General features: G+C 38.9%; 2 protein-coding genes, 1 non-coding gene and 3 pseudogenes across 5 annotated transcripts; 4 read left to right on the forward strand and 2 right to left on the reverse strand.

Annotated features, from left to right (window-relative positions):
* Positions 1-6,516: 6,516 nt before the first annotated feature.
* LOC143410550 (large ribosomal subunit protein eL6 pseudogene) lies at positions 6,517-7,160 on the reverse strand (annotated as a pseudogene).
* A 5,109-nt stretch (positions 7,161-12,269) lies between these two features.
* On the forward strand, positions 12,270-28,479 carry Znf624 (zinc finger protein 624). The gene is given in 5 exon segments (XM_076871530.1): positions 12,270-12,356; positions 14,298-14,363; positions 20,784-20,910; positions 22,853-22,948; positions 26,228-28,479. Coding segments are annotated over 5 exon segments (2,628 nt in total).
* Positions 28,480-29,732: 1,253 nt separating this feature from the next.
* On the forward strand, positions 29,733-36,554 carry LOC143410551 (pygopus homolog 1 pseudogene; annotated as a pseudogene).
* A 10,428-nt stretch (positions 36,555-46,982) lies between these two features.
* LOC143410816 (uncharacterized) lies at positions 46,983-51,768 on the forward strand. Of its 3 annotated transcripts, none has more exons than XM_076871536.1 (5): positions 46,983-49,145; positions 49,470-50,261; positions 50,524-50,645; positions 50,811-51,052; positions 51,204-51,768. In XM_076871536.1, the coding sequence occupies exons 2-4, from the start codon at positions 50,181-50,183 to the stop codon at positions 51,010-51,012; spliced, it is 405 nt and encodes a 134-aa protein (XP_076727651.1). In that variant the 5' UTR covers positions 46,983-49,145; positions 49,470-50,180; the 3' UTR covers positions 51,013-51,052; positions 51,204-51,768. The 3 variants fall into 3 exon arrangements, with proteins under 3 accessions (XP_076727651.1, XP_076727653.1, XP_076727652.1); XM_076871538.1 differs by having other exon boundaries at positions 50,811-50,857; XM_076871537.1 differs by lacking the exon at positions 51,204-51,768 and having other exon boundaries at positions 46,983-48,144; positions 48,325-49,145; positions 50,811-51,158.
* Positions 51,769-52,185: 417 nt separating this feature from the next.
* On the forward strand, positions 52,186-74,299 carry LOC143410552 (pygopus homolog 1-like; annotated as a pseudogene).
* Trnaa-ugc (transfer RNA alanine (anticodon UGC)) lies at positions 71,523-71,595 on the reverse strand. The gene has a single exon. It is a non-coding gene; the product is annotated as a tRNA-Ala (tRNA).
* Positions 74,300-144,179: the final 69,880 nt, after the last annotated feature.

The following is a 144,179-nucleotide window of genomic DNA, read 5'->3' on the forward strand; positions in this document are numbered from 1 at the left end:
AAGAAAAGAAATTTATTTCTCCATGACAGTATAGGGGCAAAAAGTATGAAAGATATTATCTCCTTCATGTAGTGAATTGTAGATAGAGGTGACTGATGGAGTGGTGAGGGCATGGACGTTGGAATTCGATCTTGTCCCACATCCTGTCACCACAATTCATTCAGTGTATTACTATGAGATTTAATCTCTGTCAGCCTCAGGTTTCTTATCTTGAAAATGTGTAAAAATTATAGCTTCTGCGTGAAATGTGATGGTAGATTAAATCTTAATATAGTTCCCTTGAACAAGGAAGGCAGATTCAATAAGTATTTATTTCCTCCTCCTCCTCCTCCTCTTTCTCTCTCTCTCTCTCTCTCTCTCTCTCTCTCTCTGTCTCTCTCTCTCTCTCTCTCTTTGTACCTATTTGTTATGACTCCCCGAACAAATTTCTGTTCTGTGGGTATTATGGACCTCTGGTAAAACAAGGGACAGAATCAAACCCCTTGCTGCAAAGACCAAGGATGCCCTTATCAGTGATCACGGGAGGAAATGCAGTTACTCTTGTGACCCTTCAAAGGTGAGGCCTGGGGAGCTGATGTCAAACTCATGTGAACTGGTATATTAGGATTTCAAGCTCAAATTGTCCATGATTTTTCAAGATAGGCCTGATTTTTACATCTTTTATCTTCAGGTAAAGTCTTCTCAGTACTCTATCCTTTCAAAGAATAGAATCCCACAGGAAGAGATGGTGGCTGCTGTACATTTGTTAGTTTTGTCTGAGACAGGCTGTACCTTTCTGTTTCTTAACAGCAGTTTGGGTTTTCTTTAGATAATTCAGTAGTTTATAGAGTGAAACTCTTGTTCTTTCCTTTGGTCCCACTCCACAGAAATAACCATTGTTAGCAAGATTGATTCGTAACTTTTAAAAGTTTGTGTGCACTTGTGTATATATGCGTGTGTGTGTGTGTGTGTGTGTGTGTGTGTGTGCGCGTGTGATTGTGAATACATGCACCATTATTTATTTTACGTATTGCATCATACAGTTATTTCATAATTTATTCATCGATTCTTTTTCTTCTATTAGGCACAGGGTCTCTGTTCTATTAGGCACAGGGTCTTTCTTTGATCCACTTTGAGTTGATTTTTGTGCAGGGTGAGAGATAAAAGGTTTAATTTCATTTTGCTACATATGGATTTCTAGTTTTCCCAGCACCATTTGTTGACTAGACTATCTTTTTGCCAATGTATGTTTTTGACACTTTTGTCTAGTATGAGATAATCATATTTATGTGGGTTTGTCTTTGTGTCTTCTATTTTGTACCATTGGTCTACATGTCTGTTTTGGTACCAATATTATGATGTTTTTGTTACTATTTCTCTGTAGTATAGATTAAGATCTGGTGTAGTGATGTCTCTTGCTTCACTCTTCTTGCTAAGAATTGCTTTGGCTATTCTAGGTCTCTCTCTCTCTTTCTCTCTCTCTCTCTTTTCCCATTTATTTATTTTACATCATTTTTATTTTTAATTTTGTTTTATATGACAACAGAATGCATTACAATTCATATTACACAAATAGAGCACAATTTTTCATATTTCTGGTTTTGCACTCTACTTTGTCTTTGTACATGTACTTGGGGTAATGATGATCTAGGTCTCTTATTTCTTCAAATAAATTTCATGATTGCTTTTTCTAATTCTGTGAAGAATGTCATTGGGATTTTAATAGGAATTGCTTTAAGTCTGTAATAGCAGTTTTGGTAGTATGGCCATTTTGACTATGTTAATTCTGTCATTCCAAGAGCATGGAAAACCTTTCCATTTCTATGGCCTTCTTCAATTTCTTTCTTTAGTGTTCTCTAATTTTCATTGAGGAGGTATTTCACCTCTTTTGTTAGATTGATTCCCAAGTATTTGTTTTTGAATGGGGTAGTTTTCCTAATTTCTCTTGCAGTGGCTTCATCACTTATGTATAGAAATGCATTTGATTTATGGGTATTGATTTTGTATCCTGCTACTTTTCTGATTTCAATTATTAGTTCTAGAAGTTTTCTGGTGGAATTTTTGGATTTTCTAAATATAGAATCATGTTGTCAGCCAATAGTGATAGTTTGAGTTCTTCTTTTCCTATTTGTATCCCTTTAATTTCTTTCATCTGTCTGATTACTCTGGCTAGAGTTTCAAGGACTATGTTGAATAGAAGTGGTGAAAGAGGGCATCCCTGACTTGTTCTAGTTTTTAGAGGGAATGCTTTCTATTTTTCTCCATTTAGAATGTTAGCCTTGGGCTTAGCGTGGATAGCTTTTACAATGTTGAAGTATGTTTCTACTACCTCTGGTTTTTCTAGTGTTTTGAACATGAAGAGATGCTGTATTTTATTAAGTGCTTTTTCTGCATCTATTGAGATAATCATATGATTCTTGTCTTTAAGTCTATTGATGTGATGTCTTGTGTTTATTGATTTCTGAATGTTGAACTAACATTGCATCCCTGGGTCATCTTTGTCTTTTAAATAAATTTTATTGTGCATCTTTGAAGTTTACAACATGATGTTATGGGCTACATATACAAAGGACACATTACTATAATGAAGGAGATTAAAATATCATCTAGCACAATTACTTTTATAACAAGTGATGTAACAATCTACTTATTTAACAATACATAATAAAACATAATTTTGTTACTAATTTTAGTTTTCATTCTGTACATTAGATCTCTAAACTTGTTCATCTATGTTGCCTTCCCCCCAACTTGTGGTAACTACTATATATTCTGAACCAGCTCTGATGATTTGGGGCACAAGAGTTTGGTTCTTCTTCTGATCTTCCTGTGCCTGCGAAACTTCTTCATGTACTCCTTTCCTTACCATCTATACATCTTTAAATAAAGGTCGTTGAACCTGAAAGGTACTTGCTTGACTATGTACTACATCCTAGGGAATTTCTTTGGTTAGGTCATAGCTTTTAATATATGCAGCAGGCTTCTCATTCTTCATTTTTAGTTTCCCTTTTAGTTTTTCTGCCTTCTATTTTGGGTGCAATCATTGAATAATTTTGGGTTCATTTCTATGAAGAATTTTAGCTCAATTTATAGTAAGGAATGTCTTATACTAAAGGGCCTCTAGAGTTGTGGTACAAAGCATGCTGGGAGGAATTCTTGTTTCATTTTCTGATTAAACTTGGGTTCTGGGTTGACAGTTAATTTTCTGTCAGTCCTTGAAAAATGTTGCCCCACTTCCTTCTGGCCTCCATGTCTTCTGATAAGAAATCCACTATAATTCACAAATTTAGTGTGCTGAAACAAGACAAGACAAAGTTATTAAGTAGGTATGCAGGACACAATTTGAACACAGGTCTCACTGGGCTAAAATCAAAATGTTCAAAGGAACGTGTTTTCTGTGGGCTCAAGGGAACCTTAGCTTATGGCCTCTTACTCCTTGTCCAAAGCTAAAAATCCTGCATCTCTCTTTCTTCCTTCCTTCTGTTGTCACATCTCTCACAGTCAGGAAAGATTTTTTTCATCTTAAAAGGCCATGGTGACTATATTGAGCCCACCTGGAACAACTAGTATGATCTCTCCAACTCAAAATCGTATCTCTGAAAAGTTCCTTGTGTCACATAAGGTACCATAATCATGGGTTCTGGGGATCAGAATGTGGACATTATTCTACCTGCCACAGCTAGCAATGAATTTTCTCAGGTTTCTTTGATTGAAACATTCTTAATTGCACCTCGACTTTTTTTTTTTTTTTGAGGCAACTGGAAAGTTCTTTGCTGTGAAAATTACACAATATAAATTGTTAGATTAAAAAGAATCTCAATTTTTAGGAAAAAAATTATCTTAATTTCAAAAATCCCTCATTCTTAAACTCAAGTCAATTCCATGAAAATCAGGACAAGCAGTATTTCAGTGAAACTGGGAAGAATTTAAAACTCAGGTATGTTTTCTGCCAGATATGCCCATCTATATAATTTTTGTATAAATCATATTTTTACTCTTTCATTTTTTAGTTTCTTTCCTGATGTTCAATGTTTCCCTTTTTTAAAAAAAATCACGTATTTTCCATTTCAAAAACTTCAATTAACCATGTTTTTAAGGTAGTTCTGCTGGTAACAAAATTGTGTTAGTTGTCCTTCATCAGAGAATGTCTTGACCTCCCTGTCATTTATGAAGAACATTTTCACTTGATTCTGAGTTGACATTAATTTTCTTCAGCATTTGTAAAATGTTATTCTACTTATTTCTGACCTGCATGGTTTCTCATGAAAATCCCGCTGCCATTCAAATTTCTTTTCTGTTACTTGTATGGTGATGTTTCAATCTTACTGCTTTCAGAACATTTTCTTTTTTTTTTTTCCAATTATCTTTTTTTTTTTGTCTTTAGTTTTCAGGAGTTTATTATCTTTCTTAGCCTGGATATCTTTGTGTTTTTCCTCCTGGGCATCTTCTTAATTCTTGAATCTGTAGATTCATTTTTTTTTGCCAAATTTTGCAACATCTTGTGTATTATGATACTATAGATCTTATTTATTTCTTGTATTTTAGTATTCTTCCTTTGACACCAGAGAAGGGGTAAGAAGGTCTCCAACTGGCTATTGCTGTTGTGGGTGGAAGTCCACATTTTACACCCAACCTCTGTTTAGACATTTCTGAGGAATGAGAGATTCTTGTTAGTGGTGGGCAGGGGTTGCATTTTAGACTGTCCACTAGGCCACTATTGATAACACATTGGCTGGGAGGGAAGGAGAACCTTATTACTGTTTCCCGGATGGCCTCAACTGACAGTGTGTGGGGAGGTTCAATACTACCAAGTGTGAAAGAAAATCCTAGCTCCTCACACTACCTCGTCTGTATTCACTGTTGCAGGAGCACTGAGGGCACTTATTAAGGTTAAGTGAGGTTTAAGTCTGGGTTTCCCACCCAGTCTTTGCTGATGAGAATGTAGTGGGATCACAGTTATGGTTTTGGTTGTGAGGTGTCTCCCAAAAGCTCACATGTGAAAGGATGCAAGAAGGTTCAGAGCAGAAATGATTGGGTTGTAAGAGTCTTAACCCATCCAGTGAATTAATCCCCTGATAGGGATTAACTGAGTGGTAACTGAAGTGGTAAGGAATGGCTAGAGGAGGTGGGAATTGGGGCTTGGCTTTGCTTTGGGTTATATATTTATATTTGGCAAGTGGAGATCTCTCTCTCTCTCTCTCTCTCTCTCTCTCTCTCTCTCTCTCTCTCTGGTTTCTGATCGTCATGTGAGCTGCTTCCCTCTTTCAAATTCTTCCACCATGAAATTGTGCCTCACCTTGCCCCCTCAAGGAGTGGAGCCAGCCTTCTCTGGAATAAGACCTCTGAAACTGTGAGCCCTCAAATAAAATTTTCCTCCTCTGTAATTGTGCTGGTTGGGTTCTTTAATGACAGTGGCAAAAACAACCACTGACTAAAACAACCACCATTTTTGTCTGTGATATTTGGTTGCAGCAGAGTGGGTATTGTCTTAAAGGTTTTCTATCATGTGAGATTGCCCTTTTCTCAGTCCTTTCACTAGAAAAAGCAGGTCTTTCTTTCTTCCTTCCTTCTTTTTCTTTTTTTTTTCCTTTCTTGATTCTTTTTTTTTTTTCTTTGCCAGAACCCATTGACAATTCAGGTTGCTAGTTTTTTTCAGGATCAGGTCAGGATATATAATGAAAAAACAAACAAAAAACCCAGGAAACTCACCATGTTTTTCCTGTGTTTACAAGATTCCTAGCTGGACTGCCTTCTGTTCAACGTATCTTTGTTTTATATATGTCAAGAGTTTTTAGCTGTACTAAGTGGAAGGTGTAGGGAGGGGTGTGTGTTTATTCCATCTATTCCACTAAGAGGTCACCTTTATTTATGAAAAATATTTTTATGAGTATACATTTCCAGGCTGACGGTTTTCTTTCATTGCTTTAAATGTGTTTTTCACTGTCTCCTGATTTTTTTTAAAAAGGAATACCTTTGTTCATTTTTCCATCTTTTTCTCTGTTTATTTTTTGTTGCAGTTTTTATTAGTATGTTTTGATGTTGTACTTGTGATGTCCAAAAGGTCAATTTTCCACTTGCATTTCTCCTTTGATAGTTTCTATAAAGGTATCCACAGGATCCCTTTTTCTTTGAACTCATGCAGAATCCAGTTTTTTTGTTTGTTTGTTTTTGTTTTTTTGTGCTATGTTCAGTTTTACTGAGATTCACATTTCCCTGAAGATCCTCAACTGGAAGGGCTGACCATGCCTAGGCATTGTACACAAAGCAGCAGAAAGAGGTCTTATGGAATCCAACACACACAAGAGTAGGAATGGGTTAGAGAGGAAATAGACCCATTATTGAGGAAGCAGCTGTGGTGTCCTTAAGGATTCTGTTTGACCATCCATGGAGAATATGGTTTTGGACATTGAAGTCATGGAATTAGAGCCGGGGAAATCATGATTTATTATTACTATCATTATTATTTAGATGAACTGAAAAAGGAAACTATGATTTAAAGACCCCAAATGATTTTTTTTTAATGTATCAGTTATTTAATTAGGTTCTTGGTAAGAAATTTAGAACACCAGTTTGTGAGGATAAAACGGAGCCCTGGAGCTGAGGGATAGCTTTGATTTGGGGTAAAATTTGTGAGTCTACATCTTTCTGATCAAACTTGCACTGCTCTATGATCTCTTATTTCTCTTTCTCTGTGTTGAAGATTTCACCTTCCTGGTGTCTGGGCTTCCTCAACTGCTGCTTCTTGAAATAAGCATCAGTGAGGTGTTTTGGGATTTTTCACATTGCTGATATCATCTTTGCGGAGGGGGTGGTAACAAATACCTGGCGTGTTCCACGCAGAGGAACTCGATTGAGGGAAAGAGGTCCTGTCACAAGTAGCAAGCCACTGCTCAGCTGCTTCAGAAAAACCACTCTCTGTGGCGCCCAGTGAGGATGGTCAGGATGGTCCCAGGAGTGATGCTGGCTCGCAGCTTTCTCACGTGCTGACTGAAAGGTTTCTTGCCCTGGCTAAACAGCTTTCGCAGCACATCTTCAGTCGGGTAGTATCTAGGCATTTTGCGAAGCTTAACCACCCTGGTACCTCCATTCTTGTCACCACCGACTGGTTTTGCAACAGTAGCAAGAAACTTCTTCTTCTTCTCAACCTTGGATTTAGTAGCTGAGTATTCCCTCTTGTACATGTCTTCAAAGACCCCAAATTATAATGAAGGCATTATCGATTTTTTTTTTTTTCTGACCAAGAACTTGAATGAGAAAAGAGCAAAAGCTTGGACACAAATCTATCAACTCTACAGGCGCCTGAGGTTTTGAACTAAGTTTATAGGATGCCTTGTTCTATGGCCAGGGTCCTGTCACCAGTCTGTATTAGTAATGCCTAGTACTAGCGCTTATTACACTCATGGTCCCTCAACATATGTGTTCTCAACCTGATCGAGTTTTTTTTTTTTTTTTTTAGGTCACCCAAAGCATCAGTACACAAATCCTTCATAAATTCTTAAAAGCAGACAAAGGGGGCGGGAGGGTACCGGGCACTGCTCCGGCGCTGAGGATTCTGGGCACTGTAGTTCCAGCGTCCCGGCTGCGCAGGCGCACTGGTCTGCCTGGAGGCCGACCCAGTCGAGCGAGCGCCATTGCTGGACGCGTTCCCACCCTGCTCTGCGAGCGCCCTCAGTTGTGCTTAGAGCGGCCGCCAGGTACTCACTGCCCCGGGCGTCAGGCCCGGACTACCCCTGCCCCTCCCCTGGCGCTTGGGTCCCGGCAGCGTCCGGGGCGTGGCCGCTTCCTCCCCTGCCCCATAGTGGGCCCTCCCACCCCGCCGAGAGAAGTTCGGGGCTGGGCCTCCTGCCCGGGGGTGGGCCGGGTCTCCACCCCGCCCTATCGTAGGGCTGTCCGCACGACAACGGTCTCTTCGCCGTCCGACTCGGGGAACGTTCCCCGCGGACTTGGCAGGGCCTCGCCACAAGGAGTTAGGATCCCCGGCACAGGGCCCGTGCTGCGGTTCCACGAGGAACCCTGCCCGGGCCAAACGGTTTTCCCAGGCCCGCATCTTTGCTTCTGTGAGGAGCGGGACCCCGGGATGGCCGAGAAGGGCAGTTAAGGAAAGAGGGCGAGACGGGTCAGAGGACGTCCGCCCTGGCTTCCGAACTGGCCGAGATGGAGCAGGGTTTCACATTGGTGACCTGTGCTATGCTCGCCAGTTAACCGTGGCAGCTTTTCTTTGCGGGCGTATGTTTTTGGGAAATGCTGGACTAGTCGGGGATGCTGAAGTTCTCAGCAAGAACGTGGACACTGCATTATTATTGTTATTATTATTATTATTTTGAAAAAATACCTATACTGGCTTAGGAATCACAGCAAGGGAAGTTTCTCCTAAAGTCTCTTGGTAATTCTGCAGTGCTCAGAAAGACAGCGCTTGGGTGCAGTCAAAACAACCAGGAAAAAGAAAATGTGAGGGAAATAATGACTCTGGGGAAATAATAGGTCTAGATAGCTTCTGCATGATGTCAAAAGTACAAACATGTAACGTGGTTATCTTCAAATAACTGATTCATTGTGCTCATTGACTTGCTTATGTCACATTGCTAAGTTAGCCAAATCAAGGTTAAAACCTGAGGTATGGACAGCTACCTTGGGATTTTATTCCATACTTAAATCCCACTTAAATATAGATATGTTATATTGTCTACTTGGAAAGTATAGAAAAATAGGTAAATATTGAGGCCCCACGTATCCGAGGTCTTGGGTCTCTCTGTTTTGTTATGTTTTTTTTTTTTGTTATGCATATGTTTGCATGATTAAGATAAAGCTGAATATATTTAATCATAAATATCATCTTTATTCTGATTACAAAAGATGTCTATTTTACAGTTTGGATAAATATACTTTACTAGCATAATCTATGTGACATATGGCAGAGGAGTTGATAAATCTTTACCAATTTAAAAAATAAATAATGGCTCAGGTTATTCTTGGTAAAACCACTACCTACTCTTTGTAGGTCTGCTTTAGTGTTTAGAGAAAAAATAATTTATGTGGATTATTTGTCTTAGCTCACTTTTTTCTTTGCAGCCTTGTAAAACTGGGCCTCTTCACTTGGAGGACAGGGAATAGCTTGTGGGGAACAGTCAATCTTCATGTACCCTGAAATACCATGCAACATCATGTGCATTATTCTGAGACAAGGTCAAATTCTCAGATGGGTCTGTAACCCCTTCTTCAGAAGTTAAGTTGTTCTGGTGTTATTTAGTATAATAAGAAACACCTTGATTGAGGCAGAAACTCAGCCCAGGTAACTCCTGCAACACTACACCTTGCCTGTGCTCTAGATTAAAATGTGGTAAAACACATTTCGCTTGGATTTTGAAGTGTGTAAAGAATTTTTAATTTGAGGTTCAGAAATTGGCCTCAAGATAATATTTCTTAAGGTAAGAACCTGAGGTACTTGTTAAAAGTGTAGATTTCTGTGCCTATCCCATGAAGTAGAGATCCTTATTTGTATCTTGGATGGAACCAAGGAATTTCCTTTTATTTGGGGGTGGAGTACTCAACCACTAAGCCACATCCCCAACTCTATTTTGTATTTTATTTAGAGACAGGGTCTCAGTGAGTTGCTAAGTGCCTCACTTTTGTGAAGTCTGGCTTTGAACTCAAGATCCTCCTGACTCAGCCTCCTGAGTTGCTGGGATTACAGGCATGTGCCACTATGCCAGGCAAGATTTCCTTCTTAATAAGCATCATAAGATTTATCACCCTCTTTATTCTATGTGGGAGTCTTCTTGGAGAAGATTGATAATATTCATTAACTTTCCAAAGGGATCAAAAACCTTAAATCTAGAGAATATTGGTATAAGGGAATACCATTTTGTTGGTAGCCTTGAGACTTCACTATGGGAATCCCCCAGATGACTTTTTTTTTTTTTTTTTAACTCTGAGCTTATCTCCACACTGCAGAGTTTTTCTTCCATCAACTTCTTAATTTTTTCTTCATATCAAAAATTTTATTGTGCCTCATGAAACCCAATATCATGAAGCAGACTACTATACATTCCTAAGATGTTCAAATATTTTCTGTTTAACTACACTCTGCTCCTTGATATTTCCCTGATAAATTTAGACTTTTCTTTTATGGATTTCACTATGTTAGAAATTAATTCAGCAGCTTTAACAGAGTCCATATAGTAGTGGTTCCAACAAGAAAGATAGCTTATTTCTCATTATAATAATCTGAATTGGGGCTGGGGATGTGGCTCAAGTGGTAGCGCGCTCGCCTGGCATGCGTGCGGCCTGGGTTCGATTCTGGGCACCACATACCAACAAAGATGTTGTGTCCGCCAAGAACTAAAAAAAAAATAAATATTAAAAAAAATTCTCTCTCTCTCTCTCTCTCTCTCTCTCTCTCTCTCTCTCTCTCCCCCTCCTCTCTCACTCTCTCTTTAAAAAAAAATTTTAAAAAAAATCTGAATTGATACTTGGCAAGTAGTGATGAAGTGGATGGGAGTAGGCAACTCTGATTTTTAGATCATCTAGTAACCCAGGTTCCTTTTTGCTCCAGATTGTCCAGGGGGCATTGTCCTTTCTGTGACAGAAGCTGGTTCATTCTTTTAGTGTCACCAGTGGATAAGGGAAAGTAAGAAGTAGAAGGCAAGCAGCTCCCTTTTAAAGATGTGACCTGAAAGTTGAATGCATCTTTTATTCAGATCCCTTTTGCCATAATTTATTGACATCCACACCTGGCTCAAGGGAGGCTGGGAAATGTCTTTAGCTGGGTAGCTTGTTGCTACCTAAGAGTTTAAGTTTTTGCCAGGTCGAAAGGTGGACTGGATGTTGCCATGCAACTAGCCATCTTTGCTGCATTTTCTGTATTGGCTACTTAAGGTTCTTGCCCTTTCTGTTTTAAGAAATTTTTGAAAAGAAATTTGGAAAATTTTATTTTTACTGGTAAAAATTTAAAGTGTTTGCTATAACTATGTTCCCGTTTCTATTTTTGGTTTATTGACTTTGTTTTTTGACTTCCTTTGACCAACCAGTGACATATATTTTATTACTTAGAGAATTAGCTACTGGCTTTTTCAGATGTTTGTTTTCTTATTCATTAGTTTCTTATTTTAATATTTCTTCCTCTTTATTTATTGATTATTTGTTATTGTTCTTCTTTGGTTGGATGCTTACTCTGTTCATTCTTTTTAAAAATTTTATTGGAAATATTTAGGGCCATGAATTGAAACTCTTTATAACTTTGGCAGATATATGGCATATTTCATCTTTAATACCCTAATTTTTCTAACTCACCAGCAATGACATTTTTTCTTTGTTTCTACCAAGGTGCTACTTTTAATTTCCAAGTGACAAGTTTTTCCACTTCAGACTTTCATTTACATTTGTAATTCTACTGTACCATGGTTAGAGAATGTATTCTATTGAGTTTCTTCTAAAAGTGGGAAAGCAGAATCAGTGCCAGGCACACCTAAATAAGGCCTCTGCCCCGTTATCTCTCCACAGTGTAAAATCTTTACTAGGCAAAAATTTTTCCCAGTATAAAAGTATTATTGCTTAATGCTTTGTATATTGAATTACACGTTCTCTTCCATTATCATTATTCCTGTTTCCTTTTCATTTGAGTTTGCCTGATATAGAAAGGGTAGATAAAATTTATTTGAATATGAGATGGAGAGGGGCAAGTCAAAGTTTTTAATATTTAAATTTTGAAGTTATGCTACTCTCTTTACATGACTGTCTGCAAATTTTAGCAAATTGACTCTTCCAGAAAAGGTCAGAAAAAGAGATTCTTAAAATATTTCTTTCTTAAAATGAGTAGGTGATTGTGGCAAAGAATGATTGCACTGTTTTTTTGTGACTTTACAGTGCAAGTTGATTTAGTAGAAAAATGTGGGTTTGGGAATTAAATCAATTTGGAGTCATGTATCTATATGACCTTGCATATGTAGTTTGTATTTTCTAGGCCTCAGTTTCCTCATCTATGAAATATATATATATATATATATATATATATATATATATATATATATACACACACACACACACACACACACACACACACACATGCTATGGGTTTGATGTGAAGATTTAAAGTTTCTTGTACAATATTTGGTCTGCTAGCTATGACTGCACTCAATAGTATTAAGATCTCAAGATCTTTGTCCTTTGTGGATTGTGGGGGTTGCTCTCCTATGCCCTTAAGGTTATCATGCTCACTATGTTAGAATTCCAAGTTAGTGAATCTGAAATACCCAAGGCAGACTTGGTTTTCATAGCTTATTTCTCTTCCTCAGATGTCTTTGTGGGACTCTCCTCTTTCATGAGGGGGGAACTGAGAAGCAGAGATTATGGCTGCTGTGGTTTTTGCAGTTGGACCTTTGGTAAGTCATTCTCCTCCATTTCTGATTGCTCTGTTGTTTTCAGAGCTTGTCTAAGTTTTCTAAATCACATACTTTTCTTAATTACTCACACTCTTTATAGGAAGAGAACCAAACTGTATGAACCATTAAAATTGGGTCAATCTTAGCAAAAGTTATAATCTTTAAAAGGATTCATTATACTTATTGAACCAAATTTAAGTACATTGGGCCTTTCCAAAAATATTTGGGCTACGTTTAGATATGATAACTAGTCTTAGCAGTTCACTTTTGAGGTTAAATTTGTACTGTTCCCAGAAAATTTCAGGTATTTATGGAGTAGTATAATGGAATATTTTTCAATTGGGGAAATTTTGGAAAACAAAATATGTGGACACACACAATTGAGTCATGTGTCCACTGTCAGTGATCTCCCACTTTCTACCCATAAAGAAGAGTCAACCAGAGAAAAGGTATATAAGACACAGTGGTCTTTCTGTTTTAAGAAATTTTTGAAAAGAGTTCACAGTCTCACTGAGGGTATAGCATTAAAAAAAAGTGGTTATGTAATTTGGGTGAATGATTGTTGTGCAGCAATATGATAAAAGACGAGTGCTATACAAGAAAAGAAATGAAGTATTAGTGTTATCTAAATTAGTGTTATCCTCATAATGGAAACTTATGAGGATAATTAGATTTAAGCTTGTCCCGAATTACAAGTATTTGTATTAAATAGTTGTAAAGTATTCATGAGGATTCAGATGAGAAGGGTATTTAAGGGCAGGACTCTGATGCAAAGAACAGTGGGTGAAATAGTGATTCAAGTTGAAAAGTTGAAAAAGATAGGGCCAGAAATGAGATATTTCAGCTGAGTTTTTAAATGTGTCCCTGAAAACATTTAAGTCTGTGTGTGTGTGTGTGTGTGTGTGTGTGTTCTTAAGTGTGTTTAGGTTGGGTATTAATATGATAAAAACTAGTTGAGCAATGACTTTCTGAAGTAAGAGATTCAGAAGAAAGGTAGTACAACAAATATAATTTATAATAGTAATGGTTGTTTATTCTTTCTAGCCAGACTATATAACATGTAAATAATACTTAAAAGATGCCTTTGGAAATATAAATTAAAACAAAATGTTTCACTTGATCAGTAGGTCCAATTGTATTTGTGTAGTAATAGATTATGGCCTGATCATAGCCATCCATATTACCAGGGTTGAAATTCACATCATCACAGCTTTTTAAAAGCTGAATGTTTATGGATTTTTTGATAAGAACTTGAGAGAGGGTAACTATGATAGCTTTTTTCCCAATAAAACTTAAGCAGATATTTTTATTACCCATAATTTTTAAAAATGACACAAAACTCTAAAATGGTAAATCTAAATAGGTACTACTAGAAGATACAGTAAACTTTAATTTTATTTATAGAAATCACTTCCTTGTTGGAATACAGTTTCTAAAGTTTGGAAGAAGACAATATTATGAGAGTTCCCTGGAATATTTCCTGAGTATTCCTGAGATGTGCCCCCTTAGACACTGTACTAATATTTCAGTTGTAGAAAACAGATGGTGTTGATAGGTTTTGGATATTTTCTTGAGCAAGATAGATACATTCTGAAAAATTGATCTCATCCTCATATGAAAAAAGAGAGGTATGCAGTAGGTAGGTGAAGGCCTTTATTTTAAGTTTGTTTTTGCTTTTGATGGGTTCCTTTTCAATTCCCTACTTTTAAAAAAACATGGAGTTTTATCTTTCTGATTTGCATATTTGTCATTGCCCCAAAGAAGATGAAGGAGGATAATGATTGGATATTATTACAGGACCTTAATTTCAGCCCTATTTAAAACAGCAAAAGAGGTTGTTCCATACACACCACATCCACAGTGGACTGGGGGTACCTGCTGAGGCTCTGTTCTAGGTCATAGGCAGCCTTTCGCTGAGTGATCTTTCCTGTGTTCCTTCAGAGTTCTGAAGTTACCCAGCCAGATGGAAATCTTCACCTTCTGACGGAAGAAGCAGAGCTGGTGAAGGTAATGGCAGCATCATTTACTTGTAAGGGGTATAAAGAGAAAGTACATTTTACTCCCCCTAATTCTTGACAATCCCAGCTCCTTATAAGTTCATAGTAAATATTTGATAGGTGTTTTAACCCTAGGGGTGGTAGCATCAATGTGATAAATTTCCTTTCTTTGAAGTAGTAGCAGTTTTAAATTTGACACATGGTCACATCATAATTGCTCATGATAAGTTATTCTACCATTAAATAGTCTGATTTTTTTTCTTTTCTAGTAAGACCCAATGTAATGAAAAATATCAAGAATATATTAGCATCAGTGGCAGTAGTCTTACAATGAGTTTAAATTGGTTTAGATTGTTTTTCATATTTGTTAGGCTTACTTACTAATTTGTGAGTATATTAACTACCTGATTTTTCCCGAAAAAGTCAAAATAAGATTTATTATTAAAAAAAATGCAACACTTAGAAATAAGGCAAAGTATGGCCTTTTAGTGTCCTATTGAGACCATTGTCTAACAAGCTTTAGTGTCACCTGAGGCAGCAGGAAAAGGTTGCTTTACTTGACTTACTATTTACTATTAATATTCAAACCCTCAAAGTTGTATGTAATCTTGTAGAATATTGAAATGTTCCAAATTATTTCTATGTAGGAGAAAATGTAATCACCAAAGTTATAGTTTTATTGCCCCGTAGGACATTAACTATGTTTTTGTCTAATTTTATAATCTTTATCTATCACTCTCTTTTTTCACTGTGTACATACATCTGTTTCTTTTAAACTAGTTTTGTCAACAATTTAACTACATCTTTGATATGTGTTCACTATGCTTTTAGGATAATTATGTTCTTGCTTTTGAAATTTTTACTTTGAAAGTTGGTTTTATCCCAAAAATGTTTCAGTTTTTCTTTTTATTTCTATGATAAGATACATACTGAGACTCAATCTTGTTGTATTTCTGAAATATAACACTGAGCCAATGGATCTTAAACTTGTCCTTTAGCATATAACAGTTTATACTTCAAAAATTGCAGGTAAGATATTCATAGTTTTAGACTTTGGATCTGAACCTTAGGCAAACACCATCCTTTTTCATATGGTGAACAATTTGTATGTTTTATTTTTCTTCTTCTGATAGAGGGGACTCTGTCAGATCAGTTTTGTCTGATTAATTCTGAATTCTTTTTTGTAAGTACTGAACCTTTCTTTGTTTAATTTTAAATGAAACCAATATTGTGATGACATCAACAAGTTATCAACCTGTTTTTGTTTTACTGGTTTTTATTGGCATTTATTTTGTTTTGTTTATAGAATTGCTAATTTTGACATTTTTAAAATACTTTTTTCCTAGTATAGTTCTTCAAAAGGAGAAATTTCAGTGCTAAACGTTTTTTATCTGATAGGTACATGTTTTTTTTCCCAACATCTAACAAACTGTTTAAGACTGATGAGGGAGTTATATTCACACGATTATTACAATCAGACCAAAAGGAAAGAGTCATGATATTTTCTGACTTTCATATAAGGTTGAGGTGTGTAAGATAGAAACCAGTAAAATCATAGATAGTTTAATAGTAAAATCAGTAAAATCATAGATAGTTTAATAGTGCCTGTATATAGGTTGATATTTAGGTTAGTAATTTAATTCCCTAACAACAAACAACTAGAGAAACATAACTTCAAGATGAAGAGGAGATAATAAGAACCTTTAAAATCAAATGAGCTTTATGATTTTATAGTGACATAATAATTAATATAATTAGTCCTATTCAATTGAAGGCCAAACTTTTCAGTATTATTGGCTCATTGCAATGAGAGATACTTCATACCAAATGAAGGAGGACATAGGGTTATTACATCATTTTGAGGGAGAGTGGAGTTCAGCAGAAATTTTAATGAAATCAGTGATTTGATAGGTGCAAATCAAAGTGGGCTTTGTATAAAGACTGAAAAGTGGAACTGGGGTTCTCTCTCCTTAGAAAGTACAAAGTTAAGATAAATGTAAAATGTGTTCAGTATCCCATGGTGTGAGCTCTTTATCTGGGTTGGAAATCAAAACTTCATCAAAGTCACTTTCATTTTTTTCTGACATGATTTCAAACTGTAAATTTTCTGACAGTCTACATTATAAAAGTTTCTTAGTAAAAAGCAGTAGTTATTCAAAGAAGGGGCCATTTGACACTTTACATCTAGAGTGACTATGCGAGAAATATTTCTGCTTAACTTTGCTGCTGGTTTTCTCTGTGTCTCTTATTCTAACTTGACAAATGGGAAGGCAGAATTTTATTTTACTTTCTCAGCCTGAGATGTTTTTTACTTTCTCAAAATTTATCAGGAATAAATCTTTATGTCAATCTAACTTAATGCAGTTTTCTCAGAGTCTTTAGGATAAAGAACATCATAAAGCTTATGATTTTCGGTTTCTATAGTATACATCAGTGTTTCGGCTGAACTAAGAATCAGCAGTTTGTGGGTATTGTGAATTTGGTTTCCAATTTTATTTTTCTAAGGTAAGAATAGAGTTGACTTGGGATAGTGTAGTTGAAGTAAATATGTGTCCTTCTACCTGCATTAGAATTTGTTACAATGAAAATAAAATTTTAATTTTAGCAGTAACCTAAATTACCCCCAAATATTCTTCAATCTTTTTTCCCCCTTTTCCAGGGAAAAATCATCAGAAGGTAAAAAAAAATGATCATGAGAAACCAGAGGGTTGTATTGTGTGAAGGATGAAAAAATATTGATTGTAGAATGTGGAAATGTGAATGAAGCCTTGAAACGTAGTAAGATTTCCAGAATGTTGAGGGAATTTTCATGTTGGTGAAAGTGGATTCATTTATTTGTCTTTTTTTTAGAAACTGAATTTTACTTGTCAAACTGAAGAAACTCTTTAATTATTGCTGAGTATTATATGTGTTCTTTATTATATACATATTATAGACATCTTATTGGGTGTAAAATGGTATGTTATTATATCTTATGGTATCTTATTTCTCTAATGACTAAGGATTTTTAGGATCTTTTCGTGTACTTACTGGCCATTTGTATATCTTTGGAGAAACATATGTTCAATCCCTTTGCACATTTTTTCCTTGAGTGTCTTTTTATTTTTGAATTGTAAGAGTTCTTTATATATTTCAGATAGAAATCCCTTACCAGATAAAACGTTTGTAAACATTCTCTCACTTTATATGGATTTCCTTTTCAAGTTCTTGATCATATCCCTTGAAGTACAAAGTGTTCAATTTTGATGAAGTCTAATTAACCTAGCATTTTCTTTTGTACTTTGGTTTTCATATATAAGAATTCATTACCAAATTGAAGGTCATGAAGATTTTATTATCTTTCCTTCTAAGAGTTTTTTACTTCTAGTTCTTTCACTTAGTTCTATGGTCCATTTTCAGTTAATTTTGATACAGGGTCTGGAGTAGGATTAAATTTCATTTTTGTATATAAATATCCAGTTGACTCAGCAATGTATGCTGAAAAGACCATTCTTTCCCTCATTGAATTCTTAATATCCTTGTTGAAAATAAACTGATCATAAATATAAGGATTTATTCCTAGACTATCAATTCTATTTCATTGATATAAATGTATATTGGTATAATATACATTTTTTATATTGATATAAATGTATATTATACCAATATATGTTTACACCAATATAATATGATATATTATATTATATAATATGGTATAAATAGTATATTATTATTAAATTTTTTTAGTTGTAGATGGATGCAATATCTTTATTTATTTTATGTGGTGCTGAGAACTGAACCTAGTGCCTCATGCATTCAAGGCAAGCGTTCAACAACTGAGCTACAACCCCAGCCCAAATATTATCATTATAATAACTAACATTGGAATCATATCAAACCTTTATGTCATCAAATATCCAACTGGTATTGTTTCCCCAAGTTGAGTCAAATAGTATAGTTGGTTAATATGTCTCTTGTGTTACTTTAATGTAGAGATTTCATGCTCTCCTTTTTTCCCTTTGTAATCACAAACCAAGTCATTTTTACTTTAGAGCTACATTGTCATATAGAGAAGCCACTAGACACAGGTGAATCTTGCCCACTATAAATGTGACTAGTCAAAATTGAAATGTGCTATAAATTTAGAATGCATACCCAAATTTCAATGATGAAATAATATAAAGTACATTATTAATTTTAATATTGATTGTATGTTAAAATTATAGCATTTTGTATTTATTGAGTATAGTAAATATATTATGAAAACTCATTTCACCATTTCTTTTTATTTTGAATGTGGCTACTAGAAAATTAAGAATCACATTTATGGCTTACATTATATTTCTATTGAACAGTATTGATTTAGAATTTCAGACAGTATGGATTTTACTGATTGCATCCCATCTGATTATTTACTGAAAATATTTTTTTTGTTTTGTTTTGTAATTCTTTTTCTCCTCAGAGTATATCTTAACAGAAATATGCAGACAAATTACTATGTTTTAAAGTCACTCAAAGTAGTTCTCTCATAAATGGGTATGCTACCAATGTTTGCATTTTACTTTTAACTTTTAGGGACTGTGTTTTAAATTTTTGTTTTAAAATAATATAAAGCATTTAAATGAATCAAAATTCAAATATACAAAATAAGAAATATTCAAAAGGGCCTATTTTTTCCCTTTAAAATAGACTTTATTTTTTTAAAAAAAGTAATGTTAAGATTATAGCAAAATTGAGCAGAAGGTATATAGAATTCCTCTATATCCTTGTCTCCCTCCACATAACTCCCTTGTCTCTTTTTTTATTATTAGTTGTTCAAAACATTACAAAGCTCTTGACATATCATATTTCATCCATTTGATTCAAGTGGATTATGAACTCCCATTTTTACCCCGTATACAGATTGCAGAATCACATTGATTACACATCCATGTTTTTACATATTGCCATACTAGTGTATGTTGTATTCTGCTTGCTCCCTTGTCTCTTCCACTATCAATATCCTGCACCAGAGTTGTACCTTTGTTAAAAATTGATTAACCTACCTTGACACATCATTATCACCCAAATTTCTTTGGGGTTCACCCTGGTATCGTACATTCTATGTATTTTGACTAGTATGTAATGTGATGTACCTACGGTTAGAGTATCATAGAGAATAGTCCTTTGTGCTGTACATATTCATCTAACTCCCTCCTGAAGCCCTGGCAATCACTGACCTTTTTATCATCTCCATAGTTTTACCTTTTCAAGAATGTCAGATAGTTGTAATTGTACATTATTTAGCCTTTCAGAGTAACCTCTTTCACTTAATAATATGCATTTAAAGTAGCTTCTGTTCCTTGATTTGATAGCTCATTTTTTTTAGTATTGAATAATATTCCATTGTCCAGATGTACCAATTTATTCATCCATTCACATACTGAAGAACATCTTGGTGGCTTCCAGATTTTGATAATGATGAATAAAGTTCCTATAAATGTCCATGTAGAGATTTTTGCTTGGACATTAAGTTTTCAGTTCATTTGGGTATATACTAAGAACTGGGACTGCTGGATTGTGTGGGAAGAATATACTTAATTTTGTAAGAGACTTTTAAACTGTGTTGCAATGCCATTTTGCAGTTCTGCCAGCAATGAGTGAGAGTGTCTGTTGCTCCACAGCCTGGCCAGCATATGGTGTTGTCAGGGGTCTGGGTTCTGGCATCTAATACATTCATAGTGGTATTTCAATATAGTTTTAATTTGCAGTTCTATAATGACATATGATGTGGAGCATCTTTTCATATATGTACTTGCAATCCATTTATCTTCTTTGGTTAAGTGGCTATTCAGGTATTCTGTCCATTTTTTTGACAGGGTTGTTCATTTTCTTATTGTTGAGTTTTAAAAGAGTTCTCTGTATATTTTAAATGTCAGTCCAAAGGCCTATCTTCTTTTTCAGTCTACTTTGCTGTTTCCTCCTTACTCTAATACTCACCCCATTTTATATGCAATTATCTGAATTATAAAATATATCTTTTATTAAGTAATATTCTATGGAATGGAATTGGAAGAAAGTTGACTTAAAGTAGGTTTGGAGGGAGAAGAGATGATTTGGATGCAAACTACCAGAATTACTAAATGTTTTAAAGGTTTTCTAGGGAAGAAGGAAACCATATTGTTCAACTCCAGGTAATTAAGGTAGGATCAATATTTAATTAGAGTTTATAAAAAGCTAGACTTGAAGTGGTCTGAAAAAATCCTGCTATCAGGTAAGACAACAAAGCTGGAATAGGCTTCCTCTTCTGGTTTTAGGTTCTTGTCATGTATTCTGGAAAGGTTGAACAGGTTGACCTATATAATCATTTGGTGATTCTGATTGTGAGAGTTCTTCCCCAGTTTCATACTTACTGTCTGCTTAACAAGTCTAATTCTATGATCCCTGGGTAATTGCTTTATATTTATTTTAGGAATCAGTGACGTTTAAGGATGTGGCAATAGACTTCACATTGGAGGAATGGAGGTTGATGGACCCTACACAGAGGAATCTGCACAAAGATGTGATGCTAGAGAATTATAGAAATCTGGTCTCGCTGGGTAAGGCTAACTTCTATGTTGATGGCTTTGCCTATTTGACCAGGTTTTCCAGAAATATTGAGCCTCTAAAGTTTTTACTGAATATGGCTTAGAGTTTAGGTGTCAAAAATCTCTTCATCTCAGGGGCACGTTGTTGTAATTCATGCTGTTCCTCACTTTTAACTAAATGGTATGCACATTGTAGATCTTGGCGATTGTTGACAGTCCTACAGATATAGGATCAAAGTTTTTCCTGATCATTGCCATAAATTGGAATTGTTATCATTGCCTCTAGAAAGGAAGGAACAAATGCGTTCATTTTCTTTCTAAACTTAGATTATTCTCATGATCTGTTATCCCTCGAACCTAGATCATAGTGTTGAGCTCTCCGTGAGGTCGTCGTAATTCTCTAGAATAAACTATATGACAGAACATTCTACTATGAGAGGTTTATTCTATAACTGTGCTATCCACTATGGCAGATACTAGCCACTTATGTTTTTGTTTTAATTAGAGCTTTGTGGTTATACATAGTAGTTGAGTTCATTCCAACAAACTCATACATGCATGGAAATTGATTTCAGTTCATGATCCCCACATTTTCCTCCTCCTTTCCTACTTCCCCTCCCCCTCCCTTTTACTTCCTCTATTCTACTAAATTTCCTTTCACTTATCTATTAATTTTTATTTGATTGGTTCCTTTTGTAATCTTATCCTTCCCTCCTCTTTTCTTTATTTTACTCTAGCTTCTGTATATGAGTTTGGCTAATTTCACTTAGCATGATTTTCTGCATTTCCATTTATTTACCAACAAATGCCATAATTTCATTCCTTTAAATGGCTGAGTAGAACTTCAGAGAGAGAGAGAGTGTGTGTGTGTGTGTGTGTTATGTGTATGTGTGTTTATCACAGTTTCTTAATCCATTCATCAGTTGATGGACATCTGGGTTGATTTCATAATTTAGCTACTGTGAATTGTGCTACTATAAACATTGATGTGGCTGAGCTGGCATAGCATACTGATTTTAGATCTTTGGGGAAAATATCCAGAAGTGGGATAGCTGGATCATATGGTGGTTCCATACCTAGTTTTGAGGAATCTCCAAACTGCTTTCTAGGGTGGTTGTACTAGTTTGAAATCCCACCAACAATGTACAAATGTTCCTTTTTTCCCACAACCTTACCAGCATTTATTGTTGTTTTTATTCTTGATCATTGCCATTATGACTGGAGTGAGATAAAATCTTAGAGTAGTTTTGATTTGCATTTCCCTGATTGCTGGAGATGCTGAACATTTTTTCATGTATTTATTGGCCTTTTGTGTTACTTCTGTTGAGATGTTTGTGCTTAATTCTTTTGCCAATTTGTTAATTGGGCTATTTTTTTTTTAAAGAGTGAGAGAGAGTGAGAAAGAGGGAGAGAGAGAGAGAATTTTAATATTTATTTTTTAGTATTTGGCGGACACAACATCTTTGTCTGTATGTGGTGCTGAGGATCGAACCTGGGCCGCACACACGCCAGGCGGGCGCGCTACCGCTTGAGCCACATCCCCAGCCCCTATTTGGTTTTTTGATGTTAAGATTTTTGAGTTCTTTGTATATTCTGGATATTAATCCCTATCAAAGGTAACTCGCCAAGATTTTCTCCCATTCTGTAAGCTCCTTAGCCGTGCAAAAGAAGCTTTTTGGTTTAATGGCAATCCTACTTACTGATTGTTGGTTTTATTTCTTGTGTACTTATGGTTTTTGAACACTGAAATTTGGCTGGTCCATCTAAAGAACTGAATTTTATTTTTTCATTTATTTTAATTTCAGTTCAAATTTAAATAGCCACAAATGTCTAATCAGCAATATTATACACTTCTAAAACTTCTTGTAGTGGTCCTTACAGAGATTGAGACAAAAATTGGTAATAATTCTTGATTGTAGCTTCAATTAAATCCTATTCATTTTTCTCTGAATAGGGCTTGCAGTTTCCAAACCAGACATGATAACTCATTTGGAGAATGGGAAAGGACCATGGGCAGTGGTGAGAGAAATTTCAAGAACTCCCTATCCAGGTAAGTTAATCAGAACCAAGAAACTGGGGTTTATTTCAAATAACAGATCATAGGGAGAAATTCCACAGAACATAGGAAATACTTTGGGTGATATTTCTTCAAAGCTGCCTCAAAGGAAAAGATCCCGTGTCCCATTCCTCTCGCTGCCCATCTCTGTTGCCCACTGTTTTCTCTTCCTCTCTCTCTGTCCTCTCCCTTTGGTTCATTGTACCCCTACTTTGCTTTCTTGGGGACATACTTTTCACAAATATTCCTTTATTCTTTTTTTATTCAAACATTCACAACATAACCCTTTATGTTCTATCCTTTCCAGTTAACTTTTTGTTTTTCTGGTTTGTTTTATCATAATATGATATTTATTTTTTCATTTTTTCCTAAAAATGCTTCCTTAGGGGTCACCACTGATTTCTTTTAAAATAAACCTATTTACTTATAATTTAACATTGTTCAACTGCAAGGCTACTGAACCTATTCGAAGACTATCTTCCTTTTTTCCAGGTTCTTAACTCTTTGAGAATATGAACAAGGAACCAGTTGAGAATCAAAATATAGAATTCATTTATTTAATCAGTGTTTATGATACATCTATATGCTGTTAACTAGGTTAAATACTAGGACAGTAGCAGTGCATAAGATGTAATAGGTCCCTACCCTTATGACAATTGAATTTCAACAAATAAAAATAAGTTAATTAGTGGTTGGAGTACCTGTTAGCTACAAGATAAATGAGGAGATATGGGATAGTAACCCAGAAAGGGATGAGGGTGCCTGCTTTGGATAGGGTGGTTAGGGGAGGCCTCTGAGGATGTGGCATTTAACATGAGACTTGAAGGGTAAGAAGAAGCTAGCCAGGGGAAGAGAAGAGAATCATTCCAGGAAAAAAAATCAGCAGTGCAGAGGACCTGACATGGAAAAGAATATAATATGTTCTGGAAATCAAAAGGAAGTCTCTGAGACTGTAGCATAAGTGAAGGGGGACTGCTACAAAATGAGATTAGAAGTAGGGTCAGGAGGCAGTCTGCAGGGCATGGCAGATAATGGTAAGGAGTTTGGATGTTAACCTAAGGGAGCTGAGTGCAAAAGTATGAAAAGAGTTTTAAAAATATTTTCTTTTTAGATGTCGGTGGACACAATAATCTTTATTTTATTTTTAATTGGTGCTGAAAATTGAACCCAGTGCCTGAGGCATGCTAGATGAGCACTGTACCACTGATCCACAACTCCAGTGCCTTGAAAAGATTTTAATTAAGAATTTTTAAGAAACTAATGCTGTTAATGAAGATTTAACTTAAGGTCATAAAGCTGCCAGGAAGTTAAGAGATTGTAACAACAGTCTAGAAAGAGAAGACAGTACCTTTATTACAGTGATGGGAGTGGACATGGAAAAAAATTAAATGGAAATTAGTTTGAGTATTCATTTAATTATAACTCACATATATACTACATATATTCTGTGTTAAATAATACTATTTATATTTAAATGAGTCAGTAAAAGATAGTAGAGATAGATGAGTATCTAAAGGAGATTATTTTTTTTTCTGTATGAAGAGGGAGAGAACAATGATGCAACAGTTAGAGGAAAATATAGAATGAAGAACAGCATTTTTGTTGTATTTTTTGGGATGGAAGTTTCCATAAAATGGTTCAGTGTTCATAGAAATGCCTCAATCACTGAAGGACTGAAGGGTTTGAGAAGGTTTAAGTGGGTAAAGTCTAGACTGAAAAGGAGGGATTGTCAAGGAGATCAACTCCTGTCTTGTAACACTGAGAAAGATGGAGAAGATGGGCACAGATGTTGGTCAGCTGGTGGTGGGAAGGTTAAATAAAGCATTCTGTTATTAGGGCTTCCATATTCTGTATAATATGAGGCAAGGTTAAGAGCTTATAGTAAAGAAAGCAAGAGTTGAGAGTTTTTATTTTTTATGGAATATAGAATTCACAGAATTCATCTGAGCCTGAGAAAGGTATTTAATTACAACTTTTAATCCTTAATACTTACCAGAACTATTCTCTATTTCTTTTGTTTCAGCTTAGAAAATTATGTTTATCTAGAAATTGGTCCATTTAAGCTAAAGTTTTAATTTCTTGGTGTTAATCTCCGTCCTCTGATTCAATCTTTTAAACATCTATATAGATCTGAAGTAACATCCCCCTTTTCATTCCTGATAATAATTTTTGGGTGTTCTTCCATCTTTAATCTTTATCAGTCTTTCCAGGGTTTATTGGTATTATGTGGCTTTAAAAAAACATTCTTTTTTCCTTCTTCTGTATTTGATCTCTGTTTCATTACTTTCTGTTCTTTGTTATTTCATTACTTTTACCTCCTTAAGGTTTAATTTATGGATTTTTGCTAATTCTTGAATGGGATACTTACATCATTGATTCTAGCAATTCTTTTTTTTCTAATGATGTATTTAGGTTTATAAGGACTATATGACACATTTTTTATATATAACATCTTCATATTATTGAGTTCAAAGTATTTGGTGATTTGTGTTGTGATATCTTTGACCCTTGGGTTATTTTTAATTGTTTTTTTTAAATTTATGCTGAGGATTTTCTAAAGATAATCTTTGTTATCTTTAATTCTACTATGGTCAGAGGATATCCTCTCTTATGATTTGAATCTGTGAAAACAAGTTGTAAGACTACTTCCTAAAGAATTATTAAAATGAATTTTTGACAAACCATTAGGAATGTTCTTAGAACCCATAATAAATTTGTGAATGTTATCCTTGGTTAAATAATAATTTTCACTGTTTGAAACATCAGTAACTATAAATACTAATTTTGACTAATTTTTTGTTCAACTTTTGGAAAATTAGTATCTTCTTCCATTAAGTTCTATTAAAAGGTATGTACTAAGACTTAAATAAACACTTTGCCAGGGAAATTTGAGAGAAAACCTCACAACAAAAACAATAATGAGAACAAATAAAATGGGTGGTTGGGGAGAGATGTGTGATTTTTGGAGCAAATGAGAAGCAAGGAAAGAAAATGCTCTTTAAAGAAATTGGCTCTAAAGGGAAGGTGGAAAGGGAGAAGTATTTGAGAGACTTAGAATCTAAGGAGGGTTTTGAGTGATTTTTTAATAGGAAAAAAATGTCATTGAATTTGAGTCTTTGATTCTTTGTACAACTACCCTCCCTTAACCATACCTTCATCTTCCTAGAAAACAAGGTCAATTGGAAAGCAGTTAAAACCATATATTAATTATAAGCCCCTTTCACTTTTATTATCATGTTTGGTGAATTTTCCATAAGCTTAATAAATTGGAAGTTACTTGTTTCTTCTTTTTTCCCCTGGACATGGAAATCAAACCTGCAGTCAAGAATGCTATACTCACAGAGGATATTTTTGAAGAAGATTTATTACAGGAAACTGTTGTAGAGAAACTCACAGAGAATGGTCTGTGGGATTCCACAAAGGGAGGATTACAGAAATGGAATGACAAAATATTGAAATTGCAAAACAGTGAGAAGAGTCATCTGAGTCAAAGAAGAGTAACACACAAGAAAATTTCCACTGATCAAAGAGGCTTTAGATTTGGGTCTGTTCTTTTTCTAGAACCAGGAATTATCACAGAAGAGCCCCATGGCAAATGCAAAATACATGAGGAAAACTTCACAGAGAATTTAGATTTGATTACAGATACTCATTTGGGAAAGATAATTTGCAAGGATATGAAAGGCAACAAAACTATAAACCAGACTTCAGAATTTAGTTTAGGGGAAAAATCCAGTAATAAAGAAAAACCATATAAATGTAGTACATGTGAAAAGGCCTTTCGTTATAGATCATTACTCATTCAGCATCAGAGGACTCACACTAAAGAAAAACCTTATGAATGTAATGAATGTGGGAAAGCGTTCAGCCAGCTTTCATATCTTAGTCAACATAAAAAAATTCACACTGGAGAAAAACCCTATAAATGTAATGAATGTGGAAAAGCTTTCATTGCTTCATCTTCACTTATGGTACATCAAAGAATTCATACTAAGGAGAAACCTTATCAATGCAATGTCTGTGGAAAATCTTTTAGCCAGTGTGCCCGCCTTAATCAGCATCAGAGAATTCAAACTGGAGAGAAGCCCTATAAATGCAGTGAATGTGGGAAAGCATTTAGTGACAAATCAAAACTTGCAAGACATCAGGAAACTCATAATGGTGAAAAACCCTACAAATGTAATGATTGTGGGAAAGCTTTTAGGAATAAGTCATATCTTAGTGTACACCAGAAGACCCATACTGAGGAGAAACCTTACAAATGCAATGAGTGTGGGAAATCTTTTAAAAATACCACAATTTTTAATGTTCATCAGCGAATTCATACTGGAGAGAAACCCTTTAGATGTAATGAATGTGGGAAAGCCTATAGAAGTAATTCAAGCCTTATTGTACATATCAGAACTCATACAGGGGAAAAACCTTATGAATGTAATGAATGTGGGAAAGCATTCAACCGCATAGCAAATTTCACAGAACATCAGAGAATTCATACAGGAGAGAAACCCTATAAATGTAATGAATGTGGAAAAGCATTTATTAATTATTCATGCCTTACTGTACATCACCGGATGCATACAGGAGAGAAACCTTATAAGTGTGATGAATGTGGAAAGGCCTTCATGCGTTCTTCATCTTTGATTATACATCAGCGTATTCATACTGAAGAGAAACCTTATCTATGTAATGAATGTGGGGAATCCTTCAGAATAAAATCACACTTAACCGTTCATCAGAGGATCCATACTGGGGAGAAACCATATAAATGTACTGACTGTGACAGAGCATTCACCAAAATGGTAAATCTCAAGGAGCATCAGAAAATTCATACAGGAGTGAAACCCTATAAATGTTATGATTGTGGAAAGTCCTTCAGGACAAAATCATACCTTATTGTGCATCAAAGGACACATACCGGAGAAAAACCATATAAATGTAATGAATGTGAGAAAGCTTTCACTAATACATCACAGCTTACTGTGCATCAAAGAAGGCATACTGGAGAGAAACCTTACAAATGTAATGAATGTGGGAAGGTTTTCACAAGTAACTCAGGCTTTAACACTCATCAGCGAACACATACTGGAGAGAAACCATTCAAATGCAATGATTGTGGAAAAGCATTTAGCCAGATGGTGCATGTCACAGAGCATCAGAAAATCCATAGTGGAGAAAAGCCCTATAAGTGTGATGTCTGTGGAAAAGCCTTCAGGAGAGGTTCATACCTCACAGTGCACTGGAGAACACATACTGGTGAAAAGCCCTATACTTGTAAGGAATGTGGTAAAGGTTGTATTACTCTATCACAGCTAACTTTACATCAGAGAATTCATACTGGGGAAAGGCCTTATAAATGTGAAGAATGTGGAAAAGCCTTCAGAACTAACTCAGATTTCACTGTTCATCTGAGAATGCATACTGGAGAAAAGCCCTATAAATGTAATGAATGTGGAAAAGCCTTCAGGAGTAGTTCAAGCCTTACTGTACATCAAAGAATTCATCAGAGAGAAACTCAGTTAATTTAGAGAACAATAAATTGTTGATCCAGATGTCAGCTCCATAATAAGAATCTTATAAACTATATTTTATGAATGTAGAAAAATTTTCAGTAGAAATTCATGGAAAATATACTCTGAAGAGACACTCTAAATATAATGAATGTGGAAAAGCATTTAGTCATATTAAATCTTAGAAGTTAAAAGAAATTCACACTAGGAAAAAACAGTGGACAAATGAAAACCTTCATGCAGATTTCATACTTTTTTTTGTATCTATTTGACTATTTTATGGGTTTTTCTGCTTTTCTTATAATATAGAGGTGCTATTTATATGCTTTTGATATTAATTCCTTGCCATGGGTATACAAATGTTTTTCTCAATTTACAAATTATACTTTTCTACATAGGAAAGATACAGCATTTTAATTTTTATAGTAAAATATATCTTTTTAAGTTCTCAATTTACTTTTTAAATTAAAAGCCGTATCCTTAATCCCTGCTTTGTACATAATCTTCTAAATTTGTTTCCAGGAATTTGACTTTTTTTTAACTTAACATTTAATCTAGATGAATTAAACATCTGGATTGAAAGACTTAGAAGAGCAATTCCAAAAGGCCACTAACCTATAGAAAAATTTAATCCTAACTAGCACTCAGGGAGATGCATATTTAAGCCACATTGGGATGAAAACTTCCACTTCATGGATTTGACAAAATTTAACCTTTTCTTAGCTAGTGGGGTTATATTTCCACCAGTGATACAGCAATATATATTATTGAAAATTCCCTTTGACTCAGCATTCTCACTTTTGGGACTCTGACTCAGAGACGAATGCAGCTACAGTGCATAAGAACACAAATAAAGATGTTTGTTGAAGTATTGTTTTAGAAGGTGAAAAAGAAGCCCCAACTAGAAGCATACTGCCAATTAATAGGGAGATGGTTGGATATATGTGATATATATATATATTTTGGAACAGTATGAGAATAATTTTTAAAATGCGTTATATCAACTGACTTCAAGATTTTTTCACAATGTTTAGTTTAAATAATTGCTTTGCAACAGATGTATATATAAAAGACTTCATTTATGTTGAAGTAATGTCTACATGTATTGTATAATGATGTGTGTGATTATATGTGCATAAAGAATAAAAACCAGATTGTCAATATTGGTAACCTTGAAAGGAGGGAGAAAAGGAGAAGCGGGAATAGGAATATGGAGAAAAAAAATAGAAAATGTAAATGTAGCATGTATGATATAAAACTATCTGTGTAACATGACATATTTATGTGACCACCAGAAAGTGAATGAAGACCTGGTTTCCAAAAAGTTAATGAGAATTGCTCTAGAGTTGGTAGACTCTCAGGTGTCATTTGTTTGCAATTTTTTATTTGATTTTCTAAAATTTTCTTTGCAGTGAGCATGTAATATCTATATAAAAAGGAAAAACCTTTTTTTCTTGTGAAATTGATTAATTGGACCCTTAAATATGTGCCAGGAACTACTTTAGTTGTGGGGGAAACCTGTGGGAGAAGGGGGGCTTAAGGATCTGAGGGTATGGGAATGGCCTCTGAAGTCAAATACATTCTGAAGAACTTAGTCAGCACCTCATTCCTCCCACCCTCTCAGTTTCATTTGGAAGTTGTAATCAAAAGTTCAGATGAAAAGTATGTCTCAAGAACATCTGAAACTTGTTTCTAGATTGTGCATCTGAAGACCACAACCTCAGAAAGTAGTTCTACAGAAAGTAGTTTCACTTTCAATGTGGCACCAAACAAAAGGTCACAATAGCAAAAGGAGTATGTTGGAAGGTGGGCCTGTGTGCAGTCTCAAAACTTTGCATGATGGAGGAAACAGCCGCAAGCTTCCAAGCCCATGAATGAGTGCTTATGAAGTTCTGTGAATAGTAGGAAAGGTCTGTAGTCAAAATGAGAACCCAAAGGCTGTGCCCTGAATAACAAAAGCTCTTAACAAAACACGAACCGTTATATCCAGAAAGATCAGGACATTATGAACTACACTTCATTAGTAGTAAAGATCAAATACCTCCTCCCACAGTGGATAAGTATGCATTTAATTTGGAAAAGGCTTATTTAAAAAGTGATACCATTGCCTCCCATTATAAATGAATAATTTCATTTTGTGTTTAAAAGTGCCCTTTTGGATTGAGCTTTAATAGTGAAATCTATTAACATTTACTAAGAGGCTTACCTCTTTTAAGTATAGTTAATGTACTTGGATATAGCCAGTTTCTCATTGAGAAGTTTGAGTTTCAAACCCTGAAATAACTACTTGTAATCCCCTCTGTTAGGCAGTTGATGCAACCTGATGCTAACTCAGTTGGTTTGTTTCTTTTTGCCTTCTAATCCTCACCGAACCTAAGCCCTGCCTTCCAACCCTGACTTGGGGCAAAGCCTTTCACCACGAGAAGCATAGTTATTAGCACATTAAAAAGACATAAGGACTGAAGAGTGTCCTTTGAGTAAGGGGATAGGGATGATATAGTCATTTCCATGATTTAGCAGTTTTAGTGGAGTGGTAAGGAGCCAAAGCTGATGTGCTAGTTCCTTTCTCTTCCCATAATGAAATGCCTGAGAGAACTTACAAAAAGAAAAGTTTTTTTTTTTTTTTTTTTGTCTCATAGATTTGGAGGTTCCAGTCTATGATTGATTGGCCCTGTGGCTTTGGGCCTGGGACCAGGGAGCATAGCATTAAGTGGAGCAAACTTGTTTGTATCATGAGCTAGGAGAAGGAGGGGAAGAGGCCCTGGTCCTGTAGGCCCTTTTAAGGGCACTCCTTTACTGATCTAGGGATCTTCCACCAAGACCCCAGTAGCAACATCCTGGGTACCAAACCTTTAACATATTGCCCTATGGGGGATATTCAAGATCCAAACTATAACATCCTGGTTCTAGTGTATACTAGTATCTCATTATAGGTCTAATTTACATATCTTCAGTCACTAATAATGTTGAGCCTTTTAGGCTCTTATTGGTTTTATGAACGCCCTCTTTAACCCAAGTAACTATGACTTCCTTTTCATTTGTAGGAAACTTTATTCTGGATTCAAGGTATCTTTTAGATATTTGTGTTACAAATAGCATCTCCCCACCCAGCTTGCTTTTCACTTTCTTAATGATATTCTTTGAAAGAATACAAGTTTTTATTTTGATTAAGAGAACTTTTTCTTTTTTTTAATTGTAAGTGCTCTTTTATGCCCAGTTTGAAAAATCTTGTCCTAGCTTGTCCTACATTTTCTTCCACATATCTACTATTTTACTTTTCACTTTAATATTTGTGATCCATCATAAATAATTTTTATGTACATGTGAGTTGAGAACAAATTGACATTTTTATATATAAATATAAAATTTGTTTAACATCATTTTCATTGAAAACACATCTTTTGTTCTTCACTTGAGTTGTAGTGGAACATGTATGATAAATCATCATATATGCGATGGTCTTCTAAGCTATCCTGTTCCAGTGTTTTATTTTGTTTAGCATTGTACCAATATCAATTCTTAATGAAAACTGGTAGTATATGTTTTCTGATTTTTTTCTTCTTGTTCAAAATCATGACTACTATTCTAGGTCATTGGCATTTTCATAATCAATTTATGAATTATTTTTAAACAAATCATCCCACCAACAACAACCTGGGATTTTAATTGGTATTGTATAAGTAACAATATTAACACTTTCATCTTATGGGCATGCTTAAATTTCATTTATTGTAGATATTTTACTATCATTAAATTTTTTTGTTCTATAGAATGTTTTCATTTTTTTCAGTTTCAGAAGTTTTGCTATATTTTCAGTTGTAGATTTTTTGGGTCAGTTGCAATTGATGTTTTTGATATTTTAAATGCTATTTTAAATTATTTTTGATTGTTGCTGCAATATACATAACAAATATATTTTGTATGTATGTATGTGTATATATGTACATGTTTTTAAAAAGGCAGCCATATAACCAGTTACCTTGCTAAATTAATTTCTTAATTATAATAGTTTGTTCACTCTTTTGGACTTTCTATGTTTCAGTTTTTACATTATCACAGATAGCATATGTGTACATAGAAAAAAAGCTTAATCCTTTATAATCTTTATACCATTTTTTATTGTACTGGCTAGTATCTAGGATCTCCAGAAGTAGAAAGAGTAGGTAGACATCTTTGCCTTTTTCTCCAAATCTAAAGAAAAACTAAATATTTTTTCATCAGTGTGATATGAGGTAAATTTTAGATGATGTCTATTACATTAAGGAAGTGTCTTTAAATCCTACTTTTCTGAGTTTTATTATCATGGACAGATGTTGAATTTCATTAAATGCTGTTTTGTAACTCTGGGAATGATTCTTCTCTTCTGTTAATGTGATTGAATTACATGAATTTGGTTTTTAAAAATTTCCTTAAATTGTGGTGAGATGCACATAACATTAAAATTTGATACCTTAACCATTATTTTATATACAATTCACTGGTGTTAATGATATCCAAATTGTTGTGTATCCATTGCTACCATTCTCTACTCCACTTCGCAGCCCCTGGAAACCACCATTCTACTATCTGTCTTTACAAATATGAATACTTTTTTGTTTCCTAATATAAGGAGAATCATACAGTGTTTGTCTTTTTGTGATTAGGCTTATTTCACTTAGTATAATATCCTTAAAATTTGTCTATATGAATTTATTTTTTTGTGTGTGTGCTATTGGGATTAAACCCAGGGGCACTCGTAACATTAAGCTATAACTCCAACCCTTTTTGAAGACAAGTTTTCTTGACATAGCTGAGGCTGGCCTCAAAGTTTGAATCCTTCTGCCTTAGTCACCCAAGTGGCTGGGATTAACAGATATACACTACGGTGACCAGTTATATGGACTTCTTTTGGGATTAGTAAAGCAACTTCACATTCTTGAATTAGATTCCATTCAGGCATTATGTGTTATCTTTTTTATATACTTTTGAATAAGATTTGTCAAATTTTATGCTTTTTTTGTACCTTTATTTTATTTATTTTTGGGTGGTGCTGGGGATCGAATCCAGGGCCGTGCACAGGCTAGGTGAACACTCAACCATCGAGCCACAACCCTAGCCCCAAATTTTGTACTTTTATATAGGGTTTTGTGTCTGTCCATGTTGTCTTGTATGTTTCCTTTTTTGGCTTAAAAAATTTTTAAATTTAACTGAGGCATAAAATTTGTACAACTCTGTGGGGTACCATGGGATGTTTCAGTACTGTTTCCTATCATGTAATAGCTTTACTAGAGTTTGTTTCAGATTATAATGGAATCATAAAATGAATTTAGATTTATTTCATTTTTATGTTTTCTTTCTTGTTTTGTTTGGTTTTGGTTCTCTGTAAAAGATTATATAAGATTAATATTATTGGTATTATAGTTGAAATAAATGAGCTAGGAGTTTTCTTTGTGAAAATATTTAAGTTATAAATCTAATTATTTTTATTATATAGGACTATTAAAATATTCTATCCCTATGTAAGTTTTTTTTGCCAGTTTTTAATTTGTCCATATTTATCAAATAATATAATTTTGGGCTTTAAATAGTTTATGATATTTTCTTATTAAAGTTTTAGTATCTGTATGATTCAAAGTAATATTCCCCGTTTCAGTCCTCATATTGGTAATATTTATGAACTTTCTTTTTGTGTGTTTAGGTTTTATAGGCATTTAATATTTTATTAATCTTTTCAAATCATCTCAGAACAATTATACAGTTAGTTTTTTTTTCATTAATTTATGTTCTTTCATTTTATACTATTTAGATATGATTCATTGTTCTGTTTGTAGCTTCTTGGGATAAAAGTGTAGATAATTGATTTCCACATTTATTTTTTGCTCAGATTTATGTTTAATATTGTATATATCTTCATAAGTATATATTTAGCTCAGCTCAATTGTTCTTATCACTTTTATTAAGACATACAAATAAGTTGCACTCATCTTAACTTCACATTTTGGTGGTTTGGTAAAATTTATACACCTGTATAAACAAAAACAAAACAATGATTTTATTACCCACAACTATTTCCAATCTTTTCCCAGATAATTCTGCCACTTGTGTCTCCAAGAAACCATAAACCTGACTCTTGTCAATATAGATTAGGATTTTTTTCCCTAGGCTTTCACATAAATGGAATTATACAGGTTTTATTTTTCTGATTCTACCTTTTCATTCACCAGTTTTGAGATTAATTCTTGCAGTGTATGTCAGTATTTCATTCTCTTTTATTGCTAAGTAACATCCCATCACATTAATGCACCACAATTTATTCACCCATTGGTAGAAATTTCAGTTTTTTTCAGTTTGGGGCTATTATGAATAAATCTGATATGAACATTCATGTACAAATTTTTATGTAGATGTTTTCATTTATATTGCATAAATTTCTAGGTTTTGAACTGCTGGGTCATAGAGTAAATGGTATGTATAACTTTTATAAGACACTGCCAACTTGTGTAAGTGTCTATACCATTTTGAAAACCAGCAGCAAAATATAAATTTTCCAATCACTCCTAGCCTTGACCACTTATGGTATCATCATCTTGGAATTTTTAGCTTTCCTAATTTGTATAGTAGTGCTTCACAGTGGCTTCAATTTGCATTTCCCTGAAGATGGCTTTCAATATTTTTCATATAATTGATGGTCATTTCTCTCTATTAAGTACATGTTTAAATCTTTTGCTCACTTCAAGACATAGGTGATTAAGGTCCACCTTCCTGCAACCTTAGGTTGCACCTCACAGCTTCAGCATTCCATAAAGGAAAGAAGCCGCTACCTTTCACAGCAAAGAGACTGATCCCCGCAGCCTGGGGTGGGTGGGAGAAGTCATGCCTGTTCTGTACTACCAGCAGAACAGGAGAAGGATCCCATTTCTCTGAAGAGAGTTTGAGGTGACAGTAGTGGACTGGATGGGTTAGGAGGTCCAGTTGTATAACTAGGAAGCCTACGTAAGAAAATATAAAAGGCAAATACATAGGAACCTGTTCCTCCATTGTCTAAGTATGTTCCTCCACCAAATCCAAACCCTTGATGATCTAGTGACTGCTAATCCATTTGACGACAACTACAACACTCTTTCCTACACCACAATCTTCGTCACATCAGTGTCTCAGCCCTGATGTGCCTTTGGAAGCTAAATGGCATTCAGAATGTCACCTCATGTTGCCCCCAAAGAATTTCTTCCCCATATTGTGATCCTTACTCAGGAATCAGCCACATCCATTTCCCCAGAATCCTATAGGCATGGGTTTTAATCCATCTCATGCTGTAAAATTTTGGTCACACAATAATTCAAGTTTGGGAAATCCACTTTATAATAATGTACTAAGAATGTTAACATGCCTAATTGATATTTAGACAAAATCCTCTGAAAGCCTCAGATTCCTCCACAGAATGTTAGCCAAGTATCTAATTCTGATTTGGCATCTAATTTTATTCCTGGGAATAATTCAAAATTTACTTCTTCATTAGAGTCTAATCATTCTTTGTTTTATCCCCAAATACTTTTGGTCAGGCAAAAGCACCACCTCCCAAAACAAGACTTTAGTAAAGGAGAAACCCAAATCACCAATCAAAATTTGCCTGTTCATCCCACTCACTTGAATATGGAGGATATAGTGACTTAGAGTAATATTGAATTTAAAAATGTTAAAACAATTCAGTAAATCAAGAAAACAGCCATTTGAGTAGCACTTAAGCTACAAATAACAGCCTTATAAATGGGACCCAGAACAAGCCAGGACACCTAGAGGAGCAGTAGATGCTTGTACCACCAAAAACTGCAATAAGTGCTATCTCCATCTAAACTGTCATGAACATTCATCTTCAACCCACTGTATCCTTGTGGAATTTGTACAAACGAAGTAGCTGATGATCAGGATGCCATCTTATGTGAGGCCTCTCCTCATAAATGGTTTCATCATCCTGTACTGGAATAACTGAAAGAGTATATGGCCTACTACTCGCAGAAGCAGTCTGGGGCTGTGCTACCTGTGTGGAAGATGAAGATGTCCAGTTAATGCCCACTAGAGAAACTTTTGGTCCACCTGCAGTGGGCAATGATGCTTAGTCACAGGCATTAACTAAAGCAGGGTTTTACATCTGTGTATTATAGAGGTTCAGTGATACAGGATTTAATGTTTTATATTTTTTGAATGCACACACAAAAACATTACCTTTCAGTTTTTATTAATATATTATTTCCTTACTAGTGCAACTTTTGTTTTCATTGCTCTCTAAGTCAAAATAATGTGTGTGGAGGAATAAAGGAAAAAATGAATGGGGTCATTAGTATTGTTGAGTTGTAAATATTCTTAATATAGTTTAGGTAGAAATCCTCTAACATATATTTATGTCGTAAATACTCTGTCTTTAGTTTTCCTTTTAATTTTCTTAGTGGCATTTCTAAAGAGCAGACTTTTTAATTTTTGATAGATATCAATTTATCACTTCTTTTTTATAGGTCATATCCTTAGGGGCCTAGGTAAGAAATATTTATGTACATTTTGTAATTTATAACTTATTCTAAAAATTTTATAGTTTTAAAATTTATTTATAGGCTTACAATCCATTTTGAGCTATTTTTTTCTGCTTATAGATTTTGACATGTTATTTGTTTCATTCAGTTAAAAATATTTTCTAAACTCCACTGCCACAGTTTTATCAGATCTTTGCTTATTTAGAAGTATGTTGGTTAATTTCAAAACATTTGTGGGATTTCTTATTTACCAATTATAAATTGAAATCTAGTTTAATTCCAGTGTATTATATCAATCATTAGAAATTTGTTTAGGCTTAACTTATGGCCCACCCTCTTGTTGATTTTGGTTAATGTTCTTCAGTCTTTTGATAATAATGTGGAAATAAAAATTTTCACTCAAAAATTCAGCATTTAGATGTAATGTTCTGTAAATATTAAATTAAGTTGATTAATAGTGTTCTTCCAATCTATATTCTTATTTATTTTATTTTTTATTTTTAGATACACATGTCAGTACTGTATATTTTGACGTATACATACATGGAGCATAACATATTCTAATTAGGATCCTGTTCTTGTGGTTGTGCATGATGTGGAGTTAACACTGGTCATATGTTCATATAGAAGGATAGGAAAGTTATGCCTGATTCATTCCACTCCTTTCCTATTCCCACCGCCCCACTCCCTCACCTTCATTCTCTACCTCTCCCTTTTCTTCATTCCCCTTTGTCTAATCCAATGAATTTCTATTCTACCCTCCCCACCCTCTCTTGATGTGGGTTAGTATCCACATATCAGAACATTCGTACTTCGATTGTTTGAGATTGGCTTATTTTATTTAGGATGATATTCTTCAGTTCCATCCATTTCATTGTCAGTTGAGTTGCTGTAAACATTAATGTGACTGCACCACTGTGATATGCTGATTTTAATTCCTCCTTTAGGTATAAGCCAGGGAGTGGGATAACTGGATCAAATGGTGGTTTCATTCCAAGTGTTCTGAGGAAACTCCATACTGCTTACCAGCAATATATGAGTGAAGCTTTTCCCCCACATCCTTGCCAACATTTATTACTACTTATATTCTCAATAATTGCCATTCTGAGTGGAATAAGATAGAATCTCAGTGTAATTTTAATCTGCATTTCTCTAATTGCTTGAGATGTTGATCATTTTTTTCAGATATTTTTTGACAATTCATATTTCTTCTTCTCTGAAGTGCTGATTCAGTTTCTTTGCCCATTTATTGATTGGTGTGTGTGTGTGTGTGTGTGTGTGTGTGTGTGTGTATGTATATGTTTTGGGTGTTAAGTTTTTTGAGTTCTTTGTATATCCTGGAGATTAATGTTCCATCTGAGGTGCATGTGGTAAAGATTTTCTCCCATTCTGTAGGCTCCCTGTTCACATTCTTGATTTGTTTCTTTTGCTGTGAAGAAGCTTTTTAGTTTGATACCGTCCCACTTATTGGTTCTTGATATTCAGTTTTATCCTTGCTCTAAAACCCGGTTATTCTGGAATCTCAATAGAAACTCCAAGGTCTTTACTGGCCCTTCTGGCTTGGCAGGGTTTGTGACAGCTGTAATTTGTTTTTGCAGTATTGGATTGCTAATGAAACCTATTCTTTTCTTTTCTTTCCTTCCTTCTTTTTTTTAATGGAGTTTCTCTTATTTTTACCATAAGCAACTTAGGAGTCAAAGAGGTAAGGGAAATTTTTTATACAAATTTTTTAGGATTATCTAAATGTACTGGAATGTTTATGAAAGTATTATTCATAACATCCCCAAGTGGAAACAATCCAAATGCCTGTCAACTATAGAAAGAATCAATAAAATGTGCTATTTCCTACAATTGAATATTATTCAGAAAAAAAGGAGATGACATGCTGGTGCATATGACAGTGTGAATTAATCTTGAAAAAGCATTAAGCAAAACTATAGGGAAGTAGTTGAATAAGCTATACCATGGAGTACTATGTAGATGTGAAAAAACTGAGCTGATATGAAGTGATTTCCAGGACAAGCTGGCAAACAAAACCAGCAAAACTGTGCCAACTATGCAGAACATATTTATGTAGAATGCAGAACATTCTATATTTATGCTAAGTTACAAAGTTACTTCTTAAGTGTGCCCTCAGTGGTTTTTACCACTTTCATAATTTTGGTGGGACCAGGAACTCATGGGAGCACCAGGGTTCTCTTACTCCTCGCTTCTTGGAGCTGACCGGCCTTGCGCATTTCAAAGTGACTTTCCACATCAAGCCATCTGGCTTCATCCAGGGTGAGATGAAGCCCCAGGTCCCTAGCTCTCCGCAGCACATGAACTGGGCATCTTCACACAGTAGAGGTCTAGCCTGCTCTGCCTGCTTGACCTTGGTCCCCCAGCCTGAAACCTGTCAGAGTCACTGCACCCTCGGCCAGCATGGGCCCTGGCACCTGGGCATCCAGCTGCGCTCTGTGGCCTCTCCTCGGTTCTGCTCAACCCGACTTTCCACCGCATCCCTTTACACCCTTTCTTATTGAGTTAGCATTTATAGAAAAAGCAAAGAAATTGCATGAGGAAGCTACTAATAAGCACAGGAGGAAAGAACCTGTATTAAAAGATTGAAATTCTCTTGCTCTGGTGACTTTGTGGCTTTGTAGCGAACTGACTCCAGATCAGAAGGTTGTGTGTTCAAATCATGTCGAAGTCATAGTTACCCATTTTCCCAAATGGTGCACTAGGACATTTGAACATGGAAACTTTTTCAAGAGCAAAGCAGTATCATTTTCAAATATAAAAAGAATGATTTAATTAGCATATGGGTACTGATTTTCACCCTGATCACCTCCATCGAAAATTTTGACTCTGTGACCCCACTCACTTCCCCATGCATCTTGCTAAGTCACCAAAAGAGCAGTTTTGAAAGCAAATCAAAACCACCAACAGGAAAATAGAAAATAGGAAAAGGGCAAAAGTAGTTCACAGAAGACAAAATAAATATTTTTAAATATATCAAAGAAGCAATTTCTTTTCACAACAGAAAACCAAGGTACAATGAAATTTTGTTTGTTTGTTCATTTATTTATTTATTTTTAAGTGCCAGGAATCCAGCCCAGGACTTTGCACATGATAGACTAGGGCTCTGTCACTGAACCCCACCTCAACCCCTCAATGACTTGTTTTTAATCTAAAGTTGGCATGATCAAAAAAGTCCACACTAAATTGCACTGCTCACACTTTGTTTTAAAATAGTTTTTAGATGTTTATGAACCTTTATTTTATCCATTTATTATATGTGGTGCTGAGAATTGAACCCAGTGCCTCACACATGCCAGGCAAGCCCTCTACCAATGAGCCACAACCCCACCTCTGCTCACACTCTTAAAGCTATAAAGGAGAACAGAAACATAAGACTATGAATAGAGGAAATCAAAATAATGATAAAAGCATAATTTTGGTTTAGCCAGTTTAGAAAAGTTCTCTAGTGTATTTCTCAGTATGGCTTCTGTTTCTTTTGTTGTAGAGTTCTTGCAGGAATGACACCCTTGTATGTGATGCATATTTATCACTAAACAGATGGACAATTGTGTTTCTCCCTACTATGCGTCCGTAACCTCCTTTCACATATTTCTTCGGTTACATCTTTTCTCTGCATTGAAGGGCCTCTTCTCAGTTTGTCCACTGTCTGGGAGTATGATTTTTGCAACTTCAGTTCTGTTCTTTATGATTATAATTTGGTCATTCTATTTTAGTTTCCTTATGATGTTTCTGCATCTTATTATCTCTCCTAGTTGCTCCATAAGGATTTTTAGAAAATAGACTTTATTTTTTAGAACATTTTTGGTTTTATGGCAAAACTGAGCAGAAGACAGAGATTTTCCACACACCTCCTACTCTACACAAATACAATCTCCCCAATTATCAACACCTCCCCCAAAATTTGATGTATACATTGCAATTGATAGTTTGCATTAAGACTCAATCTTAGTATTATATATAATATGGTTTTGCACAAAGTATTATATATTATATGGGTTTAGACAAATGTAAAATAAACATATATCTACCATTAGAGTATCCTACAGAATAGTTTCACTAACCAATTCAAATAATACTCTCCGACCTGTCAGACCTTGGGTCTCAAGTAAATGTATTCATTCATCAGTATTTGGCAACTACTGTTTGAGATAGAATTGGAACTAAGACATAGACTCTGCTCTGAGGTCACTGTCTGGTGAGGGACACCCAAGGGTTATAATATAATGCAGAGTGATAAATTGTTGTGTGCAGGTGACTAAAATCATTATCTTCTCTCTCCCTCAAAAGCTTATCACCAATTTTATTCGGATCTGATGTTCTTTTAGGATATAAAGAGTTTTAGTGAAATTTACCCAGGGAAAAGAAAACTTAGTACTTTGGGGATAGTAGACAGTGTGTGCCAGATCTCAACCAAGCTAACCATGGGATCTACAATTTGACAAAGCTGGCTGAGCCCTCTTGCTGATGACCTGTAGTGGGACCTCATCATTTCAGTTACATTCTGTCTCTGTGGAGTACATCACTTCCCATCAAGATTCCCATCACAAAAGGAACAATACGACTAAACAGATCCATGGTACATCACATCTAACTGTCACATGATGTTCTACATGAATGCTTGTACATGATGGAAGGAGGAGGGAGGGAAATCCAATCTGAGATGTGGGGTGGATCCATCATTTTTCACGTCTTCATGTGTCCAGATATACCTCTTCCAGCTAGTGAATGGCCTTATGTTTGTTTCTTGTAGGGAGTTGTCAGCTTCCAAATCCTAATGAAGAATAAAAGCAAGTGAATGTTTATTAGACAAATTATCTATCATTATTATCATTTCACATTATAAACAAGAGGGGCCTTTTCCCATGTGCAGTGCTGTAAGGAGTATTCTTGGGCACCAGAATCAGGATCTGGATTGCAGGGCAGAAAGTAGACATGAGGACTCTGTCTCACATGAACAGCAAGGCCTGGGCGACAAAGTGTGGAGAATACCTGGTCTACACAACAGGTATTTATGGCTGGTATAAAGAACAGTACACCACATCAGAACATGTTGATGGAATTCTTGTGATTGTATATATTATAATCATTTTAGAGAATTTGAAAATTATCACCCCACACATCTCTAGATGTTCAACTAAATTTAGACGGTTTTACAAAATTTGGATCATCTGATATTCTCAGTTTCTCTGATAATCCATTATGAGCATTTTTCCTTGCCTTTCAGTTTTAGATAATAGAATTTAAGCTGGACTCAGTAGCTCATGCCTGTTCTCACAGCCATTTGGGAGACTGAAGTAGGAGGATTCAAAGTTCAAGGCCAGCCTCAGCAACTTAGCATGGCCCTACATAACTTAGCAATGACCCTTTCTCATAATTAGAAAATGAAAAGGGCTGGGAATGTGGCTCTGTAATTAGGTTCCCTGAGTTTAATTACCAGTACCAAAAGAAAAAAAAAGAAAACAGAATTTAAATTTGCTTATTCCTTAATATATCTTGTGCACAAATTACATGCTTCTATGCTTCCTGCTGCCATCTCCCTGCAGTATTCAAATCTGGTTTACTATGAAAATGGAGCTCAATTTCTGTCATCTCCAGACAATTTCCCAATCTAGGATAATCCCTCAGACTTCCAGAGAACACTCTCTTTATTCTTTCCTTTATTAGATTGTAGGATCCTCACATCATATCTATATTCATCTTTAGATCTCAGGACACTGCAGGATGAGCCCTCTGCTCTTAGTACAGATGAATTCTTCCCTGTTTCCTACTTATCCACAAATGTCCAGGCTCTTTTCCTGTGGTCACACACCTGCACCATGCTGCCCAGCTTCCTTGTGTTATGTGTGGGCACATGACTAGTTCTGGCCAATGGAAGAGAAGTGGGACTGAGAGGAGCCACCTGTAGAGCAGGCCCATACATTCCCCTCTTGTGAGTTTCTCCAAGTTCCTTCCCTCCTGCTGAGGGATGCAGACTGGGGCTGAGATCCAGGGTGGGGATTGGTGAAGGCATGAGATGGAAGAACTCTGGGCTCATGAATGCCTAAGGGAACAGAGCTGCCCCCCAACCTGAGTACCAACCAGTAATGACAAGTAGACACAAAGTACAGCATGAGGCCACTGAAATGATATAAGTTGTGGGGTGATTTGGCATGGTGTAATGAAGACGTATGCTTTAAAACCTGATCATAGGACTAACTTACATAGGCATCTCCCTGGCACACCAAAAATACAGAAGGAATTTGACCCTATCAGTTTTACCTTTGGACCCTGCTGTTCTTGCCCCCAAACCCGTGATCCCTCAAAATATTTTTAAGTCTGTACTCAATACAATGAAAGCAGGATTATGCCAACATTTTAACTTTTTTTGAGGAAATATTTTTGAGAACAGACTTCAATAACACATTTTTAATTCTATGGCTTTAAAATAATTAGCGGGGCACCGTGGGACACACCTAAATCCCAGCAACTCAGGAGGCTAAGGCAGAAAAATTGCAAGTTTGAAGCAAGAACTGCAACTTAGTGAGGCACTGCCTCATAAATAAAAAATAAAGAGTTTAGGATATGCTTCAGTGGTGAAGCACTCCTGACTTCAATATCTACAACCAAAAATTTTAAAAATAAAACAGTATAAAAATATATCACATGATATACCAATTTCATTTATCTACACTTATTTTTAATTTAATGAAAGTATTTTTATCAGTTATATTTGACATAAATGACTTGGTATCTTGTCCACATTACAATATACTTATTATAGATTCTAACCCTTAAAGATTAACTTAGCAATCACTATTTATGCCTTTTCAAGTGTCCTGGATCAAGCATTGCATAGCAAAATATTTTCAAAATATTTTTCCATCAATTCTTTTTAAATGATTAGTATTACCATGTGAAAGCTACATCATGAATGGTCAGTGTGATGTATCTTCATTAGTGATATTGACAATGGGAGTTGAAGTGTCCTGGTGTCAAAGCATTTTACTTCCTTCATCACAGAGACTTATTTATTTATTTATTTTGAGAGAGAGAATTTTTTTTTTTTTTTTGTAGATGGACACAACACAGTGCCTTTATTTTTTTTATGTGGTGCTGAGAATCGAATCTGGGTCCCGCCTGTGCTAAGCGAGCACTCTACCACTGAGCCACAATCCCAGCCCAAACAGAGACTTAATTTTGAGCAATCTAGGAGCATGCTGTGTCTATGAAGGCCTCCACCACCCTCTGCTTCCCCACCTTATATAAGTATAGGAGGGTATTTTCTCCCAGCTCCTTTTGGGGCATAGCAGATGAAAGACCATACAGAGGCTCTAGCCATTCTTCCAGGGAACTAAACACAGGCTTCCCAACAGACATCCTGGTATACAGCCCAGACTTTGCCCCTCTCTCTGGGAATGAAGAATCATCAAGAAAAGAGAGGGCATGGCAGTGGGCATGGAATCAAGAGATTCCCAAATAATCTTTCCAGTTTCACTTGCTTTGAGTTACTGGCTTTTAGTTCACTTTAAAAATCACTACTTTTGGATGTCTGGCAGCTGAGCAATGTTAATAATCTCTGAGGTGTGAATTTGGTCACTTTTCGGGGATGTGAAGGCCACCTTTGTCAAAACCATCGACTCTTCATTTGGATCTGAAAGTGTCTAACAGGGGACTTTGATGTCAAAAGGCTGAAAACTACACCCTCACGCCATGCTGATGCTACCTTGTTCCAAAAATACAAGTCATGAAGAACCATCAGTGTAGACGGTGCATGCACAGACCACTGTCTGCTTCACCTCCAATCACTGCCACCTGCTCCTTCATCCCATAAATGACCCAGAAGCCTAGCCTCAGGGAGACAGATTTGAGATTCCCACCTCCACACTTGGCTGCCTTGTGAAAAAGTTCTCTTTTGCAAAATTGTCTCTAGGATGGGAATACTATGTCAGGCCTGGTTTGGTAACAAATCAGTGCCTAGCACCTACAAAAGACTCCACTTTCTCCACTTAATCTTGGAGCTTAGGAAGGAACAAGTCTGTTCTTGAACACATGGTTTAACTTTGTCTGTTTCTTCAAAATAAAGACTTGGTTTATAGGGCAAGAAACTCATCAGATAACTAAAAGTTTGTCATTGCTCACCTCTCTTGTAGCTAATTGTGGCTACAGCTCAAGCTGATGAGGAGAAGTGAGCAGAAAGAATGTGGGGACTTGGGGAGCAGCTCTCATGGAACCAACACAGCTATGCAGCATTCTGTCCTCTTCCCCCCTCAAACTCTATGAAATCTGGGGCTAGGGACAGACTCAGGGATGAAAACCAGCTCCAGAGAAGCTGGGGTAGAAAGAGAGTGAGGTGAGTGGGCACAGTCTGGGTCAGCATGAAGCCCCACTCCTACTTCTTCCATAGCAGAAAGAAGATATTCTCTCCCTCCCTCCCCAGTTTCTCCTTGAATCACTGTGGGAACTCAAGCCAGACCCTTCCCTCTTCTGGAACATATATTTCTTTCTGAAAGTGGTGATGTCAAGCATGCTTCTGAGGATCTTGTGATTTGCCTGGCTCCCATTGGAGCCCACTTCTAATAGAGAACCTCACATTTGCTTTGGGGATCCACCCCCTCCCCCATGTCCATGTGGCTAAATGAGACTGATGATACTTTCTGACATTGGAGAGATGGGAGACATAGGGTATCACATTTCAGGAATGATGAAACCCCTGGGAAAGTGCTAAGTGGCTCTGTTTCCATGAACGTGCCAACTGCAGCACACATGAGCTATGAAAACAAGGACAGGGTGTACCTGCATCCCTCCTGGGAAGATAGTAACATGGGACCCTGAAGCACCACCTTGTCCACCCTAACCAACCTGGGGAACTATATAGCATTTACCACAAAGGTCTGTGTATTAGTTCCTCTCTAACATTTAGTAGGACATTTGGGAAACCAAGGCCCAGTAACAGGCGTGGACTGGCCCAGGGCACAAGACAAGGACAGACTCCATAAAAGACTGGGTCTTGACTTGCTAAGTCAGGACTCAGTCAACTAGCAGGAGGTTTCCTTTGGAAGGAGAACTCCCAAGATCCTGGGAACTCTGCCTATCTTTGCCATGTGAGACCATTACCTCTCAGCATCCCAACAGGTACACACACACACTGGTACACATTCTTGACACCATATGTGGGCACCAGGGTGTGGATCAGAGAAGATGTGGACCCTGAGAAGTGACACAGAAAAGGAGGAAGAGATTGGAGACAGCTCTTTCATGGAGGAGTAGGCCACTTCCATGCACCATGATCAGCAGAGTGCGGAAGGGGGAGAGAATGCCAGGGTTTCAGTCTTGGGTTGTCCCTAAGGTGGTCAGGGATCTGCTTACTTTGGGCCATCCCCAAAAGAGCAAAGAGGGTGGCTCTGGATGTAGCTCATTGTTTCAGGGCTTCCTGGCATGGGTGAGGCCCTGGGTTAGATCCCCAGCACAGCACCCCCGCCCCCCCAAAATCCATTAAAGAAAGCAAAGGGAGGACATGACCTGGGGCCCTATGTCTACCAGCATCTTTGACTAGGACAAGCCCCCTGGAGGAGGAATACAGGATAGAAGGCCTATTTCCTTTTCTACATATTTTGGAACTTGGAGTTGGTCATCACAGGGGTCCTGCGTGTTCACCTGCCTCAGTTCTGCTAGTGTGACACTGTGTTCTAGTCCTTGGAAAAAACCTTTCTGTCACCTGGAGGGACTTCAGAGCTGACAGGAGAGAGGAAGACAGATGTGGGGTATGGAAGAATGGTGGATTATAAACCATTCATCCTCAAAGGGGAAGAAGACCACTTTTTTTGGAGCCTCAGTGCCTCATGTGGAACTGGAGCCAGAGTACTTGCCTTGACTGTGGTGAAAAGAGTTTGGGAGGTCAAGGGACTGCAGGGCTGTTGTAGCCAATAGGGGAAAGAGAAGGTCCGTCTAATGCCCCTGGATCTTTCAGGCCCTGTATTTTTTTGTTCCCAGGTACCTGGTAAACTGAGGACTAAAAGTCACTCAAGCAAGGCCTGTTTCCTGTGATGCTTTTTCCTCCATGAGTGCAGGGTGAGCACTGGCCACCAGAGAGAGACTGAGCCCACTGTGCTCTGCTGGAGCACCTGCAGCCAGGAAGAGCCTTCAGAGGGCCTTTGGCCATTTTCCTGCCATCACACAGTACTGCATCTCCTATTACGAGCATCATCTCTACTATCTGAGCTGCTCATTGACTGGAATCTGCTTCAAGAGCTTCCCAGATCCTCTCATTTATTCTACCACTATGTCCCAAATGCTTACCTTGTTCCATGAGCTGAGTTAGGCCTGGGAACTGCAAAGCAAGAGACCAATATGGTCCCTGCCATCTGAGAGCTCAAATCTGGAGAAATAGAAGGACAAAAAGACCAAGTGTTATAACAAAATAAACACTGGAGCTCTGAGGGAACACTGCAGTCACTACACAAGGCCATCAGAGAGGTCTCACTGAGGTGACTGAATGCTTAGAGCTGGTGCCAAGTGGAACCCAGTCCTGATAAGGAGGGAAAATCAACTATTGATAGATTCAAAGGCAGAAGTGAGTTGTCCAGAGAGGAGGTAGGAGGGCAGACACTGTGGCTGAAGGGTGCCCAGGAGGAGAGAAGGGGAGGGATGAACCCTGCTGGTGATTAATGTACAGTGACCCAACACTATTTGAAGAGTTACCACAAATGGAACAGATCTTAGATGTTACAACAAACATTTGTAGTCTCATGGTTTTTTTGAATCAGAAATGCAGGTGGTCTCAGCCAGGTTTTCTGCCATATCTCTCATGGGACTGGGGCCACATTCTTAGCTGAGGCTGTTATGGCAAGGTCTGCTTCAAAGCTGAGTCACAGAGTTACTGGCAGGACTCACCTAGGACAAGGAAGGCCTCATTTTTCCTCATCTGTTGCCCTCTCTGTCCCAAGACTCATGAGCCTCTCCTTAGGGAGCCAGAGAAGACAGCAGCCGCATCCCCAAAGCCTGAGATCCCAGGGAGAGAGGAGAAAGGAAACAACACATAAAGAAGAGAGAAACAAGAAAGGAGAGAGCAAGATGTTAGCCACAGTAATTTCATAAGTCAATCATGGAGGTGACACCACATGAACATCTGTCATTGTTTGACATCACAAGAGAGACACTAAATCCAGGTGAAACTGAAGGAAAGGTGACTGCTCAGATGTGCACCCCAGGGTGAGGAAAGCTGGGAGCTGCTAGGCAGGAGGCCCAGCACACAGGCCTGGCTGGGGCACATGGGTCTGAATCAAAAGACCATGGGAAGCAACTGGAAGGCCTAGGGAGATGAGGATATCCTCACTAATTGCATTTCAACCCTCTCACCATGCAGGTGGGGAAAGAAGGCCAAGAAGGAAAATGGCATTTCCAAAGTCACAAGACAAGAGGCTAGGCCTGTTTTTAGGTCTATTATATATGATATTGCATCTTTTTCTGTATTTTATCTCACTTCTGTGCATTACACACTTGTGGCAGCTAGTTTTCTAAGTGCTATCACACATGTGCCTGTGACATCACTAGGAAGCAGATGCTAGGATGACCCCATCATGCAGAGGGAGACTGAGGAAGCCTTGAGAGACCTGATGATTTGTCCAAGGTCACATGAGAGGACAGAAGGAGGAGCTGGGTCTAGTCCCAGGTCTGTCTCCTCAGAGAAGGAACCCTGGTTGTACCCCAACCTGTCAAGAGATGTGGGGGACAGTTTGGGGTTTCTGTGGACACATATGGAAATAGCATGGGGCTGGAGGAGAGCCAACAGTAGCCCAGAGGCAGATATTATTTTATCTGGAGGAGAGATCAGGTGAGGGACCCCCCCTGACTTCCTGTCCTTCCTTCCAAACAGAACTTGGAACCCTATAACCAGGCACCCACATTCTAGCAACAGCCTCATCCTTTGACCAAGAATTATGTTCTGCTTCTTACCTAGAGGCCAAGGCTCTAGGACACCCCACAGCCAGAGCTCCCTCTCTGGCTGAATGGCCCCTTCCTCAGGCCCCAGCCCCCGATTCCCCACAGGCAGAACCTGTGGGGAATTACAAAGAATGGGATACTGGTTAAACTCCCACTCCTATCACTGTTGCCCATGTGCCAAGAGACAACCAAGGCCTAAACCTGACAAGCCCAGGCCAACTGAACACAAGAGAACCCACCACTGTGAGTAACCTTGCAATGCCTTCATACTGAGTTTGGGGTAACAGGGAGCCGAGGCAGGATTGGGTGATGGAATATTGTAAGCCTGGTGTCTTGTCATGGTCCTCCCCAGGACAGGGCTGGAAGTGGGGTTTGGGAGTGTTCAAGGTTCATTCTGAGCCCTCAGTGTCATCTCCTGTCCTCATAGGATAGAACTCTGGGACACAGGGTCTGTATGAGGTTTGGTAGAAGAAGGACACAAGGGGCAGAAACAGCCTGAACAGAGGCCAGGCAGGACCTAAGACTCCCTGCCAGCTACCAGGCTCTCTATTTATCTGCTCTCCACAGGTTCTCACTGAGGAGAACTGGAGAAGGGGCTTCAGCTCCAAATCAATGGTGGAAGAGCCACAGCCAAGCACCCATGGGAATGAGCTCAGCCTCAAGGGTGAGTGTGGGAGCAGAGGGGACTCCACAGTCAGGGCCTAGATAGGAGCAGATGGGGACACTGAGCTCAGACACCACCCTGATCACCTTCCTTGTAGGGCTGGAAGGTAGAAGGACAAAGTCCTAAACCATAAGGATTCTGAGCACCAACTCCTCACCTATCCCCACCCTTTCTGCCAGCCTTGGCCTTGGCCTTGGCCTCATGCAAGTTCACTGTCCCCAGATTAGTGCCAACATCACAACAGCAACACTGACACTTTTTTACTTCCCTTCCTCTGATGATATTGCATTCCACCATTCAGCTGATTATAACTTCTGGACCCAGGTGTCCAGGTGGCAGTGGCCTATCTTTCCACATACTCACCAAGTCTTACACATCATAAGGATTAGTAGGGCTGCATTTAGCCAAATGTCAGGGGACTCATGCCACTTGATCCATTTCTATTTCACTTGCTAACTCAATGAACACACCCTAGACTGTGAAAGTAGGAGTTGGGTCCCATAGGGCCTCACCATCTTCCAGAGGGACCCAGGTTCCACAGCCATTCAGCCTTTCAGGACTGTGGGATCTGGACCTCATTCCTTCGTGGAGCCATTTCAACAGCACTACAGAGAATGATGTCCTGGGTGTCCTCACATAAGAACCCATTTGTCTGGGATGAGCCTGTTTTCCCATCTCCAGAAGGTGATGTGCTGGTGAGACTCCTGGGATAATGCTCCTAATACACAGAGCTACCACATCTAGTCTGCTAACAAACTGGCCAGAAGCTGCTATGTTTCTAACTGTTCCCTCCGCAATTCCTCTTTGAACTCTGCCATTGTTGTGCTGGAGCTCTTCTTTCCTCCTCTGGAACAAGCCTCTTAGGGCTTTGTATTTTGCATTGAATACTATCCTCAGACACTTCTGGTGAAGGTGGCTGCAGAGGTGGATAATACCAGCATTGTATGTGTGTTCCAGGCAAACTCATTGGAGAGCCTGGTGGAGACCCTAGAGCCAGCCTTCCTAGATGACTACCCCTCTTCCATGTCCACCATCTCAAGTTCCTCCACCCGACAGAAGCTGGACCTAATATTGGCAAGGTGAGCCCTGCCCAGGGTGACAGGGTCACATAAATGGGAGTCCTGGAACTGGCCCTGCACTTCCCTCAGCCCCAGCCTGCTTCTCTGAACAGTGGAGTCCCAAGAAAACTGGCTTCATGTTAGAAAAGGCCAGGCCTCTCATGCTGCTGACCCACTTTCTTCTAGGGTGATTTCCTCACTTCTTGATGTGCACTCACTTCAAAATCGACCTGGTAATATTCACAGCCAAGTCAATGTGACAGGCTCCCAAATGGAGGATGAAGGCCACCAGGTCCTGGCCTTGATAGAAAACCCAGAGCCCATGGAGGAAGAGGTTGGAGGTGAAGAGGTCTGGGGTGGGGAGTGTGAGCATGTGAGGATGGGATAAGGCTGGACATGAAGAGCAGATCTTCCAGGAACAAGGGCAGGTCAGAAACAGAAGCAGAGCTGTCATTGTCTGCATGTCTTCTGGGAACACTCCCAATGGGTGGGTTTGTGTGTGAAGCTCTGTGAAAGGCAGTGGGAAGTACTGTCCCTGGAAGGAACAGGGAAAGTTGGTGACCTTTACTCCTCTTGCAGCTACAGGACCACCCTCTGGTGCTTGTGGAGACTCCTGCTCAAGTTCCACCACCTCCACCACCTGAGAGAAAGCTGGAACCAGAAATACCTGCAATGGCACCTCCAGCCTAGCAGCTCCTGGTGGACCCTCTCCAGCAACACCCACTGAGCTCTTACCCCAGAGCTGCCCTTTCCCTCCCTTGTCATTTTTTCCTTCTTTTTATTTTATATGTTTATAATTTTGTTAAAACTACCTTCTTTTAAAATTGAATATTTTATTCATTTTTAAAAGATCCAGTTTATTGGCATTAAGTACATTCTCAAAACTCTGCACTTATCATCATTATGTAGTTCCAGAACATTTTCCTGAATCTGGTACCCATAAAACTCCCTCTCCCCACTCCCCCTAGTCCCCAGCAACCCTTTATCATTCTAGCCCTGTGATAATCCTAGTCTGCATTTTTCAAATCAGTGCAGTCTCATTGCTCTCTGGCTACATAATGTTGGAACGGACTGATGCAGTTTCCTTAGTAGGGTAAATGCCACATGGGTCTAACTTGATTATTTTTTATTTATATTGTTTTAGTACGGGGTGTTGAATCCAGGGGCACTTTACCACTGAGCTACATTCCCCGTCCTTTTTCTTTTGACTTTTGAGACAGGTTCTTGGTCAGTTGCTTAGGATCTCCCTGAGTTGCTAGGGCTGCCCTCAAACCTATGATCATCTTGATAAACACAGTATTATTTGGAAATAAAAAATCCTCTATATTCAATGCCTGGAGAGTAGCTAAATCAGGTGTGTAACAGGTATACCAGGGAAGATCATACAAGAGTGAAAAATAATAATGTTCATCCCCATATTATTGAGCAGGTAAATCTCAACCAAGTGCTGAACAAAAGAGTACCCAGAGAAATCATTTATGGTAATTTCAACAACAAGCCAAGTAAAGTAATAAAGCACTGGGAAACACATTCTCATTACAGTGAGAACAAGAAGACAAGAATGGACAATTCTCAGGCTGGTGACAACCTCTCAGCCTATGTGGAGAAGAAAGAGGCTAGAGAAAGCCCAGTGGAGGCTTCCAAGGTACTCAGTCACATGGCTCTCTCAAATGGAGCTCTCGCTCACAGGTGCTCATTCTAGTTTCCTTTAAACTAACAGGCAGCAAGTGCATTGGTTTTATGAAGGGAGAAAATCTGTGATTTCTGCAAGGTGAATATGTGTGGGTCTGGGTGTGTGTGTGTTGGTGGGAGGGGAACCCAGGGCCTTCTTCATGATAAACATATGCTCTGCACCTAAGCTACACCTCAGGCCTCTGATGTATGTTTTGAAATTTTTATCAAGTTTGTATCCTACATTACTTGTACAACAATTTCCTATATTTGTCACCAACAGAGAGCTGCACATTTTAACTGAGCAGTTACCAATCTTTTGATAAATGATCAATAGCATTTTTTTCAGTTTGTAAGCCAAAGTAAACATTTAACCCAAGGCACCAACTCATGTGAGACTTACCTGGCCACACCATAACCTCCTGGCCTTTTATATATGCACAGTTAATAAATAATTCAATAGCATAACAGTGGTACCTTCCACATTAATAAGAGGTAAGGGCTCCACACCACAATAATGTCAGTTCTTCCTCCAGCATCACCCACTGACTGTGATTCAGGTCCTTGCTTTAGAAATCAGCACCAGTAAGAATAAAACACATCACAGTTTATTAAAAAGGAAAACAAGGCCTTTAAGAAATTAATGTCTCGTTATTAATAACTCCCAACACAAAGAGAAGGAAATTTCCTCACTCTTACAAAGGGTGACTAGGAAAACCTGTAGTTGGGCTAACAGGAACTCAGAAGTTGGAAAACTAAAAACTGTCCTTGAAGAGCAAGAACAACAAAAGGATGCCACCGTCCCTCAACACTGTTCTGTGCTGGCCTGCGGCACTGGCCAGAACAACTAGGCAAGGAGGAGGATGAGAGGAGGAATGCAGATCAGAAATGAAGTAAGCCTCTATTCGCAGACATGATCCTACAAACAGAAAATTACAAAAAATCCAAAACACTACCAAAGCTAGCACATGAAGTCAGCAAAGTTGCAGAGGACCCGATCAACACACAGAAATCAATGGTCTCTTCTATATACAAGCACTGAACAAATCTGAATGGAAATTAAGAAAGGATTCCTATTTGCACCAGACTTAAAAAGAGTAAAACACGGGGCTGGGGATGTGGCTCAAGCAGTAGCGAGCTCGCCTGGCATGCGTGCGGCCCGGGTTCGATCCTCAGCACCACGTACAAACAAAGATGTTGTGTCCGCCAATAACTAAAAAATAAATATTAAAAATTCTCTCTCTCTCTCTCTCTCTCTGTCTCTCTCTCTCTCTCTCTTTCTCTCTCTCTCTCTCTCTCTCTCTCTCTCTTTGAAAAAAAAAAAGAGTAAAACACCTACAAGGCATCCCAGGAAGGATCCTGGATCCCTTGGTGGGCTAGAGGGAGATGATAGACTAGAGGGAGGCTGCATTCTCGGTCACTCTGTAGGAATATTGTTTCTCTCTGAGTGATTAGAGGACCCCCAACAGCTGCTCCTGTGCAGGACTCCCAGCCACTTGGCCATGCAGGACCTCCAGGCGCCAAGCAGGATCACCGACCTCAGCACTCATGTAGGACACAGGCTGCCCACCTGTGCAGGAATCCCAGCTGCTGCTCCCATGCAGGATACCCTGCCACTGCCCATGTGTGGGAACTCCAGCTGCCAATCCCAAGTGGACCCCCATCTACCAACATGGGGCTCCCCCAGTCGCCTCCATCTTGGGATACTTCAACCGCTGCCATAGTTCCCTACATGTGGAAGCCTGCACCTGGGTCTGGAGACAGCTGCAAGCCACAACACAACATGCCACAGAGCTGCATCTCTGAACACACCACCCATGCCACTACCCGAACTCACCCAGCCCAACACCCCATCACTGAAAGCAATCACCTCCATCTTGGGACACTTTCATTGCCATCTTTAGTTGGGACAATCCCCATCTTGGAACACTGGCTGGGGCTTAGAAACAATTTCAAGGTACTTTAGTCCCCAACTGCCCCACTCCCTGGCAGCTGCTAATGCAGCACAGTGCTTGCCAGTTCCAAGCGTGCAAAACCTGGCTCTGAACTGCTCAATACAAAACAGCTCTCCATGACAGGTGTGCAGCCCCAGAGCACAGCCCACAAGATCTCCAGAGAGAAAGGTTCCCAGTTGGGAAGTAGAAAGGGAGGTGGGTGAGTGAGAGATTAAATTAGAGACCAGGAATTGTGAGGTCTACACATGATATTGGGAGATAAGACAAGGGGCTCACATCACATGAGTGGGCCCCAAAAGAGATCCTTTGGGGTGCAATCTCCCATCAGGGAGCAGCAAGTGCTCTACCCCACATCCAGGAGCTCTACCTGCAAGACCAACCCTCCCACCCTAATAACCTCCACCATTCTGAGAATGGAGATCCAGCAAACAACAGACAATTCCACCTATTGGATGAGAAGGAAAGCAGAAAGACACTGATCTCCAACAAAAACAATTCATGTATCTTCCTTCAATATTTTTAAATATTTTTTTCTCTCTCTTCTCTCACACACACATCCCCAACATTAGTGAACCAAGTACTTTTCATGAATTAGTCTACTGGGGATTGGGATGTTGGAATAGTATATTATAGTTGTATTGTACATTCTTTTATCTCTTTTTAAAAAATATTTTTTAGTTGTCAGTGGATCTTTTATATATTTTTATGTGATGCTGAGGATCAAACCCAGGGCCTTACACATGCCAGGCAAGTGCTCTACCACTAAGCCATGACTTCAACCCCCTTATCTCCTATTTTTACATTTTTCTTAATGTTTCTGTTTGTTTTTTTACTCTATTGTCCTCCCACTTACTTGTCTCCCACAAAGTGTTTTCTCTCTCCTCCTGCTACTAACCAAGTTCTTTAGATTTCTCTTTCACACTTTCTAACATCTAATAACTCTATCTCCTCACCTCCTACCCCCTCAACACCTCATTCTACACCTCACCCCCAGTTCTTTGTCTGCTATCAGAAATTGTAGACAGTTTTGCAAATCTACTGTTAATATTGTAGATAATAATTGAACTCACCATTTCTGTATATTGGGACAAAACTGTAAACATCTTAATAGCATCTATTTGGTTTACAGTTTTATATTGTTTGTATTGGGATTTGTTAACATTGTTCTTCCCCTCAAAGGTGAGGTTTTGGAACCCTGAAGGGACATTATAAGCCTATAGGGTAAAAATAATAATGCCTCAGATCAGCAGTGCTAAAAGGGAAGACACACAACAACATGAAACAACAAGGGAAGAAAGTGCTCCAAACAAACCAAGATACTACCTTATTAGAATCCATGGCCAGCATAACAGAAGAAATTAAGAGAAAGAGTTCAGGATGTACATAATTAGAATCTTCTGTGAATTAAAGAATGATATAAGAGAGCAAATATAGGCAGCAAAATATCATTTCAGTAAAGAGCTAGATAAGCAAATACAGAAAGCAAAAGATTACTTCAATAGGGAGATAGAGTTCTGAAAAAAATGAAACAAATACTTGAAATTAAAGAAACAAAAAATCAACTAAAAACTCAATAGAAAGCACCACTTGATCTAATCTGTTGGATTAGATCTCTGGGAAGACAGGACCTCAGACAATGAAGACAAAATATATAATCTTGAAAAGAATGGTGACCACACAGTGAAGATGGTAAGAAGCCATAGCAGGACATTCAAGAATTATGGGATAACATAAAAAAGACCAAATTTAAGAATTATTGGGATAGAAGAAGGCATAGAGTTCCAAACCAAGGGAATGAACAATTTATTCAGTGAAATTATATCAGAGGGCTGGAGTTGTGGCTCAGAGGTAGAGCATTCACCTAGTGCATCTGAGGTTCTGAGTTTGAACCTGAGCACCATATACAAAAAAATAAAAATAAAGGTATAAAGATTATACAGAAAAAATTTCCAAACATGAAGAATGAATTAGAAAATCAAAAACAAGAAGCTTACAGAACACCAAAAGTACAAAATCACAACAGAGCTACACCAAGCCATATTATAATGAAAATCCCTAGCATACAGAATTAGGAGAGAATTTAAAAATCCACAAGATAAAGGAATCAGACTGTGTATAGGGGAAAAAAAACAGGATATCTTCAGATTGTTCAACCCAGACCCTGAAAGCTAGAAGATCCTGGAACAACATTTACCAAGCTCTGAAAGAAAATGGATGCCAACTAAGAATCCATCAAAGTTAAGCTTTAGATTTGATGATGAAGTGAAAACCTTCCATGATAAAAGAATTTACAACTAGAAAGCCTGCACTATACAACATCCTTGGCAAAATATGAGGAGGAAATGAAAAACAACAATGAAAATCAGCAAAGAGAGGTATTACACTAAAGGGAGAGCCAATCAAAGGAGAAACCAAGTCAAATTGAATACTAAAAATAAACAAAAATGACCAGGAAAACAAATCATGTCTCAATAATAACCCTGAATATCAATGGCCTAAACTTACCAATTAAAAGATATACACTGGTGGATTTGATTTTTTAAAAAAATCCAACAATATTCTGCCTTCAAGGGACTCTCAGGAAAAGTCATCGACAGATTGAAAGTGAAAGGTTGAGAAAAAACCACTCACATGGGCTTTGGGAAGAAGCAGTGGTTTCCATCCTCATATCAAATAAAGTAGACTTCAAGCCAAAGTTTAATCAGAAGGGATAAAGATGAACATTACATACTGCTCAAGGGAACCATACATCAAATATACATAACAATTATAAATATATATTCCCCAAACAATTGAGCATTTATGTTCATCAAATAAACTCTTCTCAAGTTCAAGAGTCAAATACACCACAACACAATAATTCTGGGTGACTTTAACACACCTCTTTCACCATGGGATAGATCTTCCAAAAAAAAAAAAAGCTAAACAAAGAAACTATAGAATGCAATAATATAATCAATAACTTAGATTTAACTGACATATATAGAATATTTCATCCATAAAGTGAATACAATTTCTTCTCAGCAGCACATGGATCCTTATCTAAAATAGACCATATACTATGCCACAAAGGAACTCTTAGCAAATACAAAAAAGTAGAGATACTACCCTGTGTTGTGGGCCATCCATGGGCTATGTGTGTGAGATATGCCCATTGGAGCTTTATGAGGGGACAGGCCTGGCATTGCATCCTGACTGGGGTGTGCGATGCAAGTGTGCCTTTCCTTTTGCTCTGCCTATGATCTCACATAGCACCTTAGATGGGTGTGACTTGCCAGGATGTCAATCAATCTGCTGAACACAAGACATCACAAAGCAAGACTCCACCTTTGAAACATTATCCCCTTCCTTATTTGGTGAAGAACATTACATCAAATCTCCTTTGTGGGTCCCCCCTAAAAAATAAAGATATTCTGGGTGCATGCTCTCTTTCCCAGATGAAACTAAAGGTCACAGAGCAGTCCCACCCTCAACCTGAAAAACTCATGTCCATGTGTTGTGTGATTTCTTCACTGTTTTCTTAGTTTAATGTTGCAGCCAGTTCTTTTGAACCCAGCTCAAATTGTCAGTGCAGGCAACTGGCGAGAACCCTGCATTCTATCAGATCATAATGGAATGAAATTATAAATCAATGATAAAATTAAAAATATAAGCTACTCCAACACTTGGAGAATAAATAATTATGCTATAGAATGAAAAATGAGTTGCAAAAGATGTCAAAGAGGAGACTGAAAAATTCTTAGAGTTAAATGAGAACACTGATACAACATATCAAAATCTCTGGGACACTAAGAGGAAAGTTCATTGCATGGAGTCCATTCCTTAAAAGCATAAAAAGTCAACAGATAAATGACCTACCATTACATCTCAAAGCCCTAGAAAAAGAAGAACAAATCAACACCAAAATCAGAAGACAGGAAATAATTAAAATCAGAGCTGAAATCAATGTTGTTGAAACAAAAGAAACAATTGGGAAAAAATGGCAAAACAAAAAGTTGGTTCTTAGAAAAAATAAAATTGATAAATCCTTAGCCATGCTAACAAAAAGAAGGAGAGAGAAAACTCAAATTGCTACCATCCATGATGGAAAAAGAAATATCATAATGGACACTACAGAAATACAGAAGATAATTAGAAATTATTTTGAAAATTTTTACTCCAATAAAATAGAAAATATTGAAGGCATTGACAAATTTCTAGAGTTATATGATTTGCCCAAACTAAATCAGGATGATATATACAAGTTACACAGATCAATTTCAATCAGTGAAATAGAAGATGACATCAGAAGCCTACCAAACAAGAAAAGCCCAGGACAAGATGGATACACAGCTGAGTTCTACAGGACCTTCAAAGAAGAACTAATATCAATATTCCTCAAATTATTCCGTGAAATAGAAAAAAGAGGGAACACTTCCAAAATCATTCTATAGGGCCAATATCACCCTGATTCCAAAACCAGACAAAGACACTACAAAGAAAGAAAACTTAAGACCAATATCTAATGAACACAGATGTAAAATTCTCAATAAAAATCTGGAAAATTGAATAAAAATATATCAAAAGATAGTGCGCTATAATTAAGTGCACCTTGCATACAGGGATGCAAGATTGATTCAACATATGGAAATCAATAACTGTAATTCATCACATTAATAGACTCAAAGATAAGAATCATATGATCATCTCAATAGATGCAGAAAAGGCATTCGACAAAATACAGCACTCCTTCATGTTCAAAACACTAGATAAACTAAGGATACTAGGAACATATCTCAACATTGTAAAAGCTATCTATGCTAAGCCCCAGGACAACATCATTCTAAATGGAGAAAAATTGAAAGCATTCCCTCTAAAAACTGGAACAAAACAGGGATACCCTCTTTCACCACTTCTATTTAGCATAGTTCTTGAAACACTGGCCAGAGCAAGTAGACAAAATAAATTAAAGGAATATAGATAGGAAAATAAGAACTCAAATTATCACTATCTGCTGACTATATGATTCTACACTAGAAGATCCAAAATATTCCACCACAAATTTCTAGAACTAATAAATAAATTTAGCAAAGTAGCCGGATACAAAACCATAAATCAAAGGCATTTCTGTACATCAGTGAGAAATTCTCTGAAAGAAAAACTAGAAAAACTATCCCACTTGCAGTAGCTTCAAAAAATAAATAAAATACGTGGGGATCAACTTAATGAAAGAGGTGAAAGACTTCTACAATGAAAACTACAGAATGCTAAAGAAAGAAATTAAAGAAGACCTTAGAAGATGGAAAGATCTACTTTACTCTTGGATAGGCAGAATTGATACTGTCAAAATGACCATACTAGCAAAAGCACAATGCAGATTTAATGCAAATCCAATCAAAATCCCAATGCAATTCCTCATAGAAATAAAAAAAAAAGCAGTCAAAATAAGAGACTCAGAATAGCTACAGAAATCCTTAGAAGAGTGAAGCAGATGGCATCACTATACCAGATCTTAAACTAAACTACAGAGCAAAAGTAACAAAAACAGCAGGGTACTGGCACCAAAATAGAGTGGTAGACCAATGGTACAGAATAGAGGACACAGAGATAAACCCATATAAATACAGTTTTCTCAGATTAGACAAAGGAGCAAAAAACATATATTGGAGAAAAGATAGCCTCTTCAACAAATGGTGCTAGGAAAACTGGAAATCAATATGCAACAGAATGAAAGTAAGCGTCTATCTCTCACCATGCACAAAACTCAACTCAAAGTGGATCAAGGACCTAGGAATTAAACCAGAAACCCTGAACCTAAGAGAAGAAAAAGGAGGCCCAAAACTTAATCATGTCAAATTAGTCCCTCACTTCCTTAATAAGACTCCTAAAGCACAAGAAATAGAATCAAGAATCAATAAATGGGATGGATTCAAACTGAGAACTTCTTCTCAGCAAAAGAAACAACCCATGAGGCGATAAGAGAGCCTACAGAATGGGAGCATATTTTTACCACATGCACATTAGATAGAGCAATAATGTCTAGAATATATAAAGAACTCAAAAATCTTAACACCAAAAAAACAAAAAACCAAATAACCCATCAATAAATGGGCCACGGAACTGAACAGACAGACACTTCTCAGAAGAGGATATACAATCAATCAACAAATATATGAAAAAATGTTCAACATCTCTAGCAACTAGAGAAATGCAAATCAAAACTACTCTAAGATTTTATCTCACTCCAGTGAGAATGGTAGCTAATTAAGAAAACAATAATAAGTTTTGGCAAGGATGTTGGGGGGAAAGTCACACTCATACATTGCTGGTGGGACTGCAAATTGGTTTAGCCAATATGGAAACCAGTATGGAGATTCCTTGGAAAACTGGGAATGGAACCACCATTTGATCTAGCTATCCCACTCCTCAGTTTATGCCCAAAGGACTTAAAAACAGCATACTATATGGACACAGCCACATCAATGTTTATAGTAGCACAATTCACAATAGCTAAATTGTGGAATCAACTTAGATGCCCTTCAGTAGATGAATGTAAAAAGAAATTGTGGTGTATATATACACAATGGAATATTACTCAGCTTAAAAGAGAATAAAATCATGGCATTTTCAGGTAAATGGATGGAGTTGGAGAATATTGTGCTAATTGAAGTAAGCCAATCCCAAAAAGCAAAATGCCAATATTTTTTATATGTGGATGCTTATCCATAATTGGGATGGGGGACCATGGGAGGAATGGAGAAAATTTAGATAGGGCAAAGGGAAGGGAGGGTAAAGGAGGGGACAAGAGTGTAAGAAAGATGGTGGAATGAGATGGACATCATTACCTTAGGTACATGTATGAAGACACAAATGGTGTGATTCTACTTTGTGTACAACCAAAGATATGAAAAATTGTGCTCTATATGTGTATTATGAACTGAAATGCATTCTGCTGTCATGTATAACAAATTAGAATAAATAAATAAATTTATATATGTGTGTGTGTGTGTGTGTGTGTGTGTGTGTGTGTGTGAATAAAACACCTAGAAATTTAACCAAACAGGTGAAAAACTTCTGGAAACTATAAAACATGACTGAAAGAAAATAAGGAAAGTTTTTTTCTAATACAAGTGTTGAATTCTACAGATTTCTTCTTAGGTAGACTTCAATGGCTTATCACAAATTTTGAAGTGCTCTTTTCATTTTCATTCAGGTCAGTGAGCCAGAGGTGTGTAACTTGTGCCCAAAACAAAGCTAACCAGCGGCTAGTCCAGCATCAGGGTTCCAGGCCATTGGAACTTTACCTTTTGAAGATAAGGTAGACTTCAAGGAAGTCAAACCAAGCAAGGGATCCTGATCCTGGAGGCCATACCCACCCAAACAGAATTGGCCTGAGAAGTGACCAAAGATCTGTTAAAAGAAATAATCCCCAAATATGGCCTGCTCCTGTCCTTTAAGTCAGACAATGGGCCCACCTTCATCAGGAAGTTACCCAGAGCATCACCTAATATTGGCAATCAAAGGGAAGCTACATGCCACCTACTGACCATAGGGTTCAGGGAAAGTTGAATGGATGAACCACACCTTTGCTAAACTCTGTCAGGAAACAGGGATTTCATGTGTAGATCTCCTCCCTAAAGCTCTCCTACAGGCCCACTGTACACCTGGGAACACAAGGTATCCCTGTTTGAGATCCTTTTGGGGACACCCCCACCTGCAATAAAAAAAACTGAGAGGAGATCCTCATCAGATAGACGAGCTTAGCCAGTCCCAACAGCTCCAGGCCTTAGGAAAGACTCTTCACCAGACATCTACAGATGTTCACAAGAGGGGTCCCCTATCACACAGACACTAGGTGCACCCATACCAGCCAGAGACTCTGTATGGATTAAAATTGGAAGAAGGAGCTACTTCAACCCAACTGTGGGGACCCCCATATTGTCACATTAACCTTTCCCACTGCCATTAAAGTTGCAGGAATAGGCCCGTAGATACAACATTCTCCAGTTAAAGAGGCAGTTGATACTGATAAATCCACCACCTACACATCTGAGGCTAGTTTCTATAATCAATTATCCAGGGACACGGCAGATGACATCAAGCTAGTGGCCATACAAGACCAATTAGACTTCTCCTTCTCAGTAGTCTTACAAAACTGAAGACGGCTAGATTTGATAACAGCTAGAAAGGAAGGACTTTGCCTCTTTTTAAATGAGGAATGCTGTTCTTATGTAAACCACTCAGGGATTGCCAGGGATGAGGTTCAACAGTTGAGAGCAATTGAGAGCAGGTGACAAAAAAGAGACAGGAATTAGCTAACTCTTGGAGCTCTGGAGCCATATGGGAGCTGGGCTTCCTGACTCCTACTGCTGGATGGACACTTCCCTGTGCTCCTCCTGACACTCCTGTTTGGTCCCTGTATTCTTAACATGCTGACCCACTTTATCTCCTCCCACTTAGAGGCCATGAAATTTGAAATGGGCCTCCAGAGTTACCAGCAGCTTAGCTTGGAGTATATGGATAGAGATGATACCCCTTAAAAGGGTTTAAAGTTCATCAGGTGAGGGGAATGTGATTGGTGGCAAAACTAGGCCTGGTTATAAGAAAAACTAGTGCCTGGGGAAAGAGTGAGTTCCCCTTCAATTTCTGTCAGTGCTTTCTCAGGAAACCTAATTAATGATAGGCCCCTACCTTTTGGGTTATAAATAACTAATTCTAGGAATCTCACTACTCCCCTTTGAAGCATAAATATAGCTCCTTTTGAGGCTTTGCCCCAAGACAGGAGACCTGGCCTATGAGAATAGCCATTTTCTCCCCTTATCACACTCTGCTTCCAAATATATCTTCCCACTAGAAACCCAGCACACAGCCTTCTGTCATATAGACTAGACCAGATAGCCTACAAATGTTGTGAGAAGCTGGTGTTGGGGGCACAGAATTTGGAGTCTGATCTCCTCTGGGCCCATGGGTGTAAAAATAAAATTTGAGTTCTCTCACTCTCCGAGTGCCATTTGTAGCATTTGACTGAAATGATTCCTTCAGCATACACAGAACAGACCACCGTCATGAGTACCCCTGCACACCTTCCTCCTGAATTTGGAGGAATTAGAACCTGAGGTAGGAGCAGCTAGTTGGAGACGGTGAGTCTGATGTCCTGTCATGGTCATTCGCAGGTCAGGGTTGGAGGTGGGGAATGGGATTTTTAGGCTTTATCCTGGGTACTTGGTGTCATATACTGTCCTCCCAGGATAGAAATCTCAGACACAGGGTCTGTATGATTATTGGGAAACTGAAAGTCACAAGGGCAGAAACAGTCTGAAAAAAAAGTCCAAGCAGGGCCTGGTTCTCACTGCTAGCTACTACACATGCTCTCCACAGGATCTCATCAAGGAGAGGTGGAGCAGGAACATCATCACCAAATTGATGGAGGAAGAGGCGGGGCTGGGCACCCCTGGGAAGGAGGTGGGCCACAGTGTGGGTATGGGAGCAGAGGGTACTCCATAGACAGGGCCTAAAAAAGAACACAGGGGACTCAGAGCCCAGACACCACCCTGACCACCTTCCTCGTGGGACCGGGAGATGGATGGACATAGTCCAACACCAGGAGGAACCTGAGCACCAAGTCCTTGCCCATCAGCACCCTCTCTGCCAGCCTTAGCTTTAGCCTGATGCAAGGTCACTGTCCCCAAATTAGTGACAACATCAGAACAGCAACACTAACACTATTTTACTTCAATTTTTTGATGATTTTGCATTCTGCCATCCAACTGACTATAACTCCTAGACCCAGGTGTCCTGTTGGTAGTGGCCCGACTGTCCTTCCACATACTCTCCAAGTCTTACACATCATCAGGATTAGTTGGGCTCTGCTCAACCAGAATATCAGGGGAATTTTACCACTTGATTCCTTTCTTTGCCACTTGGTTTATTTCTTTCACTTGCTGTCTCAAGGATCACAGCCCAGACTCTGAGAACAGGAGCTGTGGCCCCATGGGCTTCAACTCGTCCATGTGGAGTCAGTTCCCATAGCCATTCAAACTTCCAAAGCTGTGGGACCAGGACCTCATCCTCTCCTGGAGCCATTTCAGTGGTGCCGCAGAAAATGTTGTCCTGGCTGCCTTCACCTCAGGACCCTCCTGTCTTTGATAAGCCTATTTTCTCATGGAAGGTGATGCTCTCTTGGGACTCATGATATAATGTTCCTAATGCAGGAATTTCTTATCAGCTAACAAACAAAATGACATGAACCTGCTAAAGTTTCTAACTATTCCTTCAGGAATTCCACTTTGAACTCTGCCAGCCATTATGTTGGGGGCTCTCCTGTTCCCCTCAGAAACAAGCTGCTATGGGCTTTGCATTTTGCACTGAACACCAGCCTCAGACATGCCTGGAGGGTCACTGTTTGGCCTCTGACTCTGTGTCTCCTTAATGTCCCACCCCAGAAGGGAGAGGTGGCTGCAGAGGTGGATGAAATCAGCATGGTATGTGTGTTCCAGGCAAACTCCCTGGGGAGCCTGGTGGAGACCCTGGAGCCAGCCTTCTTAGATGACTACCCCTCTTCCATGTCCACCATCTCAAGTTCCTCCACCCAACAGAAGCTGGACCTAATATTGGGAAGGTAAACCCTGCCCAGGGTGACAGGGTCACATAAACAGGAGTCCCAGAACTGGCCCTGCACCTCTCTCAGCCTCAGCCTGCTTCTCTGAATAGTGGAGTCCCAAGAAAACTAACCTCATGTTAGAAAAGGCCAGGCCTCTCATGCTACTGCCCCCCTTCCTTCTAGGATGGTCTCCTCGGACCCCTTAATTTACACTTGCTTTACTATCCATCTGACAATACTTAGAATCAGGTCACCGTGACAGGCCACCACATGGTGCATCAAGCTTGCATGGTTCTGGCCTTGTCCGAGAATCCTGAGCTGAAGGATAATGAAGTTGAACTTGAGGACACTGGGGTGCTCAGTGTAAGCAGGAGGGGGTTAAACAGACTGGACATGCAGAGCAGATCTTCCAGAAACAGGGGTGGGGCAGGAGCAATGAGAGCAGAGCTGGCATTATCTGCTGCATTCTGGGAACTCTTCCAAGGGGTGGGTTTGTGTGTGGATCTCTGTGAAAAGCCATATAAAGTATTTTTTCTCTGGAAGGAACAGGGATAGTTGGTGACCTTTATTCCTCTTGCAGCTTCAGGGCCACCTTTGATGCTTGTTCCACTACCTCCACCATCTGAGAGAGAGTTGGAACCAGAAACACCTACAGTGGCAGATTCAGGCCAACAGGTCCTGGTGACCCCTCAGCTAGCAGCACCCACTGAGTGCCCCCTGTTCACACCCAAAAGATGCCCGTATCCTTCCCTGCCATTTTTTCCTTATTTTTCTTTCATGTATTTATATTTTCAGTAAACTACTTTCTTTTAAAATTGAAGATTTTATCATTTTTTAAAATATTCAGTTTATTGGCATGAAGTACATTCTCAGAACTTTGAGAATTTTCCTGATTCTGGTTCCATAACCACTCCGTCTTCCCATCCCACTAGTCCCCAGCACCTCCTCATCATTCATTATTTTAGCCCTGTGTCTGCATTTTTAAAATCAGTGCAGTACAATTTCTCTTTGGCCACACAATGTCAGAGGGACTGATTAAGTTTTCCTTAGAAAGGTAAATGCCATACAGGTCTAAGTTTATTATTGTTTTCTTTTAAAAATTTTTTAAGTAATGGGGTCCAACCCAGGGGCAATTTAGCACTGAGCTATATCCCTGGTCCTTTTTCTTTTTTTAGTTTTGAGACAATTTTTTTTTTTTTTTTGTTTTCTCATTTGCTGAGGATTTCTCTGAGTTTGGGGGACTTCTCTCAAACTTACTGTGAGGTCAGGCAATGGGAGGTAACCCAAAGGAGGCAGATTTAAAAAGGCCTCTAACAGGCTTTATTTGAGATGTCACTCCAGGGTGGAACTCAATCAGACCGACAGAGTGGACAGAAGAAGGGTCTGAGGAGAAACCATGTGGGAGCTTGACTGGACTGGAATTTTATGAAGCTTGCGGCAGGAAGGGAAGGGCTTGGGACAGGAAAAAAAGTATTTTTAGAGTCCCTTGTCCTGCTAGAGTTGGTGGGGGAACTGGCTGAAATCCAGGATTGGCCAGAAGACCCTGCTGGTTGACAGGCATTTCCGTGGGTGCCTGATTGATTGATGTTTCTTTCCTGTGCTCAGGCTGCTTGGTGCTTTGTTCCTAAGTCACCGCCACTGACCTGACACAATCATCTTGCTCAAAGCAGTATTATTTGGAAATAGACAAAAAAAAAAAAAAAAAAAAAAAAAAGAAGCCAACCTTGGAGAACAGAGATCAATCAGCAGTTTTTATCCAAAAATGAAAAACAATAATATCTTGTATCCTCTATCCCATGCAGGCTACAGAACCAGGGTCACTTGGGTGAATTGGGGCGGGCACGAATAGATCACACAGACACAGAAAATACGTTTTTTGGGGGACATTTCAGGATGGCTTCTCCGCCTCCAGCTGTAAACTCCCACAAGGTGGGCAAGCATGGGAGGCGGGAGAGAGACAGAGAGGGCATGTCCTGAAGCTCTATTTATTGTGGGGAGCCATTGGATAGAACATTCCATCCATAAAAGGTAGAGAGTAGTATTACAAAGGAACAAGAAGGCAGCTCACTTCCACTGGGAAACGCCCACTCCCAGAGCCTCGTTCCCCTGATGAGCAGAGGTGGTCCCACCTGCTTCCAGGGGCAGCCACTCACCCCAGCATAAGCCAGTCCCCACACATCCACCACTCTAGGCTAAGGGTGCTCGGCTCCTGTGGGGCAGCTCCCAACAATGTCCAGCTAAATATCATTAAACAGATAAATCTCTTAGGCAGAGCCTTTCAATAAGAGGAGCATAGTTAGCAGGTCAAAATGACATAAGGACTGAAGAGTATCCTTTGGATTAGGGGATGGGGATGATATCGCATCCCCATGATTTGGCCGTTTTAATGGAGTGATAAGGAGCCACGGCTGATGTGCTAGTTGCTTTCTCTTCCCAAATGCAATGCCTAAGAGAATTAACTTATAAAAAGAAAAGGTTTGTTTTGTCTCACAGATTTGGAGGGTCCAGTCCACGACTGATTGGCTCTGCTGCTTTGAGTCCAGGGCGAGACAGCATAGCCTGGCAGGAATAAGTAGTGGAACAAACTTGCTTACATCATAAGCTGGAGGAGGAGGCAAAGGGGCCCTGGTCCTGTAGTCTCTCTCTGGGGCCCACCCCTACTAATCTACAGACCTCCCACAAGACCCAGTGCTCAAAGGTTTATCATCTCCTATTAGCACCATCCTGAGGACCACTTTTTTATCATATTGACTTATGAGGGATATTCAAGATTCAAACTGTAACATACCTGGTTCTAGTGTGTACTGTTATCTCATTTGGAGTCTAATTTACACATCCTCATCAACTAATAACGTTGCAACTCTTTCAGGTTCTTATTGACTTTATGAATACCCTTCTTTAACCAAAGGAACTCTGGCTTTTTGTTCATTTGTAGGATACTTCATTTTCAGTGCAAGGTATTTTTAAGATATTTGTATTACAAAAAAAAAAAAAAAATCACAGCAAGGCCCAGGCTCTCCCTGGCTATCAGGGTCCCTTGAGAACAAGGCAAGGGAGAGGCATTAGGGTGGCAGCAGGCAGTCTGTGATGCCCTCTGCTTCTGCCCTCAGGGTGCTGCCCCCTCTGCCCTGGTAGGGTGCCTGGATGCTGAGCTTTGCTCTCCCTGCCTAAAGAAACAGAGAAGCAGGACTGGATGACTACAGGAAAGGGTATCAGAACAGTGGGTATCAGCAAATTTGAACAGGAAGCCTTGGCATATGTTGCTTACTGTTGTCGGCTTGCACTGGTGACAAAATTGAAAAAGCAGGATATGTTTGGTGCTTTGGAAAGTGGAAGCTGCCAGAGAACTCTGTTCTATTCTCTCGGAAGAAGTAAGTAAAGTTAATGAAGGACTCGTCAACAATCTTGTCATGAAGATGATTGGATGACCAAGGGGACACAAAGTGACCCTTCAGAGGTCGATGAATTAGTGAGTGAAACATGTGAGAAATGAGTACAATCTATTGAGTGGAAGTGGCACCCCTAAATATACTAGTGTGAAATAACATTAAACACAACCAGAAGAAAGCCCATACAGCCATCTGCCCACTTCAAAGTTCCTCCTCAGGCCCCTCAGTAGAGAACAGTACACAGGTGGACACTGATACAGATGGACATTGAACTGGATTGGAAGAATTTTCCAACTGGAAGAAATATTTTTCTCAGAAAACACTTTCCTACAATGTATATAACTTGATTTTTTAGATGTGTACATTAACAATAAACCACTGTGTGTACTTAATTTTGTTAGATAAAAAAATATATTTGTATTACAAATAGAATCTCCCCACACAGCTTGCATTTTTTTTTTTTTTGGTGCCAGGGATTGAACTCAGGGGCACTCAACCACTGAGCCACATCCCCAGCCCTATTTTGTATTTTATTTAGAGACAGGGTCTCACTGAGTTGCTTAGAGCCTCATGTCTGCTGAGGCTGGCTTTCAAATCTTGCGTATTATTCTCTAAGTCATGTACTTTGATGAATAGAAGTTCTTTATTTTGACCAAGAGTAATTTTTTTTAAATTGTGATTTTTTATGCCCAGTTTGAGAACTCTTTCCCTAATTTAAGGTCATAAAATATTTTCCTACATTTTCTTTCATATATCTACAGTTTCACTTTTCACTTTTATGTCTATGATCCACCTAAAAAAATTATGTAGCAAGAGGAGTGGAGAACCAGTTGACAATTAGATAATTATAAAATTTGTTCAACATCATTTTCATTGAAAACACATCTTCCCCTCTTTACTTGAGATGTAGTGGAACATGTATGATAAATCATCATATATGTGAAAGTCCTCTCCACTACCCTGTCCTAGTGTTCTGTTAGTTTATTATTATACCAATACCAAAAGTAGTTAATGAAAACTGCTAGTATATGTTTTCTAATTTTTTCCTCTTGTTCAAAACCATCGCTGCTATTCTAGGTCATTGGCATTTTCATAATCAATTTATGAATAATTTTTAAAAAATTATTTCACATCAAAAAGCTGGGAGTTTTGATTAGTATTACCTAAAATACATACATTAATTTTGGAAGAATAGATGTAGTAACAATATTGACACTTTTAATTTATGGACATGCTTAAGTTGAATTTATTGTAGATATTTTAATATCACTAATTTTTGTTTTAGCTATGAAGAAGTTTTGCATTTTCTTTTCAATTTCAGAAGTTTTGCTTTATATTTTCGGTTGTGGTATTGTTAGGATAGCAATTATTGATATTTTTGATATTTTAAATGCTATTTTTAAAATTTCATTTTTCTCATTGTTGCTACAGTATATATAACTAATATATTTTGTATGTATGTGTATATATGTACATGGTTTTTTAAAAGCCAGTCTTATAACCAGTTAACTTGCTAAATTCACTTGTTACTTATAATAGTTTGTTCACTCTTTTGGACTTTCTATGTTTCAGTTTTTACTTTATCATAAATAGCATGTGTATATGTAGAAATCAGGTTACTTTATCCATTATAATATTTTTTAAAAAATTTTAATGTATATTTTAGTTGTATATTTTATGTATATTTATTTATTTTTTAATGGGGTGCTAAGGATCGAACTCAGTGCCTCATGCATGCGAGGCAAGCACTTTACCACTGAGCTACAGCCTCAGCCCCTCCATTATAATCTTTATACCATTTTTTTTCTCCATTGTACTGGCTAGGATCTCTAGAAGTAGAGATAGTATACATTTTTGCATTCTTTTCCTCCAAATCTAAAGGAAAACAAATTATTTTATCATTAGTATAGATGAGGTAAATTTAGATAATGTCTATCACATTAAGGAAGTTTCTTCAAATCCTAGTTTTCTGAGGTTGATTATCATGGACAGTTGTTGAATTTCATTAAATACTTGTTTTGCAACTGTAAGAATAAGTCTTCAAGTTCTATTATTGTGATTGAATTATATGCCTTGCTCCATAAAATTTTCTTAAATTGTGGTGTATATATAACATTAAATAATGTGGTGTAATATAACATTAAATTTTGTCATCTAACCATTATTTTTTATACAATCAGTGCTGTTAATGACATTCCTATTGTTGTGTATCCACCACTACCATCCTTCCCAGAACTCTTTTCATCTTGCAAAACCAGAACTCACCATCCATTAAACAACAATTCACCATTCTCTACTTCTCCACTTCCCAGCCCCTTGAAACCACCATTCTATTTTCTGTCTTTACAAATTTGAATACTTTAGCTCCCTAATATAAGGATAATCATAAACTTTGTCTTTTTTGTGATATTTCACTTAGCATAATATTCTCAAAATTTGTCTATGTGGATTTATTTTTTGAGTTATTGGAATTAAACACATGGGCACGTTCTACCACTCAGCCCTAGCCCTTTTTAAAAAAATTGAGACAGGATTTCTTCAACATAGCTGAGGCTGGTGTCAAGCTTTCAATTCCCCTGCCTCTACCACCCAAGTGTCTGGGATTAACGTGCATACACCACTGTGACCAGCTATGTGGACTTATTTTTGGATATTACAGCAACTTTGCATTCTTAAATTAGATTCTGCTCAAACATTATGTATTACCTTCTTAATGTACTTTAGTATAAGATTTGTCAAATTTTAAATTTTTTAATAGGGTTTTATGTCTCTCCATATTGTCTTATATGTTTCCTTTTTTAGTTTTTTTTATTTTTAAATTTAACTGATGCATAAAATTTGTACATCTCTGTGGGGTACCATGTGATGTTTCACACTGTTTCCTTGACTGTAATAGCTTTACTTGACTTTATTTCACATTATGGTAAGCTCATTAAAATGGTGTGAGAATTATTCAATTTTTTTCTTGTTTTGTGTTTGCTTTTGCATCTCCGTAAAAGTTTATGTAAGATTGATATTATTGGTATTATAGTTGACATAAATGAGCAGGAGTTTTCTTTGTAGAAAATGTTTAAAATTATAAATCTAACTTTTTACTACATAGGACTATTGAAATATTCTATCCCTGCATAAGGTTTTCTTTGTTTGTAATTTGTCTATATTTTATCAAATCATACAATTTTGGACTTTAAATAGCTCATGATATTTTTTTTTCTTTCTAATGCATTTATTTATTTTTTTTAAATATTTTCCAACCTCAGTTGGTCAGTGGTTAAGTGAAGGGAATATCTTTTTTTTTTGGTGGTGGTGGTGCTGGGGTTTGAACCCAGGGCCTTGTGCATGCAAGGCAAGCACTCTACCAACTGAGCTACATCCCCAGCCCAGCTCATGATATTTTATTATTATAGTTTTAATAGCTGTGATTTGAGTAATATTCCCCTTTTCAATTCTTACATTCGCAATATTTGAATACTCTCTTTTCAAGCTTTATAGGCACTTAACATTTTATTAATCTTTGCAAATACCATTTCTGGTGTACTACACAGCTAGTTTCTTTTTCATTAATTATGTTCTTTCATTTTCTTTTATTTGGATATGATTCACTATTCTTTTTCTGGCTTCTTAGAATCAAATCATAGATAATTGATTTCAAGGGCTTGGGATATAGCTCAGTTGGTAGAGTGCTTGCCTTGCATGCACAAGGCCCTGGGTTCGATCCCCAGCTCCACAAAAAACAAACAAAAAAAAACTGATAACAAATAAATTAAGATTTATATTTATCACTGTATATTTCTTCATTAGTATGTACTTAGTTGGACCCAATTGTTTGTATCTCCTTTAATGAGAAATAGTTTATGTATCACAAGTTCATTTTAGTGAGTTTTGGCAAATTTGTATACCTGTATAACTACCACCAAAACCAAACATAGAACATTTTTTATCACCCACAATGATTTCCTATTCTTTCCCAGACAATTCTGCCAATTCTGTCTCCAAGAAACTAAAAATCTGACTCTTGTCAATATAGATTGGGATTTTCTAGTCGTTAGGCTTTCATATAAATGGGATTATACAGGTTTTATTTTTCTGATTCTACCTTCTTTCAGTCACCAGTTTTGAGTTTAATTCTTGCAGTGTATGTCAGTATTTCATTCTCTTTTACTACTAAGTAGCATCCCATCACAATAACACCACGATTTTTTTTATTGGTTCAAGCTATTTTTATAGACAGTTTCTGTTTTAAATACACGACAACAGATAACACTACAATTTATTTACCCATTGGTAGAAATTTTGGGTGTTTTCAGTTTGGGGTTTATGAATAAATCTTCCATGAACATACATGTACAATTTTTTGGATAGAGCTTTCATTTATATTGCATACATTTCTAGGTTTGGAACTGCTGGTTCATATAGCAAACATACACATAATTTTATTAAGACATTGCCACGTTGTTTAAGTGTCTATACCATTTTGCAAATCAGCAGCGAAACATAAATTTTCCAATTACTCCTAGTCTTGACCACGTATGATATCATCATCTTAGAATTTTTAGCATTTCTAGTGTGTATAGTAGTGCTTCACAGTGGCTTTAATTTGTATTTCCCTGATGATGGCTTTCAAGAGTTTTCATGTAATTGATGGTCATTTCTCTCTCTTTGGTTAAGTACATGTTTAAATCTTTTGCTCACTCCAAGACTTAGGTGATCAGGGCCCACATCCCTGCCACCATAAGCTGCACCTCTCAGCTTCAGCATACCATCAAGGAAAGAAGCCGATACCTTTCACAGCAAAGAGACTGATCCCTGCAGCCTGGGGTGGGTGGTAGAAATCATGCCTGGTGTTCTGTAGTGCCAGCAGAACAGGAGAAGGATCCCATTTCTCTGAAGAGAGTTTGAGGTGGCAGTAGTGGACTGGATGGGTTAAGAGGACCAGTTGTAGCACTCGGAAGCCTACATGAGAAAAAATACAAGACAAATACATAGGAACCTGTTTCTCCATTGTCTGAGTATGTTCCTCCACCAAATCCAAACCCTTGATGATCTAGTGACTGCTAATCCATTTGACGACAACTACAACACTCTTTCCTACACCACAATCTTCATCACATCAGTGTCTCAGCCCTGGTTATCCTGCCTTTGGAAGCTAAATGGCATTCAGAATGTCACCTCATGTTGCCCCCAAAGAATTTCTTCCCAATTTTGTGATCCTTACTCAATGAATCAGCCACATCCATTTCCCCAGAATCCTATGGGCATGGGTTTTAATCCACCTCATGCTGTAAAATTTTGGTCACACAATAATTCAAGTTTGGGAAATCCATTTTATAATAATGTACTAAGAATGTTAACATGCCTAATCGATATTTAGACAAAATCCTCTGAAAGCCTCAGATTCCTCCACAGAATGTTAGCCAAGATTCTAATTCTGATTTGGCATCTAATTTTATTATTGGGAATAATTCAAAATTTACTTCTTCATTAGAGTCTAATCATTCTTTATTCTATCCCCAAATACTTTTGGTCAGGCAAAAACACCACCTCCAAAACAAGACTTTAGTCAAGGAGGAACCCAAATCACCAATCAAAATTCGCCTGTTCATCCCACTCACTTAAATATGGAGGATACAGTGACTCAGAGTAATATTGAATTTAAAAATGTTAAAACAATTCAGTAAATCAAGAAAACAGCCTTTGGGTAGCACTTAAGCTACAAATAACAGCCTTATAAATGGGACCCAGAACAAGCCAGGACACCTAGAGGAGCAGTAGATGCTTGTACCACCAAAAACTGCAATAAGTGCTGTCTCCATCTAAACTGTCATGAACATTCATCTTCAACCCACTGTATCCTTGTGGAATTTGTACAAACGAAGTGGCTGATGATCAGGATGCCATCTTATGTGAGGTCTCTCCTCAGAATTGGTTTCATCACCCTGTACTGGGATGACTGAAAGAGTGTATGGCCTCCTACCTGCAGAAGCAGTCTGGGGCTGTGCTACCTGTGTGGAAGATGAAGATGTCCAGTTAATGCCCACTAGAGAAACTTTTGGTCCACCTGCAGTGGTCAGTGATGCTTAATCACAGGCATTAACTAAAGCAGGGTTTTACATCTGTGTATTATAGAGGTTCAGTGATACAGGATTTAATGTCTTATATTTTTTGAATGCACACACAAAAACATTACCTTTTAGTTTTTATTAATATTTCACATCATTGCTACTGCCACTTTTGTTTTGTCTTTCCTCTCGTAAATTGAATAATATATATAGGGGTAAAGAAAAAAAAGAACGGGGTCAGTAGTTTTGTGTTTGAAGTGTCCTTAATATACTAGCTTTGCTGTAGACAACTGTCTACTGAGAGAGTAGATTCCTGCTTGGAGGTGTGAACCAACTAGGGAAATTAAAGTCTGAAAGTAATCAATAAGGAAAAAAAGAAAAAAGGCATAAAATAGTTCTCAAAGCAGGGGCCTGGTGGGTTTTACAGCCCTGGCAGGGATTGGAGTTGAACAAGGAAAAAGGCCCAGAATCTTTATTTAAAGGGAAATACATCAAAAGTTTTCAGTGTGGCAGGATTCTTGGGGAATACAGGATAAAGAAGGGAAAAACAAGTTGTTTGGGGCTAGGGAGGTTATGTCCACCTTTAGGAGCTGCATTTGAATCTAGGGCTGTGAGCTAAGATAGGGTGTTAGCTTTAATCTGAGCAATCTGCAGTCAGTGGATTCACACCAAGAAAAGCAACCCCTCTGCCTTTTGATGACTCAAATAAACCTGTAATTTATAATGGCCTCCAATAGATAATCCCTCTGACTCGTGGGTTATGGTAACAATAACCCATATAACAATGCCTATATTACTCTTCAAGGACTTACAGTCCACCTTTCTTGAAAATTCTTCTTCTTCACTTGGGTTGCAGATGTCTGATGAGTGGCTGAACAAGCAAAAAACACTTAGCCTCTCTGTCTTCATTCTGTGCCTCTTTTGTTGCCTTAATATTTGGGTCAGATTCTATTCAGAACTGGACATAGACATCTTGATTGTCTAAGGTATGTTCTGTCCAAAATTAAATACAGGCTTACTCAACATAGACTTGCCTAGCCTTTTCCTCTCTCCACTTCAAGGTTAAAGACACCAACCAACCACCATGACCAGAAACACCAAACAGTGAAAAGAGATGGCACCCACATTCCTGGAAGATCTTCACCTATTCCCAGGACAGACACAGCTATCCCTCCCCTTTCTTAGCCTATCCCTGTCATTATGCGTGTGCTATATCTGTAACCCATAGGTCCCCTGGAGCCGAGAAGTTCACTCATGAGCAGAGCTCCCTCTTTGCATTCTTTGGCCCCCGAATAAAGTCTTCCTTTCTCCCTGGCAGCACTCATCTCTCAAACACTAGACTGTGCTTGTCTTTTTTTTATTCTTTTACTGTCAACTTACCTATGCCCTTATATTTTAAGTGTACCTTTTTTTTTCTTATTACACACATAGAGCACAATTTTTCATATCTCTGGTTGTATCCATAGTATATTCACACCGATTCATGTCTTCCCTGTACTTGGATAACAATGATCATCAAATCACACTATCATTAATTACCCCATGCTCCCTCCCTTCCCCTCCCACCCCTTTGACCTATCTAGAGTTTGTCAATTCCTCCCATGCTCCTGCTCCCTATCCCACTATGAATCAGCCTCCTTATATCAAAGAAAACATTCAGCATTTGGTTTTTTGGGATTAGCTAACTTCACTTAGCATTATCTTCTCTAACTCCATCCATTTACCTGCAAATGCCATGATTTTATTCTTTTTTATTGCTGAGTAAAATTCCATTGTGTATATATGCCACATTTTTTTTATCAGTTCATCTACTGAAGGGCATCTAGGTTGGTTCCACAGTTTAGCTATTGTGAATTGTGCTGCTATAAATATTGATGTGGCTGTGACCCTGTAGTATGCTGTTTTTAATTCCTTTGGGTATAGAATAAGGAGAAGGACAGCTGGGTCAAATGGTGGTTCCATTCCCAGTTTTCCAAGGAATCTCCCTACTGCCTTCATATTGGCTGCACCAATTTGCAATCCCACCAGCAGTGTATGAATGTACCTTTTCCCCCCACATCCTCACCAACACTTACTGTTGTTTGTATGCATAATAGCTGCCATTCTGACTGGAGTGAGATGAAATCTTAGAGTGGTTTTGATTTGCATTTCTCTAATTGTTAGTGATGATGAACATTTTTTCATGTATTTGTTGATTGTTTAAGTGTAACTCTTTTTGTCAGGTTGATGGTGGTGAGTTAGGAACAAAGCACCAAGCAGCCAGCGGGTGCAGGTCAGGCACTGACAGAACCCCCTGTCAACCAGCGGGGTCTGCTGGCCAATCCTGGATCTTAGCCAGCTCCCCCAACCAACTCCAGTGGGACAAGGAACTCCTTTTCCTGTCTCAAGCCCTCCCTTCCTTCCCTAAGCCCAATAAAAATTCCAGTCCCGTTGAGCACCCTTGCGCTTTTTCTCAGACCCTCTTCTTACTCTGCTGGTCTTAGAATTCCGCCCAGGATCTAAATCTCAATAAAGCCTCCTTCAAAGGCCTTTTAAAGTCTGCTTCCTTTGGTTGCCACCGCTGCCTGACCTTACCCTTTTAAGCAACATTGACTTTGAAAATCTTTATAATTGGAGTGTTTAATTCACTTGTGTTTAATATAACTACTAATACAGCTGGATTTAACTCTGCCATCTTGTTCTCTATTTTAGTTTTATCTATTTTTTTTCTTGGATTAATCAAATATTTTTCATTATCTCATTTTCTATTCAATTTTTTGCCCATTTATTATTTTATATACATTTACTATTATGTGGTTACCTTATAGCAGTGATTCTCAAGGTAATAATCTGAAAATCACATCTGCCTTTTCCACTCATTTTTTCCTCATAAATGTATTTTCTAGAATCTACAGCCATATTGACTGCAAACCCCCATTTGTCTTGATGGGGTAAAAGCAAAACCCACTTCAGACCCTTAGAAACTGTAATATCAAGGTTTAAAAATTGGAATATTATAAATACAATCAGACCATCATGATCTCCACATGGGAAAAATGTTTAGTTGTACCAGAATCCTCTTATGAGCATATGAAAATCTTTCCCAACCCTCTTCAATGAACCTCCCATATGAAGCCTCCCTAATGGGCACTACTGCTTGGCCCCCCTCACACTGAATGAGACCACAGGCCAAGGGAGGTGTGTAAGCCCTTCATGTCTCTACCTCCCAACATTCAAGGCTTCTTACAGTTCTCAACCAAAACATAACTTAAATTTTTTTCCCATGACAAAGGCACAGGAGGTCTGCATGAGTTTACAAAGGGCCAGACTCAGGATAGAGTAATATATATGTGTAATCAGGTACCTAAAACAAGCTTGTCATGGAATCACTAAGAGCAATTCATTCAGACCCTGATACACCTTATTAAATTGACTCCCTCATTCAACTTTTTACATTGTCTTCCTTTCCAGAAAGAACATTCTGGAAATGTCCAGATTCAATGTCCAGATTCCCATGCAAAATGGAATGTTTATTTTTTCTGTTCCTGTTAATACAATTGTGCACAGGTAAGCTTTCATACCAGATCATTTATGAAAATATCATGCAAGGAAGGCTTTCTTTGTAGACATGAGCAGTTTATTGTGCTATTTTTCCTTTCTTATCATGACCTATGTACAGGTGATTTTTCTCAGTTGTACTGAGGAAGAGGACAAAAATCTCCCTGAAGAATGTATAGAATACAGGTATATCTCAACTATTATCATTGAAATATCTCAACTTCAATCATTGAAATGCACTTTATTTCCCAGATGTGATTTTAAAAATGTTTTTAGTTGTACATGGACACAATACCTTTAATTTTAATTAATATTTTACTGAGGATCAAACCTCACATATGTGAGGCAAGTGCTCCATCACTGAGTTACAACCCCAAATCCCAGAAGGGATTTTTATGGAAAACTTATTCTCCAGCAAGAATGTTGAATGGTGGAACGAATTGCAGAACCTCTGCACCATGGAATACCACAAAGCAATAAAAAAGAATGAGTGGTTGCCACATGCATCAACTGGAATGATTGTAAGCATATTATGCTGAGTGAAAAAAATCAAATCACTTTCAAATGGCAACTATTGCATGATCAGAATTGACTGGCCTTTGTTGGATTCTAGAAGAATCCTTGGAATTTTCCAAATACAACTGCCATTGTCTATCATAACTGTTTATGCAAACAGGTTGAATCTAATGCGAGAGAGGTTGTTAATCATAAACACCTTTCATGTGAGTAGATGATTAGAGCTTTGAGCCAGCCCAACCTCAAGGGAGGGGAGGAAGATGGAGTCTGTCTATTGATTTTAATCAGTCACACCTACATAATGGACCCTGAATCTCAGTGGGGAGTCCTGCATGGTGAATACTGTGATGGGCCAGTAGAAAGATGTGCTGGAGTCCACAGGGAGATGGTCCTTGTTAAGATGCTCCTACACCTCCACCTGGATGTCTCTTCATTTGGTTTGCCCTGGTTTGTACCCTTTAGAGCAAAACTTTAGTCATCAGTATTCCATAAGTTCTGTGGATAATTTGGGTGAAGTGCATGAATGACAGGGTCACAAAATTCCCCCAATTAGTAGCCAGGTGGTCAGAAGTGTGGGGCTCCCAGGGATCCCTATAAAACAGCCAGCATCTGAAGTAAAGGCATCCTGGCTGCGGACCCTGCCCTTGAACTTTGGAACCTAAGCTCACTGTGGTGCATACTACCAGAGTTTCGATGCTGTACACAAGCTGGTATTGATACACTCACATACTATATCATTACATAATCACAGAGATGCCAGACAGATTAGCAATTACTAATGTTAAGAAGTATGGGATTATGAAGGCAGATCTGTGCTTCAAACTGGAGTTCTGTATGTCTGCTGCAGGGTGGTTATGTGAACCCACACATCTGAGAAAATGCAATAGAACTTACACATACTTTGTACCAATTTAGGGTTTCTAGTTGGGATATTCTTCCATGAATATGTAAGATAAAACCTTCAAAAACATGGAAGTGTACAAGGACCCTCTATTACTGTTATCACAACTTCCTGTGAATGTGTAATTATCTCAAAGTAATTTTTTTAAAAAAATTAAATACTAACACACATGACCACAAAAAATAGTTGAGTCATGATTATATATAAGAGCATTTGTTAAGAAGGTCTCACTTCCTGTTAATATCACTCAAAGGTAGGCTTTGTTGAATTTGGCTTTGTTGTTAATTCTATAAAATAGACTCTCTTTACAAGAGCATATACTAGTGAATATCAAGTAGAAACAAGGACACCTGGAAATATAATTCACAGATAAAGGCATCTAATACATCACCATTAATTTTCAAGTGAATGTGCTTTAAACATCAACATTACCTTTGTCTAATATTTATAAGCAGTATAATCTGCTGGTAGAGGAATAGGTGGCTTGGATTTCTGCTGTGTTCCAAGGGACTTGAACCACTGGTGCAATTTTAATAAGACCTACTTCGAGCCAGACATGGTGGCACACACTTGTAGTCCCAGCTGCGCAGGAGAATTAGTAGGTCTTATAGGTTTGAGGCTATCCTGGGGAACATAGAGCAAACCTGTCTCAGAATTTATAAGGCTGGTGTATGTAGTCAGTGGGAGATGTTCAGCTAGTGTATGCAAAGTCCTTGGTAGAGGAAAGAAAAGAAAAATGGAAATCTACTTCCAAGAGGAATGGGGGAAAGTGAAGATGTCTTCAAAGAGTACATGATCTCAGAATGGAGAAGAAACTTTTAGTGACACACTGCACTGCATGGTGACAACATTTAATAATTGAATATCTCAAAATGTCTAGAAAATAGGTCTCTAAATATTCTCACCAAAAAGACAAAATGGTGGTGAGGTGACATTATGTTAGTCGACTGATTGACTCTACAATGGACATGTATGTCAGTAATTACACAGTACCTCATAAAATACCTAAGTTGTTATCAATGTAAAATAAGTAAATAAACCATAGAATAAATGATCTAATTCACCAGTAGTAAATATACTTAGCTGAATTTTGGCAGTTGTCTCATTTTACAAACTGAAATAAAAAATCAGAAACAATCCAAAAATGTCACAATACAGTAAGTGCTGAATTATAGTTAAATCCTATGTAGGGTACGTGGATTTAACACATATGCGAGAAAAACTGCAAAGGTTTTGGTATGGTGTGATTAGAGGATTTTTATTTTTTCTTTAAAATCATCTCCAAGGCCAAAGATGTTGAGTTTTATATAACAGAAATAGCCTTTTCTTGGGCTTGCTGCACAAATCTGTATCAGAAAAAAATGAAAATATATAACACAGAATAAGAAATCTCAGGAAAAAAACTGGAATCCTGAAACTCTACTTCCAACAACCACTTTGGAAAACCTTAATTTCTGAGTTAACACACACACCAACCATTTGACCCAGCATTCTCACACCCAGATGGTTTTCCCCAGGGCAATGAAAGCATATATGCATATGAAGACTTGTACAAAAATGATCACAGCAATTTATAAAGTTTTTAAGGGACAAAAACTGGAGAAACACAAATGTCCACCCGCGGATGAATGGAGAACCAAATGTCACTTGTATAAGTGACAAGTGACATATGAAACTAAAAATAATTACACTGAATGAATAAGCTCTACAAGAAAGTACATATTAAATAGGTACAGGGACAGAATTATCCACCAGGGACATAGGCCAGATGAGTGGTTGCAAAGGATAGGAGGACAGGAAGTTATTACAAGTGGCCACAGGAACCTAAGTGGATACAAGCATGTGTTCATTTTCATTATTCAGGTGATGGTTTCCAAGATGTTTATTTTTTATTTGTTATTTTTATCCTTTAAACATGTTCAGTACATTGTATGTTAATTATGCCTCAAACTGTCTAAAAATAAATTAGCTCATGTAACCCATACTTACACACCATCCCCACAGCCCAAACCAGTTAACATATTTATATACCGAAGTGTATAATTCAAAAGAGTGTATAAACTCAAAAGAGTGGTCTCAAATAAGATTTTTAAAAAACAAAGCAAAAATCAAAACCCCAAGTGAGACAAGGGAGGGTCCTGACCTCCTAAACCAGGGCTCATTTCCTACAAGGTTTGCTTTAGAAAGAGAATCCCTAAGATCCCAGATAACATATCCCCTTCCACTCAGCATATCAATGGGTATGCACACCTATATGAACACACATCTGCACACACACACACACACAAATATACTGTGGGGGATCAAGTGGTATGTAGCAGTGAAACTGGACCCTAGGAAGTGACAAGGGAAAAGGAGGAAGACTCTGGAGGCAGCACCTTCATGGGAGATGAGCAGCTCCTATCCAGGCACCATATCCCAAACCCATAGCAGGGAAGGAAGAGAGATACCAGGATTTCAGGACTTGGACATCCCTAAGGAAAACCAGGGTATGCCTGGTCTGGGGTCCTGGGCCCACCAGTATGGGCACCTTTCTATAGGAAAAGCTGCCTAGAGTGAAGATGATTTAGGACGGAAGCCACAGTTTCCTTCCCGACAAAATGTGGAGGTTGCAGTTAGTCACTGCAAGGTCCCAAGGCTCACCAACCTCTATCCAAGGACACAGGTCCTTGGATAATTCTTTCTGCCTCTGGACATCCTTTTGAGCCAGACAACTGTTTGGTGGTTTGGAGACAAAGAACTGGGGAAGGATACGATGTGGCAGAGCACTGACCCACTCATCTTGAAAAAGTCAAAGACCACCTTGTTGGGCCTCAGCATCTGATGTGGAAGTTGAACCAGACCCTGGCAGTGGCTCTGGTGGAGAAGCCTTGTGAGTAGGGGAAAGGGGAGCTTCTGAGGTCCCTGCTAATGCCCCTGGATCAGTTGTCCTGCTCCTCTATGGCCCTGGCACCTGGTAAGCTGAGGCCTTGAAGTCACTCAAGCAAAGACTTGAGTGGGATCCAGCCCTGCACAGCCCTGGGCTGTGTGTGCCAGAGAAGAATCAACTGTTCAGGAATTCAAAGTCCAAACTAACAGAGGGAGAAAGGAAGTTACAAGGGCAACCTGTGGGACTGGAGAGGGCCAGGAAGAAGAGGGATGAAGGGACAGATTCTAAGGCTTCCTCAACTATATTATTGACCCACAACTATGTGAAAATGCTACCCCATAAACTTAGAGGATGCAACAACAAACATTCATGGTCTCACAGTTTCTGTGGACCAGGAATCCAGAAGGGCGCAGCTGGAGGCTCCTGCCATGTCTCTCAGGAGGCCAGCGCTGTGGTCTCAGCTGAGGTCCTGATATGGCAAGATCAGCTTCCAAGTTGAGTCACAAGATTACTGGCAGAACTCAGGTAGGACAGAGGCCGCATTTCTGTTGCCCTCTGTCCTAAAACTCATGACCTTCTCCTTTGGGTGCCACATGAGATAAGAGCAACTTGCTCAGAAACCAGGAACAAAGGGAGCCAGAGTGAGGGAGACCCAGAAAGGAATAAACTGAGGAGAAGGAGCACAAAATTGTAGCTATATTTTATAAGCAAATCATGGAAGTGCACACCAGGGATGAGGGTAGCTGAGAGCTGCTAAGCAGAAGGCTCAGTTCAGGCACTTAGCTCTGAATTTAAATGTAACGGAAGATTCGGAGGGCTACAGAGCATGAAGATAGCTGAATTAATTGATTTCAACCCTCTCATGATGCAGCCAAGGAAAGAAGGACAAAAAGGGGAGCAACCTTCTGAAGGTCATAAGGAAAACAGACCTACTTTTAGATATATCCTTTGCCACATCCTACACCATCCTGAATTTTATCTCTCATTTTGTGTGTTACATACATGTGACAGCAGCCCATAGTGTTATCTCACACATGCCTGAAGACATCACTAGGAAGCAGATGCTAGGATAAATCCCACTGTGCAGGGGGAGATTGGGGAAGATCTTAAGATATGATGCCTTGTCCAGGGTCACATAAAAGGTCAGGAGGAGGAGCTGGGTCTAAATCCATCTGGATATCCTCACAGCTGAGACCCTAGTCACATTGAGGCATGTCACAGGGATGTGGGGAACAGTGTCAGGGTTGCTGTGTACACATAGCGAAATGTCATGGTGTGGGAGGAAAGCAGACAGTAACTCAGAGAGACATATGTGGACTTATCTGGAGGAGGTGTCAGGTTGGGACACCCAGGACATGACTTCCCTTCCTTGGTGATAGATCCAAACAACTTGGAACCCCATGACCAGGCACCCACATTCTAGCAACACCCTCCATCCCAGCTCATTTGTTGAAAGACATTTCACAAGTAAAAATGTTCTGCTGATTACTATTCCCTAGAGGTCAAGGCTCTAGGAGGCCCCATAGCCAGAGCTCCCTCTGTGGCTACACAGCCCCTTCTCCAAGCCCAGCCTCAGGATGCCCTGTAGGCACAACTTGCTGGAAAGAATGGGATATTGGCTGCGCTCCCATTCCAGTACCTCTGTCCATATGGAAGGAGAAGCCCAAGGCAAACAACAGAGAGCCCAGGTCAAGTAAACCCAAGACAGATCACCACCATGAGCACCCCTGCACCACCTTCCTCTTGAATTTGAGGGGAATAAGGACCTAGGCAGAAGCAGGTGGTGGGACATTGTGAGCCTGGTGTCCTGTTATGGCCATCCCCAGGACAGGGCTGGATGTGGGGAATGTGAGTGTCCAAGATTCATTCTGGTCTCCCAGTGACATCTGTCCTCCCAGGGTAGAAAACTGGTAGACTCAGATCTGTCACAGAGAATCAGAGGCATTTTGGGGTTCTGTGTACACAAAGAGATATATATTGAGGCATGAGAGAATAGGCAGTAGCCTGGAGGGACATATGTAGTCTCATTAGAAGTGGGAATCAGGTTAGGGACCCTAAGACATGACTTAACTTCAATGGTGAAAGATGCAAGCAGAACTGGGAACCCCAGTACTCAGGTACCCACATTCTAGCAACAGCCACCACCCCAGGTCACTTGGTGAGACATGTTTATCAAAGAAGGATGTTAGTTACCTCTGAGGTTCTAGAGGCCAAAGCTGTAGGGCACCCACAGACAGCCCAGTAGTCTCTGCAGCTGCATCCCCCGCTACCCCAGGCCTCAGATTCAGGATACCCCTCAGGCAGAACATAGGGAAAAGCATGCTACACTGGTTCACTTGCTATACATGAAACATCAGGGTTTTTATAAGAAAAAATAGTTAAGAAAGCAACATGTTCTACTGTGTCCTGACTTCCCATGGTCATGGCTTCAGGTGAACTTTGGCTGTATTCTAACTCTCAAAGACCACAGACTTAGAATGACCGAGACAGATTCCTACAAAGGAATGCTGGTTCCTATTGTGCTCCAGGAACATCAGGGTATTTATGAGGAGTTGATAATGTGTGATACCAGTCAGCCAAGGGCAGGTGCATCCAGGCCAGTCCACACTGAGTCTCCTGTGCAGCCCCATGCCCTTCCTTCTGAGTGTAGGTAACAGAGACCTAAGGCAGGAGTAGGTGATGGGAGATTGTGACCTGATGTCCTATCATGAGGGATAGGGCTACTAGGTGTGGAAAGGGTGTGCACAGTGTAAATCCTGGGCCCCCAATGTCATCTCCTGTCCTCCCATAATAGAAGGTTATATGACAAAGATCTGTATGAGGTGTGGGGAGCAGAGTTCAGCAGGGGCAGAAACAGCCTCAACAATTGCCAGCAGGGTCTTGGGCTTCCTGCCAGCTGCCAGGCACTGTCTTTACATACTCTATGCAGGTTGCACTGAGGAGCTGTAGAGTGTAAGACTCAGCTGAGTATCCATTGAAGAAGAGCCAGGGTCTGTCACCGCCAACAGGCACCAGCTCAGCCTCAGGGTGAGTGAGGGTACAGAGAGGACTCCACAGATAGGGCCTAGAGAAGAACAGAGAGGGACATGGAACACAAAGGACACCCCAACCACCCCCATGAACATCTTAGGAGATGGTAAGGCCACAGTCCTGCACCCAAAGGAATCTGGGCCTCAACTCCTCATCCATCCCCATACCCTCTGCCTAGCCTAGGTCTTGACCAGATGCAAGGTCACTCACTGTCCAAGTGGAGGTGGAAACATCAGGAAAGCCACATTATTATACTTTCACTCTACTTCTGTGCATTCTAGATTTCATCTCATTTTCACTCCTGGGTCCAGGTGTTCCTGTGGCAATGGCCTAATTGTCCTTCTACACTCTCTCCAACTCTCAAAACATCCAGCCTTTCAGGGCTCTGTGATGACAGTGTGGGTGTCCTCCTATAGAGACCCTGTTGCTAAAGATAAACTTCCATTTAGTCATCTAAAATTTGAGAGGTTTTTCAGTCACTCATGGGGTCATTCTCCAAATGTAGGGAGTTGCCACCTCTCTTTAGGCCTCTCATGCTGTTGCCCAGCCACATTCCTTGAGGTCACTCTCTCTCCTTGGATCCTGTCTGGATCATTATCCAGCAGAACAAAATCAAACATGCCAGTCCCACATGTGCAACACTGAGGGCACTGATTCTGAGTCCTGCTGGAGTATCTACAGCCCACTGAGGCAGAGCCTGAAGGTGAGCATGTGGGGATAGGCTATGGCTGGGCATAAACAATGAAAAGCAGAAATTATTGGCTGCATGCAGTCTGTGAACCCTTCCCAGAGGTGGCTGTGTGTGGAGCTTTCTCTGAAAGGCAGTGGGAAGTATTTTGTCCCTAGAAGGAATATCAACCATTGGGTGCCCTTTTCTTGCAGCTGCAGGGCCACCACTTCCAGCACTTGTGGCAGCTCCAGCTCCAGCTCCATTACCACCTAGAGCACCCGAGGGAGAGTCAGGGCCAGAACCCCTTCAACAGCACACCAGGGCTGGAGCTTCTAATGGCTCCACAGCTAGTTCCAGGCCCTGATCTAAATCTTGGACCTGTTTGCTCATATCCCAGAGTGACCCTTCACATTTCTTACCATTTCAATTGTTTTTGTGTTTATTTTAGAAGTTTATATTATGATTAATTTTATATAAAATTCAGTAAATGCAGTGAAGTGCATTTTCAATGTTTTGCAGCCATCACCACTGTCTAGGTCCACAACATTTTCCTCATCTTCTGCCCATATGCAGTTCCTCCCCAATCCCTTCCTCTGGTCTCAGGTGACCACCTATTTTTCTATCCCTATAAGATGCCTATTCTGAATTTTTTTTTTTAAACCTCAAGTACAGTCTGATTTCTGTTTGGCCACATCATATTGAAGGAACTGATTACATTTGGTTTTTGTTAGAAGAGGAAATCCCAGACATCAAAACTCACAGTAAACACTTTCATAACATTGGGGGTGGAACTGCTTTCCTGTGACACAAGTTTCAGAAGTCACAAGGAAAATTACTATCCCTCCTACTAGGGATATCCTAGGGATACTAGGGCTACTCCAACCTCATGACTCAATTTTCTTACTAGGACAAAGGACAAACTCCTGCTATTGAAAAGGGAATCACCACATTGGTCAGAAATGTCAGAGACATTCCGCCTCCCAACAAACCCACACAAAAGTACAGGTGCTTATGTGGCATTTGTCTCCATCAGACTGACTGGGGACAACCACCACTGATGAGAATGTGGGCGAGGCAGATCCCCTGGGAGATGTGGCCAAGGACTCTCCTCTCTCACAGAACTCTTTGTCATCAAAGTTCTAAAAGTGTGCACCTTTACCTACCATGGCTAATGCCAAGAATTATTCCACCTGTGGATTTGCACCATTTTTCAAGATTTCTTTGCAAGACTCTCCTTCATAGCACAAGTTGAAACAGCAAGAAACTGGAGCCCTCACTAACATTCAGAAGGAACTTGGCTGGATAAATCTGCTACATAAAATACTGTAAAACTGGTGCAATGGGTCTGTGCCCACAGGGAAAGATGTCCAGGAAATTGTTTCCTGAAAAACAAAACAACAACAGTTGCTGTATTGAGGTTACGACTTTTTAAAATAACATTTATATAATATAAACATGCATACATAATATGTAAATGAATCTGTGTGAGAATGTGAGACAGAGAGACTTATAAGACAGGCCTGAGTAATGTTCATCAATGATGCTCTCACGGGCATGAAGTGAAAAGCTTTTATTTCTTCGTTAATTTGTATGTAAATATTTTAGAATAAAATATCTTAATTATATAAAAATATATTTATGAAATTATCTATTTCCACTCACATACACTTTTATTATTAAGAACACTTACTTATAGTTAGGTAATATTTTTCCAAGAATGAAATGCAAAATTAAACATGAATGAAATATCTTATGAAGGACACAATCTTCCTATTAAGAAACAGTGTTCTCCCCGATGAGTTACTCATCATTCTTGTTCTACCTTTCCTGTGCATTTATTATTATTATCACCATGATCATCATAATTATTGTAGTTACACATAATAGTTGGGATCATTTTGACAAAATCATACATCCCATTTTCCATTGTTCTCCCATCTTCCCTACCCTATTCTTTCTGTCCTCCACTGATCTTCCTTATGTTCCTTTGTTTTTTTTTATTAGTACTTTCTACATATACACAAAGGTGAAATTCCCTTTGGTTTCTTTATATATATACATATGATTTTGTTAAATTCAATCCACATTTCTATCCCTTTACCATTCCTTCCCACCATTCTCTACCTTCTATTCCTCTGATTGTCTCTCTATATTTATGATATTCAATTTTCCCACCACCACCTCCTTCTTTCCTTCATTTTGCTCTAGCTTCCATATATGAGAGAAAACACTTGAGTCTTGATTTTTCTGAGTCTGACTTATTTCACTTAGCTTTATGTTCTCCATCTCCATCCACTTACATCCAATGCCATGATTTCACTCTTCCATATGACCAAGTTCTATTGTGTATATATACTACATTTCATTAATTCATTTCTCTACTGATGGATATCTGGGTTAAATTTTTAATTTGGGTGTTGTGAATTGTGCTGCTATAGTCATTGAAGTGGTTTTATTACTATAGAGCATGCCCATTTTGGTTATTTTGGATAAGTATCAAGGAATGGGATGGCTGGCTCATATGGTATTTCCATTTCTAGCTTTTTGAGGAATTTCTAACCTCAGCTCCAGAGTGATTGTACTAATTTTCAGACCCAGCAACAATATATCAGAGTGGCATTCTGATTGGAGTGAGATGAAATCTCAAGTGTTATTTTGTTTTATATTTCCCTGATTGTTAGAGATGTTTAACATTTTTTTCATGCTATTTTGCCCATTATTTATTTGGCATTGGGTTTTCTGAGTTTTTTATATATATTTGACATTAATTTTCTGTCAGAGGAATAGCTGGTAAAGATTTTTTTTCAATTTCTATTTTGTAGGCTCTATCTTTGTGCTTTTAATCATTTCCTTTCTGGGCAAAAACTTCTTAATTTAATAGTATCACACTATTAATTCTTGTTCTTGAACTTCACTGGTCTTCCTGAGGAAATCAGTGCTTACACCTACATGATAGAGTGTTGAACCTGTGTTTTCTTTTAGCAGTTGCAAGGTTTCTGATGCATTTTGATTTGACTTTTGTACAGGTGGAGAGAAAGAGATCTATGCATTCTTAGTGGCTAAGTAGGGATCAGGTCAGGATATGCCCAGTCCAACTGTCATTCCTTGTGCATTTGTGAGGTTGAAATTACACAATGGACCCAGTAGCCTCTGCTGTTGAACATTGCACTGTTTTCCTCCCATTACGATGCTGAAGGAAACTTCTGTGTCTATAAATTTAACCTTTTGTGGAGGATCCCTAGAAGTAGAGTTTCTAGTCAAAATGTGTACATGTTTAATATATTGGCCACTGTTTGCACACTAAAGTATCCTCATGGAGCTAAAGACTTGATGGCAATGCAGTGATTGTAACAACACAGGTTGGGTAAATTGAGTTTGGATCAGCTAGTACTGGAGTCCCACCATGGTCCCTGGGAAGGAACACAGGGAATGCCTGTACCACCCCCTCCAACTCCATAATTCAGCTTCACATAAAAGTGGCTGGCTCTGCATGAAGGACAGAAGAAAGAATAGGACTGGCTTCCCAGCTTGAATGTTCTAACTCCAACCACGGAGCCCCTTCTTACTCAGGGAAGCTCCTCCATGGGAAGGTCAGCAGGTTATAGTGTCCACTTTGAATGGAAAGGAGCCGTGTGCAGTTCTTAAGTGCGACAGCAGGACCCACTTTAAATTGATGAGCATGAGAGGCCTTTATAAAGCACATCAGCTGTTCATGAAAATGGTACATGTTCAGAGCATTAAGAGTGAAATGAAAGGCACCTCCATATTACTCCAGTAGGGACACACACCCTACCCCTGTGACTTAAAGCATTATGCAAAGTGAAAAAGTTACTCCAAAAATATTATGTGTGATTGGTTCTATAAAAAACCTCCAGAATATGTAAATTCAAAGACAAAGAAAGTAGGGTAGAGTTTTCCTAGGGATAAAACTTTTGAGGATCGAGGTCCATAGTAGGGGACTCTTAGTGTGTAAATGGTCTCTTTTCAGATACCTGTCAAGACTGAATCATGAAAAACCAGACATGTGTACATACCAATAATGAACAAAGACACTGAATCAATAGTCAAATGCCTCTCCAAAAAGAAAAATTCCAGGCTTCACTGAGGATTCTATCATACACTTAAGGAAGAATTAACACCAAATCTTCTTAAAATCTTTCAGAAAATGAGACTAGAAGAAACACTTCCAAACTCATTTTATGAACAAGGAATTACTGAGATGTCAAAGGCAGACATAGTTATTACAAAAACAAGAGCAACAACCATAGGCCAATATTCCCTTGTGTCCATAGACACATACATTCTTAACAAAATACAAATAAAACTCATTCAACAGCACATTCACTAAATCATTCACTAGGACCAAGTGGGATTTAGCTCAGGGATGCAAAAATGCTTCAAAACACACAAACAATTCAATGTGACAAATCATGCTGCAGAATGAAAGATAATATCAGATTATCCCAATAGATGTAGAAAAATCATTCTAAAAAAAAGTCAACATTCTTTCATCATGTGTTCTCCAACAATTAGGTAAAAAAATAATGCATCACAAAACAATAACAGTCATACACAATCCGGCACTTCAAATGTTGTACACCAAGGGTGAAAAAATGGAAAGCTTTACCTTTAACATCAGGACCAAGGTGAGCTTGCCTGCACTCAGCCACTTTTATTTCATGTAGTGCTGGAGGTCTTAGCCAGAGGAATCAGGCAAGAAAAAGAAATCACACACACACACACACACACACACACACACACACACACACTCATGCAGGAGTTGCCTCTGCTGACAGATTACAAGGCCTGTTTATAGACAATTCTACAACCTCCTGCACTAAAAACTGGTAGAATTAATTAACAAGTCCAGTCAAGGGTAAGGGTTCAGGAGAAAAATCCATGTGCAAAACTCAGACACATTCCTATACCTTCAATAATCAAATATTCAAAATAAATGAAGAATAATATTACATTTATGGTGGCATCCAAAGGAATAAAATAAGAACAAATTGAGCCAAATCTATTCAAAGAAAGCAAATTTACCTGTATAGTAAAAATTATAAAACATTGATGAATGATACTGAAGACATATGTGGATGGAATTATATAGTGTGCTTATGGATTGGAATAATAAACATTATTTAAATGCCTAGGTGACTCAAAGCAACATATTCAGGGACATCTCTGTGAAACTATCAAAGGAAAATTTACTTAATATGGGAAGTATATCCTTTAATTTACATGGGACCACACAGTAGCATGAATAGTCATCGCCTTCTAAGAAAAAAAAGGACAATCAAGAGACATTACAGTATTTGATTTCAAGTATATGTAAAAGTCTAGGATCCAAACTGAGATTCATACATAAAAACTGACACACAGAAAAGAGAATACCATATGAATATGGAGCACAGGAGAGAACACATACCCATGCATACATACTCAGTTACTGAAAAGGCACAAAGAACTGACAATAGGGAAGGTCCCTTCCGTGTATGGAACGAGGAAACATGGATATTTACATGCAAAGGAAGGAAGCTGGACAAGTATCTTAAACCATACGTAAACAACAGCTAAAAATGGATTAAAGACAGACAAATCCACATAAATCTCATGCTTGACAAAGGTCCCAAAAGCCCACATTGGAGAAACGACAGCCTCTGAACCAAATGGTGCAGGGAAAACTGGATAGCCATGTGTAGAAGGATGAAACTAGATCCCCACCTTTCACTCTGCACAAAAATGAACTCAAAGTTGATCAAAATCCTTAGAATTAGTCCAGAAACAGCAAACCTGCTAGATAGGGAAACAGTGGCAACACTCCAACACACTGGCAGGAGCACTGATTTCCTTAGTAAGACTCCCAAAACTGAGAATCAATAAGTGGGATGTCACCTAATTAAAAATCTTCTGTACAACAAAGAAAATAACTGGGAGTGCAAAGAGAGCCTACAGAATGAGAAAAAAATGTTTTTCTAGATACTCTTCCAACAGTCCAAGGAGATTAATAACCACAACATATAAAAAATCAAAAACACTACAAAAACTGATAACCCACTGGATAAATGGGAAAAAGATCTAAAGTGGCATTTTTCAAAAGAAGAAATTCAAATGGCCAACAAATATTTGAAGATGTGTTCAACATACTTATAATTAATAATCAGCACTACACTGATATTTCATCTGTCACCAGTCAGAATGATAATCATCAAGAATACAAATAAAGGGCTGGGGATGTGGTGGTAGCATGCTCACCTAGCATGCATGAGGCACTGGGTTCGATTCTCAGCACCACATAAAAACAAAATAAAGATATTGTGTCCACCTAAAAAAAGACTAAAAAATGAATATTAAAAAAATACAAATAAGGATAATTGTTGAGGATGTAGTGGGGGGGAGTACACTTACACATTGTTGATAAGACTGCAAATTAGGACTACCACTATGGAAATCAGTATAGTGATTCCTCAAAACACTAGAGATGAAATTGGCATATGGCCCAGCTATCCCATTTCTTGATAGTTATGCAAAAGATCTAAAATCACATACTAGAGTGATATATGCATACCAATGTTTATAGCAGCACAATAACCACGTTATGGAAGCAGCTCAGGTGGATAAAGAACATGTGTTATGTATACACAATGGAGTTCTACTTAGCCATAAAGAAAAGTGAAATTATGTCATTTGCTGGTAAATGGATGGAAATGGAGAACAATAAGTGAAAAAAGCCAGGCTCACAAAGTCAAGCGTCAAACGCCTTCTCTCACAAGTGAAAATTATAGAGAAAAAAGAGAAATAAATGGGGGAATCTTGCAAAATTAGAAGGGAGAGCAGTGGAAACAGGACATTAAGGGTGAGAGAGGCTGGGAAGCAACGGGTAAGAACTGGGGAATAAACTTGACCAAATTATGCTGTGTGCATCTATGAACATATCATAATACATTCTAATTTTATATATAACTATCATGCATCAATTAAAAGAAAATAAATGAGACTTGGCAGATGGTGGAAGGCAGCAAGGCAGCGATTCCGGATCTCCTCACAGCACAGAAAGGAGGCATGACAGAAAAGCACACCTGACTGATGGGTGACCAAATAAATGCTCTAGACTCAATATTACAAAGTGTGAGACCTGGAGGGATTTGAAGAACAGTTACCAGAGTGGAAGGTAAGCACACAGTTGCCTAATTTGTAACCCAGACCAGGATGGGAAAAGAGGAGGGGAAGAGGGAGGGAGGGAGAGAAGGAGGGAGGGAGGGAGGGAGAGAAGGAGGGAGGGAGGGAGGGAAAGAGAGAGAGAGATCACTTAAAGTCACTAAAAACATTTGGAAGGGCAAACAAAATTTAAAGTGTGATGGTTAACCACAGGGCTCAACAAGTTAAAGCCAAATTGTGAAAGGAAAGCTGAGCCAGGGGTTCATGGCCATCTCATTAGGAGCCATCTTTCCATGTCCAGACAGCTGCAAACTAACCAGAGGGACGTGCCTGCATTGGGACTTCTTAGGAATTCATAATTCATTCAGCCCCACACCACTGAAACCCCACCACCACCACGAAGAGGAGTGGGGCTGAGTGGAGAGTGCAGGGAGTGTGCCAACCCCCAGCTCCACAACTCAAGCAAAGGTATGGGGTGGGTGACAAAACAGCTATAAACTCTGCACAATGTCTACAGACCCAGTGACAAAGCCATGAAACAGATTCGGCCCAGAGCAGAGGAGATGATCCATCAGGACTAAGAAGCACCAGCCACTGACATTGCGGGGGAAGCACTGCGAGAAGCCTAGGCACTGTCCTCTCAATTGTGGGGCCTTACCAGAGGGAAGCCACATGAATAGCCAGTGACAGAGATCTGGTGGGCAGAAGGCTACTAGGAGAATTTCCCTAAATATCCCAGGAAACTTAAGTGGTAGGCCCCTACAAACACAGCCAGAGGGAGGTTAGTTGAGCTGTAAAATGCCTGATCCAAGACAGCAGGGAGTGTCTGCTTCCAGCCTGACCAATGGTCACAACTGGTAGGTGAAAGGGCATTGTTTGGACACTGGCTGGACCTTGCCTCAGTCATAGTCAACAGAGGGAATCCACACATGCCATTCACAACCCAGGGCAGTGGAATCTAAGAGAAAATATGGGGGAAAGCATCTTGTATTGCTCTTAGCAATGACTTTATGAATATAACTTTCAAAGTACATGCAAGAAAAGCAAGAACAGCCAAGAGATAACCACATCACACTGACAAGTTTCTGCATAGCAGGAAAAACAACAAAATGAGAAGGTCATATACACAGTGGGAGAAACATTTGTAAAGTATATATCTGAAGGGGGTTAATACAAAAAATATATAAGAACTTATATAATTCAATAAGAAGCAAGGCAAGTACCCCAATAACAATTTGTTAAAGGACCTAGAAAGATGTTTTATTTCAGAAGAAGACATGCAAATGGCCGAAAGAAATGTCTGAATCCCTTTTGGTTATTATAAGGAAATAACTGAGGCTGGGCAATTTTACAAAGAAAGATACAATTTATCTTAGCTCAAGAGGTTCAAGGGCATGGTACCAGCATTAGCTCACCAGGACCTAATGGCAGATGACATCACAATAGAAGGAGCATGTGTGAGAGGGAGAGATCACACAGCAAGATAGGAGGACAGAGAAAAAGAACCAAGCCTCCAACACATGAACCCTTCAGGGATACTCAAACTATGTTCATACCATAACATGGTATATGAAAATGTGTTCAGCATCACCCACCACTCACTGGGAAGCCCAAATCAAGTCATAATGAGCTACCATCACATAGCTACTAGAAAGATTATTCTCAAAATGTAAAATAACAAGTGTTGGCAAGGGTTGGTGTTTTAGCTTTTTTTTTTTTCACAGTTGACCAAAACAACTGTAAAATGGAAAAGTTTATTTGAGGGCTTAGAGTTTCAGTGGTCTTAATCCATAGAAGGCTGGTTCACTGTCGGTGCTGAAAGTGAGGCTGAACATCATGGTGGGAGAATGTGGCAAAAGCAAGTAGCTCACGCCAGGAAACAGAAGAGAGAGACTCCAGTTCCAGATACAAAACATATATCCCAGAGCCACACCTCCAATTAACCCACTTCCTCCAGCCACACCCCACCACCTGCAGTTACCACTCAGTTAATCCCATCAAGGGAGTCAATTCACTGATTGGGTTTACAGTCCAATTATTTCTCCTCTGAAACTTCTTGCATTGTCTCACATGTGAGCTTTGGGGAAAACCTCACATTCAAACTACAACAGTTGGAAAGGAATCACTTATACTCAGTGAGAATGTTATTTGGGCCATCCTTTATGAAAAACTTTTAAAGATTTCTAAAGACTAAAGAGAAAAAAAACTGACATGATCTAGAGCTACTTCTGGATACGAAGCCAAAGGAGCTGAAGCCAGCCTGATGAGGATGCTCTGTATGTTCACTGCACCATTATTCATAATAGCAAGATATGGAGTCAACAGATGAATGATGATGAACATGTGAGAGATATATGGAATATTATTCAACCTTCAATAAGGAGGAAATTGCCAGGTGTTGTGATGCTCGCCTGTAATCCCAAAGGCTTGGGAGGCCGAGATAGAAGGATTGCAAGTTCAAAGCCATTATTAGCAATTTACTGAGACCTAAGCAACATAGTGAGACCCTATCTTAAAATAAAAAAATAAATAAAAAGAACTGGGAATGTATCTCAGTTAGTAAAGTGTCTTTGCTTTTAATCAGTGCCTTTGCTTTTTAATCAACAGAACACCCATCTCCCCTCAAAAAAACCTGCAGGTTCTCACTTACACATGAAATCTAACAATGTCAAACTCATAGAAACATGGAGTTAGAAAGGTAGCTTTCAGGTACTGGTTGGTTCTAGACATGGGGATTTGGGTAAAATGGTGTAAACTTTCATTTATGAGGTAAATAAATCTGGAGATGAAATGCACAGCATGTTAACTATAGTTAAAAACAATGTGTTGTGAAACTAAATTGCCAAGAGAGTAAGTCTACAATTTTCCCAACACATACAAAAAATATTAAGTATATGAGGTGATGAGTATGTAAATCAGATTGTGTAATCATTGTAAAATGTTCATGGATAACAAAATATCAAGTTGTACATATTAAACATACAAAACCTTTTTTCAAAGAAAAAGAAATTTTGAAAGGCCAATAGTTACACCATTTTTTATTTAAGTGTAGCAAAACTGTATAATCATAGTTTTCAGAATCATCAGGTAACATATGCTTACTTCTGTTATTTAATGTATTAGTATATTATTTCTGTTCTTCTAGAAGATCAGGATTTATGCTACACCTTCAGAAAAAAAGGAAAGAAGTTACCAAGCATGCTTGTTTCTCTGAAAAACATATTTGTTTCAGGCCATTTTTCTTTTAAAACACATTGTTCAGTGAAAATAGCAACACTAAGATATAGCCATGGACTTGGATACGGGGGTGCATCCCTGTATTCTCACTGACTCATGAGGCTGAGCCAGGAAGATCACAAGTTCAAGGTCAACCTGGGAAACTTTGCAACACCCTCAGCAATTTGGTGAGACCTTGTTTCAGAGAGAGAGAGAGAGAGAGAAACTCACATGGTATTGTATTTGTCCATGTAATTATTGTTTTGTAAATTATTTTGAAAGTCCTATCTCCTAACAGGAACATTGAGGTCTTTATATTAATAACTCTTATACCAAGAGGAAACATGAACTCTCTGGGCCTGACTGTGCTGGTGATGGAGGAAGCCATTCTTGAGTTTCTGCTGGTCTACATGTAGGACAACAGGTATAGATTCCAACTTTAATTAATTCAAATATTAAAAGCTGGGTTGTTCAAAGCCGAGCCAAGATGGCTTTAGAATGCTGATTCTCAGGAAACAAATTTTATCAGAAAGCTCAGCATAATTCTTTTCTGTGGGCCTGGCTGCTCCCTACCTCCCTAACTAAGCTCCACCAGGGAAGGGCAGGCCCCAGCACTGAGCCTCCTCCCTGGTTCCTTGACCCTGCATCAAAACTCAGCAAAAGCAGTTCAAAGAGAGAAGTTCATAGCAGCAACCCCCACATCAGAACAGAACAGAGATCTCAAAAAGCTAACATTTCCTCTCTAGAGAAACAAGGACAAACTAAGCCCAAAGTTGATTAAAGGAGGAAAATAATGAAAATCAGAGGAGAAATCAATGAAATAATTACTATAGAAATGATAGAAAAGATCAACAAAACTAAGTCATATAGGTGGGAACATATATGAATTTCTGTCAAGGTTAGCTAGGGAATGAAAATTCAAAACCAATTCAATAGTCTACTACAATGACTCATAGAACCCAAGAAAGCACTATACCTACGATCATATTACAGAGGGTACATACACATCAGGACCAGCTCAAAAAAGAGACTAGAGAGAGGCCCTGGAGAGTCTCAAGTACAAACCCTGTATGTCCTCAAGATGTGTCACCCTCCTGTCAAATTGAGGTGCATATCCAGCCGGGGAAGCTCACCAGGCCTTGGTATCTAGAGTTTTACTGGGGAGCTGTCTAACTTGTTCTGGTTACTTCCAGCACTCTTGAGCATTTACACCTTCCACTAGGAACACAAGACCTGTCCACACTCTGTTTTTATTCCTGCCATGACATACATTAGTATCCCAGCAGTGGGCATGGCCTTCTCCTCTGGAAATCTGCCCCACAGCCAGCAGCACTCCCTTCCTCCCTCCCTCACAGAAGAGTTCTAACTGGCACTTTGCACCTCACAGGGTGCATCTCTGCACTGCAACAGCCCCCTACCACGGATGCCGGTGACCAACTCAAAAAAGCACATGGGAAACCTACTTGTCAATTCAAATCTTGTCTCAGTACTTGAAGTTTTTCTGGTGGACAATGGCATGTCCTACTTCAGTATACCTCCCACATTCCCATGGTGACTTCTAAAGGATAGTGCTACATAGAGATGCTCCTTAAATAGGCCAGTTTTCTTTTGTCCTCTGCCTTACTATTAAGACAGGCCACTGGGTCTCATTCCCATGAGTCAAGAAAAAAAAAAAAAAGAGAGCAAACAGCATGTAATTCAGCCCACAAAGTTGATTTACTTTGCAGGCACATAAACCAACCAGGTATTTGCTTGTCAGTCAAAAGCTGTTGCTAAGTCTAAGTGGGGATAGAATCTAGCAGCTCTAAGGAAAAGACCAAACTGCTCGTGAATATGTCAAGTAACTCTGCATCCTCTGGGTTCTTCACTCCCCATTAGAAAACTTCTCTAACATCACCCAAGACATCATGCACATTTTCTGTTTCATATTTATGTACTTCAGTTACAGGGCATTTTCAACCAGTAGCAAGGTAGTAATTGCCCTTCCAATGAAAACTCTCTTGGTCAGTCTCGGCAGTCTTCATTGGGAGGTGCTGACACGTTTTGTACAAGGCCCAGGTTCACACTTCAACCAGCATTATTTTATAGAGGATCTGTTTTTTCCAGAACCTCATTTCCTGTGTGGACTCAAGCAATCTTCCCACTCTCATTTAGAGTGTCTAATTAATAATGCAGACTTACCTGCTTCTGCTGTACAACACTAGATAGGGGAAATGTACCCCAGTCAAACAGTATCCATCTCCATAAAACCCTCAGAGGAATGAGATACAATGTTATCATGAAAGCTTTTTAAACATTTGCTTTCATCCACATGTTCCCCTTAATTCTATCAATTCCTGCACATTTATATCCTAACTCCTGCCCTAGTTAGGCCCTCCCCATGGTGCATGATGATCTTTGTGAAGGAGTCCCAGAATTATCTCTTCTCAACTCTTCTGACCATTTTCACCCCATCATGTGCACAAGAGACCATGACTCTTCCATCAGGCCTTGTGCTCATGGTGGGGCTATTGTCCCAGGAGACTTACAGTCAGGTTTCCTACATTCATTTGAAGTAGGATGGACAAAGTAGATTCTTTCCTGGGACAATTTGGGGCAAAAACTTCTGGGAGTCTTGTATTTAGCTTTGATTCCATCAGCATCTTTAGTAATTACCCTTCTTATATAGCATCTGATTTGTTCATCCCATTTCTTAAGGACCAAATAAAGACTTCACTTGCTGAAATGAGCTCCTTGACTCTCCTGTGTCCTTGCTTATTCTCTTGGGAATTTACCTAGCCTTCTTCTCTATGTGTAGTTCAGCATAGATTTCCCTCCTGGGAAGGATCCTGATGGTAAGTGTTATGCCTAAGGTTTGCTGGAAAAAAAAACAGCCCACTGTGAGCATTTTCCCAACACCCCTCCTTGGTCGGGTCCCTCAGAAGAAAGGCTGGAGTTTCCATGGGCCACCATCTAAGCTCGGTCGGTCCTTCCCTTACTTCCATTTAAGACAACAATTAATAACTGAAGCTTTGTGTGTTTAACTCTTTCTTAGTCTTTGCATAGAAGACCGACTGTGAACATTTAAGGAAATTACAACTCACCAACTCAGAACCTTCAAGCACAAAATAATAAGAATCTAAGTAACTAGAGCTTTAATCATACTTACACTCACATGAAATGTGTTTGTGTAAGTGGCAATAATTTCTAAAATGAGACAGTTGTTATGGGAACAGAAACATGCGCAAATTATTAAAATTGAGTTTAACAGTATGATCAAACTTATAAAAACAACCACAACACAGCATAGGTGAAGAGTGGAAGAAGTGGGGGCAAAAACAAAATCCAGGAGAATGCTCATTGCCACACCAGGTGACACACATTGTTTCTGAGCAGGCAGAACCCCTCAGCACCTAGTGTAGGTAATTCTAAAGGCCCTTTAAATCCCTGAACATATAATTTTTCATACATGCATGTTCAGATTACTGCTATTGAGTAGCCTCATGAACTCTTGAATTAATGACAGGATTTCCTTTCCTGATGTGCAGGCTGCCACCATAGAATGTGGATATGTTCTTCTAAAGTACCTCAGAAATCCTGCTGTAAGAATCCATGGAATCTGCCTCCCTTGAGACACATAGATACAGGATTTGAAAAGAATTTTGTTTTATTTTTCACATTTGCATCTAGTAAAGAACTTAAGTTTCCTATAGCTCCTTCACATCCTTCCTTCTCTCTAGAATCAACACTGCAAATAACCCCAAACAAGATAAAGCTTCAAACCCCTATGTATTTAACAAAATAAAGTTTGGAGCATCTGACACATAAACCTTCCACGCTAAGGTCAGGAGCTTTTTGAGGAGCAGTAATGTGATACGTGCTGCAAAATCCACTTGAGTGCTTTTCTATCTAGGAGTGGTGATGTTACCTGGAAACAATCCCCAGGACCTCCTAAAGAGAGGTTGCTTCTCAGCAGTGAGAAGGCACTGTCCTCCAGCTGAATGGCTCTTTGTGTGCATCCCTTGAGAATGGCTGACCTTGTTCCCTCCAGCCCTGGCACCAACACCATGCAGGCTCTAGGTTACTGTTTTTATTAACACCGTTGTTGAGGTATAACTGTCAAATTAAATTTGTTATCCTTAAGGTACAAAACTTGATGTTTTGACATACATACACACTTTGAAATGATCACCACAAACTCATAGTCACCATTTTCTTCTCTCTCTCTCTGTGTGTGTGTGTGGGGGGGTGAGAATACCCAAGATCTACCCCCTTAGCAAATTTCACACATCCCATATTAACTATATTCACCATGCTATACATTAGATCTTTAGTAATTACCCTTCTTATATAATATAACCACATTTATAAAAAGGCATAATCTTTTATCCAACATCAACTATCCCTTTGTCCCCCTCCCCTGCCCAACACCTACCATTGACTCTCTTTTTCTATAAGTTTGACTATTTTAGATTCCACACAGAAGTGTTCTCAAGAAATATCTGTCCTTCTGTGTCTGCTGATCTCACAAGCTGATGTCCTCAGGGATCCATGCTGTTACAAAGGAGAGGATTTTCTTCTTGAAGGTTGAATAATGTTATACATTTGTGAAGCATACATTCTACTATCATGTACAACTAATGAGAACAAATAATAATGTAACTATCAAAAAAGACTGAATAATAACTGGGTGCAATGGCACACACCTATAATTTCAGGGCTCAGGAGATCAAGGCAGGAGGATCATAAGTTCAAAGTCATCCTCAGCAACTTAACAAGGCCCTAAGCAATTTAGCAAGACCCTGTCTCTAAATAAAAAAGAGCTTGGGATGTGTCTCAGTGTTTAAGCACCTCTGAGTTCAATCTCCACTACCAAAACTAAAAAGAGTGAATAATATCTTATTCTCCATCCCACACACACAACACACATTCTTTATTCATCCCTCAGCAGATCATCAGGTACTTAAGTTGTTTCCATACACTGGCTATTATGAATAAGGCTGCACAAATATGGGGTTCCTAGATCAATCATATGGCAGTTCTACTTTACAGTTTTTAAGGAAATTCCATACTGTTTTCCATAATGCCTGAGGAATTTTCTATAAGTGGAATGTGGTAGGGCATATTAATTTGCTTAAAGTCTTTTTTTCTTTTTGTTGTTGTTGTTAATAGAACACAAATAACAAGTTAGAATCTAGGCTGTATATCCTGAAAAAAGAATTTTCTTCGATTTCTCTTCATGGAGAGTCCCAGTCTGCAAATTCTATTTTAAGACAGCAAGCATGTATTTACCAGTTTGGGATTCGTTAATGTCAATGTTTAACATGTTTTAACACTTTTATTATGAAATACAGTAAGAAATTTTTTCATATATATATGTAATTCAATCTTCTAATGTTACAAATGTAAATCTGATACTTAACCATTAACCCCACAAATGTTTTCTTTTATCTTTACCATAATATTAATGTCTAAAGTCTATTTCTGTTCATACATATATCTATCTGCAGGCAAAAAAATAAAATTAGATTTGAAATGGAAGACAGATTACAGACACACTCCATGTAAGAAGTCAGGGTGAAGCTTTAAGGATGGGAGCACTGAGTGGCTGAGTGGTGGAGTGCTCAGCTATCAAGTTTGTGGCCCTCAGTTTCATCCCCACCACCACCAAAACAAAAACAAACAAACAAAATAACCAGATTCAGTGCTGCTAAATATCTAGGGTTTACTAATGTTCTTCCTATTCAAGATATTTTTTAACCTCTGCTTACATTTTGACCCATTTCCCAGGTTTCATCTTGGAAAAGCAAATTTTGGTGGTGAGTGAAAGAGTTGAGCCCTGACTTGTCTACGGTTGACAGATTCATCACAAAAATACCAAAACCTCCAGCCAGAATGCTGTAGTGTCTTTGAGGGTGAGAGGACACATATCTCCTTGTCCTTGGGGTCACCTGAGGCACATGGGGACACTCTGCCTCAGGCAAGGGTGAACAAGCCTGAGACAATGAGGAAGGGGAGGAGGGTTTGTGATTTTTCCTCACAGAATGTTCAAGTTGGAATAAGCCTCCACCAACTCTCTGCAATCACAGATCCAGGCATGGTAATGCTCCCATGAGGAAGCTCATTCCCTGCTGAGGCAAAGAGGAGGCCAAGGGGAATACTGGGCCCTTCTCAATTGCACCTTAGTATTCAAGGTTACCTTTTTCTGAAAGCCCCTTACCTGCCACCTGTGTTCTGTGAGACTTCTAGAGATCATGAAGATTTCCAATGCTAACTTACCCCAGGAGCTGGATGGCTTCAGTCCACTCCCAGACTGGCATCTTTGGTGCACTATCAAGAAGCTACAGGTCTTGAACCCTTGAGGACTGAAGGTGTCTCACTGTTTCAGCTCTGAAAAAGAATGGGAGGAAACTGGCATTGGACTCCTCTACTTTCAGTGTTAGGCACAGTTTCTTCCTTACTGATCCACTGGACTTGGAAACACTGATGGCTACTGACTCATGGTCATTATTGTTTTAATTTATCCTTTTCCTGTTTGGAAGTATGCATGATCCTTATAATTGAAAAACGTGTATGGTGGAATTCATGCAATTCAGAACTGAGAAAGTTAGATGCACTGCAAATCTCATTATTCATAATTCATCCTTCATCAATCCCTGCTGCAAAATGCGCTGTGGCAGAATCCCTCAAGTAAAAAGAATTCAAACTATCAGAAATTGAATATTGGTAACAGAGATTGTCCACTGGAAGTGAGATACTGAGGAGTAAATGTCATCGTCACCTGGTAGGCCCAATCCCAGCAGTACATGCTCCTGTGCTCACCAAATAACTGTTAGAGCTCGGAAGTCTTATTATTAATAATAAGATATCTCCATTTTAACACCAAAAGGTGTTATCTGAATTTTGTTATTCCACATTCCAACTTATTTTTTCATAAAGCAAAGTTAGTATCCATTTCATGGTATACTTAAATGTTACAGTATGATATGATTTAGATATTAGGTGACCCCCAAAAGATCATGTGTGAGCTAATGCAAGAAAGATTTGAAGTGAAATGATTGGGTTATGGGAGTCTTAAGCCAATCAGTGCCTTAATCCCCGGATAGTGATTAAAGGAGTGGTGACTGTAGGCAGGTAGGGTATGCCTGCCGGAGATAGGTCATTGGGGACATGGCTTTAGTATACATTTTATGAACTAAGCTTATTCTCTATCTGCTTCTTAATCACCTTCTGGTCTACTTTTCCCCACCACACTCTTCCACCATGATGTTCTGCCTCATCTTGAGCTCCAAGGAATGGAGCTGGCTCTTTATAAACTGAGACCTCTGAAACCATGAGCCCCAAAATAAACTTTATCTCTTCTAATTGTTCTTGCTAAGTCTTCTGGTATCAGCAATGAAAAATATGACTAAAACACAGTAATTTCCTCTTGTCAAAGATTTTACTTTCCATGGTTTTACACACCCATGAATTACCCATGTCATTCCAAATTACAGAATTAAGCAATGTGTAAGTTTTGAGTTGCATACTGAATAGAATGAAGAAATGAGTCAATGTCACTCTCTGTTCTGACCCTGAAGTGAATCATCCCTTTGTCCATGGATCCATGGGATTCATGCCCTATAGGCAACCCCACCCATCAGTCCTTTGACAACCATCTGGCCATGAGATAAACTGGGGGGGAACATGGTGGCGGGTGTGGAGAGATCAAGTCTCTGACCTCTTCAGCTGCGCGGGCATAGGGAGTCGTAAACCGTCTAAATGCTGTTTGCTCAGGATTACTAGGCAATGCTGAGCTGACGTGGATCTGGGGCGAATGGTCTGGGCCTCAGAACACACACCAAGCCCGGATGGGCTGAATTCAAGCTCCTGTTTGCCTGCTTCTCGCAGACAAACTGTTGTGACTCAGCACTAAACAATCCCGCTGAAACAACTGGTCGGCCCTTATGCACCTACGGAGGTAAATGCCAACCGAGCCTTCATAGGCAGTGGCCTCAGGATTGAAACGGGGCTTGGAAGAGCCAGTCAGGACCCACCCGTTGCATTGGTCACCAGGCAAAGGGAAACCAACTGTCACCATTTGCATGGGATACCACAATGGCAGAGAACTGACGTCACCAGAATGCGGTGGAGGAGATAACTTCATTGAAACCAGCTGCGACAGGTGTGTCACACCCTAGCCTTCCCTCTCCATACAGCGGGGAAACCTTAAGGGCCCCTCCCAGCCCCTCCCACCTCTCCCGTGAGCGCTATAGCCAGACCGAGGGAATCAGGAGTGGCTTGGGACCCGCGGCGCAGAACTCCCGGCTACCGCTCCCACCAGTGCTGACAACTGGGGTCTCTTGCACCAGCTACCGGGGGCGTGGCTACCAGAGGGCAAGCAAATTTCGCTGAGCGTTCTCAGCCCCAAGCTCTACAAACTTAGGGTCTAAGGGAATGGCAAACAGGGAGAGTGTGCCCAGTCATTCATGAAAACAGGGCTCCCAAGAGCAGCAGACCTGGCATGTAGCCAGTATTGTGCTGAGCATCACCAGTGAGCGGGGCCTGGCTTGAGGAAAAGTGGGGAAGTGACTAGACACAAGAGAAGGCCCTAGGCACTCAGGATTGGAGACCCGCCCAGTCTGGGAGGAGGAGCTGCTGCACAGTGATTGGTTTCCGCCTATGGAGAGGAGAAGCTTGGTACGGTGGGCACAGCTCCACCTCCTGGAAGAGAAGTTAATCAAACTCTAAGACTGCATTTATTAATTTTTTTTAATTTGGGTTTTTTTCCATTTTCATTTTTTTGTTGTTGTTTTTAAAATTTCTTTTTAAAATTTTTTTTTTATTTTTTAAATTTTTATTTTTTATTATTATTTTTTATTTATTTTATTTTTTTATTTTCTATTTTTTTCTTTTGTCTTTTCATTTCTTTTCAATTTTTTTTTATTCCCCCTTCCTTGAATTCTACCTGCTTACTCCCATTCTCTCTAGTGACTTCTTCCCTTCCCTTCTAATACCTTTCCTCCCAAGCATCAAATAAATTTATAGGAGTAAACAGTAACTCAGCAATCAAACAGAACAAGAAGTAACATGAGCAGCATGAAAAAGCAAGGAAGAAAAGGAGTACAAACAATGCAGGACAGCCTAAATATTCAGGAGGACCTAGAGTCATCAGAAAAATGGTCATATTAAGAACTCAAGGAATACCTTAGACAGACAGAATGGAACCTTAAAGAGGATATGAGACAGCAAACTCAAACAGTGAAAGAACACATTGAAATTGAATTACATAAACAGATAAAAGAAGAAGTTAAGCATCTTTATCAGGAGATAGAGATTATTAAAAAAAATCAAACAATAATTCTAGAAATGAAGGAAACTATAAACCAAATTAAAAACTCAAATGAGAGTATCACTAACAGAGTGGAGCAAGTAGAAGCCAGAACGTCAGATAATGAAGACAAAATATATCATATTGAAAAGAGTCTAGCCAACTCAGAAAGGCTGGTAAAAAATCACGAGAAAAACATCTAAGAGATATGGGATAACATAAAAAAAAAAACGAGTCATCGGGATAGAGGAAAGTATAGAGATTCAAACCAAGGGAATGAGTAACCTTCTGAATGAAATAATTACAGAAAACTTTCCAGAAATAAATAAGGAAACCGATATACAAATTGTACATGCATACAGGACACTGAGCATACAAAATCACAGTAGACCAACGCCAAGACACATTGTTATGAAGATAGCCAATATACAGAACAAAGAGAAAATATTAAAAGCTACAAGATAAAGGAGGCAGATTACATTCAGGGGTAAACCAATAAGGTTAACAACAGATTTTTCATCACAGACGCTGAAAGCGAGAAGATCCTGGAACAACATATTTCAAACACTGAAAGACAATGGATGCCAACCAAGAATTCTGTATCCAGCAAAATTAAGCTTCAGATACGACAACGAAATAAAAATCTTTCATGATAAACAAAAGTTAAAAGAATTTGCAGCCAGAAAACCAGCATTGCAAAGCATCTTGAGCAAAAGACTACATGAGGAAGAAATGAAAAACAATAACCAAAACCATCAGTGGGAAGTGCCTCAGTAAAGACAGAGGGCGGAGGGAAAGCTAATCATGGAGAAACAAACTAAAATTTAAAAAAAAAGATAAATAATCAAACACGGCTGAAAGTACAAACCATATATCAATAGTAACTCTAAACGTTAATGGCTTAAACTCTCCAATAAACCGACATAGGCTGGTAACATGGATTAAAAAAGCAAATCCAACAATATGTTGCCTCCAGGAGACACATCTGATTGGAAAAGACATACACAGGCTGAAGGTGAAAGGTTGGGAAAAAATATACCACGCACACGGTCCTCGGAAGCAAGCAGGGGTGGCCATCCTCATATCGAATAAAATCGACTTCAAGACAGTTAATCATAATGGATAAGGAAGGACATTATATACTGTTAAAAGGAACCATTCACCAACAAGACATAACAATTTCAATATTCATGCACCAAATAATGGTGCTGTGACATTCATAAAACAAATTCTCCTCAAGTTCAAGAATCAAATAGACCACAACACAATAATTATTGGGGACTTCAACACACCTCTCTCACCATTGGACAGATCCTCCAAACAAAAGTTGAATAAAGAAATTACAGAACTCAATATCACAATCAATAACCAAGACTTAACTGACATATATAGAATATATCAACCATCATCAAGTGGATATACTTTTTTCTCAGCAGCACATGGATTCTTCTCAAAAATAGACCATATATTATGCCATAGGGCAACCCTCAGTAAATATAAAGGGGTGGAGATAATACCATGCATTTTATCTGATCATAATGGAATGAAACTGGAAATCAATGATAAAAGAAGGAAGGAAAAATCCTACATCACATGGAAAATGAACAATATATTACTGAATAATCAATGGGTTACAGAAGACATAAAGGAGGAAATAAAAAAGTTCTTAGAGATAAATGAAAATACAGACACAACATATTGGAATCTATGGGACACAATGAAAGCAGTTTTAAGAGGTAAATTCATCACCTGGAGGTCATTCCTCAAAAAAAAAAAAAGAAAAAACCAACAAATAAATGAGCTCACACTTCATCTCTAAGCCCTAGAAAAGGAAGAGCAAAACAACAGCAAATGTAGCAGAAAGCAAGAAATAATTAAAATCAGAGCGGAAATCAACAAAATTGAAACAAAAGAAACTATTGAAAAAATTGACGAAACTAAAAGTTGGTTCTTCGAAAAAATAAATAAGATCGACAGACCCTTAGCCATGCTAACGAAGAGAAGAAGAGAGAGAACTCAAATTACTAACATACGGGATGAAAAAGGCAATATCACAAGAGATGCTACAGAAATACAGAAGACAATTAGAAATTATTTTGAAAACTTATATTCCAATAAAATAGAATATAGTGAATGCCGGGGGGTGACAAATAACTTGTGTACGTTGATGCAGCAGGAATGGAAGCCGTTTATTGTAGGATCTGAGCGATATTTATACATTTTACACAGCTTATCTAATTAGCATAAAATAGCAGTCAGCCAATAAGGAATCTCCACACTTAATGGCTCGCTTTTGTTACTTCACAAACCACTCCCTCTGGCATTTTGCTAGGCGCCATCCAGACTTGTTTACAGACTCTAACATTTCTCTGGCAAAATAACAGGTGCCATCCTGACTTGTTTACAGACCTTAATATTTCCCCCTTTTGTTTAATTTAAATAAGGACCATAGTGTTTTTTACAGAAACACCATAAATAACCTGCTAGAAACAGAAAGGGAGGATACAAAATGTTACAATACCAAGCTAATTGATGGCTCCATGCAAGAAGCCCTTGGAAAAATTATACCAGCAATGACACCGTTAGCAAAGATACCGAGTTACAATTTGTTGTAGATTACAGTTTGTTGTCTCAGTCCAGATAAAGCAGTGTCTCAATAGATTAACTCACAGTCCAGGTAAATCACAGTCCAGGTTAGTTCTGTAGGCAGCTAGCTTAAGTTGTAGCAGCAGAAACAGCAACAGCTCCGAAGTCTCGTCGGGTTCTCAGCCGAAGTTTCCTCTGGTTCTCAGCAACACTGTAAATTCTTTCCCCTTTGTTTTCACCGGCACTGGGATGAAGGCAGGAACTCCGGATGGCTAAAGAAAATCCTGTAGCATTTCACTAAGAAAACAACCTTCTGAACAATTTAGTACATTATCTCAAGGTTTTTTACATTTGAAATAAGCCTTAATAGTACTCATTACTCATCAGCCTCCAGGTGGGAGACCCATTGTAGTTACTGGTCTTGGAAATGATCAAACTTCAGGGACCCCAGTAGCATCTTCTGCCAGCTGTAGCATCCCGGGCAGCCCCAGATGGCCCTGGGGAGAGTCCCAGACTCAAACTGCTTCCGGGCACAGGGAGCAAAAGCCTGCGAGACTGTGCCTCCAGGTCAGGTCTAGATTTGGGCTCATAGTGGCGATCCGCTCCCCCAGGCAGGGGGGCGGGGAAGAGCCAGCAACTGCCCCTTGGAAAATTCTTGCTGCGCCATGATCGGCTTGGTCAGGTGGCAGCCGCCTTGTCGTTTCACGCACCCTCCGGTATCGAAAAGTATTCAGTAGTAGCCTTTTGCTGCAACTTTTTTCTTGATAATCCTTCTTCTTCTGATCTTTCTTTTTCTTTCTTACTAGAGTTTCTGGGCTTTTATCAATACATGCCCTAACTATTCTTGGTTCCACTGGGGTGCCTTTTTCCCTTATCAATTTACTTCTCACCCCTTCCATATTTTCATCACAAAGACAATACAACATTTCAAGACAAAACAAGACACAAACATACTGCATCAATCTTCTCCATTTTCTCGAAATGGCCATTTTTCCTCTCTCCCTATCTGCCTAGGGATGAGCAGATTACTCCCGTTCTATCTATGGATGGGCAGCTTTTTTAATCACTTACCCCTGAGTTTCCCGGGGCTCCCCATAATGGGCCACCATCTGCCGCAGTCTGGCTGGGCACAAACCACGAGCCACTGAAACAGGAACAAACTTTATTTTTGAACTGCAAGAAAAAACCTCACACACGCTCCTGGGGAAATCTCCCGAATGCCACGTGGCTCATCCAGGAACCCATCAGCAGGAAATATCTCCTCCGGAAAACCCTCCTCCTGCACTTCCCCAACCAATGGGAACTCTCGGGGAATCCCTGGAAATCCCCACGAGAGCTCGAAAGTAGTGTGAGAACTCAAAAGTAGTGGCAGAGGCGGATAGTAATGCCTCGCCTGTCAATCAATACTGTTGGCAAAATGCCAGGGGCCATACAGACTCCGCTGGCTCTCAACAAGTGAAGACATCGATAAATTTCTTAAGTCATATGATTTGCCCAGACTGAGTCAGGAGGATACACACAATTTGAACAGACCAATGTCATGGATGAAATAGAAGAAGCAATCAAAAGACTACCAACCAAGAAAAGCCCAGGACCGGATGGATATACAGCAGAGTTTTACAAAACCTTTAAAGAAGAATTAATACCAATACTTTTAAAGTTATTTCAGGAAATAGAAAAAGAGGGAGCTCTTCCAAATTCATTCTATGAGGCCAGCATCACCCTGATTCCGAAACCAGACAAAGACACCTCAAAGAAAGAAAACTATAGACCAATATCTCTAATGAACCTAGATGCAAAAATCCTCAATAAAATTCTGGCGAATCGGATACAAAAACACATCAAAAAAATTGTGCACCATGATCAAGTAGGATTCATCCCTGGGATGCAAGGATGGTTCAATATACGGAAATCAATAAATGTTATTCACCACATCAATAGACTTAAAGATAAGAACCATATGATCATCTCGATAGATGCAGAAAAAGCATTCGACAAAGTACAGCATCCCTTTATGTTCAAAACATTAGAAAAACTAGGGATAACAGGAACTTACCTCAACATTGTAAAAGCTATCTTGCTAAGCCTCAGGCTAGCATCATTCTGAATGGAGAAAAATTGAAGGCATTCCCTCTAAAATCTGGAACAAGACAGGGAGACCCTCATTGTTATACAAAATTACATATAAGAGGTTGTGAGGGGAATGGGAAAATAAACAAGGAGAGAAATGAATTATAGTAGATGGGGTAGAGAGAGAAGATGGGAGGGGCGGTGAGGGGGGATAGTTGAGGATAGGAAAGGTAGCAGAATACATCAGTCACTAATATGGCATTATGTAAAAATGTGGATGTGTAACCGATGTGATTCTGCAATCTGTATTTGGGGTAAAAATGGGAGTTCATAACCCACTTGAATCTAATGTATAAAATATGATATGTCAAGAGCTCTGTAATGTTTTGAACAACCAATAATAAAAAAAAAGATAAACTGGCGGGATCTGCACTGCTTGTACATAAAGGACAGTAGTATCTGTAGTTTCAGACATCCATTGGGGATCTTGGAACAGATCCTCCAGGATAAGCAGTTCCACTCTGTTATTAAAATTACCAATGATCATCTCATGCTTTAATGTAATTATTTAAGTCTTTCCCTTCCAACCAAAACAGAATTGGAACATGACTTTCTTTAAGGAAGTTTCTTTGTCAAAGGCTCCTCTGATATCTCTCAGCTGTGGAGACATGGGGTTCTTTCATTTCTACTTTTCCACATAAATCATTTCCTCTGCTGGGTACCCTGAAACTGTCTGCCTTTTGCCCTATTCCAAATTCTGTGGGAAAGGGCATTTATTTAGATAGCTCCCTCTTCTATATAAGCTACATGCCACACTGGAAAGTCCCCTTCAGTTCATCCTCTGTGACCCAAGGGCTCCAGCATCAGTTCTGATTTTCTCTCTATACCTTGACTAATTGATTGAGTCTGATCACACCTGTGTTCATCAGAGAACAGCAGAAAGAGAGTTGGAGGAAGTTTATGTGTTCTCTCTCTGATTTCTGTTCTCTGAAATTCTACTAGGATGTTTTAGTGTCTGGGGGTGCAAGGGATTCACTTGATTGTGGCAGGGATGTATAGGGTGGGGAGTGCTTAGAAATTATGAGAGGTTGGGATTTCCCCATCCGTGTGGCTTCAGGAGATACATTTTAATAAATACATCTCACCCCAAAATTAACATTGATTACATGTTCATATACATGAAATACAAATTAAATATCTGAGTTTTTATACATAATATATACAAAATGAAGCAATTCCTTAAACCAAAGCCAAATTCTTCTTTGTGCAAATAAATTAGAAATTTTCTACAATTCATCAATATGGGCTGGTGTTTTGAAAAAAAGAAAAAAGTCAAAGAGGCTCTCCAATAACAACAAAATAGTTGACAAAAAGTAAATCTGTGTTCAAAAAATAAATCTGTATTAGAAGGCCTTTGCTTACAAGAAAAGAAAGTAACTGCAAGTATGTTTGAAGACCAACTGTTATAAGACAAACATACTTTCTAAATTTGAAAATGAGCAGTAAAAAGTGTAAATAAAACTTTCTAGGGTCCTAGAATGAAAGTTTCAACTACTTTGGGAGATAAGCACACAACAATATTCCTGCATACAACAAAATTTTTAAAGAACATTACAGACATCCTAATTTCCCCCATTGCATTGGAGATATATAAAAATAAAATGAGTATCCTCAGATTTTGGATATTAAAAAGGGAAAATTTAATTCAACAAATATCTCAATGTAAACAATTTCCACCAGATTTTATATTATATTCTGTAGAGATTTTGTATAAATTGTCTTTTAGCACCTTAAAATAGCCATAGTTGTTATTAAAGAATAACCATCATTTTGGGGATCTTCTAAATGTGATTGACAAATTTTTCATAGTACAACACATGCACACGTGGAAGTCACTTTGACAGTGGAGTCCAGTGTAAGATGATTTAGCCAGTGCAAATTAATTTAAAATTGTTCAAGGTCATCTCACTGGGTCATGAGCAATAGCCAAACATGACAATTCTCTCAACTGAAGGTGAGAAGAGCTGTAAGTACCTTTTTAAAACATAATATTAGGGGCCGGGGTTGTGGCTCAGTGATAGAGCGCTTGCCTAGCATGCACAAGGCACTGGGTTTGACTCCTGGATACCATATTAAAAAAATCAACAAATAAATAAAAGTAAAAATAAATAAAACATAATATTAATTCGCTTTCATAAAAGTCATGAAAGTAAACTTGTACTGAATTCTGGTTTTGATATAAATGCAATGTTGAAGCCTAAAACAGTGTCATGAGGTTTAGGTGATCCACTTTCAATTCACCATTGTTTTTCAACTGCTTTCATGTGGGGGAGGAAATTAAACACTAACTATAAAAACTTGTGGGCTTCCATCTACTGACCCTTCCCCTTGGCCTTCCTCTTGTTTCCCCCTGGCAAGTTCCGTGTCCCGGATCATAAAACACAGCTAGGTGGATAGGTCCATTCTGTCCCCAATCGTGGGTGTCCCTTTCTTTGCATGTGTCCTGAGGATTTCTCTCCAGAAATTACCCATGTCTGCACAAAATATCACCTCCCTCTGCTGCAATGATGAGCCTCCACCTGCAATAAACGGGTCATTCTGTCCAAGTCCTGCTGAAATATGACATAAGGAAAGAAACCCTTGGGAATGGCTTACTTGAGAAAACATTCCTGAACAGCCAGGGACAAAGTGCCCTTCCGGACCATCAGGGCCTCCCAATAGCCCTTTTCCTCACCATGGATGAGGCACTGGCTCCCCCAAGTGGAGGGCAGTATGATTGTGTGGGATTTCTATTTTTCATTTCACTCTGTAAATGATCACCAAGGCAAACTGGGTTTATGCAATGCAAACAACATTGACTCCCTGTGATTCTGCAAAAACAAAAATTCTGAAAATACAATTAACTGCCATTCAAAATACTCATCAGAGGAACTGGATAATAGAATATTCTGTTAGAGGGAATATAAACTGATAAAAATCACTTTGGGAAAAAGTTTGAAAGTGTGCTTAAAATTTGAACACACAGCCAGGAACGGTGGTGAGCACCTGTGATCCCAGCTACTTAGGAGGATAAGGCAGGAGGATCACAAGATTCCAGGCCAGCCTGGCCAAATTAGCAAGAACTTGTCTCAAAATTAAAAAAGCAATGGAGACACGGATCTGTTGTAGAGCACTCCCCTAGCATGCCTGAGGTTCTGGCTTCAATCCCCATTAACACACACACACACACACACACACACACACACAGTTGAACCTCTATCTACCCACATGATCTGGTATTAAATGAAGGGAAATAAAAGTGCTTACAATGTCTTTTTCAGAAATGCCACTGCAGATGACAATTTCAGGAAACACTGCAGATACCCATTAGCAGAGGATTGCATGAACAAACTGTAAACTACCTATGCACTGCCACTCGAGGCTCAAGTGCAGCCATAGGAAAAGAATGGAAAAATCTGAAAATAGTCACTGAGGTGAAACAAAAAGAGTGCATACTCTATGATATCTTTTTAAATACAAGATGCAAATTAATAAAAAAATGTCAGAAGCAGGGAAACTCTGTCCTTCTCTCAGAATGGAGAATTTAACCATGGATGCGTCAGAGCCTGAGGGGACAACAATACCGTTAACTCCTAGAACAGAAAGGAAGCCCTATTTGCCCTGTTTTTATAAATTATGTTGACAGGTACACATGTGTGTGATAAGAAGCATTCAAATAATGCATTTCTACTCAGCAATATAGAGAATAGCCTTAAAATCCTTTCTTGAAAGAGAAAGAAAATGAAATACAGCACAACGAGGCAGTTTGATATACCCAGGCACCCCCAAATTGGAACACGATGTTTCCTTGGGATCTTGGCATCGCATCACAATTTTTACTAACCTTTTCACCCCACCCAATCCCTCCCCAAATTCTGTCTCCCTTGTCTCTAAGCTTCTAACAAAATGAAGCTCCCACATGGACCATGAGCAGGTGAACAGGAGGGATGCACACAAATATTACATGAAAGCTTTTTAGGGCTCCAGCAGCAGCAATGTGCACAGCACCCAAGGGAGAAGCTCCCACATAGACCATGAGCAGGTGAACAGATAATCCCATCCAGGGCAAAAAAGGAGACTGGACCAGGACAGAAACAGCATCCTCCAGTAGAGACCACCTCAAACCCGGTCTCAAACCATTGTTTTGGAATCTTTCCTTTAACACTTGCCCCAATTTCTTCTCCCTTGATATCTAGGGTCAGGAACTCTTTAATTTTTTTCTTTCTCTTAATCTATTTGAAACCCTTTCCTAGGAGGCATTTTTTAGGACCTGACCCTGAGATCACGTGAGAAAGCAGAAAGCAGCCTGGACCTCCAGCAGCTGGCCTATCAGTTGGGCCTGCTGTTGCCAGGACCAGGTTTGACACTCATAGCCTGGCCCTCAAGGTGACACTTCACCTTCATTAAGGTGAAGAATAAACAATTTCAAGGAGCATCAACATGCACCAAATTCAATGTGAAATGAGTAATCAGGACCAAAAAGGAAGTCTGATCTCTTACCATGTCTGAACACAGATAAAAGGTGAACATACATTAATTCATATAAGCGACCAACATCCCCTATCTGGTGAACTTAAATGACTGCTGCTTTGCCCCTAATTAACATTCACCTCCCTCCAGTCTTCCTTTTTCTGCATAAGATGTAAGAAGACCACCACCAATAGAATTCCCTGCTTCCTGATAGCGTCCACTCTAGAAGAGAGCTCCTCTGTCCTTAAATGTCCCTCACTTCAAGTCTTTTTAACACTCTTTACCAAAAGTGATCCCAGTGTTCCCCTGTTGTTTTCCCTGACTGCTATGGGGACTACACCAAGTTGTGTTAACACAATTGGGTTCTTAATTTTGGTTTTGGTTTTCTCTAAGGGTCCCTAACAAGATGCATGAAAACAGAGAACTCTATTCAGGATGGTTAATTTTGCCAGGGAAGTTGAGGAATGCAGTTATTCAATGTAGTAAGAACTGAGCTGGACATAACAAGTGAGAAGCAGCCTTAACCACATAAAAAATAGGTTCATTTCAGAGAAAAAGTTCTAGTCAGGGCCAGGGATCAAGGGCTAGAGAAGGTCCACAGAAGAAGATATGAACAGCCCCCACTGGTGCACCAGGCTGTCAAGAGAGAGGAGCCAGAGCCAGGAAAGGCCCCCAGAGCAGCTCTCCTCTGCAGGCCAGCAACTATCTTCAAGGGTGCAGTGGCTATTCCCACTAGAAAGATTGCTCTTTGTGTGGATTGACCCTGCCCTACCAGGCACACATCCAGTGGGGTCCAGCCACTGTGATCATGAGAACCAAGCTTGATATTGTTAAATCCCGCACAAAATGTGGGGACAATGTTCTTACAGAGATGACATGTTCAGATCTGCAAGGTCACAAAGATAGATGGGACACCGCAGGGCCAGGCTACACTTTACCCCTTCTGTTTCTAAGGGTCCCTGGAGAGGCTTCTCGGGGATATGAGGAAGAGGAAGGATGTCACAGAAGGTGCTGAGGACCCTAGATCCCCAATTCTGCCTTCAACAAAGTAGATCCACTGGTAAATGATTTCTTTGGAAAATGCTCTAGGGCTATGGTGGTGGTAGTGGGGGCACTAAATACAAAAGGATCGATTCAAAACAGAACCCAGAGGCCTGAAATCAGACTGCTACAGATCAATGAGGGTGTTTCAGGAGAATTCAGGAAACCCTGGACTGAGGAACCTGACCCTGAGGACAGAGAAGGAGCCAGACCCGACGGGGACAACAGGTGAATTGGGCAAGCCTGAGTGACCAGGCACTAAGAGGGAGGGTCCCCTCCCCAGCCTCCTGCAAGACCTCTGGCACTCACTGGGGCTGGACAGGAGCACCTGGCTCCAGGGCGCTCCTGTGGTGCTCACCAGGCGGCTGACAAGGCGCTGACTGAGCTCAGGGCAGGGAAACTGCCACACAGAGTCCTCAACAGCTCTCTGCGCACGTGCAGGTCAGTTGCCAGCCTCAGCCAATCAGCGCTCAGCCCCACCGGCTGGACCAATAGCAGTTCCATTTGCTCCTCATTCAAAATTGTGGGCGTGGAGCGCGGATGCGCGCGACTTCTCAGGCCCGAGCAGAGCCACGGAGGAAGGGGAGAGTTCAGGGAAGGTCCCATGATCAGGGCTTTCCTCAGCACTTCTATTCTTTGGGACTGAGGTGGGATTTTCAGAGACCCCCTCATGACTGAGGATGGCTCACCTTCAATTCTGTCCTTGAGTTACTAAAGTAAAATTCACGGGCTGGGGTTGTGGCTCAGTGGTAGAGCACTTACCTACCTAGAGTGCAAGACCCTGGCCTAAGCACCACATAAAAATAAATAAAATTATTAAATAAAAAAATAAAAATAAAAAGTAAAATTCACGTGTAATAGTCACCCTCTGTCCATTTCGAAGTGTACAACCCTGTGTGATTTAGTAAACTTGTAACTTGGGAAAACCTTCACCGCCATCTAGTCAAGAATATCCTCACCGTCCCAAATGGAAACCTTGTTCCCATTCAACTGTCCATGGGACAATCCTGTGAACTAGGTGACCTCTAGGACCCAGTAAGTCTGCAGTAGAACAAAACCAGAGAGGTTAATGAGAGTCCAAGGTCGGGGTTGTAGGAGCCACAAGACCCCCTGATGTTGCAGTTGGGTTTGTGACCCTGTGGGACCCTGGGGGCCTCGGAGGAGGCAGGCCGGCAGTGATCCCAGACCTAGACTCACCCATGCTGCCAAATGTCAGAGACTGCACAGCCACAAGGACAATGACATCACTGGCAGTCACCCCACTGCTCCACGTCTCTGATCATTTTCTTTCTCTCCTGCCTCAGGACCCAGCTGCTGGCCTTCACTCCTGCCCAGAGGATGCCTCAGGCTCCCTCACTGCCCCACCTCAGCACATTCTAGAGTCACAAGGATCGAGCTGGTGGAACCAGAGCCCCAGCCACCATCTCCAGCCCTTCCTAAATATCACATGGCTCTTAGCACCCCTTGGGGAGATAGGATGAACCACAGCTCCCATGGCCATATGGAGGGCACTGGTTCAATAAACACCTCATTCAAACTTCTCCATGATGCTATTGTCCTGATCTTAGAGATGAGACCAAAAAAAGTTCAGAAGTGTTAAGTGACTTGCTGAAAGTCACACAGCCAGTGAACTGAGAAGCTGCAATTTGAATCCAAATGCCTGAGGCCTCCTGGATCCTCTATGCATGTGAGTGTGCAGTGACCAAGACCCCAGGACCCAGGGAGGAGGACTCTGAGGCCCAAAGTGTCACTGGTGGAGAATACATAGAGAGCCAGGGGCTTCTCGCCCTGGTTGTTGAACTGGATGTCCTCCTCCAGGCTGTGCACACACTCGATGTCATCTCCAGCCCAAATATCTCCTCTGGCATCACCTGGGACTTGGGGTCCATGTCTGTGAGGTTGGTGGAGGCTGAGGTGGAAAAGGAGCTGGAATCAATGCTGACCCCCGTCCACCCAGTCAGTGTGTGTCCAGCTCCTGCTTCCACTCTCTCACAGGGGAGGCTGCATAGGCTGACAGGGGGACAGCGATGAGGTCCTGGAGTGCTCTTCACATGGCGCCATGCACATCCCTGACCATGGGAACAAGTATGGACTATCCTTCACCAGGTGAGGAAGGTCTGAACATCAGGGGAAAGGCACAGCACCTTCCAGACACCTGCGTCCCTCCTGGAGCTCTTCTGTCTTCTCAAGAAGTTGGGGTCCAAAGGGGCCCCATCTGGTAACCCCAGCCTGCACATTGGGGATGCTTGTGGCCTCTACTGACCACATCCCTGCTGATTCTCAGTGAGAGAATGCCCCTCTCTCTGGTATTGTGGGAGGTGGGGTTCTGGGGCTGGAGTGGGGGCTTTTTAGGAGGGGTGCTCATCTCCTGCCTGCTGAGGGCCACAGAGCCCCCCAAGCCCACTGGTGAGAGCCATTTATACTCCTCAGAGGGCTTTGCCTGATTCTCAAATATCTGTGCTGCTTACTGCAGACTTGGTGGGAACCTTGAAGGACCAGGCAGCCTGGCAAAGCTCTGAGGGCAAAGCCCAAACCTATGTATCAGGAGACCATGTCCACAGTACCCCCATAGGCCACCTTCTGGTCTTCAACCAGGCTCATCACCCTCTGGAAGTGCTGTCATTAATGGTCCTTCCATAGTCACATCAATTCTTGGCATTTTCCGTGCAGAATTCCTGAGTAGAAACAGAGGCTTCAGGGAAGGAAGCAGACCCTGGTTATGGCCAAAGTCTTCCGCCACCTGTTAGCCGACTGCCGTGGGTGGTGGGATTCCGGATGCAGCACTTTTCCCATGATGCCTGTTAACCTTTTTGAAATTGTCTGTATTGTGTGTGTTCCTTTTAAGATCAGAAGGGAAAAAGTCCACCAGAGAGTTGCCGATGTCATCCTAGTGTCTGCCCACATTTTCCTTATAGCTCTCTCTCAGTCCCTGGGGCCCAAACTCACTTCCCATGACTCTTCAGCTCCATGATCTGGAGAGTGAGGTCACAGAGGATGTAGTTGGGGGCCACAAGGCTTGGCTACCTGTTGCAGTAATTCACTTGCAGGTCAGCATGGGAAAAGAAAGAAGAAGAAGAAGCAGAGCAAGCGAAGCAGCAGCAGAAAAAAAAGTCCTTTATTGTGTACAAGCAATCTTTTTATAGTATTGTGAACAAAGAAGGCGGCCTTCCAACATCAATAAATCAGGTCTTTCAGCTAATTAAACATAGCATACAGAAGTTTTACTTTCTAATCAGAAGTGACCCGCTTCTCATGGCTAATCTACTTTCGGCCCGGAGTATGTTGAGCTCTGCTCTTTGTTAAGAACAGATAATAATTTTTTTCTCAGCGCCCTCCTAGCCCACTTGGCAGAACATCCCATTTGCAGGCAAGTCCTCCCAAGGACAGCAGACACCTCGTTTTCAAGCATGTCCGCTGTTACCTTATCTAAACCTTGAAGGAGCCTCTCGTTTGCGAGCAGGCATGTCTGCTGTTACCTATCTATACCTTGACAGAATATCCCGTTTGCAGGCAGACTCCATCAAAGACAGTAATAGTAACACAGTCACATCTGATTCTCTACATCTCCCTCCTTTTGTTTTTGTAAAAGAGCCATATCAGAAGCGAAAAGAGAGGTTTCATGTTTTAGTTGCCTTCCCTTTTTTTAGCTTTGGAAGACTATGTACAAAACAAAACACAAAACAAGAATTATTACATTGTTACCTAAAGAAGCTGACAACAAGGTTGAAAAATGACTTAAAGGATTTAAATTAGCAATACTTGAAGACAATTTTTGTAAAATGTCAGATCCTGTTAGTTCAGGTAATGTCTTACTAAAGGTGTCCATAATAGTCTTTTTCAAATTTATAATTTTTAAAGTTAAATTTTGATGTCCATTTAACCGTCTTTTAACAGTTTCCCAGGAATCACTGATATTATATGGCACAGGAGTCACACAAATATGAGAAGAATTTTAGTCACACTTCAGTACACTTCTGGTAGCCAAGATAGTCACTTGATCGCCAAGCCAGGAAACAGTATGTTGTAAATTGATCACATCTGTAGCCAATTGAGAGTCTAAGTTCTTTTGTTGTTGCCACAATAAATGAGCATCTTGATGCCATGTTCTCACGAAATCCGCAGTTTGAATGCCTTGATGTAAAGCAATGCCAGCTACTGCAGCAGTGGCAGTTACAGAAGCAACTGCAAGGATTGAAGCTATAACTATTCCTATTAATCGTCGAGAGTGATGTAACAAAACTTGAACAGCATTGTACAAATGAGTAACAGACAATGAATCAGACCAAGGACGAGTCAAATTAATAGGCACCCACAATTCTGTGCGAGCTTTAACAATAACTAAAGAATAATTATTACTCTCTATTAATTCCCAATTAGTTTTATTTATACATTGAGTAAGATAACAGTCTATACATGATATTGTTCCCCAAGTTACATTTCATTCCCAGTTTTTAATCATAAGAGAATAAGGGAATTTAACACATGTAGAAGCAAAATAAGTCAGATTATTATGTAGATGTACTTCAAAAGGAGAGGAATGGGATACTTTTAATGTGAAATTTTCAGTCCATACAGTGAATTTCCCAGATACTGTCCATAATTTTCATATATCCCCTTGAATATTAGAAAACTTTATATGCTGTAACATTGGAGGGACCAAAGCATAATGTTGCATTTTAATTGTCTCATTACCCCAAGCATTTATTGTCCCATTATGTCGATGCCATCTTAAAGTACGATTTGACCAACTTTTTATAAATTTAGAATGATCAGGACTCCAATCAACTATAGTGATATTTTGATATTTGACTACTGTTTTAGGGTGATGATCATGGCATTTTTTCACTCTAAATGAGTTAAAAAGGTTTCAAAATATTTAGCTGAACATAAAGGAAGATGAGTTCTGACAAAGCATTCTTCAGATGATAGGGATGTGCTGGGAGCCATCAGCCAAGTAGGTATGACAAATTCCTTGCCAGCTTACTCCCATGCTGTCTAGTGGAAGGACTTCTGAAAGGTGACCTTGCTCAAGGACCAGGGCAGGATCCGTGTTTAGGGTGTTCCCCCTTTAGAATAGGGCAGTTTAGCATAATAGGAGAGTAGGGTGTTTCCCCTTTAGAATAGGGCAGTTTAGTATAATAGGAGATTAGGGTGTTCCTCTTTTGGAATAGGGCGTATCCTGCTGCTGAGTTCCTCTTGAGTGCTTAGGGTCAGACAGTATTTTTTGAGAGACAGAAGCCCATGCGGTGTGGATTTGGGAGGAGAGGATTTGGGCAGAGAACGGAGTGGATTTGGGCAGAGAACGTGGATTCCCCCAGAACGTGTTTGTAGACGGCCGGTGTGAGTTCGGGAATAAAGAATTGCTGTTTGAATCTACAAGCTGTGTGGAGACTCGTGATTTGTGCCCAGCCAGAGACTGCGGCATTTGGTGGCTCGTACGCGGAACGTCTGAAACTTGAAGGTAAGTGAAATTGCTCGCCCCTGAGGGAAGGCGAGAGAATGGGTGACCATTTCAGAAAACAATGTGTTCTTCTTTTGATTTATTTTGTTTTTCTTTCAAGCTGCCTATCCCTAGAAATTTCTCAGGCAAACTGGAAAAAATGGTTGACTAAAGGTTTGAAGTTTGTCGGCCCTGAGGAAGAGAAAATTGATACAACGATTTTTTATTCTGTTTTTGCTTCATTCAGTTTCGGTTTTGTTTTGTGTTATCTTATTGGGTTGCGTTATCTTTATAGTAGATTAAAACAAACTGAAAAGATGTTAAGTAAATTGTTAGAGGTTCAGAATATGGTGAAAGACATTTTAGATCAAGCAAAAGAGAAGGTCTCTCCAGCTAGTCAGACAGAGGAAGAAAATTTAAAGGAAAAGGGGTTGTTAGAAAAAAGGCCACAACAGGAGGCTGTTACTAACTCCGTTTTATCACAAGAGGGTTTAATTCAACCAACAGCCCCACCGATAGAGACAGCTGAGTGGCCCTCAAACCCCGTAGTTGATAAATGGAATCCTGAGACAGGACCTCAAAGATTAGCATGCCCTGTACTTGAACAGGTAGGAGGGCAGCGAATTCACCGTGCTTTAGATTTTAAAACAGTGAAGCAGTTAAAAGAGGCTGTAACAACCTATGGTCCCCAAGCTCCCTTCACGGTGAGCATGGTCGAGTCTATTACTAACTTGGACATGACGCCAGCAGATTGGGCTAGCATGTGTAAATCTGTGCTAAATGGAGGACAATATTTGTTATGGAAGGTTGCCAATGAGGAATTTTGTGCAGAGACAGCTAGGAGAAATGCAGCAGCCGGTTACCCTCAAAGAAATTTAGAAATGTTGCTAGGAAAAGGACCTTATGAGGGTCAGCGGCAACAAATTGAATATGATCCTGCTATATATGCACAAATTGCTGCAGACGCAGTTAGGGCATGGAAGACTTTACAAGGACATGGAGATTTACAAGGTCAGCTATCTAAGGTAATACAGAGAGCTAATGAACCTTACGCTGACTTTGTAGATAGGCTAATTCAAACGGCTGCCAAAATTTTTGGGGATACGGAACAAGCAATGCCATTAATAAAACAACTGGCTTATGACCAAGCAAATCGTTGCTGCAGAGAGGTTATTAGACCATGGAGACATGAAGATTTAAACACATATATTAAATTATGTAGAGATATTAATGAACAAGGGCAAGTCTTGGCAGCTGCAGTACAACAGGCTTTAGATACCAGGCCAAAAACATGCTATGATTGTGAACAAACAGGACATTTTAAAAGGAGTTGCCCCATAGGAGGAGGATTTAACAAAACTAGGTATCAAAGAAATAGAATACCGGGTATTTGCCCACGATGCCGTAGAGGGAGACATTGGGCTAATGAATGCCGTTCTCAAACTACCATAGAGGGTACTCCCTTACAAAAAAACGGAAAAGGACCAGGTATTTACCCACGATACCGTGGAGAAAGGCATCAGGCTCCGTTGCCAAAAAACGGACAGCCGGGCCCAATGCTCCGGGGCCCACAACCACAAATATACGGGGCAGTGGAGGAACCCAGCAACACCATCAGAGTAGTGCCCAGGACACATTGTCCATTAAATCCCTCATCAGACAAACCCGAGGGAGCGCAGGGTTGGACATCTGCGCCTCTGCCAGAGCAGTACTAACTCCAGAGATGGGAGTTCAAATCATTCCCACAGGAGTAAAAGGACCTCTTCCCCAAGGGACAGTAGGCTTATTATTGGGACGTAGTTCATCTACATTAAAAGGACTTATGATAAGTCCCGGGGTAATTGATCCCGATTATGTAGGTGAAATAAAAATTATAGCTAGTTCTCCAAGAGGTATATCAGTAATTTCACCTGGAGACAGAATAGCACAGTTGTTAATAATACCCAGCCTACATAATAAATTTCCTAGTCATAGTGTAGAAAGAGGTTCCAGGGGATTAGGCTCCACAGGTGTAGATTGGGCTATGTTGTCTTTAAATTTAGATTCTCGCCCAATGTTAAAACTAAATATTCAAGGACACGACTTTAATGGGCTACTGGACACAGGTGCAGACCTTAGCATCATATCTAGTAAGGAATGGCCAAAACATTGGCCATTACAACAAGCCACTCAAACGCTTCGAGGCCTAGGAGTGGCTACTAATCCCCATAGAAGTGCAATGATATTAGATTGGAAGGATCCTGAAGGTTGTGAGGGAACTATACAGCCCTATGTATTGGATCATCTTCCTATAAATTTATGGGGACGAGATGTCCTAGATCAATTAGGTTTGACGTTAACAAATAACATCAATCCTAATGCCCCCACTACTAGGGCTAAACAAGGTTTTAGGAAAGAAAAAAGATTAGGAAAACAAGGACAAGGTATAGCAGCACCAATTCAAATAGATCAAGGAACAGACAGACATGGGTTGGATTTTCAGAAAGGGCCACTGAGACAATCAAAATTACTTGGAAATCAGAAAGACCAGTGTGGGTTCCTCAGTGGCCCCTGACTAAAGAAAAGATACAAGTAGCCCATGATCTGGTCAAACAACAATTAGCGGAAGGACATATACAACCTTCCATATCTCCCCATAATACTCCCATTTTTGTTATTAAAAAGAAATCTGGTAAATGGAGATTATTGCAAGATTTAAGAGCCATTAATAATGAAATGGTTATTATGGGACCTGCTCAATCAGGGATTCCTCAATTGTCTGCTTTGCCAAAAACCTGGCATGTTTTAGCCATAGATATTAAAGATTGTTTTTTTTCAATTCCAATTCATCCCGAGGATAGTCCACGTTTTGCATTTACTATCCCTGCATTAAATCATGAAGGTCCTGATCAGAGATATGAATGGAAAGTACTCCCTCAAGGGATGGCTAACAGTCCAACTATGTGTCAAATATATGTTAATAAAGCAATCCAGCCACTTAGAAATCAAAATCCTGAACTACAAATATTTCACTATATGGATGATGTATTATTGGCACATAAAGATAAAAACATATTGCTGGAATGTTATGCCACACTTACAAACTTATTAAAAAATTATAATCTAGAGATAGCAATAGATAAAGTACAATTAAATTTTCCAATTAATTATTTAGGAGTTCTATTATCCTCAACCATGGTCCGTCCACCAAAAATTCAAATACGAGTAGATCAACTCAAGTCACTTAACGACTTTCAAAAGTTATTGGGAGACATAAATTGGATAAGGCCTTATCTAGGCATACCAACAGGAGAGTTGGGACCTTTATTTGATATTCTAAAAGGTCCATCAGATCCAAACTCACCTCGCATGTTAACTCCTGAAGCAAGAAAGGCATTGAAAATTATTGAAACATATATGGAAAATATACATTTGGATAGAATTGATATAAGTTTGCCTTTATTATTTATTGTACTACCAACAAAAAATATTCCTACAGGAGTATTTTGGCAAGAAGGTCCATTATTGTGGATACATTTATCTTATTCTCCTAACACTATTCTTACTAGGTATCCTGAGGCTGTAGGACAATTAATACTCAAAGGAATAAAAGCAGCAAAGGGAGTGTTTGGAATTTCTCCCAATAAAATTATTACTCCATATACTATGGATCAAATTGATGAGTTAGCTAATGAGTTAAATACTTGGGCAATAATCATGTGTAAATCTAATGTTTCATTTGATAATCACTTACCATCTAATCCTTTGTTGTCTTTTTGGTCTAAGCATCCTGTAGTTTTTCCAAAAATGACAAGAAAAACCCCTATCATGAACGCTCCAAATATATTCACTGATGGGTCAAATAATGGTACAGCAGCAGTAGTTACCCCTGATCAAACTTTTACATTTTTAGTACCCAAACAATCAGCTCAAAAGGTAGAGCTTAATGCAGTATTACAAGCTTTTTTAATGTTTAAAGATTCTGTATTTAATTTATTTTCTGATAGTCAGTATGTAGTTAATGCTATAGTATCTCTTGAAGATGCTGGTAGGATTTCCCCTTCTTCTACTGTTTTCTCTTTGTTTTCCACTATACAAAGTCTAATCTGGGACAGAAAAGATCCATTCTTTATAGGACATATTAGAGCACATACAGGATTGCCTGGAGCCCTTAGTTTGGGCAACGATTTAGCAGATAAAACTACACATGACATACATATTTTCTCTACACTAGAAGAAGCTATGAATTTTCATAAAAAATTCCATGTTAATGCTAATACTTTACAAAAGCGTTTTAAAATAACTAAGGAACAAGCCAGACATATAATAAAACAATGTCAAAATTGTGTGACCTTTTTACCACAAGTTAATCTTGGAGTCAATCCTAGAGGACTGATACCTAACCATATTTGGCAGATGGACGTCACACACTTGCCAGAATTTGGAAAATTAAAATATTTACATGTTACAGTTGATACTTCTTCCGGATTTTTGATGGGCTCCCTTCATGCCGGAGAAAAAACTAAAGATGTTATAGCTCATTGCTTACAAAATTTTGCCACTGTGGGTGTTCCTAAACAGTTAAAAACTGATAACGGTCCTGGCTATACCTCTACCTCTTTTAAACAATTTTGCTCATCATTTGGTATTACTCATATAACAGGAATTCCATACAATCCACAGGGACAAGGCATAGTTGAAAGAGCTCATCAAACTATTAAAACGTACTTACTAAAACAAAAAGAGGGAATTGGAAAGGGGTATATATCCCCCAAAGATAAACTTAAAATAACACTTTTTACCCTAAACTTTTTAAATTTGGATTCATCAGGACTTAGTGCTGCAGAAAGGCATATGTATCCAAAAAATGTGCATAAGCCTAAAGTTCTTTGGAAAGATATTCTAACAGGACAATGGAAAGGTCCAGACCCAGTGATTGTCTGGAGTCGGGGCTCTGTTTGTGTGTTTCCACAGGGAGAACAGCAGCCGATTTGGATTCCAGAAAGACTAACTAAAGCAATTTCTACGAATCGAAAAGAAGATGATTTGACTCAAATCCATAACAGCTGATATCCAGAACTCCAGCTTGGCCATTCTTACATCTGCAACAGTGATTAACAAGGATGCTTTTTTCAATATCTATTTTATTATTGCATTTTTCCCACATCATAAGGTTCTATTTTTATTTTTTGAGCTCACACAAACCTAGGTTAATGTTTTTCTGATCAGTTTTATTTTTTTTTTGACTATAGAGTTTTTAAACATTGCAATGGAGATTTCACCTAGGTAAAGCTACAAGGCCTTTATTATTATCTTATGTGTTGTACGTTTGTTTGCACATTTGTGTTTTGTGTTGTATGTCTGTGTGTGCGTATTTCATATATGAGGAGCGCTCATGAGAAAATGGATCCAAATTATTATTATTATTTTTTTTTATTCACGTGATTTAAATGGCTTAATTTAAATTAGGTAAACAGCTGTTAAAGATTATTTTTAAAGGTGGTTAACAGATCTGCTTGTTTACTAATTTAAATCAGGTAAACAGCTGTTAAGGATTGTTTTTTAAGTAGGTTAACAGATCTGTTTGTTTACTTTCACCTTTCCTTTTCATTATATTTAATAATTCTTTTCAGGTTAATGTCTTTTTAGCATCATTGCCAGAATTCCTATCTTCATCCCAATGAATATAACTCAACAAGTATGCTCAATCAAGGAGTCAACTTACTTTGGGAGGAGACGGACAGATTGATAGATTCCTCCCCTTTGAACTGCTTACAGAACTTGCCTGGACTATGTAACTACGTTTAGTGCAGCAAATTGTGGTAATGCTGGCATATCTTTGCTGATGGTGTCACCAGTGATCTTTGCTGATGGTGTCACCAATGATGCAATTTTTCCAAAGGAACTGTCAATTGGCTTGGTGTCGTGGCATTTCTGTATCCTCCTCCCTTCTGCTAGTGATGGTCTAAATTTGGGGGCCAATGGCTATATGCTGGACCGGCAGTCAGTGACGGGTATGATCCAATTGCAGTGGTATCAACCTAAGACAGGAGGCTGACGCCTAAAGGTCAGTTACCTAAAGGTCAGTTTTCCGATGACGGGTAAGAGCCATATGTTGAATTGGACAACCTACCAGGCGCGGTCCTTAAGCCACATTAACCTCACTCCCCCACTGGCACCAAGGCCAAATTTGGGGGCCAACAGAGGTGAGGCAAAGAACCTCACCCCCCCACTGGTGCATAGACCTATCCACAAGTATGGCTGTATGCTGGACCGGTAGTCAGTGACGGGTATGATCCAGTTGCAATGGTATCAACCTAAGACAGGAGGCTGACGCCTAAAGGTCAGTTACCTAAAGGTCAGTTTTCCAATGACGGGTAAGAGCCATATGTTGAACTGGACAACCTACCAGGCACAGTCCTTAAGCCACATTACTTGTTGTTTAATTAATCAGAAGGGGGGAGATGCTGGGAGCCATCAGCCAAGTAGGTATGACAAATTCCTTGCCAGCTTACTCCCATGCTGTCTAGTGGAAGGACTTCTGAAAGGTGACCTTGCTCAAGGACCAGGGCAGGATCCGTGTTTAGGGTGTTCCCCCTTTAGAATAGGGCAGTTTAGCATAATAGGAGAGTAGGGTGTTTCCCCTTTAGAATAGGGCAGTTTAGTATAATAGGAGATTAGGGTGTTCCTCTTTTGGAATAGGGCGTATCCTGCTGCTGAGTTCCTCTTGAGTGCTTAGGGTCAGACAGTATTTTTTGAGAGACAGAAGCCCATGCGGTGTGGATTTGGGAGGAGAGGATTTGGGCAGAGAACGGAGTGGATTTGGGCAGAGAACGTGGATTCCCCCAGAACGTGTTTGTAGACGGCCGGTGTGAGTTCGGGAATAAAGAATTGCTGTTTGAATCTACAAGCTGTGTGGAGACTCGTGATTTGTGCCCAGCCAGAGACTGCGGCAGGGATGATTGATTAACATATACACCAGAGGTATTAAATCCTTGGGAAGATATCATGACAGTAAAAACAGCAGTAGAATAACTACGATAATTAACTCCCCAAGTATTATAGGAATGAGTGTCATTATGTGCTATAAGAGGCAAACAGAAAGAATGAGCCCCTATACACAATGGGACTCCTTTAACAGCTACAGATATATTTGAAATATTATACAGATTTTTATGGAATGGAATATCTTTAATTCCCCCACATACAGGAGCAGGGAAAAATTAGTATTATTAGTACACACACGAACTTCAGGTTCTCCCCAGGAAACACTGCGCACCAAAGGAGGGTTAGGAACATAGGCCCAATAAGCAAAAGAATGAGCAGAAACTATACTTACCTGGCAATTAATAACGGCAAGCATAGCTAAAAAAAGATTAACAGGATTTAAAGGCTGAGTTGCCTTTTGAAGGGTTTTTTTTTGTTTGTTTGTTTGTTTTTTGGGTTTTTTTTAGCTTCTTGAGTCAACTTTTTCATCTGTCCCCATGTTGGGGGTCCACTGTTCTCGTTTCCATCATAGAAGTTCTCTGCATTGTCAGCTCCTGAAATTGTCTGACAAATGGGTCGCTCATTCTGCAATTTGATAAGTCTTGAAGGTACTTAGAAAGGTGTCTTACCTGTAGAAATAAGAGCAAACCCCCTTCCCAAGTGGTGCAACAACCTAGAAATCCATTCTTAATTTTCATCCCTGTACCACATAGGTATTTCCAATTTTGGAAATAATGGCTGAGATTTAAATGTAGAGAAAAGTTGCTGGTCTGCAGGAACCTCGGAAGCTGACCAGACATTTAAAAAATTTAAAGTTAGTAAAGTTTTATGAAGTATATTTTGAGGTGTATAAGCCATAGCCATATCCCCCCTTTTTATTTTTAGTATATATTTTCTTAACGTACGATTTGTCCTTTTTATAATAGCTTGACCCTGACTATTATAAGGTATGTCAAATGTATGTGTAATGTCATACTTTTGTAAAAATGAAATTTTTGTGAGGTATATGCAGGTGTATTGTCAGTTTTAAGTTCTTAAGGAATTCCCATGATAGCAAAACAAGATAATAAATGAGAAATGATTGTATCAGTTTTTTTTAAGATAAACTGTGGTCCATAGAAAATGAGTATGAGTGTCAATAGTATGATGTACATATCTTAGTTGTCCAAATGACTGAATTATAACAACATCCATTTGTTAAAGGGCATTAGGATGGAGTCCCCTTGGATTAACACCAGGAGGACAGTAAGGAATATTAAAAGGAGCACATGATAAACAGTTATTTTGTATTTTTTATAAAGTCCTTTAGTGTTTGTATGATGTAAAGCATGTTCTAGATGAGCCTTTTGTAAGGGGAATAATAGTTGATCAATATTTTGATTTTTTTTTTGTTTATGGTCCTGGCAGTTTAGAATGTGCTCTAATATGAGTAAAATATACTGAAATTTGGCCTACTATTTTTGTTGTTATTTTTACATGTAGTCAGATAGGACATAGAGTCTTATTTTAGGTAAGTAGGGATTTTTATAAATTTTAAGTAAAGTGTTGTAGTTTTAAAGTTTATTTTTTTTTAAATATTATATTATAAATTTTATATAAATAATTGTTTAAGTTTATTTGAGTAAAAACTAACACAATATGATAACACATCTAAAACATGAAATAAAGAAAGGCTGAAAGCTTTTAGCTTTTTTTAGAAAAATAGAAAAATGTTTTTGTGTTGTATAATATTAACCTTTATGTAGATAAGGCTCTCATTAACTTAAAAAAATACATTTAAATTGTATCTCAGTGTAAAAAGTAAAATAAAACTTTATATATCTTATTGATAATAGGCCCAGTTATAGAACATTAAATGATATAAATAAATCTCCAATATGTTATTTTTTTAAGCCTAAAATTACCATGCAACCTTTTGGAGAACACCAGCTTGATATAATTTTCTTATTTTAAACTTTTATCTTAATGACTTATATACCTGGAAAATATGAACACATTTATATACAAAGAAGAGTAATAGTACCATAATTACTATTGATGTTTTTATATTAATTAAGTTTAGCTCTTAAAGAAATAACATATTAGAATATTGCAAAATAACAGTTGTTGTTTAACCAAATTTGTATAATCCTTAATTTTTTTAAGATTATTTGTTTAAAAATTTACATATATAGCCAACGTACACAGACCTTTTTTATCACTTACTTAAAACTATATAGCCAACATACATAGACCTTCTTTATCACTTGTTTAAATCCTTTTATTTACTCACTTTTAGAAACACATTTTTTTATTAAATCCAGACTTAGAACCTTTTAATTTTTTTTTGTTTGTCCCTTCTTTATTTACACTTTGAAATGATCTTTGTAAATTTTTGAATTTATGCAAATTATTTTATTTTAATAAGAAATATTTTGTTATTTGTAGTACACAATTAATCACATTTGTTTACAATATTATGAAAATATAGTGTCTAAATATTAGGGATGATAAAGAACCATCTATTTATTTATTTATTTATATTATTTATCAACTTAAAAAATTATTAATAATGTTATCTAATGTAATTTAAGGAGTTAAAAGCATTTAATGTTATATTTAACATTTAGCATATTAACCTTGTAAATCAATCAGATATTTAACAAAAGTACTCATAAACAAGTAGTTTTATGTCTAATTAATTTACTAATTTTATCAAAACATTAGACAAGTATAATGAACAGTGTTAGCCATTTTTTTTTTGTTGTTGTTGTTGAAGAAAAGTCCTAGAACCAAAGCACATCAGTCATTAACATGTTAAAGACATCTTATTTTTTATCTGTTTACCCAGTTTAAATTGAACCATTAAAATCAGTGATTTAAAAATATTTTATGAGCACTTTTTACATATATATCAATCTTTATATCATGTACATGATATATGGACATATGCACAAACAGACATACAACATATAATACAAAGGTGCACACATAACACAATAAAGGCCTTGTAGCTATTTTAGGTGAAATTTCCATTGTAATGTTTAAATATTCCACAGCTGATCAAAAATAGAACTGATCAGAAAAACATTAACTTAGGTCTGTAGGATCAAAATTATGAGCTCAAAAAATACAGAAGAGAGTCCTAGAAAAAATAACCGGCCGGTAATTAGAAAGTATCATAAAATTTATTTATTTATTTATTTTTATTATTATTTTTTTTTACAATCCCTTTTAAAATGACCTGCTTTTTCACAATTGAAACAAGTTCCTGATTTATTGGGTTTAAGGGCTCCAGCCATGGCTGCAGCAAAAGCAGAAACTTTGATGTTCAATTCCTCTCATTCCAGCACAAGCTTTCACATATTTACTCAGTGAGGCGTTTTGTCCTTTTAATGGCCCCAAAATATGCTTACATTCAGGATTTGCATTTTCAAATGCTAATGTTTCCAATAATACCTTTGTTATTTGATCTTGACTCATTGCCCTCATTACAAAAGTACGCGGTCTTGCAAGAAAATCAGTGTAAGGTTCAGTAGCCCCTTGTATAGTTTTAGTAAAGGAAGGTTGTGCCTGACCAGTGGGTATCACACATCTCTAAGCTCTTAAGAAAACCTGTCAAACTTGTTGAAGATCTGGATCTGTATATTGAGCCTGCTCTCTATAGGCACGGTAATTACCCTCCCCCATTATCTTATCCTCCATAGGTCCCAGGGGATTTTGAGCTTCACTCTCTCCAGCTTGTTTTTGTGCCTCATCTTTCCATCAACTTCTCAATTGTAACCACTGAGATCCCTCCAAAACTGTTTGACTAATGTCTCCCAATCCAAAGGAATAAGTAATTTAGAAGTTCCCAAATTTTCTAACATAACTAACACAAAAGGAGACTGAGGGCCATATTGAAAGGCTGTAGCTTTTAAATCCTTTATAAACTTGTATTCCACTGCAGTATAGTGAACATCAATCATTGGGGGATTTTGAAGGTTTTGTTGTCTAGTTATAGGAAACAAATGTGGTGGATCAACAAAACAACCAGGAGGAGCTGCAAGATCATCATCATCATGTATTATAGCAAGAGGAAATGAAAAACATTGTTGTTCTCTACCCTCATCAACTCTATACTCTGTCATTGGAAAGAGAGAAGCATTAGAAGGAGTAGTAGGTTTAAGAGAAGACCTTTGTTTTTTAATTTCATTTTATCCACAAAGGCCTCCATAATTTCTTTCATATTGGAGTCACTATCTGAACTTTTTAAATCTTCCTTATCACCCAGATCTGATTTAGGAGAGTCATCTATAGTACCCAAGAAATATCTTTCTTGGGTTCCGTTTTGTTAACCTTATTATCAGATTCTGATATATAAACTTGACTTTCACATAGAGAGCCCTTTTTATTATTGCTTTCTAATAATTGTAATGCCTGAGTAATAGCGCTACACAATGTCCACATCTTTAAAGAAATAACATTTCCAGCCTGATGCTGTTTACGGAGCTCTTTCTGAACCAATTTCCATTCCCCTAAATTTAACTGGACCTTAGTTTGATACTGGAACCAGTGACAATGACATTCTATAATTTTAAATAACTCCTTGAGTCTCTTATGAGATGTTTTCACACCTATGGAATATAATAATCCCTGTAGTAACTCCACATATTGTTCCTTTAAGGACTGGGAGTTTTCCATGTTAGTTCTGAAAGTCCCCCTAAAGTTTCTTTCAACCTGGGGCGATGCCTTTCGATTTTTGTTAGTTCTGAAAGTTCCCCTAAAGTTTCTTTCAACCTGGGGCGATACCTTTTGATATTTTGTTAATCCCAAAAGTCCCCCTTTCGTTTTCTTAACCTGGGGTGCTTACCCTTTCGGTGCTGGATCCTGCCGACTACGCCAAATGTTGCAGTAATTCACTTGCAGGTCAGCATGGGAAAAGAAAGAAGAAGAAGAAGCAGAGCAAGCGAAGCAGCAGCAGAAAAAAAAAAAGTCCTTTATTGTGTACAAGCAATCTTTTTATAGTATTGTGAACAAAGAAGGCAGCCTTTCAACATCAATAAATCAGGTCTTTCAGCTAATTAAACATAGCATACAGAAGTTTTACTTTCTAATCAGAAGTGACCCGCTTCTCATGGCTAATCTACTTTCGGCCCGGAGTATGTTGAGCTCTGCTCTTTGTTAAGAACAGATAATAAAATTTTTCTCAGCGCCCTCCTAGCCCACTTGGCAGAACATCCCGTTTGCAGGCAAGTCCTCCCAAGGACAGCAGACACCTCGTTTTCAAGCATGTCCGCTGTTACCTTATCTAAACCTTGAAGGAGCCTCTCGTTTGCGAGCAGGCATGTCCGCTGTTACCTATCTGTACCTTGACAGAATATCCTGTTTGCAGGCAGACTCCATCAAGGACAGTAATAGTAACACAGTCACATCTGATTCTCTACAGCTACCACTCATGAATTTCCCCCAGGTGATGCATTTTTGGGAATCCCATTCTGCCAGCCTCAGGGAGAGCCATTCTGTGCACTCCGGGCCAAGGTACAGTGGACCCAGAACAGTACAACTCCCTGGTCAGTGGGAGCCACAGGCCATGAGCAGGCCACACTGAGCCCTCCTAAGCAGCCCATTCACTTTTAGACAGTGGGCTGAGAGTGCCCACATCCCTCACCACCCTTATAGGGGCCTCTGAAGCCAGCATGTGCTAACTTCGTGGGTGGCAGGTGGGAAATTTCTGAAGGATGTCAGGGTTGGGAGGCTCTATGAGATGATATCTTAGAGTGGTTTTGATTTGCATTTCTCTAATTGCTAGAGAGGATGAACATTTTTTCACATATTTGTTGATTGATTGTATATCCTCTTCTGAGAAGTGTCTGTTCAGGTCCTTGGCCCATTTATTGATTGGGTTATTTGCTTTTTTGGTGTTAAGTTTTTTGAGTTCTTTATATAGAGATTAATGCTTTCTCAGAGGTGCATGTAGAGGGAGGGAAAGGGGAAGAACATATCCTCTGGGGCTCATAGGCCATGATGGGGACAATGTATCTTCTGTTTCTTGAAATGGGAGACAAGGACACTATTAGGCCAACCTGAAAGTTGGTAAGGTTGGCAGGAAACATCAGTTAGAGTCCAGGAATCTCTGATGAGGTGGAAGGGTGAGAAGTGACGTGGCACAGTGCCCTGCATCTGCCTCTGTCCCTACCGTGTGGCAGAGAGCAGATGCCCACCAACTGTCTGTTGATCACAAATCTGCAACACATGGATAGAATGATGAGTGGTTGCTGGGGCCAAGCAGGAGAATGAGGGGGGACAGGATTGAGGAAAATGTTCTGGAACTAGACAGTGGTGATAGTTACACAATATTGAACATGCACTTAATTGCATTGAACTAAATATTTCAAATGAGTAAACTACTAAATTTTATTTAAAATTAATCATCAGCAAATAAAAAATAACCAAAACTAATAGGAAAACAAGTGAAATGGTAAGGGAGGTGAAGGGCTGCTCTGGGCATAGCAGGTCCAAGGTGCAGCTCAGGAGCTGGCACTGGATGTTGAGCCTCTAGTACCTGAGATCTGGAGCTGGTGGTGAAGAGCAATGGCTCCTCTGGTGCTCAAGATGGTGATGGAGCTGGAGCTGAAGCTGCCACAAGTGCTGGAGGTCACTCTTATGAGAGCAAATTAATAATATGTTTATAAAAGATACTTGTAACCCTTTTATTTTTCAGTAGAGAATTGTCACCCCGAAACACCAAAACAACCCAGTAGGATCCAGAGCAGAAGTCAGAGGAGGAACACACAAACTCTGTCCAACTACCTATCTTTCTGCTGTCCTCTGATGAGCCCAGGATAGGAGAAATTCAAATTAGTTAATGTATGGGGAGAAATACAGAACTGATGCTGGAGCCATGTTGGGGGGTCATAGTGTTCTAGAGGAGAGATTCCAGTGTGGCATGCAGCGTATTAGGAAGAGGGAGCTATGTGAGTAAATGCTCTTTTCCAGACTTTGGAATGAGGCAAAAGGCAGGAAGTTTCAGGGTACTCAGTGAGGAACTGGTTTATGTTGAGAAGAAGAGATGAAAAAAACCAATGTCTCCATAGCTGAGAGAGATCAGAGAAGCCAGAAATCAGAAGAATTTATCAAATTCATGTTCCAATTCTTCTTTGGTTCCAAGAGAAAGACTTCAAATGTGAATTAGACAAACTTATGAAGAGATAATTAGCTACTTTAGTAACAAGGTAGACCCCCCCACATCCTGCAGCATCCCTTTCAATATCCCCTGTAGATGCCTGAAATTATAGACAGAACTGAACCCCAGTTACAAGCAGTGCAATCCACCATGGTTTATTTCATGACCAGATGGCTGTTTAGAAACTAATGTGTGAGTCGACTACACGTCCTGCATCATAGGACAAAGCAATGATTCACGTCATTGTCACAATAGAGAATGATATTATCTAATTTGATCATTCTATTCAAAATTGTGAAAAATTTAAAACTTACACAGTGTTTTTTTCTGTAATTCTGCATTTAATATTTTTGAACCACACTTGAGTGAAACCACAGAAATTGAAATTTTTGACAAGAGGAAACTATGATAACAAACTGAAGTATACCATAAGATGAATGTTAATTTTGCTTTATGGAAAACCTAGTTGGGCCTATGAAATAACAAAATTCCAACACATTTTGGCTTAAGGTGGAGCCATCCTGTGAGGTATGACAAGAAGACTTCCCAGGTCTAAGAGCTATTTGGTGAACAGAAGAAAGCACACTGTGAACTGCTGGGATTGGTCTTACCAGGTGACTACCGATATTCAATCCTCAAGATCTCACTTCCAGCGTTTGTTTGTTTTTAGAAATGCAGGACAGTCAACTGTATTTTGACATACCATACATACATGAGGTGCAACCCATTATAATTTTGATCCCATACTTGTGGTTGAACATGATGTGGAGTTACACTGGTCGAGTATTCGTATATTAGCATGGGAAAGTAATGTGTGCTTCATTCTACTGTCTTTCCTTTCCCCATGTCCCCTCTCTTCCCTTCATTTCCCTTTGCCTAATCCAGTGAACTTCTACACTTCCCATTCCTACTGTACCGGGTTATGGGTTAGCATCTACATACAGAGAGAAGCCTTGACCTTTAGATTATTGGGACTGGCTTACTTCACTTAGCATGATATTCTCCAGTTCTATCCATTTACCAGCAGGTGCCATGAGTTCATTCTTCTTTATTGCTGATTAATATTCCATTGTGTATATATACCACATTTTTTATCCATTTATCTGTTGAAGAGCACCTAGATTGGCTCCATAGTTTGGCTATTGTGAATTGATCTGCTATAAACATTGATGTGACTGTATCACTGTAGTATTCTGATTCTAAGTCCTTTGGGTATAAGCCAAGAAGTGGGATATCTAGATCAAATGGTGGTTCCATTTCAACTTTTCTAAGGAATCTCCATACTGTTTTTCAGAGTGGTTGTACCAATTTACAGTCCCGCCAGCAATGTACAAGTGTACCTGTTTCCCCACATCCTTGTGAATGTTTACCACAGTAAATATTCCATACTTGTATGGTTTTAGTTTGCATTTCTCAATTGCTAGAGATGTTGAACATTTTCTCATATTTTTTAACTGAACATATTTCTTCTTTTGTATCTGTTTAGTTCCTTTGATTATTTCCTTTTTTTTTTTTTTTTTTTTTGTTACTGGGGATTGAACTCACGGGCACTCAACCAATGAGCCACATCCCCATCCCAATTCTGTATTTTATTTAAAGACAGGGTCTCACTGAGTTGCTTAGCACCTTGTGGTTGCTGAGGCTGGCTTTGAACTTGTGATCTTCCTATCTCAGCCTCTCTAGCTGCTGGATGCTTATTTCTTCATTGGGTTATTTTTGTTGTTGTTGTTGAGTTTGTTGAGTTCTTTATGTATCCTGGAGAATAACGCTGTATTTGAGGTGCAGGTGGTAAAGATATTTTTGATTATTTGCTTTGCTGTGATGAAGCTTTTAGTTTGATTCCATTCCATTTATTAATTCTTGATTTTACTCCTTGTGCTTTAGGAGACTTGATAAGGAACTCAGTTCCTAAGCTGACAGAGATTTCAGTCTCCTTTTTTCTTCTATTAGGTTCAGGGTCTCTGTTCTAAAGCCTAAGTCCTTGGTCCACTTTGAGTTGAGTTTTGTGCAGGGAGGGAGATAGGCACTTTATTTCACCTTGTGTCATATGGATTTCTAGTTTTCCCAACACCATTTTTTTGAAGAGGCTATCTTTTCTCCAATGTATGTTTTTTGACACCTTTGTCTAGTATGAGATAACTGTATTTCTGTGGGTTTGTCTCAGAATTAGTGAATCTAACTGTATTTGGAAAAAGGTCTTTGCACATGTAATTAAGGATCTCAATATGAGATCATGTTATATTATCTGGGTGAGCTCTAAATCTAATGTCAAGTATCCCTTCAAAAAGAGGAGAGGACACAGAATAAGGAGGAGGTTATGTGAAGATTGGAGGTGAAATTTGTAGTGACACTGACATAAACCTTGGAAAACATGGAATCGTTAGAAATTGAAAGACACCACACAGGATTGTTGTTTAAAGGCTGGAGGGAATATGGCACTGTAGCATGTTGAGATTTGTCACCTCCAGAACCATGAAAGAATAAATTTTTCTATGTTTTAAGCCACAAAATTTCTGGTAATTTTGATACAGAGTTATGAATACACATAGTTACAGAATTTTGTATATGTTCTTTTTAAAAAATTTTTATTTATTTATTTTTGCATTACAATTTTTAATACACCATTATACCATAATTTATCATATCTCTGATTATATATAAGGTATGTTGACACCAAATTCACATCTTCTTATGTATCTTGTATAATGATGAGGGTCTCCTTTCACCATCCATGCTATTCCTCTTCTCCCTCTCTTTCCCTCCTACCCCTAATCCCTATCTAGAGGTAATCCTCCTCCCTTGCTCTCCCTCCCTATTTTGAGTCACCCCCTTATATTAGAGAAGATATTCAGCATTTGTTTTTTGGGGATTGGCTAACTTCACTTAGCATAATCTTCTCTAATGCCATCCATTTCCCTGCAAATGCCATGATATTATTCTTTTTTATTGCTGAGTAATATTCAATTGTGTATAATGTCATATTTTTTTATCCATTCATCCATATAAGGACATCTAGGTTAGCTCCACAGTTTAGCTATTGTGAATTGTGCTGCTATAAACGTTGATGTGACTGTGTCCTTGTAATATGCTGTTTTTAGGTCCTTTGGGAATAGTCTGAGAAGAGGAATAGCTGGGTCGAATGGTGGTTCCATTCCCAGTTTTCCAAGGAATCTCCATAAGGCTTTCGAAATTGGCTGCACCAATTTGCAGTCTTACTAGCAGTGTATGAGTGTACCTTTTTCCCCACATCCTTGCCAGCACTTGTTGTTTGTCTTCATAATGGCTGCCACTCTTACTGGAGTAAGATGGTATCTTAGAGTAGTTTTAATTTGTGTCCCGGGGATGAATCCCACTTGATCATGATGCACGATCATTTTGATATGTTTTTGTATCCAATTTGCCAGAATTTTATTGAGGATTTTTGCATTTATAGTCATTAGAGATATTGGGCTGAAGTTTTCTTTCTTTGAGGTGTCTTTGTCTGGTTTTGGAATCAGGGTGATATTGGCCTCATAGAATGAATTTGGAAGTACTCCCTCTTTTTCTATTTCCTGAAATAGATTCTAGAGTATTGGAATTAATTTTAAAGGTCTTGTAAAACTCGGCTGTATATCCATCCAGTCCTGGGCTTTTCTTGGTTGGTAATCTTTTGATGGCTTCTTCTATTTCCTCACTTGATATTTGTCTGTTTAAGTTGTATATATCTTCCTGACTCAATCTGGGAAGATCATATGACTTAAGGAATATATCAATGCCTTCACTATCTTCTATTTTATTGGAGTATAAGGTTTCAAAATAATTTCTAATTATCTTCTGTATTTCTGTAGTGTCTGTTTGATATTGCCTTTTTCATCCCGTATGCTAGTAATTTGGGTTCTCTCTATTCTTCTCTTCATTAGCGTGCTTAAAGGTCTGTCAATCTTATTTATTTTTTCAAAGAACCAACTTTTAGTTTTGTCAATTGTTTCAATTGTTTCTTTTGTTTTAATTTCATTGATTTCAGCTCTGACTTTAATTATTTCTTGCCTTCTACTGCTTTTGCTGCTGATTTGTTCTTCTTTTTCTAGGGCTTTGAGATGTAGTGTGAGGCCATTTATTTGTTGGCTTTTTCTTCTTTTAAGGAATGAACTCCATGCAATGAATTTCCCTCTTAGTACTGCTTTCATAGTGTCCCAGAGATTTTGATATGTTGTGTCTGTGTTCTCATTTACCTCTAAGAATTATTAAATTTCCTCCTTGATGTCTTCTGTAACCCATTGTTCATTCAGTAGCCTATTGTTCTGTCTCCATGTGATGTAGGAATTTTCCTTCCTTATTTTATTGTTGATTTCCAATTTCATTCCATTATGATCAGATAAAATGCATGATAGTATCTCTACTCCTTTGTATTTGCTGAGAGTTGCCCTGTGGCATAGTATATGGTCTATTTTTAGAAGGATCCATGTGCTGCTGAGAAGAAAGTGTATCTGCTTGATGTTGGTTGATATATTATATATATGCCAATCAAGTCTAAGTTATTAATTGTGTTATTGAGTTCTATAGTTTCTTTATTCAACATTTGTTTGGAAGATCTGTCCAGTGATGAGAGTGGTGTGATAAAATCACCCATGATTATTGTGTTTGATTTGACTCTTGAACTTGAGAAGGGTTTGTTGATGAACATAGCTGCACCATTGTTTGGGATATATATATATATATATATATATATATATATATATATATATATATATATTAATAATTGTTATGTCTTGTTGGTGTATGGTTCCCTTGAGCAGTATGTAATGTCCTTCTTTATCCCTTTTGATTTACTTTGGCTTGCAGTCTACTTTATTTGATAAGAGTATGGATACCCCTGCTTGCTTCCGAAGTCCATGTGAGTGGTATGATTTTTCCCAAACTTTCACCCTCAGTCTGTGTATGTCTTTTCCTATCAGATGAGTCTCTTGTAGGCAGCATATTGTTGGATCTTTTTTTTAAATCCAGTCTACTAGCCTATGTCTTTTTTTGGTGAGTATAAGCCATTAACATTTTGGGTTACTATTGAGATATGGTTTGTATTTCAAGCCATATTTGTTTATTTTTGTTATTTATCTTGATTTTTTCCTCTTTGATTAGTTTTTCCTTTACTGTACTACCTCCCACTGTTGGTTTTCATTGTTATTTTTCATTTCCTCTTCATGTAATGTTTTGCTAAGGATTTTTTGAAGCACTGGTTTTCTAGCTGCAAATTCTTTTAACTTTTGTCTATCATGGAAGGTTTTTATTTCATCTTCAAACCTGAAGCTTAATTTTCCTGATACAAGGTTCTTGGTTGAAATCCATTATCTTTCAGTGTTTGAAATATGTTGTTCCAGGATCTTCTACCTTTCAGGGGCTGTGTTGAAAGATCAGCCATTAACCTAATTGGTTTACCCCTAAATGTAATCTGCTTCCTTTCTCTTGTGGCTTTTAAAATTCTCTCCTTGTTCTGTATGTTGGGCATCTTCATTATAATGTGTCTTGGTGGATCTGTTGTGATTTTGCACATTCAGTGTCCTGTAGGCTTTTAGAATTTGGATTTCTCTTTCATTCTTCATGTCTGGGAAGTTTTCTAACATTGTTTCATTTAACAGTTGCTCATTCCTTTGGTTTGTACCTCTATACCTTCCTGTATCCCAATATCTCTTAAATTTGGTCTCTTTAGCTCTCCCATATTTTTTGGATGTTCTACTCGTGGTTTCTTATCAGTCTCGCTGTGCTCTATACTCTTTTCGAGATGATATACTTTGTCTTCATTGTCTGGTGTCCTATCTTCTAAGTGTTCTACTCTGCTGGTGATACTCTCATTTGAGTTTTTAATTTGGTTTATTATTTCCTTCATTTCCAGGATTTCTGGGGTTTTTTTGTTTGTTTGTTTGTTTGTTGTATAACCTCTATTCCCCTGTAGAGTTGATCTTTTGCTTCTTGGATTTGTTTATGTAATTCATTGTCAAAGTGATCTTTCATTGTCTGCATTTGCTGTCTAATGTCTTCCTTGAGACTCCAGATCATCTGACCATGTATATCTTGAAATCTTTACCTGACATTCCTTCTGCTGCAGATGTTACCGCTTCTAATGTTGAATTGTCCTGCATTGTTTGTGGTCCTTTCTCTCCTTGTCTTTTCATAATGCTCATGTTTCTTTCCAGCTCTGACTGTTGTGTTAATATTTTCCCCTATATATTTATATTGCTCTTGCATAGTTCCAAAATCTCTCTTTTGTGGAGAAAGACAATGTAAACAGGTCCCAATATCAATAATACATCATCTATGAGCAAGTTTTCATTATTAATACATTTATAGTTAGACTCTATGTCTACAGATGTTGGCTTCAATTATTATTTAGAATATAGTCATTAGTTTCATAACAGGCATACCATTTCTGGTGGCATATAGAGAACTGAGGGTCAGGCATAGGACATTAGGTTAAGGGGGAAAAGAGTGAGAGTATGGGGTTAATCTAACTAAGCAACTTTGGAGGAGAACTCTAATGAATAGACAGGGGTAATTTACAGAAGAAAGTATAAACTCAAACTCCTATCCGTATTTAGAAAATTACTCTATGTATAAATTGTAAAAGTTAGGAAGTTGAAAGTGGGATAGAGGATAGAAGAAAAAAGAAAAGAACATGAGGATTGCCTTGGCATGCCCAGAACAAGGCATCCATGACACAAAAGCCAAAACCAGGACATCTGAGACAACAGACACCCAAGGTTTCCTTACAAGTGACCCAGGCATTGGCCTTGGCTTACTCAGTCTAGGCATAAGATAAGGAACCATCTATAAGCTTTGCCTTTTAATTGGAAAAGCATGGATGACCCCCTCAACCTTAAACAACTGTGACATTCATCAAATTTAGGCTAGGAGGCTTAAAATCATCTTTCTAGAGAAGACAGTACCCTGCTGCCATTAAGAAAGGGTAGCTGTTCTTTTAACAGCTAGAACTCCCAACTTAGTATGATCAAAGTCTTTCATCTGCCCAAGTGGCCAGCAGTCCTCTGCTAGTCTAGAGCTGGCTACAGCCAAGACTGGGGTTAATGGGATTCCACAAAGAGCCTGCTGCTTCTGGCCCCGGCCAGCAGGTTGCTGAACATTGATAAAATACAGACTAATACAAAAAGCAACCTCCTCGTGGCCACTGTCCCATAAATCATCAACCACCCAGGGCTACTGAATCCTTTGGAAGATGGATGACAACAAGCTGGAAGGCTGCTTGATAAGGTTTCCTTTTGAATAATTTGGTGTAGAAACCTGGGTTTGAGAAATCCAGTCTCTCCACCAGCTCAGCCCCATCCATGCCACCTCTGTCAGCTGCGTCCAAGATGAACCCGTTTTCTTAGAGCTGCCAGGATGTCTGCAAGAAGGAAGAAAACTTAATGCCAAGCCCCAAAGACATTATAAGGCCAACCTGAAAGTTGGTAAGGTTGGCAGGAAACATCAGGTAGAGTCCAGAGTCTCTGATGTGGTGGAGGGGTGAGAAGTGATGTGTCACAGTGCCCTGCATCTGCCTCCGTTCCCACAATGTGGCAGAGAGCAGATGCCCACCAACTGTCTGATGATCACAAATCTGCAACACATGGATAAAATGATGAGTGGTTGCTGGGGCCAACCAGGACAATAAGGGGGGACAGGATTGAGGAAAACGTTCTGGAACTAGACAGTGGTGATAGTTGCACAACCATTGAACATGAACTTAATTGCATTGAACTAAATATTTCAAATGAGTAAACTACTAAATTTTATTTAAAATTAATCATCAGCAAATAAAAAATAACCAAAACTAATAGGAAAACAAGTGAAATGGTAAGGGAGGTGAAGGGCTGCTCTGGGTATAGCAGGTCCAAGATACAGACCAGGTGCTGACACTGGCTGTTGAGCCTCTAGTACCTGAGATCTGGAGCTGGTGGTGAAGGGGTTTCTGGCAACGGCTCCTCTGGTTCTCAGGATAGTGATGGAGCTGGAGCTGGAGCTGCCACAAGTGCTGGAGGTCACTCTTATGAAAACAAATAAATAATATGTTTATAAAAGATACTTGTAACCCTTTTCTATTTCAGTAGAGAATTGTCACCCCGAAACACGAAAACAACCCTGTAGGATCCAGAGCAGAAGCCAGAGGAGGAACACACAAACTGTCCAACTACCTCTGATGAGCACAGGAGAGCAGAGACTCAAATTAGTCAATGTATGGGAAGAAAGTCAGAACTGATGCTGGAGCCATGTTGGGGGATCATAGTGTTCTAGAGGAGAGATTCTAGTGTTCCATGCAGCGTATTAGGAAGAGGGAGCTATGTGACTAAATGCTCTTTTCCACAGAGTTTGCAATGCGGCAAAAGGCAGGAAGTTTCAGGGTACTCAGTGGAGGAACTGGTTTATGTTGAAAAGTAGAGATGAAAAAAAAAAAACAATGTCTCTATAGCTGAGAGAGATCAGAGAAGCCTAGGAAAAAGAAATTTTTCTCAAAGTCATGTTCCAATTCTTCTTTGGTTCCAAGAGAAAGACTTCAAATGTGAATGCATCCCTTTCAATATCCCATGTAGATACCTGAAATTACAGACAGAATTGAACCCCATGTACAAGCAGTGCAAACCACCACAGTTTACCTCATGACCAGATGGCTGTTTAGGAACTAATGTGTGGGTCGACTACACGTCCCGCATCATAGGACAAAGGGATGATTCACAGCATAGTCGTGATAGAGAATGATGCTACCTATTTTGATCATTCTATTCAAAATTGTGAAAAATTTAAAACTTACACAGTGTTTTTTTTTCTGTAGTTTTATTTAAATTTACTGTTTTGGGACCACATTCTCGTGAAACCACAGAAATTGAAATTTTTGATAAGAGGGAACTACAATAACAAACTGAAGTACACCATAAGATGAATGTTGATTTTGCTTTATGGAAAACCTAGTTGGGCCTATGAAATAACAAAATTCAAAC

Source organism: Callospermophilus lateralis, chromosome 11 (assembly GCF_048772815.1).
Source record: "Callospermophilus lateralis isolate mCalLat2 chromosome 11, mCalLat2.hap1, whole genome shotgun sequence".
NCBI classification, from domain to species: domain Eukaryota; kingdom Metazoa; phylum Chordata; class Mammalia; order Rodentia; family Sciuridae; genus Callospermophilus; species Callospermophilus lateralis.

Bases quoted from the DNA above. Each gene is read 5' to 3' on its own strand.
- LOC143410816 (XM_076871536.1), top strand. From the start codon at position 50,181: ATGATGTCCTGGGTGTCCTCACATAAGAACCCATTTGTCTGGGATGAG. The intron at 50,262-50,523 runs GTGAGACTCCTG...TGTGTGTTCCAG, and splicing joins CTCCAGAAGGTGATGTGCTG to GCAAACTCATTGGAGAGCCT. The intron at 50,646-50,810 runs GTGAGCCCTGCC...ACTTTCTTCTAG, and splicing joins CTGGACCTAATATTGGCAAG to GGTGATTTCCTCACTTCTTG.